The sequence below is a fragment of the Cupressus sempervirens genome, chromosome 6 (assembly GCF_028749045.1).
Source record: "Cupressus sempervirens isolate cs-2001-9-10 chromosome 6, ASM2874904v1, whole genome shotgun sequence".
Lineage (NCBI taxonomy): Eukaryota > Viridiplantae > Streptophyta > Pinopsida > Cupressales > Cupressaceae > Cupressus > Cupressus sempervirens.
In genome coordinates this window covers 86,034,104-86,178,282 of record NC_143123.1, presented here as the reverse complement: position 1 = coordinate 86,178,282, position 144,179 = coordinate 86,034,104, and the positions used below count along the sequence as shown (strand labels likewise).

Sequence of the window (144,179 nt, the reverse complement as noted above, 5' to 3'; positions counted from 1 at the left end):
AAGTTAAAAACTTGATTTTAGGTCTTGATGCCAAGTCTGGTTGGAGTTATGGAAGATGTTGCATCCTTTCCTAGCATGCACATGGGAAATGCATGCCTAAGGCATCAAAATTCTCAAAGATCCCTACAAGTACAAAATTAAAATCACTTATTTCTTGATTTACACATCCAATACTAGGATTTCACTAAAGACCATGAAATTCCCATAGTGAAATCCTCCTATGTGCTTGAAAATGTTTCAAAACCCTAGGTTAGCAAGAAATATAGACCTACTTACACAAAAATGTGAATATCTTGAGTTAGGGAATGGATGGAGACTTCAAACCAGAAGAATTGGAAATTTACTTCATCTATATATCTAAAAATGTATTTTTTAAACTATGGATGAATTCGTACAAATCTATACAACATGAGACAGCAGACTATTTGTAGTAAAATCAGGGATTTTATTGATTGAAAGTTGAAAATACATTATCTTTGCCTATCACCTGCCTGAAAGGGATTATTATAGGCCTTCCAATGGTCATAACAACATTTCAAACTTTTTATGGCCACTGGGAAATTTTTTTCTTTGATTTGCAAAAAGTTGCTTAAAAGTTGCTTGACAACTTTTCAAGCAATTTTGCATTTTTTGCACTTTTTGTGCTTCATAAGAAAATGTTATGAAAACTTACATCTAGTGACCCAAATAGGTCCTAAACATGATAAAACATGAAATAATCCTAAATCCTAAGATTCTAGGCCCTTTGACGATCTTTGACCATAGTTGACCAAGGGTTTATAATGGTGTCAATCTTGGAACTAGGTCATACAATTTTGTCAAGATGCCTATTTGATTAATCTTTCTGAGGTTTTATTTTGAGATCAAATTTTTTACATTTGGATCCAACATTTCGAGTTTTCTGACCTGGTCTACAAGGTTTGGATTTATTGTGGGTGCTCTTGCACGTGGGTGTGTGTGGGTGGGTGGGTGTGTGCATGTATGTGTGTGTATGCACATGTGTGTGTGTGTGTGTGTGTGTGTGTGTAAGATGTAAAGAGAGAAAGAATTCATATTTTAATAATTTCATCATGTAAATATATTATTTTCTACTATATTTTTTACAAGTAATTGATTAAATAGAAGACTTTAAATCATTAATATAAAAAAAAAATTTCTCTAATTTGGTGTTGTGGATCTAATCATTCCAAATTGGTGAGTCCTTTGTGATTTTATCTCTTTAAGGTAATGTTACTTTTGGAATTTTGTGTGAAATATGTTTATGTTATTCTACAATTTGATCATTAGCAATAATAGGCACTATTATTTTGATCTTATTGGTCTCATTAAGATTGGGTTGAATTCAATAATACTAATCATGGTGTGACAAAGTAATCAAGAAGCATAAAAAGAAAAGAAGTTGATGGGAATCTTTAAAATGATATTTCCTATCTCACGACAATTGTACGTAGAGTTAAGGAAGGAATTGCCTCTATTGCCCATTAGGAAGGAACTAGTCTATTATTCTTAGGTGAAGTTTGTGTCATAATATTACAAGTAAAAAGTAGTAAGATAATATTCAATATAGAAAAGTAATAAAATATAAATATATTTACAACATTTACTATTTTTTATATATGATTTAGTTATCATAAGTTAATTTACAATTTTTTTTTTCAAGGATCCATTCTCATCATGAGAGATCAAGCATAAATTAAAATACAATCATATCTTATATAGAAAAACCTTTACAAAGGCATAATGTTAAGGAATAGGTAGACATGCCTCGGTGCTATAGAGCCTAAAGAGAAAGGGAAGAGGATCATAATCGACCATTCCCATTAGTTGGCCAATTCACATAGAAGATTTAATCACTGAGTTTGGAAATCTCTTATAATTTTCCAATCTATGGATTTTAGAACTAATAGAGTCTTTGATTGAGGTATTTCATATGCTTTTTCATTTGAAATATTATCCTTGTTTGATAGGATAGTTGTTATTTGTATCATCCTAAAACTTTAGCACCCATAATTGAAAACTCTATGACCTATTAGACCCCACTTTTTTTTCATTTTGATGTTTGTGTGTTAGTTATGTTTGATGCCAACAACTTATAATCTCCTCCCCCACATTCTATAACACTCCTTCATATCACAAAAAAAAAATTGACACAATTTTACCTGGACCAATTTGACTTGTCAACTTAGTCCTAGGCTTTTTAGCCCAATTTGATTCTAGGCCCAATGGAAAGGTTTTCTCCCAAGGGTTTGATTTTTGGTCGGCCTTGACAAAAATAAGGCACATAAAATCATCTCATTTTGACATAGCATGCACAATTTGAGTTCAAGATCAAGTGCATTCTATCACCAACTATTTAACTTTTGCCATTCAAGTTGTGGATTCAAGATTTGATAACAAGCATTCAATTCAAGATCTCCAAGTTTCCATTTCTTCAAGATCCATTAAAGAAAAGGAATAGTCTCAAATTGATGCAAGTTTATCTCCCATGATAGTGAAGTAGGGGGGTTCTCAATTAAGCAATGAGATCCACATATTCCTTCTTGTTTCCTCTCATTCTCCATTGAGGTTATCAAGTATATCACCATTATAGATCTATTATTGGTTATCATAGATCTATTAATTTTTGAATGCAACTTTTATTTGAAAATATATTTCATTCCAAGATCTACGCATTCAATCATCTTCATGGTTTTTGATAATTCTCACATCCGTCCATGAGGGTTTCTCATGCAAGGTGAATCTAACATTTATCTTGTTTACATTACTTTACATAACACAATTTCAATTTCATTTCATGGATAATTCCTATACATGGGTTTGACTAAGGTAAACTCATTTCTACAACCTTTTTTACCCTTCTTTGTTTTTTGTAGTAACACTTCAGAGAATTGCATTTTTAGATTCAGAAGCTTTAGACACAATTGGAGACCCTTAGAAATTTGCATCAAATTTGAAGTTATTGTGACTAAATCAACTAACTGACATATTCATTAAACACCTTCTTAGTCCTGCACATTTTTTACTTATGTTTTCACTATATATAGCTATAGGGATCATATTCCCAAACCTAGAGTCATACTTAATTTTGAAACATTCTAAGAATAGTCAAATTTATATATGAAGGTCAGTCTTCCTCTTCTTGTTTCAAAGTGATTTTATTATATATATTTGGCTCTTTCACTGACTATTATAGATCTGATCTAATATCTTACAAAGTCAGTTAGTGTTTCCTTTATTGTAATTCATATACAATCAATCAATCAACATTAAGGGTTCCACAAACCCTCGTTGAACCTAGATCATGTATTAGAACCCATAATCATTTTGTTTTGTGCTAATTAGAGTAGTTAGAGGGTCGATTTGGACTCCAATGCCATGATATGATTTGGTGAGTGTTCTCCATTTTTAGCATTCTGCATCATATTATTTTGTGCATCATAAAATCACAATATACAAATTAGAGTTTTGACATGATACAAATGTTTGATATGTTCATATGGAGCATATGATCTCCTAGGAGGCAATGATTACATCATATTTCAAAGTTTTTGTTCCACATATGTATGTAGATCTTTGGCATTAGTCCTTTTTGGATCTCTTTGTATTAAGTACATGATAATTTTCTCAATTACTTCATGATGGTATTGTATTGCATTTGGAGGTTTGTGTCGATTGGTTTGTTATAAATGCTTGTAGATATAGGGACATGGGTAATATTTTTCTCTTGTGATTAGAAACATATTTTGAGATGATTATTTCTTTTATTATGAAAAATAAGAATCTTTCACCGAGCTTTGAATTAGAGGTAAGTATTCCTCAATGAGTAATGATGACTTGGATATCTTGCAGGATCATTCCCATTTCTAACTCTTTTTCTACTTGGTAGCTAACTTAACTACTCGAAATGTATTGCCTTGTTCCTTTTAAGTGCATTATATTCATGTTTATCTTTCATAGATATGGATAGTTGATTAGTAAAGGAAGATTCATTGTAAGAGATGTTTAAAATGATTAGCTCCTTCTAGATATGACTTGATAAATATATGGAATCAATTATGAGGATCTTATAATATCTTTTATTTGGCATTATTCCTTCATTGGGAATGGTTTTCATATACTTGATTGTCTTTGTTATGAGAGGTTCACACCCATATTAGAACCTCACATTATACATATGTATTTTTGGTCTTAGAGATTGAGCAGGTTTTGGTGTTGATATGGTTTTTCATTTTCGGGTGTTGTGGGGAAATTATACTTAATATAGTGTTTCTTATTGAGATAATGTAGTAGGAAAGGTTACAACTTTAAAGTTCTATTATTTCTTTTATGAGATTCATGACCATATGATTTGGAGGGGGTGAATCAGTAGTTTAACCTTGGACCCATAAAACTTTCACGATTCATTCATCACATGCATTAACATGTAAGCTCAAATAACATGTAAAGCACATGCATCTAAAACATATAACCATGTAAGAATTCACACATATAACACCAGATATGATTACCCAGAAACCCTCCAAGTGAGAAGGTAAAACTAGGGTAGGGATGACACCCACAAATCTTCACTAATGCAGTAATAAAGTGTATCCAATGAAGATTACAATGTTTTGACCATGAAACATGATCTACCTTGTGAAAGGTCTGCCCTGTTAAAGGCTTACAAAGACTATTAGGTCTCACCTTGTTAGAGGATTTCAACACCCTATTAAAAGTGTACCTTGTTAGAGGACTTCAACTTACAACTAATTAAGCACCCTGTTAAAGGATTTCACACAGCCTGTTAGGACTACTATATTAAAAAATTTAAATGAAATCCCCTATTAAAATGTCTCAGCCTAGATCCTATGATTGGCAATTGCTTGCCTGATAATAGATCACCTCTACACAATATCTTATTGATCCTTCATGATCAGATGTCTCAATGTTGTATCCTTTTCTCTATCCTTTGTTCTTCTCTAATTGATTCCTTAATTCACTCTTTCATTATAACTTCTAAGTCACCTTCAATGCTCTGCATGCAAACTATCTTGTTCGATCCTATAATTCCTTCCACATTCACTCTCCTCTATCATAAAGAGTTTAAGGCTCTATCATCTTTAAGAAGACTTAGGTGGCTTAGGGTTAGGTATGAATCTACGGCTGAGATTCAACCATTTTGTTGCTTAAACCTTCCCTTTTTCTGATTGGTTGCATGTAATTGCATAGGGAATCCAAATAGAGATTCGGCCTTATCTCCAAAATATCAAAATCCATCTTTAAGTTAGCTCAAAAATGGTTTGCATAGTTGTTTGTGCCATTGCAAACAAATATGTCAAAACTGTGTCACTTGGCATATGAAGTCTCTGATGCTCGACATGCATTGTTTTGTATACTGTGACTCAGCACTTGCATTACTTGGCAACCATTGTTTGCTCAACTCCTAAATCACTCAGCATGGTCTATCTACTCGGCACATGAATGACTCAGCACATGAGTGACTCAGCACTCATTGCAACTTGGCATGGTGTAATATTTACAGGGTGTGCTCAGCATGTATTATTAGTTTGGCATGAATTGAGTAAATGGCTTAAGTGTTTTGACACTCACCTGTCAAAACCAATCTAAGATCAACAATCTCCCCCTTTGACATGAGTTTCAAAAACACTTAAATGTAAAATATTATTCTTGATTTCTCAAGCATAACATATCCATGAATCGATATATATACAAATTTTCAAATTTTCAAAATTTTGCACTAACTTGTATACCTCAAAATTTGATAACTCCCCCTAAGTTACTATGTCTATATTGTATCCAAAACCTATGATTCTATCTGAGTAAATGTGTCTTTACTGATACACTTTGACTTCAATGCATTGTAATATTGATACTCTTTTATCTGATATGCTCTCTCTTAGCTGGTATTTGTCCCAGATTGCTTTGTTTCTCTCAAAAATATATATCACCCCAATGATATAATTCTCCTACTATGCTCCCCTTTTCTTATTTATTTCTCTTTTGTTCATACTCCCCAATATTTTCATATTATTTTTTTCATATTATATCTCCCCCTTGTTATATTTCTCCCTTTCTTTTATTCTCCCCCTCTTTTATATCTCCCCCTTTTGACACTTATGTCAAATGGGTTATAAAACTATAGTGTGTTTTTCCAAAAAGGATTTATGGACATCCATTATTATCCTTAGAGCTACATCCCAATTATCACATGCAACATCCAATGACTTAATTTGGATTGCAAGCTCGACAGCAAGGTGTACTAGAACATCTAAAGTAGAAAGATTGGGGTCTTTCTTCAATAGAGTCTCGGCATAGCCTAGCTCCTTGTGCATTATCTCCATATGTGGGGTGAGGGTAGCTTGAATACTTGTCAATTTGGCTCTAATAATAGCCTCATCTACTGTTAAGATAGCTAGCTGACTCTATGTCTGAAGCAACATTCTGAAATGCTTCTAACTTTGAGCTGGATTTGATGGTAGTCTTGGACCTGATGTAGATATTTGACTCTCTAGACTTAGAATGTGACTTCTAGTCTCTTGGGTGAAGAGTGTAGGATTGCATATTTTTGTGTACAGTGAGAATATATTCTCAATTACCTTATTCACATGTTCAACCTTTGTTGCTAATGCAACTTGTTGTAGTGCTATCTCACTGGATATTTTCTCATTTATCTTGCCTTGAAACTTCTTTTTAGACCATTCTAAGAGTTTTGCATTTGTATCAAGGTCTTCATTAGTGAACTTTTCTACTATGTCATTCAGTTATTCTATGAGTGGCCTAGTCTCTTTAGGAGTTGGTAGACTGAATGCATCTAGAAAGATGTCCTTGATATCTTGAAGTGTTACTTCTGCCTGCGTTCTCTCCTAAGCATTTCTTGATGCTTTTTCCTTTCTAAGGCTTGTTGTAAAATGCCTATTTTCTCCAATGCCATAGTATCATAATCATACTTTGGAATAACAATTTCTTCACCAAGGCTTATGTCTCCATAATGAACTATCTTTTCTACCTTTGATGAGCATGGGCTTGGCACTAAGATTTGCAATGGAATGGCTTTTGTGCCCAGCTTCTGAAGAGCTTGTGTAGAAGGAGTGCTAGATGTTGGTAAGGCTACCAGTGCTTAGATGGCCACTTGTTCCTTCACCTTTGGTATTTTCTCACTCTCTTCACACTTGCCCTGGTCTATCACTATGACTTGGCTAGCACCTTCTTCCTGTATTGTAGGTATAGATGAATCTATCTATCTTGTTTCCTGATGTTGTCCTATAGTAGTGTCTTTCTCTTCTGCTTTCTTTTCAGTTGTATCAACCTTAGTAGATGTATCTATTGTCATTTGGATTAAAGGTTAAACAAGAGTCACTAAAGGGATGATTGAAGGTGGTTATTGTGGATTCACCTTATCCCTTGCAATATCAGTCATTGCCTTCTGCAATTCTTCTACACTAACCAAAACTAGATTTTCACAAATTCTAGCTTGGAGTGTAGACTGATCTAGTATTTTCTTCAAATATTCTATAGTAATTAGATTGATGTTCTAAGTTGATGCATCAAAAACATCCTTAATAGTTATAGTCTCAGTGGTTTTGGTTGTGTCATGGGAAGGACTAATGCTCGGCGCTTGTTTGTCCTGCACATTCTGTTCATCTTGTTGCTACTCAGTTGTTGCCTTGTCACCATCTTGCTTTTCTATCTCTTCCCCAACTATATTGTATTTTTCATCATCTTCCTTATCATCTTCCTTGTCATCATCTTTATCATCATCTTTACTATCATCTTTACCCTCTAAAGGGTCAACTTCTCCTTTCTTGATAGTGGTCAACCCATAAATGAGTTTCCATATTTGTTTTTTCACAACGTCCTCAATGTTATTTTGGACAATGCTAAAGTATTTGTATTTAGGTGTAAACCTAACTGCATATCTCTTGACTGCCTTAGCAATTTGTCCCTTTGTCAACTCTAGCATTACTTGGGCTAATGTTGTTTCCCTAATCTGTCTTTCCAAATTTAGATAATAATACCATTTTCACTCAACAATATCATATAAGATTTTAGGTATTGAATTGGCAAATTCTAGTGGTGTGTTCTTAAATTTTGACATCATGGCGTATAATACCTCTTCCACTTGGTTTTTCTCTTCGTTTCCCAATTTATCAAAATCAATATGGTTAAAACTAGATGAATCTGCATTGCTCTTGACATTTTCACATAAGTTCTCAAGATCAGAGAGAGGATTGTGACTTACCACCTTGAATTGACTATTATCATCTGATTCTATCTTCTCTTCATCAGAATTTGGCTATGCCACATATTTTCTTCTCTGTCTTTTCTTTTCTTGTCCTCCTTGCTCTATTTTCTTTGACTTTTCTTTGGCCTTTTGTGTAGTAGTGCATGTGCTGGCTCTGGTAATAGGTGGAATAGGCTTTGGCTGGCTAGGTTTTACAATTTTCTTTGCCTTTGCCACTAGTTGTGCCTTTTCCTTTCTCTTCTTTGACTTGGCAGTAGTAGGTGCTTCCTCAACTTCTTCTCCCTCAGCACCTGTAGTCTCCTCTTCTTCTTTAGCTTCTCCCATGCCTTGAGTTAAAGCTAGAGGTTATGAGCTTGTGTTTGTTCTTCCTCTTCATCCTCTTCTTCTTTTCTTCCTCCTTGGCACCCTCTCTAAATTTTTATTTTAGCTTCTTCACCAACTATTCCTCCTTCTTGATTGTGGAGGCATTTTTTAATTCCATGGCAATCTTTGATTTCACCATCTCATAATTTCCAAAGACTTTTGCAGTCTTATCTACTTCCTCTGCAAGTAGGGTTGTTATGGTTGTTGAGGCTTCATCTACATTTACCTCATAACCTAAGGGTCTTAACCATCTTATCCTTGGTGTGGCAGCTTACACAATGTCTAGTTAGCATCAACAAGAAAACATCCACCATTATAATGTTTCTCTACTAAGGAAACTAGAATCCTGAGTCTCTACTTTATTGACTTCTTAAAATCTTCAAAGTAACTAGTCATTATGGTTTCAAATTTTTCTCCTAGTTGCTCAATGTACTCATTATTCTACACTACAATTGATCTATTTGTCTTCCATCCTACAGTACCAAAAGAGGGGAATGTATTCTATACATAAAAGAATACACAAACCAGCATAGAACCAAACTTGCATTGTGCACTCTTGGTTTTCCTTATTGCTGCAAGGTTCTCCATAAGTTGTTGCAGGTGAAGTTTTGCTAGATCATATGTATGATCTTTCTTGAAAATTTTATAACCAACATCTACAGCTATGCAGGGTACACTATTCAATCTGCTGGATTGATAAATTTATGAGAGATAACCCTTACTACAAAGTTTAGCAATGGATCAGTGATGGTATCTATAGTCATACTTCTTTTATTCCAGACTGCTCCAGTATTCTTCTCAATCACTTCCTTGGAATCACTTCTGAGTGTCTTTGGCCAATCTAGGGTTGGGTAGCCAGTAACCCTATGGATTATTCTCTTAGTAATCTTGATTGGTCCTCCTTCCAGCCACAAGGAATCATCATGAATTTGGCTTAGCACAATACATATCCACTCAGTTTTACATACGTTCAAAAAATCTAGGGCTCGTGTCAAACCCTTTTTCTCAACAATTTTGTATTCCTCTTTCAAAATGCCATTTTCAGACAATCTATTATACACACCTCTTATCTCTATGTCACCAATGCTACCAATTTTGTAGTTATAGCATCTCCTCATGTCTTGCACCATTATTAAATTTGGTGGGATCATAGATAATGTGTTTGTAAGTGATGTTACGAATAGCTTAATTAACTTCATTATTGACTAGTTGAACATTTAAAACTTCCTTCCCTTCAAAATTTTTGAACTAGATGCCATTGTGACAAGCTAAGGTTTATGAAAATATAAACTAAATAGCTCAGCTTTCGATAAATACCTTGGAGATCTATCGAACTGGTGATGAATCTCTGTACAAAGTTGCTTCTAGTTCTTCTCACTCTTTCTTGAATTTGAAATGATGAAGAAATGAGCTCAAATTGATCATATACCCTTCGAAAACCTTGTGTTTAATGCTAAGTGCTTACACAATTATAATCTTAACATTAACCAATTTCAGGTTGATTTAGCATCCATTGATGTTTCCATCACTCAGCAGCTACTACGAGCTTGACATCAACTAGCTAGACTGACAACACGACATCTTCTTACATTCCACTTGGCACATACAGGAAACATTTCATACTCAGCAACAACATGAAAAACTTTAAAGATTTGTCTTGGATTTCTAACAACATCTTGCATCTTTATTCATGCTAATTTAGTCTTTTCAGTACTATATCCTTTTGGAACTGATGCATGATATAACCTTTTAAATATTAGTGCCACATACCTCTTGTTTGCCTAGTTTAATGAGGTGTGATCACCTGACCCACTGGGTGAAGTGATCCCTTCTCCATTTGATGTGTAGCAAACATCCTTCTTCTTCCATGTCTTTTTCATCTCATCTTTGATGTGTTCAACATCTACCTTGCCTTTACCTTTATCAAATTCACAACTTGGTGTCATTGACCTAGTTGGACAGTGTTTGCTGATGTGACCATTCTTTAAATAGCTAAAACATGTGGTTTGACTCAGCCACCTTTTGTAGTTACGACTGAAGTGTGTCCTAATAAAATTCTCAGGAACATGTTCATATTCTTGACAATAATGATAGCTATGTCTTGTATTATAATCCCAATTATAAGATTTTCCATTGTGCCTTACCTTTGTTGGCTTGTTTCATGACCACATGGATTTGGATCTGCATTCAAAAGCTCTATGTCCATACTTCTGACAATTGTAGCAATATCCCTCAAATCTTTATTTATGCATGGTCCTAGTTATGCATTCATGTGCCTGATGGCCTTCCTTGTTGCACTTATGACAATGAGTCATGTTCTTAGGCTTGACATTCTAATTTGTAATTTTTCTCCTACACACATTAGTAGTATGTCCTTTCTTACCATAATTATGACAAGTAGGTTTGGAGTTCTTACCTTTGTTGTTCCTTTCTTCTGCAACTTTGGATGATTCTCCTTCAATGCTTGTGTAGTCCAGTCTGATGTATCATTGTTGGATCTAGGGGATCTCAGTAATTGCTCAAAATATTTTATGGCTTCATTTGTCTTTTTGAAACTTTCAGAAAATTCCTTTTCTCTTTTTAGGTCACTCTGCAATTGTTCATTCTGCAACTTCAATGTAGTTATTTCAATGTCCTTGAAATTTAGTTCATAGTTGGCATTCATCATTTGACTTAGAGTATCCAATTGCATGTTGGAAATCTTGGTTAGTTTTATTAACTTCTCTTCTAGCCTATTGGCAAAAACTCTTTTGTCTTCTTCAATCATGGCTTTATCTTCCATGGCTTTCTTATTTTGTTCAATCACCTCACCTAGTATTATAGCTTGTGATTCTTGTTCTAGCTTGAGATTTCTGATTTCCTTAGTTTGGACTCTATTCTTTTCCATTAGATTTGCAATTGTTGCATCAAATTCATTAGAGACACCATTTGCAAATAGCTTGGTAGTTTCTATCTCATTGTATAGTGTGCCATTCTCCATAATAGAAATATATTTCCTTATCTTCAAGGATTTCTTTAGTTCCTCTCTTACCTCATTCAATTGATGTAGTATGAGATGTATTTCAATCTCCTAGTTTTCAATAGTCTTTCCCAACTTGTAGACTTCCATTTCAAGATATTTTCTCAAAGTTGCAAAGCTTCTTTTTTAGAGAACAATGATCTGATACCAATTGTTGGAATTACAAGTGGAAAGAGTAAACTTTTGAGGGGGAGTGAATTAGTAGTTTAACCTTGGACCCATAAAAATTTCACCATTCATTCATCACACGCATTAACAAGTAAGCTCAAATAACATGTAAAGCATATGTATCTAAAACATATAACCATGTAAGCATTCACACACATAACACCAGATATGATTACCCAAAAACCCTCCAAGTGAGAAGTTAAAATTGGGGTGGGGATGACACCCACAAATCTTCACTACTATAGTAATAAAGTGTATCCAATGAAGGTTATAATTTTTTGACCATGAAACATGATCTACCATGTGAAAGGTTTGCTCTGTTGAAGGCTTATAAAGACTATTAGGTCTCACCTTGTTAGAGGATTTCAACACCCTATTAGAAGTGTGTCTTGTTAGAGGACTTCAACTTAAAACTAAGTAAGCACCCTATTAAAGGATTTCATACAACCTATTAGGACTACTCTGTTAAGAGATTTAACTGAAATCACCTGTTAAAATGTTTCGGCATAGATTCTATGATTGACATTTGCTTGACAACAGATCACCTCTACATAATATCTTATTGATCCTTCATGATCAGATGTCTCAATATTGTATCCTTTTCTCTATCCTTTTTTCTTCTATAACTAATTCTTCAATTCATTCTTTCATTATAAATTCTAAGTCACCTTCAATGCTCTGTATGCAAACTATCTTGTTCACTCCTTAAATTCCTTCCACATTCACTCTCCTCTGTCATAAAGAGTTTAGGGCTTCGTCCTCCTTAAGAAGACTTAGGTGACCTAGGGTTAGGTATGAATCTACAACTGAGATTCATCCATTTTTTCGCTTAAACCTTCCCCTTTTCTAATTGGTTGCATGTAATTGCATAGGGAATCCAAATAGAGATTCGTCCTTATCTCCAAAATATCAAAATCTATCTTTAAGTTGGCTCAAAAATAGTTTACATACTTGTTTGTGCCATCACAAACAAATATGTCAAAACTATGTCATTGAGCATATGAAGTCTTTGATGCTCAACATGCATTGATCTTTATATTGTGACTCAACACTTGCATTACTTGGCTTCCATTTTTTACTCGCCTCCTCAATCACTCAGCATGGTCTATCTACTCGGCACTTGAGTGACTTGGCACATGAGTGACTCGGCACTCTTTGCAACTCAGTTCAGCATATGAAGTCTATGATGCTCAACATGCATTGATCTTTATACTGTGATTAAACACCTGCATTACTTGGCTTCCATTGTTTACTCGCCTCTTGAATCACTCAGCATGGTCTATCTGCTCGGCACATGAGTGACTCGGCACTCTTTGCAACTCGGCATGGTCTAATATTTACATGTTGTACTCAGCATGTATTACTAGTTTGGCGTGAACTAAAATGGCTTAAGTGTGTTGACACTCACTTGTCAAAACCAATCTAAGATCAAAATTACATAGTATGAGAAACAATGTAGCTATGTGGGTTGCATGAGTGGATCATTGTGATTGTTCCTTGTACTTCAAATTTTCATTACTTATTCACTTTGAATTTAGTTCTTGTGTTCTTGGATTGGTACATTATCACCTTGGCTTGAATTTTTTCTTCTATAGATGTCATATTGGACAATTAGATTTCTTTCTTGAGATGGTGGTCACTTGGTTTTATAAAAGGTGTCTTGAGGAGAACTAGACCATGTTGGAGAATCATATATTTAATGTATGACTCTCCTAACTTATTTCAATGATTGTCCCTTGTAGAATTTATACAAGTGGTATAATCTTGGGATAAGGTGATGTTTATAATTCTTTATTTATTATTATGTGTGTGGTTCACCTAGGGGAACCTAAATGGACATGCATCACTAGGAGTTAACATTCTAGTACTACTTTAGTGGTATGTTGTAATATTACAAAAAAATTAATGTATTTAATTTAATATTGAATAAATAATTTTAAATTTTAAATTTGCTACCCAATATTAAGTACTGGGTCCATGTTTTGTGAATGTATAGTTTTGAGTCATATGATTTTACTTTACTATATGGTTTTTTTATAGCTTGATTCTATATGAGTAAGCACACATGTAACATTAATGGTGTATAGTTGACTAGGCTATCATTATTGATCTTTTTTTAGGAGTGCATATGTGAAGGATAGTATGGGATGTGGAAGTCGTGCTTGGACACACGGATGATGCATGAGAGAGGCTTGATGTTTCAAATATATTTATTCTAACTCTATATGTGCATTTTTTCATAAGTGACTTGGTTTTTATTTGTTGAATATAATAAATGAATAATAGATTCTAATAAAGGCTATATTTCACCTATTAAAGGGTTTCCCAATGTATATCTTGTGGCTTGTCTATTTGGTATATAATAATGTGTATTCTTTCAGCGTGTATGCATGCATTTTTTCTCTCCCGAGATACGTAGAAAATATATTAAGTGTATATGGGTTTGAAGCATTATTTTCGAACACAAGTCATGAGGGGTAGCTTGACATTTTTTCAAAAGAATTGTTGGTATGCATTCTCATGTTGGTTTTTAAGTAACCCATGTGAAATAGTTAAAATTTATAGCTAGGTCATAACATATGATATGTATTCTTTAACTCATTTATGTTTTTATTCAAATCTAATTAACTAGAAATCACAACTTAAGGTGCAATGGGTACATTGAAAAGATATTAAGGTGAGTTGCGGGAAAAAAATTGGTCAAATTTCTTCATGTATGTGTGTAACTAATAAGATAAGTTAGTAGACTATTTGCTCAATAATATAAGTGAGAGCTATGAAATAACTATGCAACTACTTGCATCACTTCAAACATAAAATAATTGAAAAAACATCTCAATTAAGATGATAATTATGCTCTTCTACCATAAATCCTAACTTTAAAGCTTATGAAAAACATTAAATTTTAGTCCTAACCATAATCCTAGTCCTAAATAAGATCATAAACCAAACTCTCAACATAACACTAATCCTAATCATGACATAACCATAATCATTGTCCTTATCTTAACCCTAATAAAAAATCCTAACCATAAAACAAACCATATTTATAAATCTAATCTACATCATAACCTTAATTCTAACCTTAATTAGAATCCTAAATCTTTCTTTGATAGGAATCATGATGTAATTCATTAAACTACCCATAATTATAAGTGCAGAACTAATGGAAAATCTTAATCCCAACCGTAACTCTAGCCCTAACCATAACCAAACCATAATCTTAAATAAGATCATAGCTTAAACTCACCCAATCCCAACTCTATCCACGACATTAAAAAATTGTATCCAAACTCTAACCTTAATATTAACTCTAATCAAAAGCCGAACTCTAACAATCATTACAACAATGATATAATTCTTAAATCAAACAATAATCATAATCATAATTATGATCCTAATAGTAACCCCTAAAAACATAATCGTGACCTTAACCTTGGCTAACCCTAATCAAAAGCTCACATGTAATTATGATACTAAGCATCATATAAACCATAACTATTATATGATATTTATTATTTAAATTAGATATTTAAACATCTTATTTTATGATTAAATATAATCAATAATTACATTATTTAATGTTACAATTTGATTTAAAATATAAATTTAATTTATTTATAATTTTATTTTATACTTCTAAATTTATGTATCTCAATTTAATCTTTTTAAAATTATTATTATTATTCATTAAATTTACCTAGATGTCTAAATAATATATACTTTAGATTTACAATGTATCTCATAATTAATAATAAAAAATAAGTTATAAATACTATTCAATTTTAATATTTTTACTAAGCAAACTTGCATACTTTACATTTTATTAAAAAAAATATAACAACTTATAGAATAATCATATATTATTGTAGGACACAATAAATTTAATAAAAAATATTTAATATTTAATATTGGTAGTTAAAATCAATACATATCTTAGGTATCTTAATATCATTTGAATTAAAATTTTAATATGCTTCTAGTTTTCAACCTAATATTCTAAAATAGTTAAAATATACTTGAAATTTTATTTTATTTTTCTTTAAAAAAAAAAGGTAAAATATATTTTAATAATTAATCTCTAACTTTTTACCTTGTAATCATAAAACTTATGTATAGATTTTCTCATGACCTACAATGGTCATCAGATGACAACATCTCTCACACCTATCTAGATCTTTCCAAAGTCCCAAGATTAGTATTAATTACTCAACTCTGTCTCTTTTATTATCACTTTTGATCTGGGTAGATTAGGCTTCTTCTAGTTTAGGTGTACAAATGGATACAAACATCAGCCTGTATCATGCTTTAGAGGTCCGTACTATGGCATTTACAGGTAATGTTAAGCCAGAGAGATGGAATCAATTACTTAATCCTGTAGATGATATGTCTAGGGTAGCCATTAGTCAGGTGCTAGGTGAAGGAGTCTTTAATTATGACTACTCCTGGAGAACTAATAGCGATGTTGTAGGAGTGTTTGTTGGGTGTTTAGCTAGGGCCAAAATTGTTAAATGGGAGACTATCCGGCTTTGCTACAATATATTTGACCTAGTATGGTTGGAAGACTTAGAACAGGTGGGTTTTAGCATAGAAGACAAGCTTATGTCTCACCCGCCTGGGAGCTTTGACTTAGCAGTTGTGCCTAGACATCCATCTCTGATCATTCGGGAAAACATCCACTTTTATCAAGAATGGCCAAAAATGGAGGTTGGCATACACTTCCTTCTTTGGTGGACAGGAAACATAGAGGACCCCAACAAGCACTAGCTCTTGCATTACCTCCAAATCTTCAATGCATACATTAAAGATGTACCTTGTCTTCTTTTGGTTTTTCCCTTTGGTCATTAGCTTTAGTATATTACTAGTTTGTTTTTTAGTTTGACTTAAGTTAGGGAAGCTTCTCTCGAATGAGTACTTAGCCCAATGTCGATCTTTGGAATTAGGGTAAATGTAATTTTGTTCTTTGCATAAATTTCATGGGTTCTTTGGTTTCTAGGTTTTAGACTTTGGTAGCATTCCCAATAGCCAGGGCACTGGTGCTAGTTTTGATTTTGGAAGCCAAGGGCTCGGCCTTTATGATTTGGCAATGATGTAATACTAATCTATATTAATAAAAATATATTTTGTTCCCAAGTTTTCCATTTTTAGCTATCCTCTGTATATAGCAGATCCCCTATTTTGTGATTCAGTAATCTAAAAGTAAGTATCTACCACAGCCCAGTAAATGATTTAATAATAAGGATATTGAATCTAACAAGTAACGTTATTAGATCTAACGTACTCAATAACTAGTGACTAGACATTTCATCCGGTCATTCTTCAAGGTATTTCTTAATTAGTAATCATTAGTATGCCTGCAACATCCAACAATTCTGCAATTCCCCTTATATCTATCCCTCTTTAAGCTCGGTTTCCTCTAAATATATTAACTCTTCTATCAACACGCTTAACTCTCTCATCTAAAAGTATTTCAAAAGATACAAAAAGACGGCAGACATTGATATACTAATAAATATGTTTAAAGCATGAGTAACACGGTATAAAATGTAAACACTAGTAGAAAAATCAAATAGTTGTTAAATGGTAATTAGTGCAGATCAATAGGAGGCAATCCTACTTAGTCATTCATTTATAATTAAAACTAGATAGAACGAGATTTATTCAAACAAATTGAATATATCATTTAGTACTAACAATTAATGTGGAGTATGAAGTGTGGTAAATGCATAGCAGAAGGATATGAAATCAATCTATCAAAACACTCCCTTGTCAATCTTATCCTCAGAAATTGGAGTGCTTCTTCCCAAATCTACATGGATATTTATTCCCCCCACTCCTGCAAGAGAATCTTCATTTCTAAATCTCTAATGCATTCAGATGTATAAATTTTCATTGTATAAAGGAAATAATTGACCTTGGTCAAAATATTTAGAACTGAGGTATGCCCTTTTTACATATGTATTCTGAAAAGACTTTGGTCGCAGGCAAGACTGGAGGTTTTCTTCTCTGAACGGATACTTTTGTAAATTTTAATTTATTAATATAAATCATTAGGCCTCAATCATTTATCAATAAAAAAAAAGAGTAATCTTTAACCTTTTTAAATAAAATTAAATGTACTTACAAAATCCTATCCAATCTTATTAAAAAATCATTAGAATATTGAACACAAATTAGATCAGCTGCTAAATTCAATAAGTTTAATTATGTTATACTTTTTTACTATATGTTGTAGATTGATAGTGAACTTTAGTACTATGTAATTTAAATTGTAGAAAAAAATGGTGAAGGGTTAAAATATGTGAACTATAAATCGATGTAAAAAAAAGGCACTCAATCATTGTAATTAAGGACATGGGGGATTTCGAAGGCATTTTGTAGGCCAATTAGAGAAAAATATTAATATTGACCATTAAGGAGTTTTGACCTATAACGCCCCACCAAAAAACCCAAAAGAAATTAACCAAAAGTTTCACTGAGTTTGCCAAACATTTTTGTAAAGATCAAACAACAAGAAAGTCATAGCCAGAGCAATAACTCACATACATACAACCATCCATAAACAAATTACATCTCTTAAGGGTTCCATGGCGTTGAATCACATATAAAAGTTCATTAATACTAAATATGATACATAAAAAATCCACATCATAGATAAACCACAAGTACAAATCCAATAATATACAATTACATAAGATGCCACTTGGCATAACCGAAATGCATAATAATCCACTCTACAAGTCACAGGGTATGAAAAGCTCAAAGAATATACATCATGAATAAAATACATCATCTCATAAGATCTCTGATAATCAAATACAGTACAACAAAATATAAGCATCCATCAAAAAAAAAAAATAGAATGAAAGGAATCAATTGCACAAGTACATCTAGCAATGGCATCCACCTGTCGAATCTCAATGGTATAAGAAACACTACCACCCAACCTCGTCAAACCTAAATGGCATGCTTTCACTGTGCTGAGGAGATAATCTCAAGTACCAAACAGATATCAATCCACAAGTCATAACCAACATCTAGGTCAAGGAAATCTTAATAGCAATCCATCTCAAAGGTACCAAGACTCAAGTAACATTTAATCCTAGAGGCAACAAAGACACATAGGAAATCTATTATGTAAGTGGGCAAGTGTCACCGCATGAGCTAACTCTAAGGTTACCCTGGTAGCCTCTATAGACTCTGACCCCCTAGTGTCTCTATGCAGCATCAGTATCCCTTCATACAAACAAGGTATTCTAAGTAGATAAGGTTGCAACCAAGCATCCTCTCTACTCCCATCCTAGCCTGTACTAGCACTTAAGGCATGGGCAAGGAAAAACGCTGACTCTTATTAATTCATTTTAAACTCATTTAATGAAATGTTATCACTTATTAAAACAACTTACAATGGGTTACCTAGAAAGGCTCTTTAGGGCTCTGGCTTCCATTACAAGCCACTTCCCAACATACACATAGATTACCTACCCTAAGCTCATGAAAAGTACAACTCATAAAATAATAATTTTCACCTCACTCTTTTACAAGCAACTAGAAAGCGCCTCAAGACAAATCACAATATTTACCTCTGTCCTATACAAGCAACTAGAAAGCACCAAAAGATAATTGATCGAAAACTCATAGATTACAATAGGAAAATCACAATAATCACCTCATTTCTATACAAGCAACTAGAAAGCATCAAAAGATAATTGATCAAAACTCAAAGGTTACACCCAAAAAATCACTCCATTCACCTCAATTCTATACAACCAATTGGAAAGCACTAACAAGCAACTGATCAAAACTCAACATAGAAATCTGTAAATACATCGCAATGGTTGGGTATAAAAGATCATGACCAAATAAGAACCATAACATCCCCCATAGAACAAAATTCCCCAAGCCTCTGGTAAACGTCCTGACTGGTCAATGTACTAAGTCCAACCCAAGACCAACACCAGTAAACCATACAATCACATCAAGTATATAAAAAATGTAGTTTCCATAATTCATTTGGTTTTGAAAACATAAAGGTTCAATTTACAAACAAGGTTCCAACTTTCCATTTCCAAAGTATCAAAATTACTAAGGTTTTTGAATTATCAAAAGTAATATAATTTCCTTAGTATTAGAAATCATTTTCATATAAAATTGACCCGTCTAAGCAAACCCCGAGTTTGTTTAAAATAATCAATTTTCCCAATTTCCAATTATCAATTTACTTTACAAATATATTTCAATAATAAAAGAATTAATAAAAAAAATTAATTTACCTATTATTAAAATTCAACAATAATCATTAAATTATTAATTATAATAATTATTTATTTATTAATAAAATAATTTAAATTAAATTATTAATAATATAATTGCTAATGTATTAATAAAATAATAATTTATTATTATAACATATAAAATAATAATAATAAAATAAAATAATTTTAACAAATAAACTAACATCCCTTGGGCACTTAGGCAATCATGGTTTGCTTAGTAGTTGCGTGCTCCAAGTGTAGGTCGTCGAAAAGAAGAAAGGAAGGGGAGGTGGGGACTGGTGACTTACCTCCAGCTTTTTTGTATTTAATTTTTTTTAAATTTATAAAAACAATATCAAAGCCCCCCACAAATAACAAAGTCACATTTTTTTTATATAAATTATAATTATCAATTACTATGGTAATTATATATATATTTCCAAATATAGATTTGATATAGGAACTCGGATTAAACAGTCGAAAATAATAAAACAAATTTGATTTTCCTTTCTAAACCCCCATCCCAATTTCAATCCATCCAATTACTAATCATCAAATTTCTCAAACAAGGGTTTCAAAATTTAAATTCATTCCCAGACATTCCTAAAGAAAAATAAATTTCAACACAAGGGTTTCAACCCGAATAAGTTTTGAAAATAGATCCAGACAAACACGGAGAAGATAAATAAATTTCGAATGATCCTACCTCGATCTGATACTAACCAGGCAGATGCTTAGAACTCGCAAGAAATTATGGTCTTCTTGAAAACCCTCTTTCTCAAAATTTGCTCATCCAAATCTGTGTGTGGAAAAATGAGCTCTAATTTCTTAATAAAGAGTCTTCTCCCTTTAGGGTTTTGATTATACAATCACGCAAACCCTTTTTTCTTTATTATTCTATTTTGTTTTAATTTCATGTGCACACTTTTTACATTTTAATTAAAATAAACTTTATTAAATTTACTCTCTTTTATTAAGTCACAAAATGTCTTTAATAATATATCTGTTAATTCAACTAATAATAATATTTAGAGTTTATTATTAAAATGAAACTGCTAAATAAATTATTATTAAATTAAATAAATATACTTATGTTAAAATTAGAACTTTAATTAAATCTTTTAAATTTAATTCTTTTATTTAATTAATTTCTCAATTAATTAAATACAATTAAAAAATTAATTTTTTTTTAAATCAATTTTTTGTTAAATTAAATCATTTAATATTCTCTTAATTTGATTTAATTATAACTGAAAATCACAATAAACCCACAAACTAAATCTAAAAACTCATAATAAGGACAGAGTACTAAATCAAACTCAATGGTCAAAATCACGAATTCACATCACTTGACAAATTCGAGAGGGTAAATAACTCAGATACTTGTCCTACTTGTTAGGACAATTGGCTTAGGATTAGGATTTGAACTCAAGAACTATCTCCCCTCTTTTACCAATGAGATACTACGATAAGGCATGCTCATCCTGGCAATTCAGGGAAGTCAATGCTCGGTACCTACAATCTACATAAAAGTCGAGTATGTATGATCCTTGAATAGATCCAATCCCTGTAAATTGAGACAAATGTGAGTTGGGGAGTCAAAATTTGGTCAACAACATCAGTTTCTACGAGATGGACAAGAAGCACACCCGATTGCTATGCGATAGCTCTCCAATGTTTTCTTCCTTTTTTCTCTTTTAACAAAACCCAAGGGCTAGACGGGGGCTAGCACAACATTCTGTAAATTGAATATGTGACATGGATAATAGATGCAAAGTTCGAGCATAAATAATAGAAATGATTATACAATCAGCATAAGGAAGGAAGTTGTGATGTCTCAAATAAAAAGGAGAATTCTTTGAGGTGATTATGTATCCACTTAATTAGCAATCAATAATATACAAATTACCGTCTCCTTTCTGATGGTTGTGCGGTTAAGGAAAAGAAGACGATGAGCACTCAATACAGATATTACGCAAAGTAAAAACATCAACGAGTGTGTTGCTTCCTGTATCTTTCTATGGAGGAAATATGTATATTGACCCTCAAATTATTTGTGAATGCTTCAACATGATCCAATGTTGTCTCCCACAACCATCATGATGTGTAGAAGGGAAAAGGGTATGTGCCTAGTCATTTAAGCACAGTCGGGTGCACCAAGCGATCTCATTTGAAGAAATACTACCCAGTAATGATTGGTTGCTATGCACCATGATCTTTAAAGTCCTCTTCAATGGTACATACCACAAAACGCATATGAAAGCATCTTTCGGATTGATATAAGATCTGATAGATAATGACAATTATAAGTTATCGCAGTTGATAAGAAGCAATTTTTAACATCAGTGGAAGTCAAAATGATAAATATTCAATGGAGGATGAAAATTGATTTATGCGTTATATTTCCTATATGGGCTCACTTTATGAAAGGAAATATTTGAATCACAAGAACAAAAACATATGGAATTCAGATTCAGAGGGATTCTGGCATCTTCAAAGAGGTCTAAATGTCGATGAACTCGAGCTTCAAAGGCAACAAATGGGTTCAGTCAACTTGTGACAATCTTGATCATAGTGATTAAGAGGGAGTTTTACTGTCGAAGGTGAAACACTTATGAGTTAAACTTGATTGATTATTATACTAATGAGATCATATAAATGCCTTATGGGCCCTGTGTAAATCATGAGGAAGTGACGACTTCCAAATGATTATCACTTGTATTTGTTAATGTTATTGGAAGATGACAATCTTACAATAACTTAATCTTCTATCATGATAGACATCGTGTGATGGCTGGAACAAATCATGATAGATGATTTCTAGCATGGTGGATTCAATCCCTTAATCAAACCATCACTTTCTAGATTGTGACATACAACGTGTGATGGTTGAAACCGATCACAATAGATAATAAATGTTCCTATGGTAAGTACACATTACCTTTGAACAATTTTGAGTTATGGTGAATATCATGAGACTTGATATTCTTAATAAGACCATATCTCTAATATCATATTGAGATGATATCTAAAACTAGGTATCACATGTTAGGTGATTCCTCATATCACGTGTTAGGTGATATGTAAAACTAGGTATTAGGTGTTAAGTGATTCCTCATATCATACGTTAGGTGATATGTAAAACTAGGTATTATATATTAGATGATACTTCATATCACGTGCCATATGATCACAAGATGTAATATGATTATACCATTTATCTTCCCTAACTAAAAGGAAGTGTTGATGTTTGTAGCATCAATCAGATGTCAAATAAGTTGACATTCAAATATCAAATGAGTTGATATTCAAGAAATAGAAAGTCAAATAAGTTGACTTTCAAATGTCAAATGAGTTGACATTTGCTAAATGAGTTGGCATTCAATAATCTAGTAAGTCAAATGAGTTGACATTCTTGAAACCATTATTTACGTTGAGGTAATATGTTATTCATATTGTGTATGAATCTTGTTTATCCTCTCCAAGCTAAGAGGGAGTGTTAATAATTAGTAGTTTTAGTTGGATAAATCATAGTGCAAATATATTACATTTATAAGTGTGAGATATTAATATATGAGATATTTATTATATTAATTACATTCTAATGAATAGACATGTCTTGTGAAGAGACATGTCTATCCATACTTCATCCTATATTAGAGAGATGGCTGCCATATGGTAAGTACATACCAAAACATTGTGACAGTGCTATTAAATTTGGAACAGATCTCAAAAACATTAACAAGTTATTACACTTCAAGCTACTTCAATGTAATTTTGTCGTAGCTTGAAATATAATCATTTAAGCCATTATACTTTCAACTCCCTTAATAAATATTATACCTAAAACTTGAACCTATAATTTAAAATTTTAGATTTTCCATTTTGTTTTCAAAACTTGCATATCTTGTAATCTAACATTAAAGCCAAAGTTAAGATACCTTTTCCGCACAAAAGTAAACACCAAAACATAAAACATAAGAAATTATTATATAGAGATGTGCCAATTTTACCTTGAAAAGGCCAACCAAAAGTATTAAAAAAAAAACTATACAGAAAAAACAAAAAAAATCAAGAATCAAAACACACGTCCACGTAGAAAGGTTAAAAAATAATCATTAAGCAAGGACTCATTGAAAGTAAGGAATGATGATGCCTTGGGATGAGTTCTCTTTCAAGTTACTTCTGTGTGTTTTTTCTTTAGTTTGAATAGGTCACGTGTAAAATATCGTAGTTTTTTTTTTTTAATGTGCTCTGTGCACTTATTTTGAAACCAAATTTTATTTTATTTTATCTAGTTTTTCCCTATATTTCATCTAAGATTACTGTTGAAGTTTTCGTGTGCTCTCTATATATTTCTTGTTTAAGTAAATCAAATAGTTTTTTGCTTATTGAAAATATTGCAAAACTGATCAAGATCATAGCTTTGATACAAATCCTTCCATTTGATTCGATGAATATTCTGTTAAATATTTCCAAATTTTGTGTTTTTACATAGTTTAGTTTTAGATGAAGAGCACGAACATTTCCTAGCTGTAGAAGTAAAGGTTCAAGCTAAAAGTCAAACTTTCACGTTGCGTATAAGTACTGATTAGCCTTTGCCGTGAACTAAAAAGAGAGTTTCTTTGGCTTGTTTGCACAGTGTGCTCAAAATCGAGGGATTTAACTAGTCATATTGTAAGCTAGAGGCTGATTTCTCAATTTCTACAGTTTGGTTTACTTTTTAGTTACACGTAAGGTTCCTCGTATAGTTTTAAGAATGGTGTGTCCTTGCTATTTCACTTTGAGGTGTCCTGAAAGTAAAAACATGAACACTTCTTAGAAGCAGGGGACAAATAAGAAAAAATAACATAAATGAATTGTAAGGTCTTTCAACTTATGGCATGCGCAAGTTTGTGACTATGATAATGATGTCGATAAAGATAACCAAATTTGAAAGCATGGCATTTCTGAAACATCATAAGATAAGAAAACTTCGAACCATTCCATTAACGAAATAGATTTGCTTCGATTGACAAAATAACTCACTAGGAAGCTATAGAGCTCACAAGGCTATTAAAACATCAAGCATGCAATGGAAACTTTACTTCCTCTCAACACGATAGATTCTATGCTCAAAAAAAATCATTTGTACCATGGAGGAGCACTTGAATATTATACCATTTATTCCATCTCTTAGACAATCTAATTTGAATGGCAAGATTTTATTCTGAATATTTTACCAATAATATGGACAAGGTTCTACAAGAAATGGTACATGCTCAATATATTGCTTTTCTCTTCACAAGTCTCATGTGTTAACGGCAATCTTAAATAAATATGGATCAAGTACTCCAGGAAACAAAATTTAGATAGTGGACTAAGAACCATTAGGAACAATAATAATGAAACAATAGGCACAAGCATGTACGCTGAAAAAATAAAGCCCTTCAATTAAATCATCAGAAGATATGATCTATGTTTGAAACGTAATCACATATTCCATGATCAAATAAACTATTCCATAATAATGGGCTTGGTACATCTTGTGTGTACATAAAATTACAATGATGGAAGTACCCAGCTACAGTGCTGAGTTTAACTTCAAAGAATGATTGCAGTAGTTTACCAAAGCAACCTAAGAGAACCTGCAGTGGTCCACGAAGGAGGGAACGGTATTAGAACACCCATGCTTGCCAAGAACGGAACAGAAATCAAAATCTACCACAATAAGGTTCAAATTGAACAAAACTGTTACCTCACTAAGACAAAATTTATTTTATTCTGATGAAAGATAGTAACCAAAAAACAGGAAATATATCAGGACATGGTAATTAGACATGGATATAATTTTAATGAGGCCGTGGTAATACGCTACATAACAGATTAAGGATGTGCTTTTACTCAAATTATTCAGAAAAGTAAAAACACCTAGCAAAGCGTAGGATCTATTTAAATAGTTTCTCCAAGGCAGTTCCTAGAGCCTTTAGTGAGCCAAACCAATGCATCACCACCTTAGGGAGAGTATTTTCCAATACCATATGTAATTAAAATTTGATATTATTACTCAAATTATTCAGAAATGTAAAAACACCTAGCAAAGCGTAGGATCTATTTAAATAGTTTCTCCAAGGCAGTTGCTAGAGCCTTTAGTGAGCCAAACCAATGCATCACCACCTTAGAGAGAGTATTTTCCAATACCATATGTAATTAAAATTTGATATTATTACTCAAATTATTCAGAAAAGTAAAAACACCTAGCAAAGTGTAGGATCTCTTTAGATAGTTTCTCCATGGCAATTGCTGGAGCCTTTAGTGAGCCAAACCAATGCATCACCACCTGAGAGAGAATATTTTCTAATACCATGTGCAATTGAAATTTGATATTATCAACTGTGCAGGAGAAACATTCATGACGAAAAGTTATCGTGCTTCAACCTCATCACCAGTGCCCCTCCATCTCTAATACTATCAGATCCAGAATTTCCAGACTCTAGATAAGAGACCACAGATAGACTGGCACTTTTCCCTTATTAAGAAGGGCATAGCCTCCTCAATGGCTAGAGATCACCAACAGTCATTCAGGCAGTTTAAAATGATACACTTGAGATGAATGGGTAACTCCAATTTTTGAAATATCATGCAGAGAAAAGAGTCCCAAAGCCCCATTTCATATAGCAAACACAGAAAACAGTTCATATCAAACAAATCAACAATCCCCCAAGGATTTCCTTCACCACACAGGAAACCAAATGCAGTGCATGCTGGACTGATGTAGGTAATAAATGACTTATCTTGCCTTCAGCAAGCACAGCTAAAGAAATCTAACGACATTTCTGCAAACTTGCGACGAGTGTATAATGATAATCAATTCAAATATGCTCCAGGGGCGTGGAAGGAAATTAATGAATCAAAATGTAAAGACCTGTAACTATATTCATATGAGACAAAACAAACATAGATAAAAATTAAAATCTATATTAATTGGCACTGGGTGCACCTATGTGCAAATCTGACAACAAAATGATCTTGGACACACTACAGAAAATCCGAAGCCTGAATGATTCTGGACACGACAGCTCTCAAATCTGAACATCTTGATGACTAATGTCAATCTGTATGGTTCTGCTGTCACTCTGGACCAGAAACTGCTTTTAAAAGATTTCCATCGCTGAGAAACCAAGACCATGAACTTTTAAAAGATTCCTATGGCCAAGAAATCAAGACCATGAACTACTTACTGAGGTTAACACACTTGAAGATTCCTGTCTCTAAACCCCGCCAGCTTCTCTGACAGTGTCACAAATGTGAAAATAAAGTTTGACTTCTGTTTTTCTTCCCAATATTTTTTATGCTTAATGCTCCTTGTATCCCTCAATCATAGGAAAAATAAGTGAAGAATCTATCCTTTAAATTGATAGCAAACTCAAACGGTAAACTAAAATGATATGAGCTCAAAGATATCAGCAATGCAGCCAATATAAACTGGAACCTCCATCTCTCACTGGTTACAAAACACCTCAAAGAAGGAGGAAGAAAATTGGAAATTCAGCATCTGGAATGCAGGGAATGGCATGTATTCTGATTCACTGAATGACAACTGGAACACAGGACCACCATTAAAAAATTTATTACCTCCACAAACATAAATGAATCTATATGCTCAAGGATCAAGAAATTGGTGAACTTGATGGATAACCTACGAGTGTCATATTTCAGTAGAAAATGGATTTTTTCAACTCTCTAAACAACCTAACTGTAGTGTTTTGTTGCAAACCTACACCAAGAGATAGGGTACTGTTTGACAAAGAATAAACGGATCCAAGATACTATAATCCAGACGCATAAAATTCAGGGACTGTGTAGTGGCTAATGCCTAATCCCTGTTTCACTAGCCATTCCACAAAGACAAGAAAATGAAAGATTGATGATATGGTAAGCCACCATATGTGGCTTGAAATCTGTGAAAAACATGTGGCTCTAACTACATGACAAAGCGCTGACTGCAAAAAGTCTAAAACAAAAATGAATCCAAGGTCCAACCATTTGTACCAAGTTACCAACCATTGGAATACAAAATGGACAAGCATGAGAAACACTTTCCAGGTCACTCAATTAATACAGATTAGAACACAATGACAAGGAGCTAATCCAAAATTAACTTTGACATGCCCGTGACTTAAGAAAGTGCATAATATCACACCAAGAATTGTCATTTGAAATATAGGTTTAAAAAGAAAAGTACAAATTTTCATAGGAAACTCCCCGGACCAACAAGCAATCATCGGAACTCTATAGTGCATTATCACGTGTACAGCTCTAGCTTAGTCACAGGAGAAAGCAGATTCAAACCACTGAACATAATGGACATACAAGTTGCTAAAAAATAGAATGTTCCCTTCCATCACACCCAACCAATTTTAGAACTAAGGAAAGCCAGATGGATAGTACCCCAAAACAGCCAAGATAAATTAAATTTTGGCGGACCAACATAACATAACCCAAGTAAAGTTGTGATTAAAAGAATAAATCACAACCAAACTTGTACAAGGCCCTCCTCAGTTGATGTAGAAGACTCGGCAAGGTGATTCAACAACAAATTAGATGTTCTAGGAAATATGGCAGACTTAACAAGATCTATCTCTCACTGAAATCCAAAGAAAAGAAAAGGCACTATACAAAGTCACTGACCAAATGTCAAAACTAAGCCTTCAACAAAGGACCCACACTCTTATTATCATTTGTCTGAGACACAGCCAACTGGTAGCCAAGATGCAACACCAAATGCAATAGGAGCAAAGATACATTAAGCCAACAACCACAACAAACAACACTCTGAATTGTTTCAAACAAAGATTGATAAAAGGAATTTGAAGTTGAAAATGTAACAAGAATTTTTATTTTTAAAATCAAAAATCATAGCGCAATCCAAACTCCTTGCTACCCTTGCCAACTCCACCCCCTTCCTTCTACTTGCTACATCCAACTGTTTAATCCTTTTCCCAGAATTTATTATTCAAAGTTCCTAACAACCTCCCTTCCATCATGTCCCCACATCCAACTAGATTTACCACCCCAAGTATGCAATGTGCTCCACATCCCCCTTCCATGAAGAACCAGCTCCCCTCTCCCCAAGATGTGTCCCTCCAAATGCACCCTTCCTAAAACTCCCTTTGCATTTTGCTTCCTCTCATACACATGGATGCAACCATCAGCACTAAAAGAGTTCAGAGAATTCCTATAATGTTTGTCCCATGACAGGGGCAGCCAAAGTGGTATGTGGCTAAAAGACTAGCACAGAAAAAAAAGTTACTGGTCAAATAATTGATGTTATGTTCCTTTTTCTGAAGACTCTATGGTTTACAGTTTACACACTCTGGAATGTTAGGTGACCATTTTTGTATAACATTCACGCACTACTTGAGTCAAACTTCTCTACAATATCTAATGTACTTCATAGTTTCAGTGCTAATTAATATAGTTTTTAATATTTTATCTGGGTTTTTATGCATTTATCTTTGCTGTCATGTTTTATGTAAGGTATTTTTCCATGTGTTAGGTTAAACCCTAGACTGATAATTTTGTGGAGCTTACATATTTTGTTTAACATATTTGACTCTTTCTCCAAAAAGAGAAGGAAACTAATACTACATGCAATAAATCAGGACCTAATTATCATTGTAGACTTCCATAACATTTAAAGATTAGTATAAATTCCCAGATGCCAAATTACAAAAATATGTAAACTTGAATCTCTGTATAAGCATGTAATAATCTTGATAACTAAACTGCTGACACAAAGAAACGCTATTCAAGTTTCAAATGACTGCTCAACTACCTGCTACATATAAAGGTGTATCTAACTATACCAATGTTATTTAACCCTAATCATAAACAAATTTGGCAGAAATTACAGATAATGCAAGCGCAACATGAGATAGTTGAGCAATTGTCCCAAGATTAAAAGGCTATCTGCAGATATACACAGTGTATGAGGTGCATCCAAGAGATGTCTGGAGATGCATAATGCTTCATTATAATGATTAAGATGTTACAAGTTTTTTTTCCATTTATTCTTCGACAAAGATTTCTCACTAAATGTCACTTGAAAACTAAAAAATAAGCACAACATACTGCAGCTTGTCTAATAGTAAAATTTCTCTCCCTTTCCAGTGCTGCCCAGTTATGCCCTCCTCTTTCCTCTCCCACTCACCCCTTCTACCCTTACGAGGAAAAAGGAACTCTAAATTTTCGAAAACAGGAGCAACTAAATCTAAAAGTTCCAAGGAACAAACAAATCATATGGCAATAGTTATACCCACCATTTTATAGCACCGTGTAACAATTGACTGCAGAAGAAGAGAATTTAAATATGCCAATTTTCCGGCACTGCAGGATGACTTCTATCCATAGGTGATGCATATTCTTCCCAGCCTGACTTAAAATCTTTATCTATGTTTTGGTGTTCAGCACCACCTTGAGAGATGCTATATTTTGTATGCCCAAGCACCTCATTCGCAAAGGATTCAGACTGAGTTTCAGCTGCATTCGGGCTTGTAGACACACCTCTGTAATGACTGAAACTTGAGTCCATATTAGTCTTTAAAACGTCAACCTGTTCCTTCGGAACTTCTCTAGCTTCTTTAAGCTGTCCATCACAAACGAGGCTCTGTGCATTGTTGACTGTTCTGCATTCTTCAATTTTAATATTGGATTTCATTGAAAATTCATTTTGCTTAGGTCCCCCTGAACAGCAAGATCCCGGAGGAAATTGTTTGGCTTTTGGAGAATATATTTTGTTTGAAGAGGGATGACCTGTTTCTATGCATGGAGGACTAGAAAACGAATCACATTGCCGAGATGCATGACCAACCATGTCATCATCAACTGCGGCTGACATTTGACTAGAACATTCCTTGGCTGCCATTTCGTTGCCATATCTTGAAAAATTTGTATTGGCAGAGTCCTGCACTGTCAGATTGGAGATACCTTGTTCATTTTTGCTCAGCATTGCTTGTTTATTCTTGTTATACAACAAACTAGTCCTTTTAAATAAATCAGAAGTCTTGTTTCTTTCGTTAACCGAACCAAAAGAAGGTGAAACATGAGTAGATTTAGAATTTTCTGACAAACGTGGTGGTGAAAGTCCTGGAACAGGAGGCTCAGGTTCAAGTGTATCTTGGTCCAAAACATCTGGTTCATTCTTCTTGGAATGAAATAAAAATCCTTGCCGCTGTATTTGATTGGCCGGGGCCTGGGATATATGGTGGAGTGGAAGTGGCCTAAATCCAGGATGGACACCAAATGGAGCACCTATAGGTACTGCTAGTGTACGTGGATCAGGAGGAAATCCAGGAAGAGAAACTGAACATCCAGAACTGTGGAATGGCCGCACTATGTTGGTTGTTTGTTGCATTGAGAAATGCTCGCATGGAATACGGCAAGGAGTAGTGCTCATTACTCCTCCAAATTCTCTTGGTTGCATACCTCGAATTGCTGAGGTATCAACCGACTTGCAGACAGGCAAGCCATGAAGCTTCTGAAAGAGTTCTAAAGGTATACCATATGCAACTGGCATGTGAGGAGAAGCGGCCTGGGTTAATCCATTTCCAACTCCATTTTCTTGTGGTACAAATGGAATAACTCCTACAGGGGATGGTGCTGGCTGCATAATCATATTTTGGTTGGAATTTATTATTGGTATTGTGCTGACTTGAACTCCATTCTGCAGTTCAGTTTTCTTGTCCAGTGTATGTGTGCCACCTGCAATGCCTGGTCTATTCTCATGAGGCCCTGTTTCACGAGAAAACATGTTCTTTTGAGATGAAGGATATCTTGGAGGCCATCTGTCATTTTTGTTAAAGAATTTTCTCCTCGGACCTTGGAGCCACTGTCTTTCCTCTGAAACATTAACTGGAGGAAAGCTCTTTTGTTCCTGTGAACAAGAATAATCTCCAGGAGTTTCATCTTTTGACGATGAATCTGATCGCTGTTTCTCAGCTCCAAGGGACTGCCTTGAGTCGCCCAGATTACATGTCCTTTCACCATTTCTAAAGGAGTCCGGTTCATTTGAATTACATTCATTACCAGGCTCAAATATTACTCCCTTCTCTTTCTCTTCTATTACCCTGGCAGTCTCTTTCTCATCAATGAGTTGCCCACAATTTGCTATTGCACCATCTTCAGGTTTTCCTGGCGTGCTGGATTTGATTGAAAAAGATGCCTTATGATTTAAAGGAAGCTTGTCCTTTCTCCAGGTTTGATTGTTGGCTTTAATAAGTGAAGGTCCACGGGGTGATTGCTTTACCTCAAACGATTTTCGAACAGGTAAAATATCCCAGATCTCTATAATTTGACGAGCAAGCTTTTGCACCTGCGATACCAAAGCACATACACAGTCAATTTGCATGTCTACATGTACTGCCAAACATAAGCCTTGTGACAATCTGGCCACAAATGCCAATCCCACAATCTGCCTTCTGAGTAAGTTAATCACACATCTGGTTGCTAAAAAAATGGAAAAATACCTGGTATTTGATCTAATCTACTAAAAAGTATGCTGCTGTTTAGAAGCTATAACATCTAGTAAAACAGAAAGCAGATGGCTGTTGAAAAGCAGAGGCTATTTATGGAACAGACATGTTACCTCTGGATTTTCATGACGTGTGAGCTTCCAAATAGACTCTTCAAAGCTGCAAAACCCACCGGATACGAATCATGTAACGCACATATACTTAGTGTCTAGAATCTAGTCTCTTGGTAAAACTGGAAAAAAAAATGTCAATACATGACCATTAAGAGGGTAGCAAGCACATACAAAGGATTAGTACAAAATAAAATTTAGTTGTGTAGTGAGGTGTGATACATAAAGACTTAAAAGTCTTAAGAGAAGAGATGTGATATCTTAGACTCTCTTTTGATAAAACCACTCGCAAATTGTATTTCATGACACTCCCCTCATGTTATTAGTTACTTTATAAGTTTATACCATGGTCACTTGACACACAAGTTCAATTGTCTGAGCATCATACTAAACCCAGAAAAAGGAGAAGAGTAAAAAAATGGCTTAGTTTTCAAGACCCTGTCATGGATTCTATCCATGGCGATTTGTAGCAACAACTCATAACAAATTACGTCCTATACTGGAAACAATTAGGATAGCAGTAAAGAAAAGTGGAGAAATTAGAAGGATGTATAAATATTAAAACATATTACACCTATTCTTTAGTTTTAAAAGAAGCTTATTGGCATCACCCTGTAGAAGTAATTCAGAGTAAAGATGAGATAAGAAAACACTAGTCATCTTGTAATGCAGTGATTTGCACACTTCCAATAAATGTTGTATGGAATAAGAGAATCCCCTGCAAAGATTAGATGGGTTACTCTTTCAGGAAGTAACTCAGAAAAAACCAAAATTATTATTTCACCTTTAAAAATGCCCACAAAGACAACCTCATACAATGAAAAAGGATAGTTCAATAAAGATTTAACAAATCGATCAATAATGATATCTTGAGTTCAATGCACCAAAATAATTAACGATGCATGAACCTTCCATCATAAACTAATATGCTTGTCATTCAAAGCTACATATTTTGGTAGAACTCTTTTCGATACATGTGGAACTTTTGGACGTGTAGTTAAGGAAAGGGGATAATTTACCAACTGGACTAAATCTCCATGAAGAAGTATTTTGGAGGGCATCACTCTTCCTAAGGTGTCCACCATAGTGCCTCTCTATTGGAGTGATTTCAATTACAATCATGTGCGCATAACTAAGCTTTTTCAAATATTTCAACATCTTTGAATTTCTAAGATAAAATGTGTAATCCAATTTGTATTGAGGATGCACTAGACAATACCCTTATTAATACTCTCAACTTTCTATGAAAGCCACTGACTGTTTTCTGAAGTCCCTGAAAATTAAGCTTAACTTTATACCATTTCAATGATCTCGCAGTTACTTTAAAAATAAAAACTAGGATAAACTGACCTTTCAACTCCCTCACGTGAAGGAATAGACCTCATTTGTTCGGAAGTGAAAATCTTCTTGACTGCAAATAGATGCAATATCTATACAAAACAACATGGGAGTTAGATAGCTACTTGACTGATAAAACTGATCATTCAACAAGATTAAGGTAAGAAAAAACTGAGAAAGAAGCACATCCAAAATTAAACTACCAATTACAAAAAAATCTTAAAGTTTTCTTCCAAAGAAAAGTACAAAAATCAAAACTAAAAAAAAAAGCACTAATCCATCAAGATATGTTTAAACTATATATATAATTTTACACAAAACTACTTATTTTGAATAATATAAATATAAAATTAATGTTTCACAACACTCCATAATTTGCTTCCAAAGTAAAACATTAATGTCAGCATCATAAAAAGCATTAATCTATCAAGACATGCCAAAACTAAGGCTAAAATCCATTATGCATCTAAAATTTACAGGTATATCCAACAAAATGATATAAGCAGGCATAAGCAATTGTCTTCCTTAATGGACACGGCACATAGGTAGAAATGTGTATAAGGCTACAAACCATGCACACGCATGCATTTTTCTAAATTGAGATATTAAGGAACAAGGTGCCTATGAATTCCATACTACAAGACTCGTCGGGGACTTGGCAGACTTGCCGAGCCAAGACAGGTCAAATGAAGCTAGTTAACTAGGCTGCAAGGATGGGAGAATCTCAGACACAGACTCACCAAAGTCGCTAGGATTTGCAAATCCCACAGGTCAAACTCGACATATTAAAATGCCTCAAAAGAGAGGTGCACCAAATGAGATGGAGATAAAAAAAGACAGAAGGAATAGTCAAAGACCAGCTGGAAATGTCATTGAGTTAGGGATTCTTAAATGGAAGATCATCGAGCATACATTGTTCTATGTTTCTATCAAATATTCCTTTCTAATCGTTTATATGTACTTTGACTTGGTGTCCCTGGAGCTTTTGGCCTGGGGCATCCTGGTAACTGAATATAATCAAGATATACCCAAGTCAGCTTTGTAGGATAGCTACTTTTTTTTAGCATTCACGATGTACTTAAATTTGCAAAGTAACAGATATGGCAGATTAACATCATTGAATATATTGCGCCCAAACACAATGGACGTAATCATATTCTTCCAGCATGGACCTTTTTTTAAGACCTTTAACGCAACTTTATGATTTTGGTTTGTATCAACTTCCTTGGCTGATAGCTCAACTAGTCCCTCAAGTTCCAAATAAAACCCCAATTCAACCAAATTTCTCACCCAAAAGTTACATAGCCAAAGGCAACAATAAATTGCATTTCAAGTTCAATTTATGCAACGAAGGACAATCATGTTTAACAACTAATGGGAGAACAACAAACAAATAGCTCAACTCCCTTAATCAAACCAACTGCGCAACCTACTTTCAAGCTGGACGTCAAGATATTCATTCTCCATTTTTATGAAGCAAATGATAGGGGCAAGGTGGATGCTTATTGGATTTGCAATCTAGAAGCATGTTTCAACAAGTAATCTCAACTCACAAAGCCACAACAAATCATGAATGGTGGAGGTCCACATGAACAATCGGCAGTCCCCTTGTATCAATGACACGTCTAGCTTTGACAAAGCAACTAGAAGCTATGCTCTCCCAAGATTTCCAAGATAGGGATGACAACAAGACACTCTCGAAGAAGCTCTTTCTAAAGGCATTTTTTTGGTGACAGCATGGGACAACTATTAAAATAATAGAAGAAAAAATCAGATATAAGGAAATCTCAAATGTTCATATGATAACATTGATCAGGCACTCATCCTAGACATTGTACAACCTTCATGAGAATGGTAACTGAATAAGATGTATTACATTCTTTACATTCATGAGCATTAGTTCATAAGGACATCCTTGACTGATATGTATATTTAGGTGAGGCATTTATAGTTGAAATTTTCTTTGACACCTTCAAGCCTACATGTTATATGGGATTATTCTTTGAGTAGTTGGTGAAGGGCATGATTGATACATTTCTGCATTATTAAAGTGGATACTTAACTTGTATTCAGCAATATAATGACTATTGTGTGTCAACATTGAACAAAGGAATCCTTGTATGCAAACCTTGTTAATTTTGTAGCTTCAGTCACATTGATTCGATTATGAGATTCATTGTTGATGGTAAATCATCATTTACCATCAACAATGAATCTCATAATCGAATCAATCTGACTGAAGCTACAAACTTAACACTCCCTCCTAGCTAGGGAGGATTGTTATAGAACACATTATGCTCTCAACTATATGAAGAGATATCATCTCAGTATAATATTCTTGGAATGGCATATTTAAGAATATCAACGTATATTCATCAACTTAGATGTTATCTCTCAATATAATCCGAAGTATGATTCAACAGGAAATATTAATCATATGATATTCATCATACTTATATTCTTTTGGTATGTGCACTGGCATCAAATCCTTGATGCCTACCAAAACAATATGTTATATCCTAGTAGGATATGAGTTATCTGATTTTTGGCACTCAAGGACAACTTAATGTATTCTACCAGATAACAAGAAATCACAATGTCATGGTCTCTATCATGACAAGTATCATTATCTCTTGCACTACAGGACAACAACTTAATGAAGTTTGATCATGATACATTTGTTATCATGACTTCTAGCACTCTGGGACAACAAATTAATGAAGTTTGTCATGACAACAGGTCAAACTATTGATAAGATCATCATCTTACAATAGCTACCTTCCAGATATATTATCAATGAAAAATTGTCACCTTTCATGACATTATCCACATATGCAAAATAGTAACCACGAGCCAAGTCAGAGGGTGGAACAAGGGATTTCACCTCAAATTCTCTCTCATAGAGAAGAATGCATTATAAGGAATTTCACTTCAATCGTTTCCCTTATAGAGAAGATATCACACTTCAAAATTCTTCCTCTATACAACGGTCCTAGGAAATCAAGTCCTTTATTTACTCCCTTAGAGCTCTCTTCGCCTAAGGATGCTTGTTGAACTCCCTCTAAAACTGATATCAATCTTCTTTCCTCATGATGTACATAGGAGTAGGCCTATCAAAATCATGCATTCATACACTTGTATTTTTAGACTGCCTTTGAGTATCAATCTTCTAAGCTCCTACGTTGCAATTGAGGAAGTGTCAGACTCCCTCTTAATGGAAGAATACTCAATCTCAATCATCGAGAATATTCAATTCAAGAACCTCACTTATCATCAGATGACTAATGAATTTTGGATCACAATATTTGGTAGCATGTGTAAAGTACCAGCCTTCTTTTCCCACAAGATCATCTTCAAATACAAAGGAAAATATCAAGAAAAATAGCTCATATATTACATATAGAAATACAAATAAGAAAGAGACTATAATGAGTAGATAAATGTAATACATATATATACTTATCTGTACATCAATATTCTTGATAACTAATTTCTCCAATGAAGGTCCATATGCATCAAATCAAAAAATGACTCCAATGGTAATGAAACATTGGGTTAAGGTAATTATTCTCCCCACCCACAATGTAAAATTCCCATATATATTATTTTTATAGAGTTTTCAATCAATATCAAGTCTAATGAGAGACAATCATCCAAAATGATATCAACCTCTATCTCTGTTGGTAGCTTCTTTCTTCTTGCTGAGTATTAATCTTCTTTCTAGTTTGGTCCTTTCATCCAATGAAGATCCAAACATTTGTTAAGCTTATCAATAGAGGCAAATGAGTATTCACATTTCTCTAAAACCATCCACCATATACCTATATTTTGATTTAAGTGTTCATGAAACTAATACTCAGAGCTTTGGTCATCAAGCGGATAACCATTGATGGTTCAAATTCTTTGGTAACCATAACTAGACAATTTGGATAGTTTAGCCATTCTAAGTGTAATTAATGTTATCCATCATATGACAAATTCATGATATTAGAACTTTGGTTGACGTTGACGTAAGCTTCTTGTCCTCAATCCTTACATCATTGATAATAATCATAAACTCTTATTTAGTTGTCAAGAATGAACAATATGATGAAACAAAGAAAGTGATTCTTTCATGCTTTGATGTTCATAAAACTTTAGGTCAGCTTTTAAGAATCTTTTTTAAAGTTTCTAAAGCATGTTCAATAATTTATTTGTATGCATATCCTTCAATTTATGCATAATATAGATCTCGCTTTTAGTATTGTCAACTTGGGCTATCTCTCTTTCCAATTTTCCACTGCACTGACGCATCTGTCTTTGTAAATTCTCCAAATTCACAATGACTGCATATGCCTTTCTAGTCCTTGTTTGTATTATTTGATATAACTCGTATATGATTACTTGCTTTGAACTCTAATTGCACGATATTTATTTCAGGCTTGTCCCACTTCTTGCAATTTAATTATTGTATACACTGATGCTCTGAATATACAATGTCCAGAACTTAGTTTATTATAGATCTGTAAACTCTGTTCTCACAGAAGAATTCTTATATACATTCACCCATCTGAGAATGAATGTTGTTTGTACATAATTAATCCTTGGGTATTGAATGATCTGCACAGCCCTTCCTTACCTCCTCTTATCAGATTTAGTTTGCTGACATATCTGATAAAGAAAGACTTGCAACAATAATCAAAATGCCTTGTAACAACACACTCCATGAATTCTGATATGATGGAAGCAGTGTGAGATTTGTCGTGATGCAACATATGTCAAATATTGAACAAGGAGAATAGACAAAACAATTTGATGATACAACTATATATGTGTCACATAGCCGGCAATGTCTGCAATCAAAATCTTATAAGGAACAATGTCATTCAGAAATTACTCTGCCCCCTGCCGGTGAAAGGTTCTGAAAGGAGAAAGTATGTTGCCATTTATTTAGTCAGAATTGCCTTGCCATCAAAATCAGGCATATGGAGATGATCTTTATAATCTTCTGCTTGCTTTATCTGAACTCTTAATTGCCGCTGACTGGAGTAGAGCAGTCTGTAATACCAGCGAAGTGATTGTTGTTACTGGTCTATCATAATGCAAATGTTATATATACTATAGTGGTCTAAAAGTATTCGTTGTCTCTGATATCTGTGGTATGACTGATAATAGTCTATAAAGACCTTGGATATAGAATAGCAGTTATGAATAGCTTCATATTACTTAGATGTATGTTGCTATTGCTAATTATAAAATGTGTACTCAAGTTATTGAAACTTCTAACTTTTAGTAGATTACTACCACTTAGGTCCATAAAGAATATAAATAGTTATGTCAGAATTCAATCTGAAGGTTGATAACTTATTTGATGATCTCTTCATCAATGATTGAGTGGATATCTTTGGCTTGTAATATTGGCATAGTCTTGTTGTATGATCAATGTCATTTCAATATTAATCAGTAGTTTTGGTTGTACTCTCCTGATTTGATATTATGTTACAATGGTCAGGGTTGTCGTTACACTAAAAGATCGACCTGTCAATGCCCAATACAACCAATAGCCTTATAGAACCACAGGAGAAGGTTAAGCCATGTCGCGAACCCCACAAGATACTAGCCAACTACCAAGAATCCCCCTCCCAATGTCACTCATCGCAGCCTGCATGGATTTGAACCTGTGACAAAGCTCTAATACCACTCGTTAGAATGGTCAGGGTTGTCGTTGCACCAAAAGATCAACCTATAAATGCCCTATACAACCAATAGTCATATTAAACCATGGAGGCAGTTAAGGGATGTCGCAAACCCCGTGAGGGATGATGGCCCACAGCCAACAAATAAGGTTAGTCATAATTCACACAAGGATAGTAATCCTAAAGATTATGTTTCAGGGGCTGATACCTCCAGTATAGGCAAAGAGTGTTACCAAGCTAATGATAATCATAATAATGGGAACACAGGGAATAATCTTATCACCTTGGTTAATCCTCTCTATGAGGAAGATTTTGAATCTTGATATTATCCTTGTGGCTAACAGTAATCCCAATACCGATGATAAACATCCCTCTACCCTAGTTGGGGCTCAATCAGACCACAATAATTGTGATTCCAGTAAGAATACTATTATGGGAGATGATGTAGGTGCTCCTACTAGATTGAATGCTCAACAATTAGCATTGGCTACCATTAATGGTAGAGTTGCACGAATTAAGAATGCTGGACAGTCTTTGTTAGAGGAGGGCAATCCCCAACCTGGGGCTATGTGTTCAATGATGGATGTCTCTACAGATAATCAAATGGTGACTTTTGCTGCACATGTAGGAGTTACTAGTGATAATTCAAAGCAATCTGCCGAGGTTCCTAGCAAAAGTGCTAAAAAGAAAAGGAAATCCATTGATAGACAATCCCTATCCAACAGTAGTAAGAAAAAGAACCAAAAACCCTCTCTTATAAGAACCAAAAACCCTACTTATCAAGTAAAAAAAATGATTACCAAAAACCCTGTCTTATAATTTTAGCTTACATATTGATCATATTTGATATCACCTTATATTCTCAGTGTCAATATTGCTTAAATGATACTTCAAATGTATTTGATGTTTTTTCACTAATTTTATGCTTTGCTGGTAACTTACCCTTTGTTTCCTACATAGAATTCTTATCTCTTTATTCAATACTCTGTGGATGGCTCTCTTACCATATATTCCTATTTATCTTTAGCTCCTTAAACTCCTCAATGCTCCTTCGTGTCATAATAACATTACCCTTGCATTTATGAACTTGATTAATTTATTGTAACGTTTTATAACTCTTCTAAGAATGATTCAGAACATGTATGCAGAATAATCTTTACTATGATAAACCATCAATAATAAGATATGAGATGTAATGGTCCCTCTTATTATCCAAGTCAAAACGATGGGGGTAATCATTTTTTTTACTTGATAAGTAGGGATACAATAACTAGAGGACAATGTGTTTGTGCACTTTCTATATATATTGCTTTCAGCAACATGCTCATTCAATCTAACTCCCAAAATTATTATCTCATTTAACACTGACGGGTTTCCATTTGTGAAATGTATTTATAATCTTGCAACCATAGTAGTGACCATCTTATTCAACCTCTATTCTATTTATGCTCATATCATACTCCAATAATGATAGATAACAGAAGGCAATGCCAAGAGTAGATTCACCATTCGTTGTGTAGTCAGATAATCCCAATCAAAAATGAGTATACTGGCATGAGCTCCACTCTATCTCGGGTATTAATGGATAGTGTTTGTTTGCTTATCAAATTAAATATCTGAAACCTTTATATTATCATTTGGAATTGTCTGGTGAAAGTGGGCACATTTAGACTTCCACAGTTGCTTGATACTTGCATAGTTTTTTTTTGTGAGATCTTCTGATATATTCCAATTATGTATAGATTCTTCAAGAAAAGATCTTCAAGTCCAACAACTAAAGGTACATGACCTGTAATAATGAACACAAAGCTTTAGAATAGTATTCCAGCAATAATGAACACAAAGCTTTAGAATAGTATTCCAGCAATACAGAAACTACACAATAACACCAAACGTGGAATCTGTTCAATAAGTGTGCTGGCAATTGTTGTTTGAAGTTACATAAGTTTAGCTCTCAACATTCACGTTCTTCTATAGGCTCCATAAGATTTCCAGGACTTTGTTTTGGCTCTAGTAGATGGTTCATAGGTCCCTTCTTTCCATACTTGATAGAAGCTAATGAAAATCATAAGTGGTTCTTGCGGCATATCACAGGCTTACCCCACGATGAAAATAGGTATCTCAGCCTTGCACAGCTCCAGACACACACTAGGCATCTTCAGAAATCACTACTTCCCTACACTTCCCTTCTGCCATGAGAAACCATAATAGAAGTCTCTTAACAAATAGAAACCACAATATTATTCATAGCCATACTAGAATAGTTAAGTGCTTTGTAAATCTAACCCATTTCTGTGCTCTGTATTCTAATTTATAAGAAGATTTCAACCACGATAATTCCAGAATTTCCAAATACTCTTAATCTTCTATGAATTGTTCTTTTACGGATGGTATTCTAACTTGATTCTTAATATTGGTTACAACCCACCTCTCAAATTGTTTAATTTGTAAGGGCTCAATATTTCAAACGATTCAGACTGACATCACAGGAACTAGTTGAATTATAAGGCACATAGGCTTTCATATGATTCTCTAACTCGCAAAATATAGTTGCCCATATTTTATGTGAACCTTTGACCCGACAAATAAACATTTCCTCAAATAATTAAACCGCCAGACTATGCTGCTTGACAATGTGATCTCTCGAGAAGTGCCTTTTACTTGCAAAATTCTTTGTTGGAATGCAACGGAATCCCTGATACTTAATGACAATACTCAACTATTCCCTTATTGGTATGTAATATTAAACACTACAACAGAAGCCTTGATATTCAATTTTCTTTCTATGTTGTTCCATCTCGTATGCGATTAATTTTGTTCTAAATACCATGTTAATTATCTTGAATTCTTATGTAGGTGGTCTCTCTCTCATTCACTGACTATTTTGTTATATTTGCTGATCAGACTTAAGAGATTCGATGTCAATAATATTAAAATCTTTTGCAGCAAAAAAATACCATTTCTCATATCGTTGATTCTTATTCTCTTACGTTTGCAGCCTAGCTCTAATACCATGTTAATGTTGTATGATCATTTACTACAAATGTAATAATACTGCCATTGTTATTGGAGTCTTTGAAATGCAGATTTGAAAACTCATAAATATGGGAGGAGACATGTCTCTATGTTTAATCATCATTAGTTAATATATTAATAATATAAATAACCATATATATAATATGTATGTTATATTATATATATTAATATATATATATATGATGATTTACCATCAACAATGTATCTCATGATCGAATCAATCCGACTGAAGCTACAAACCAGGACGTGATTGTCCTTATCTCCATTCACAGTGGTTATATCCACATAGGATAGTTTGTGGCATGATGAGTTAGGTAGTTTAATAATTCTTTATCATCTTTGATGGCAACGTAGGATTCTCTCTGTTGCATACGAATTATCCTTCTCCTGTATATTAAAAGCTATGTTCCCCGGGGACGCATCCCCCCAAAAAAAGCCAGGGTTTCGGAGACGGGACTTGCATCCATCCCCAATTTTTTAACACATTAAAAATTTTTAAAATAAACAAAAAATGTCACTTTTGCCATAAAGTTGTATAAATTGAATTTCCACAACTCCTTTTATTTGATGCGATGCCTAATGTAAACTTCTATTGTGTCAAATCATCCTTCCCCATCTTTGAGTTGGGTCAAGTATTTGGGTCAAGTCCTTTTACAAGAATGACTTTATAACTGTGTGTGACTTATATCTGGGTTAAATCCCTTTGCATTGGTGTTAGAAGGCATTCTTGAATGATCGCATAGCTTGGGCTAGTGTTTAATACGAAGAATCGACATTATGTTGCCATGAATGTTATCCAGGATTAGTTAATGCAATTGATGAGTAAAAATAGACTCATATATAATGGAAAGATTGTTATAGAAGCCCCTTCAAGACTGGGGACACATCTTCTTCCTGTTGGCATGAGAAGCATTCAAAGGTTGACACTAGTCCTACGTGCAAAAAGAAAATGTTGACATGACTCTGAGGGGTCTTCATAATCTGAGACTAAACTTCCAATGTCTAAAAGAAAACACTTCATTTCAGGAGGAATAGAGTTTCTAACAGTGATGTATTTCTTCACAAGCAGCAATTTAGGTCACTGTAATGTCCCCTCTTTAGCAATTGTCAACTATGTTGCCGCTAGCCTAGTTTTACAATGGTCCTAGGGGGCTAGCAAAGAGTTCAGAGGGATCTTGGAGTGATTTGGCTTAATCATTCCTAGTTTGATATATTATTAAAGTAGCATTTAAAATAAATGTTAAATTATTAAAGTGTTGCTTTAATATTATTTATATTCGGACGCCCAAGGGAGACATAAGATGTTATTTATTTTATTTTATTTTAACCCCACATTGCTTGTGAAAAGTGGGCCAACCCTACAAAATGGGAATAAAAGGAGAGCTTGAGGGCATTGTTCGGGCATTGGATTGGATGAGAAGAAGAATTGAAGTACTTGCAATTTGCAGGTTGTATTGGGCATTTGGGGATGTCCTCCTCATTTGTGTCACTTTAGACATCAATCCTTGGGATTGGTCTTTGGAGTCTATTCTTTCAGCTGTGCACTGTAGCAGCCACGTGCACTATAGCAATCGTGTATTGTAGCAGCTGCGTGCATTATAGCAATCATGTACTGTAGCAGCCGCATCCTGTAGCAGCAGCGTGCACTATAGCAATCGTGTATTGTAGCAGCCATGCCACTTAGCAGCTGCATACTGTTTGCAGCAGATCGATGCAATGGCCAAGCCATCAACTATTTGATGTAAACGATGTTTGTTCCAGTTTATTGCTGGAGTATTCAGTGAGTCAGCATTGCACTTGTTTATTCATTTGGAAATCAATATAAATATAGTGTGCTGGTTATTTCTGTGATGTATGTTTATGCTTTCAATTCCTATATTCATGTTACATGCCAACACAACACAATACAGACAAACCTTTTCAGAGCCATAAGGGTTGTAGCACATGACAGGAAATAAGGGACTGCAAGCTAAGTGTTTGATAAAATTATCATATAGCTGTGAATACTTTGTAAGCAGATTTGGGGGTATCCACTACAGTCACTATGTTATCTATAGGAGTTAGACAGAGAATTGTGAAAATGAGGAGTTCATTTGAAGATCCAATTTGATGATATAATTTGTATGATTAATTTAAATAGGTGTTTGGACCATTTCTAAGAACATTGCAGAATGTAATAGCATTCTAATTTTAACTGCCGGAGCTACAAAGGCTATTTCCAGGTATTTTTAAAAAATATGGGATCTCTATCGGGCATGGGAAGTAACTATAGTTTGCATTAAATTTAGAAAAATGACATTCAATCATTGTAATCAAACACGCATAAACTTGCGAATCTGAAATGCACATCCCTGCAAACAAGGAGTACTTATGTTCTCAGAAACATGACAAAGGTCCATAACAAAAATTGGAAAAATTCAGTGATGAGGTTTACAGTGGTATCAAAGACAAAATCCTGCCAGATTGGACGATAATGTACGCTAGTCACAGGTCCAAACAATATGCAGAAAAAGAACAAATAAAAAACAATTTCACTTAGTTTTCAGCGACATGACAGCTACTTACAGCAACAGTTAAAATTGAATCAAGAACTTTGGTGGTGGTTTGGGTAATGAGAGTCTTCAGGAAAGGACCAAGAGGAGATTTACCAGCCTAGTGTGGACAATATATTGAGCCATTTTTCAAATGGACAGCAGGAAATAATGCAACAATTTATGCAATCACAACAGCAGTTGATTACAGACACGGGGCGAATGTCACATAAAATTCCAATATCTTCAGAGTGAATCAGAATAATACAGATGATGATAGCAATGCGGGTAATCACATTCCAAAGAGAGGCAATACAGATATTTTGAATAGACATTTACAACCTACATTCATACTATAAGAAGAGAAGGTAGTATCTAATCCCGAGGAAGAGCAATCATTGGTTGATGAGGTGATAGCAGAATATGATGAGTACCATTCAGTCCCTGCAGAAATAAAAAATGAGATATCATTGAACCAATATAAAAACCAGCGGGGTATCAAGAAAAGGAACACAAGAACGAAATCGTGAAGCTGACATGAGTAGTATCAGCACTCCTTGAGCAAATTGGCCCTTCCAAATTTTGATCACAGTGGGAAAAGCACAGCGCATGCTTGGAATCACAAACTTGACACATTTTTGACACTCAAACCCATGCCAGAAGAGGCAACAATCAAGTTTGCAACCTTATATTTGAAGGAGCAACATATGATTAACGGCATTATGATTTCATAACACAAAATCATGCATTGACTCATAATTTCATTCCTATCAAAATTTCAGCAGCAATTTTATTGCTAGATTTGATCAAAAGGATGTAGAGATGTATTTCCATGAGTTGGCATTGATTAGACAGAGAGGTGATGTTGATACCTTCATCAATGAGTTCCAAAATGTTTCTGTTATGATTCCTAATAAGTCAGACAGAAGGGTTCTAAATTTCTAATGCTGTTCATACAGGGTTTGAATGCAAATTTGTGAGGTCTACTAGAAGACAAAATACTTCTTTCTTGCAATCTTGGCTACAATCATAGGTTGTTAGAACACAGAAGGATATGCTTTCTGTTGGATACAATTGTCTAATTGTGTGTTGTCTTTGATGCTATACAAATGTCATATCAGTTGGCAAATAGTGCTTACCGAGCTCACTTGATCAGCAATGCAATTTTCCTTGTCTACCGAGCATTCCTGGAGATTACTCTGCATAGATAGTGTCTACCGAGCTCACTCGGGCATCGAAGGAAATTGTCGCAGAAAGTAGTGTTAACCGAGCTCTCATGGTTAATGAAGGAAAGTTGGTCAAAGTTAGTGTTCACCGAGTTCACTCGGTTTCCAAAGGATTTTGCAAGTTCGCAATGTTAACCAAGCTTCTATTGGTTAACACAGGAAATCATTTTAAGATCAGTGTTTACCGAGCAGGGTCGGCCAATGAAGGATTTTGTTAATTTGGGATATGAAGTTTAATTATTTCAAGTATTGATTCCAGCCAACTGTGGTAATGATTATTGGTCATTATAAGTTGTGATTGAGCCGGCTTGATAATCTGAATGGTATAAATGAAAGGTCAAGTTGAGATTCTAGTGTGTATGAGCAAGTATGCAAGTGTATTGATTGTTTGACGAGGAAAGCGCGAGCAAATTTGAAGGATGGTCAGATATCCTTGAGGAGCAGCAAAGTTATATTCGATCAAGAAGGATCTAGTGTGAAGCAGAACAGAGATTTGTAATCAGCAATTCAATTGCATCTCTTTTAGGTCATTTCATTGTTACTTTCTTACCATTGTAACAGTGATTCCAAAATCTCTTAGTAGAGTTGGTTTAACAGTCAGTTGTAAATCCTCTAACAAGGTGACAATTCCATTGAATTGTTCTAAAAACCTCTTGCAAGGCCACTCCTTACAGGATGATTAAATCCTCTAACAAGGTCACACCTAACAGTGTGTTTTGTAACCTTTAATCAGGTTGGCTCCTAACAGGGCTCACTTCAAAAGAGTGAAAATCAGTAGCTAGTTACTTGTTGGTTTTTCCCATATTGGGTTTCCACATTAAATCTAGTGTCTCATGCGTTCATGTTATTTCTTTTATGCTTGCATGTTAATCACTGTGAATGTTTAAGATCAGTAATAAGTAAATCACACTGCTTTTACCGAGTTACAGCATGTTTTGTGTGTTTACCGAATTACAGTAGAAATCAGTTTTTATCAGACATCTAAGAGATCTGTGAATTTGTTTTTGTGGTAACTGATTCACCCCCCCTCTCAGTTACTCCATCTATATTTCCAACACTTTGTAGTTACTTGTATTCAAAACTTGTATACAATAGGTTGTGTCCATGTGAGGCAACTTTTTGTAAGTCACAACAGTTAAGTAGGTATTAAAAAAACATACAAATAGTATGTTATCAACACTATCAATTAATGGCAAAATCAAGACATACATTTGTAGGGAAAAAAAAAAAAGATTAACTCCACTCCATGACTTGCATCTTATACATGCACTATCCACTCACCCTCAGAAGTTTGCGAATGATAGGAATTTTGACAGGAAACTTATGGTGTTGCTTAATCATATTATGCAGCAGCTGAAAACCTGCACATTCAATACCCCTCAGAATTACAAACGTGTAGATTTTGCAGAGTTACAGAACCAAACAAATGTATACCCAATAGAAGCATTTATTAAGCAGTCAGCCTTATCATACAAGGTAAAAATCAATTAGTCAGAAAAGATACCATTCTTATTTGCAATATCCACCAACAGAGAGTGTGACTTTGTTTTCAGTAGGGCATCCAAAACCATTGAAAGGTCTCTTGTACTGAACAGAAACAAGTTTGTTTACAACACTGTTGACTACAATTTGCTCTTTAATATTTATTGAACTGCAAAACATATGCAATCTGGAAAATGGAGAAGAATGTAATTGGGCACAGAATAAGAAATAACCTGCCAGATGCCTCATCATTTGCATCACCTGATGCAGCTGTTACAACCAAAAGTTTTAAGTAATGCTTTGCAACGTCCTGTTGAATTGATAACACCATTAAATACATGGGTGACGTCATTCAACTTAAAGCAATAATTAACAATGTGATTTAAGAACTCAATTTTTGAGAAAATTCTTGTGCAATCTGAAATCGAGCTATGTTCATCCAATTTTGTAATTTATAAGGTCAATCAGTTCAATAAAAAGCAGTGAATGTGAAAAGCCTACATTGACAGATTCTTATTACTACCCTGAAATTTGTTATAATATGCTGCATTAGAACCCAACATACTAGGTGTTCATGATATGTAAAATCATGTACTTCTACAGGGCACCAAGCATAAAACAAGTCAATTGCATTCAGATTATGTTATTTATCACCACAACCACTATTATTCCAAATCCTCCAGCAAAAAGATAGAGAATACAATCACAGTGGCATTATCAAAACAATGGCGCATCTCTACAAGGTTCAGCAAAATATAACCCAAGTGCCATTGTTCATCTATAATGAACGGAAGCCCATATTATAAAGATAGATTCAGTCTACTTTGGGAAGTACTAGGAGGGATAGATATATGCAAATAGCAATTAAATTTTAGGAGAGATGGAAAAAATTACCCTTCGCTTTACAATTCCACCATTTACATCCAGCATTTCACTGAGTATATCTTGTACTGAAATCAATTACAATTATATAGTTAGCAACATTAGTAATAAATTTTTAAATAACCTAATAAATTTAAATATGAAAAAAAAAATCTACAGCCACGGAAGCGGCACGTTATTACCTTTGCGAACTTGAATAAGTGGCATGTTGTTGCCTCCATCAAAATGTCCACTCATACCCAACCCCTTTGAGTTCAAAGTACCAGATTTCTCTGAGGTGGAAACTGTCTTGGATCGTTTCAGCTTTTTCACCATACCTCTTCTACCATCCCCACTTGAAACAGCAAGAAGCTTTTTCACAAGAGGACCTGACTGAACTTTATTGGAAACCTCGATCTTAGACTCATGCCAGTCTTGTGTTTTCTCAATTAAAGATGACTTGAGGCAATCAACAACTGTAGCTACATCCTCACTTTCTTCTTTCACCATAATTGGCAGAGGTTCTTCCCCATCTGACTCATTCTCAACTACATCTGTTGGATTTTTGAAATCCCCAATAAACCCTCTACAGTTAGCAGATCCACATGCACATTTTTCAGCTGCTGCACCAGATGCTGGTTGAAAATTATAATCAGCTGTAAGTTCTTCACCCTGAAAGGCATTAACTCTATACCATATTAGTAACATACAAATGAGTGATAACTAGTACAAGAGAATGAAAAAGAAAACAAGAAACATAAGAAATTACAGTAATGACCACAAATGACCAGGATAGATTAATCAGACTCAAAGATACGGCAAGAGCTTTCACAGATTAGGAAAAATATGGATATATGGTGTCAAATATGCAACAACAAATTAACCAAATTCGACTGTAATTTAGTAATCTGTGGAAGCTAGGCTGATCATTTATTACATCATTAAGTGAAACATTGAGAACCATTTTTATTTCATAGAACGCTTCAAGTCAAAGCATTTAAAAAGTATAGAAGTATCTTATGCACCAATTAATGATATATGATGGTAAAGTACTGCTTACATTGTCAACGTAACTTTCCTACATGAAGTTAAGGCATTGACTTGCATGTTAATAAACTTCAACTCTCACTCAAAATTAGTCTGACTGTTGTACAGATTGCATTATGTATATTTATTTAAATGCACTTTATTGGTCCATCGGATACCTCCTGGAGTATATCAGGTTAATATTAAGATGGACCTGTGTTGATTATTAGCCAGAACTTTGCAACTCATTATAACCCATTAACTGTTGATTTATAAAAATTATTTTTCTTTATAAATATTAATATATTTGGTCGGAAAATCGCATTTCAAATCAAAACTCAGACTCGAATGATCATGAAATTGAAATCTGTCCATATTCTAATATCTAATGCATATCGCCATGTTTGTGTATTAGCTCTGAGATCAGTAGGGCAACATTGGTAACATGTTAAACACGTGCAAAGTTGAAAACCATTAGAAAAAATGTAACCAAAGCTAAGTCATGGGAAGATATGAAAAGAAATGCATCTGTTATAGATTCTGGTAATATTCTGCCATAACTGTGGGTGGATCAGGCTCACCTTCACCGGGTATTCAATTGAGAGAAAAAAGATTTCAGACCCCTTGAAGATTTCCCATATTGGAAGGCAAGCACACATGTTTGTATTGATCTTGTAAACTCCTGCTAGATTAACTCAAAGGATTGTCATAAAGAAATCATAGTATAAATTGATTATCTCAAATCAATACAAGATCAGAGTGGAGCAGTCTGATTCATGAGCTAGGTTATACAATACCCAAGTTCTTTCTGTAAAATTGTCCTCCCAAAGGAAGAGTGTAAAATCACATAATAAACCTCATGAAAGAATCTTCGGAGGATGGTCAACCACTTCTGAATCCCAGAAATGTCTAGGAGATGATATTCCTCTCTTATCATCAGATAACAAGCATCTAGTTCTATCATAAGTCGGATTGGCACCCCAAATGATACCTCAAACCCAGTTGTTAAGGGTGCTTGTGCAACCAACATGAGGCTACAAAAAAACCTTTATGACATGCAATCATTCCTGCTGCATAACAACATCAATCAGATCATGCCATATTATCATTCACCATATATCATCCTCACCATTTCAAAATGTAGATACATTTCTTGGCTGCTACCTTAAACTATACTTATGTGGCTTCTAATCAAGACAGAATCGAGATATCATGAGCCATCTTAGAAACTAAATGGAATGTGTGTAATCAATTATCGTCTTTCTTTGTAGCTGTAATAAAACTTTACATTCAAGCAAAACAGGTGTGCATTGATCATCTCTCCTTTAAACAAGTAAACAAAAGTTGTTTTTCATATGCTGCAAAACTATTTTTTGGCCATCAACTTGCTCTCTAATATAAGCTTAATGCATTCTACAATGCAAACTTGTTCATGTTCTAAACATGATAAGGAAAAAACTATTTTAGTGTTGCAGCAGAAATGCCAACATGGAATATTTGATCCTTACTGAAAATATTCAGAAAACTAGTTTTTCAGATACTTAGTATTTCTTAATCCGCCTTACACAGACCTAACATCTGAAAAATCCAAGGACTTGAGATTAACCGATCAAAGCATTATGCCATCATTGTAGAGATCCAAGTTCAATCAAGTTCAATCTCAATGAACATGGAGTAAGGAATTTTAAGATCTGAATTTTGGTCATCCATTGTTGGCTTCTAGTGTTGAGCTAGTTTCTAAATATGTGGAATTCTATATTGCAACTCTTGGTCTTCCATAGATGATTCCTACTTAGTGCAGTTCCACAGAAAGAACTTGAATTACTGTTATGGTTGAGCTTGCATGAGCTTGCATCGGTCTCATAGAGTCATATTGATGCTCATATGAGCAGACTACTTATAAATGATCATCATTTATATATATTTAAAAAAATCTGTAAACAATCTCAGTGCCATCCAAGCCAGAGTCATCAAAGCCTGCCAAAACCTCTCTTCTTGTAATTGTCACAACATCAACCAAATTTCCCATTCAATTTCAACAACTTGCAAGCTTCTCAGGTTCCAACCACCTATAAAACATGAAATCACCCCCTCTGTTCTCGAAAGAGTATTAATCTCAAAAAATTCAAAACTTTGCAAGCACAACGCTATCTTTTCATGGTACTTTCGGCATTGTGGAAATCAAATCCATGAGCCATATTGTTTAAAAGTTCACAGTCATGTAAATCTAGCTTGAATTTTGGATAATTGAAAAGAATCAAGGTATCTTCCATGAGACAAAAAACTCAAGACCCCTAATTAAAGAAATGAGAAACAAAGGTGGGGTAAAATCCTCCAAAGAAACCTTCCCATCCAACTTTTTACAAAAAATGAAATGCAATTAAACCAAAAAAATCTGTATTAGCATTGACAAATTTGGCCTAACATATAATGGAGCCTAACTAATGTCCAACTTCACATTATATTTTGAGCATATGAGCATCATTCCCTTTTTTTCTGAACCCCAAAATTTGCCTGGTTACAGTTATAACATTATCAAAACATTGTATTACAAAACAATGCACACATTCTGCTCTTTTTTCACTTAAAAAGTAGTTAACAATAAGAAGCTCAAAAAAAATCACAAGGAATTAGGAAATGCATGAGAAGAGAAAAATCTGAAATGACCTTGACAAGATCTCTCTTTGCAAAGAAGCCAATGCACACCTCGCCATTTACATTGAACTGCCAAATGTAACCACTAAATAAATCAGCAAGGGAAGTCTACATAATGAAACATCAAATCTAATGATACCTTACTATTAAATTATTCGGAGAAACAAATCATTTGAAAGCTGGCAAGGAAAATTCAGAGCACCCAAAACAGAATCTCCTATGCATAGACGGAATGGATAGACAAAGGTAGAGAAAGGCAAAAAGAAACCTTTTCTATATAACAATTAGGATCACAGCTATGATTTATAAATCGGGCAAGGTTTCCCTTCGCACGTGCATCAATATACTGCATACAGATCACAATCCAAACAACAGTTAGAAGTATGGGTAAGAAAACCCCGTCTTATACTACCGAGTATTGACATAGAACCTAACTTGTTTAATGATAGAAAAGTAAACACCCTGATAACAGGCTTATATTTTTAGAATCTGATTGGAATATTCCATGAATAAATTGCAACATAATAGCGGCCTTACTTCCAATTCCAAATATAAATTATACAATTAAAGTATTCAATGCATCAGAATTTCCTCAAGAAAATTTCATCCCATTTCAAACTGAAAATTAGTTTAAGATTCCTTCCTCAGCTTCCATTTGGAACCAAAGAGCATATTTGAACCATAATAACCATGTTAGTAGAGCATAAAATACAAGAGGTATAAAAACCCACAATATGTGTTCAACCACAAACTTTGGGAAGATAATAACGTGTAAAATTCCTTTCAAGCAAATATCCCAGAGGTGTAGACTATGGAGCAAGCTTTGATCTACAACATCAATCTTTACTTTTTGAATCCTTTGAAATATCTGGTTATGCAACAATCTGTCTTCAGCAAATATTTATATCGAGCCATCTTATATCAGATTAGAGGTAAATAGTATGGATAAGATGGCATGTTTGTTATAGCCAATAATTTAACTACAGAAAGTCAATAATTAATCCCATCCAACCAGGCTGCCTAAATTGTGAAGCAGTTGCAAAAACTAAAGTTAGTGGATGGTATATCAGGAAATGAGTGAGTGTGATATAAAAACGCAAAAATAAATCATCAAGCCTATCATTTGACATTACAGTTTATGTGAATTCTTTTTTATCTCTAATATTACTAAAGCTAGAAGGGTCCATCAGGCCTGCCACTTCATCTTCCAATTCATTTAGCTTCTTTTACTCTCTGATTCTACTCTTTTATTCTCCTCACTAGAGGTGTTCATTAGAGATCATTTCTGCCACTTTTAAAAGCCCTTAAGTTCTTATTTGTAATCACAAAAATTTCGAGCATTCTTTTTCTCTCTGATAAGCAAATTAAGGGCATTAAAAAGTGACAAAACTATAATATTTAATGAACTTCACCTCCAATAAGGAGAACTTTGAGCATCCTTAACTGATAAAAAAATTGTTGTCTGGCCACCCAATTCTTCAGCTCCTATTGTTAGTGTTGAAGTTTTATAGCTGTGAGAGAGAATATCTACCCGAGATGATATGTCGTAGTTTCTTGAGATACATCTGTTGTTCTTTATATGGAGAGACGTGACATTATGTTTGGAAATATGAAAAGACATGCAACATGCGAAGAGACGGGCGTTTGGAAATATGAAAAGATATGCAACATGCAAAGAGATGTGCATTTGGAAATATCAAGTGACTTTCAGTTATGATATGAAGAGTCTCTCAATTTAAGATATATATGATTGCTTTGTGCAATGGGTGTGGTATTCAGTTAAAAGCATTGTACTAAGACCTCTATTATTTAATCAAAAAGATATATTGTGGCTTGGTTTTTCCCCTCAAGTTGGAGAGTTTTACCAAGATAAATCGTTATATCTTTATGTCTTAGTGTTCTTTATTTGTTTATTGTTGTTTATTTTTTTTTTTTGGGCAAAACATTAACATGGTATCAGAACGGATTAGATTATAGCAAATAAGGGAGTTCCTCTTGTTCATTAGTTTCTGTATCTGTTGCAGATTGCAATGAGTATTTTGTAGACAATCTGTATGTGTTAAAATTGTAGCTTCGATAGAGATAATATTTACCTGAAATGATTGTTGAGAGTTCTATGAGATTCTTCTACTTTGCTGGACTACAATAATCAAGCTCGGTAATTTATGGTTCCTATTTATACATCATGTTTGTGAGCTACTTCTTCAGCAGTCAAGATATTCTCTGCACCATTCTGTTCAAGTCTCTACATTTATCTATTGGCATGTTTGATTGGAGTTTCAATTTGGAGTTCCTTTTAATTTGAGCTCCAACTGTTCATTGTCTATCAGATTAGCAGTAAATAGTATGGATAAGGTGGCATGTTTGTTGTAGCCGATAATTTAAATACAGAAAGTCAATAATTAATTCCATCCAGACAGGCTACCTAAATTGCGAATCAGTTGCTAAAACTAAAGTTCGTAAATGGTATATCAGGAAATGAGTGAGTGTGATGTGAAGAAGCAAAAAGAAGACATCAATTCTGTTTGAGTCCCTACATTTATCTATTGCAGTGTTTAGGAGTTTCAATTTGGAGTTCTTTTTATTCGAGCTGCAGTTGCTCATTGTCTATCAAAGACCTTTTGTCGTCAACCTTTATTACGGTCTTGTTGTATTTTGTTGTGCTCAGAATGCTTGTGTCTTGCTCTGTATGAGCATTATGGTTGTGTGGTGACGTCTCTGTATCTGCTTCTCTTTTATTCTTGACGGTGGTTAGTGTTGTATCTCTATTTGTTTGGCTTTCTTTGATGAAGTTTCTTTGCTGCTATCATGAGCGCATACAAAGAGGCATGATCAATTGTTGGCATTCTATGGCTTCTTGTATTATTGTAACAATGAACATCTTAGTTACATAGTGTGTGTAAAGATTTATTGAAATGAAGATTTTGTATTGGCTTCTTCATCATTACCATGTGTCGTTTTTGTGGCATTCACTATGGAGCTAGAGACTCAAGTGACTCAACTGAAGGCTATGTTTCTCAAGGGGTCAAAGTATCACTTGGAGGGTGTTATCCTTCGACTGCAATAAAGAGATTAGTATTTTATTTCTATACCTTTGAATATTTATCATGAATTTTGTGTAGAGAATTCACACAATAACATAGAGAATGGTGAATCATGTATGCTTCTAGTATTTACTAATATCTCCAAAATGATTCCAAGCCAAATCAAAAAGCATAAGAATGATGAGAGATTGCATCCAGAGGGAGTTAGATTTTGAGAATTCAAGGCAACCTATCAAAGGGATAAAGCACTGGACATGAAGTTGAGACTGAAAATATTTATTACATAAAGGGAAAGATGAGCTGAAATGGAAGGACTTCTTTAGGCTCATTAATATTCAAAGGAGCTTGTGTGGCAGATGAAGAGTGCCAAGTCCTTTGCAGTGGATCATCAAGCTCATGTAGCAATGTGACTGCAAAAGATTATTGTTTGGTCAAGCATTGAAGTCTTTTGTAATTTGTTGTGAGAATGCAGCCCCCTACTCAAAGGGAGTCTCAGCATTCAGTTGTTCTTATTATGTACTATAATGAGTTGTTCTCTATGAGAGAAGTTATTGGGGCAATCCCTTGTTAATGAGTTCTTTTCTATGTGGGAGAATTTTGAGGTGTAATCCCTTGTTAATGAACTCCTCTTTGTGAGGGAGAAGCTCGAGGTGCAATCCCTTGCTAATGAGTTCTTCTCTATGAGGGAGAAATTCTAGATACAATCCCTTGTTAATGAGTTCTCTAAGAGCATAATGTCCTAAAGGCGAACTCGGCCTGAAGGAGATCTCGGCCCGAAGGCGATCTAGACCCGAAGGCAATCTCTATCCAAAGGCAATCTCAATCCGAAGGCAATCTCAACCCGAAGGCAATGACTTCCCGAAGGGGATATCGGCAATCTCAGCCCAAAGGGGATCTCTATCCGCAGGCAATCTCAGCCTTGTTGAATCCCAAAACCGTAGATTGGAATCCTACAAGTCTTGCCAACTCGATGCTGGGATATCCAACCGGTTATGGCCAACTTGATGGGATTGATCGATGTGATCCAAATCCCTAGCACTTCTAGCTCTGCAAGGCCAAGGTTGGTGCACCTAATCATAAATAAAACACTTAAGCCCAAGATGCTTATAGCAGAATGGTTAAAATACGAATGTAATGAAAGCTTCCAAAATGGCAAGAATTATAGAAAACTTTTAAACTTGCAAATTATAAACCGAGAATAATAAATGAATATATGAATGATTTTAAAATAAGAATAAGTACGAATTAATGCAACAAATGAATATATTAATTCTTCAAAAGAAAGATATGAAATAATTGCCAGCATATGGATTATGAATCGAGTAATATAAAGACCAGTATCGAAGGGCGATAAAGTCAGTATTATAAGTTTAAAACATACAACTTTATAAAATTCTATGCACATCAATTATAAACAATTTAGTAATCATGATGCAACCGATCAAATATATGGCCACAATTTTAAAATAGTCTAGAATGTATTTTTAATCCTATGGTTGGGAGACAAACTAGACACAGATTCGGAAACAATAAAATATTTCTCAATATCTATGATGTTTGATTTTAAAATGCTATAATTGATCCTATCCACTAATCTATCATATAAATTATTTATAAAGTTAAAAATAATTATTATAAAGGACAAGACTATATAATATTTTAACTCTAACGCTTCATGCAAATAAAATAAACATTTCTTACTGATCAATCCGAAAATAAAATTGCACTGGAGACACTCCTTATGGATGATCCATCCAATACAGTTTGCCTCCAGAATCACATATTTACTCAATAATCCAAAATTCACGGGCTTAATTCAAAAATTCATTCATTTGCCAATGAAAGAATATAATATATCAAATGCACATAGAGTATGTAAAATTTGTAAAAATTGTATATGAATGTTCGTTGTCTCTCAATTGTGTGTCACACTTCTATTATTTATATTGGTATAAAGGGTGCAAATGAAAAGCCAACACTCTTCACAACACCTAATTGCAATTTATAACCATGCGATTATATCAAAGAAAGAATTTGATTAAGATGAATATTAAACTCGAAACATATAACCGCTACAGATTTGACGACAACCATGATATCCATTTTGGGTTCCTTTATATTGATTGCTTCAATCCATCGCAAGGCTCTGCTCACACGAATAAACTTGCACCAAAAAACCAAGAGTTTAATCAAATATAAAATAATCAAAGCTACATCCCTCCTAGATTTGCACAATATCACTTTTATCTCTTTGTGGCGAGTCAAAATACCAATGGTGGATCAAGTCTAGCAGGTCTTCATTTCCCCCCAGTATACATGGGTTTTCCCTACTTTCGCAATGGCTCCAAAGATTGAATTTTGCAATGAAGAGCCTTTTCAGCTAACAAATCTTGAAGACCTCCAACCGTCATGGCACTTTGAACCGGGCTATTTAGGAAGCAAGTTGAACACATAGCAAATGCTTACGTTGAAGAAAAGACCAACGATTATTATCATGACGCATACCCAAATTCAAAAAGTCATATATTAACTTCTAAGTGCATCTTCTTAATTTCTCCGAGAGTGGCTTTCGAGCCAATCATCCAACTACAATTTCCTTTTGTATTCATTGGTTATTTGTTGGGACTATCAATTTTTTATTTCTCAAAGCTTTATCCTCCATATAAATGGAATCTTCTCATATTTAAAATACGTAACTAGAGAGGAATGACCTTCAACACCAAAAACATTATTTCCATCCACCAATTTCGTCCTCTATCAATCATATGATGCACTCTATATTGGTCGCCATTTAACTTTGTGTCGAATATTGTGCTATATCACAATTATCTATGCTTATGGTTATCAAATATGATACATATCACAATGTATTTGCATACAGTCTACTCAGTGATATTTTGACCACCGTAAATACATGGGTTTTTCCTTCACTTGAATGCATTTGTTTATGACCATTGCTGATAAACCTTCTTCAATTTGAACATAATGTGCAATGATCATGTTGCTTACTCTACCTCTGTATCTGAGTGTTGTGCAATTGGAGGTTGTGTATTACCATTGGCATCATCAAACAAAGCTCTCAATGATTTTGAAGTAGTAGTGCCAGCTACATGAAGAGGAACACCTTGACATCAAGGAACTGGGTTTATTTGCAGCCACCAAGAAGATATGCATTTTCCTGAAATCCTCAAGCCACTGAGAGAATGGAAACACCTAAGCAAGACTCAACAATCTTAGTTCCATCCAATCCTGAAAACTAGGAGCTCTATACACAGACCAAACTCAAATATTTTTCCTCTTTGAAAACCATGATCTTGCTTAAATTTTGAGATGTTACTCTATAGTTTATATCGTTTGAGAAATTCAGTTGATACCTAAGACACTAGAGATGTCTCTTTGTACACAATCAAAAACTGGACAGGTAAGCCTTGACTTATGAACTTAAAACCTTTATTGCCATAACTCAAATTTCTTTAAAAGTATTGAAATAATCTTTCTAATATGGTGAGAAACAATCTACACATTCCATCACAAAGAGTTCTCAAACAATAATGTTGTCACCCATGCATATTCTAAGGCATGTGCCAGAGACCACAAGGTGTATTGAGTCTTCTGGTTTCCTCCATCAAGCAGTCTTGACTCTAATTCTCTTCTTTTGTATTATAAAACTTAATAATATCATCAATAGGAAGTGACAACAACATACCCTCAAGGTATTGATTAACAAAAGATTCAACTCTCCTGCATTTAGTAACTCATCAACAAGGAATTCAATAAACTTCTTCAAGAAAGGAAGTCTACATTATAATTTTCTCAAAAAATATCTATGTCAAAACACTCCAAACATAGCAAAATGTTCCCTAGCGGAGACTCTAAAATTTGAGCTCCATCAAGCCCAAAGGGGATCTCGACCTAAAAGGGATCTCAACCTGAAGGCAAGGACTTCTTGAAGGGGGATCTTGGTGATATCGGCCCAAAGGCAATCTCGTCCCAAAGGGGATCTCTGTCAGGAGGCAATCTTGATCCAAAGGCAATCTCAGGCTAAAGGGGATCTCAACCCGAAGACAATGACTTTCCAAAGGGGATCTCGATCGAAGGCAATTGCTTTGATACTACTATAATGTTTCGTACGCATAGGAGAGGGAATGAAACACATAAGATTGACCTGGAGTTGTCACACAGTGACCTAATGATGGAAGTTGTATGTCGTACAGTGATGACCAAGAGGTCACACGATGATAACAAGAAGGTTATACGTTCGTACGGTGACAATGTGGATAGTCTATCGCAAGAGGGAGAGGGAAGGTGACCGTACGGATTATTGCTTGTACGAGATAGAGGGACTGATGGCATACGAGGTTGCAAGATCGTACATAATGATCAGTGTCAGGAGCGGAGGAAAGAATGAAGGTTGGTTGGAGGGATTATACTTCATTGATAATGCAAGTATTGTCCAATCACCAAGATATCAATGCAAATGTATAACAAACACAATATACCGGAATCAAAATATATTCCAAACAACAATGATATTTGCAACATAAATAATGCTCTTTCACTTCCGAAATGACGAAAAATACTAAACTCCAACAGGTATTCGCATTACAAAGAAATAATCCAAAATCACATAACAACTACTACCTACATGTCGTGCTTGAATACCCTTCAAAGGAACTCTGAGGGTTTACAAAGATAAACGACGGCAGCACCTATGGAAACAATAAAATAAAAATGGGTCCGAGATATATTAAATCAATCGAAACCACAAATACAAATATTATTAACTTGGGCCCCTGATACTTGACTAAGTGCACAGTTATATATAGTTGCAATCACAAGGATTCCACCAATAATAACAATTTATCAAACACGGAGGATGTTTGCAAGAGATCCACCAGAATGGAACAAGAATTTCTATAGATGATGCTTGAACTTGCCAGATCCGAGCGAAGTAATACAGGATCAGAATAGGGTGAGGGTGGAGTCCCACCAAAACCGGAATAGCCAAATAGGGAAGATCTCTCACTTCCGAAATGGCGAACAATACTGAACTCATGAATTCGCAATACAAAGAAATAATCCAAAATCGCATGACAACTACTACCTACATGTCATTCTTAAATACCCTTCAGAGGAACTCCTGAGGGTTTACAAAGATAGCCAAGGGCAACACCTACAAAAACAATTAAAATAAAAATGGGACGGAGATATACTAAATCAATCGGAGCCACAAATACAAATATTATTAACTTGGGCCCCATATTTATTAATTAGAAGTAACTAATTAAAGGCCCTTTTATTATATTATTTAAATTCTAGGACCAATTAATTAAATTATTACATTAAAATTTGGGAACATGGCAAAGAGGGAAAAGTTTGAGGGGTAATCCCTTGTTAATCAGTTCCTTCTCCGCGAGAGAAGTTCAAGGTGAAATCTCTTGTTAATGAATTCTCTGCAAGAGAAGTTCAAGGCAAAATCCCTTGCTCCACCTTATAGGAGTAGCTATGGTGGATCCACCCTCTAGGAGTAGCCATGGTTGAATTAATGTGACTCCATGACTTAGTTTTCTTTTATTTCACCCTCTACGAATAGCCCTAGTGAATATCATGATGAGATGACAATTTTATGTTGAGAAAATCTATTATGAGATTTTGTTACTAATTTTTTGTTGCATTTTCTTATGTTTGTCATATTAGAGATGGAAAGACATGAATATTCTCTCTCTTGCTATGAGGGACTGTTGAAATTTTATAGTTGTGAGGAGAGAATATTTGTTGGAGTAACCACCTGCATTCCCCTTTGAGATTTGTGACATGGCTTAATTGCCTTATGTATCATTGTATTCCATAAGTCTAGCGGATGTATCGGGCATTGACAAGTTGATCTTTTGGTGCAACGACAACCCTAGCTTGTAACAAGTGGTATCAGAGCTTGATCACAGGTTTGAATCTCCTCGAGCAATGTTTGAGGGGGGATTGTTGGACTAACTACCAATGCTCCCCCTTGAGATTCTTGCCATGGCTTAAGCTCCTGCTGTGTTCTATAATTCTAGTGGTTGTATCGAGGATCAACAGATCAATCTAATCGTGCAACAACCACCCTAGCTTATAAAAATATCTACCTGAGATGATATGGTGTAGTTTCTTGAGATTCATCTATTGTTCTCTATATAAAGGGACATGCGACATGCAAAGAGACACATGTTTGGAAATATGAAAAGACATGCAACATGCGAAGAGATGTGCATTTGGAAATATGAAAAGATATGCAACATGCAAAGAGACATGCATTAGGAAATATGAAGATACATACATTTGGAAAATGAAGTCTTTCAGTTATGATATGAAAAGTCACTCAATTCAAGACATTTATATTTTCTTTTTGTAATGGGTGTGGTATTTAATTAGAGGCATTGTACTCAGACTTGTTTTATTTAATAAAAGAAATATATTTTTTGGTGTGGCTGGGTTTTCCCCCTCAAGTTGGATAGTTTTCCTAAGATAAATCGTTGTCTTTCTATGTCTTAGTGTTCTTTATTTGTTTATTGTTGTTTATTTTTATTTCTAAGTAAAACATTAATAATTAGAAACTGTTCCATAAATTATTACCCAAAAACAAGGGAAAAAAGAGGGAAAAAAATAACAAATAAGTGAAATGAATACGATATGGTTAATATATGTGTGTGTGTGTGTGTTCAAAAGTGAAAATAAATAATAAAATTTTGATTTAATGGATGTAATTGAGTAAAATAGACAAAAGGATGTATATAAGTTACATATCTCATGAATGGCCTACAACTAAGGGTATCCATGAAATCAAAACTATTTTACAATTATTTAGCTTTTCTTATAGATTTGCTAGAAATTATCAGACCTTTAACAAATCTATCAAAAAAATCATAAAATTACCAATGGAATTCAGGGTACAACAAAGCATTTAACACCTTGAAGACCTTATTAACATCTCCACCAATCCTTTGCATTCTTAACTTGTTTTAAAACAAGAAAAACAACTAGTATGTTATTAACTAGGGAAACTAATACTTATTGAAAAGAATTATCCTATTCATGATCTATTATTACTTGAAAACCTTTTATGCTTTAAAAATTTGGTGACCCTTATATGTTAGGTAACAAATTTGTTTTATGAAAATTTATCATCCTACTTTGCAAAATCTTTTTACTCATCCACAAACAAAATTGAGACAAAGAAGATGGATGGAACTATTAAAAAATATGACTTTACTAATAATATTAATTATGTCACAAGCAAAGTTTCCTCTCTTGGTTAGGGAGGAAGACGAAAAAATTTCTACAATCAAGCGGATTCAAGGCGTAATGTGACTAAAGGTTAATCACAATAAATACATGAATGACAAATATAAATGGTGGTTTGGGGCTTGTTCCATGAGTTGGGATGAAAAACTTCACAAGCATTGGTTGAATCTATTCATTGTGTCCAATTTCATTAAATCCTACAAGAGTGCTAAGCAAAGAATAGTGTGGATAGCTCCCTCTCCAAGTTGCTTGAAGCTTAATTTCATTGGGGCCTCAAGGGCAATCTTGGACAAGTGGGCATTGGATGCATTTTATGGGACACTCATGGAAATCTCATTCCTGTTTTGTCTAGAGAAGGTTTATATTGTCACTAAAAATAGAGGAGCTCGACAATTTATTGTGTGGTTTGTGGCTTTACACAGCTAGAGACTTCTTAGATTTTGGTATTGAAGGTCTCTCTAGTTTGTATTAAGGTGTTCAAAAAAAAATATATAGTTAGAAACTAAAACTAGTGGTTGATATGAGCTAGAATTTCTGAATTACCTTGAGGACTTCAATGGCTTTTCTATTTCTTATGTATTCTATAGCATTGATAGAATAGCAAATCATCTAGAGAATGATGGTGTTATCCAAGAGCCTAAGAATCGTATTGATTTTTCAACTACTAATTGAAAGGGGGGAGACCGACATAGGATGAAATGGCTTGGGATGCAATCACTTGATCAATGTTGAGTTGTTTGGTTGGTGATTGTATTCTTCATTTGACAATTATGGCATCTCATGGTCAACACTTTTGGGTGTTCCTCCCTTACAGCCTAAAATGCGGAAGTTGATCTGTGATGGGACGGTTTTCGTCGTGGTGGCAAGCTTTTTTTGCAATTGTAAGTTTGATGATGCTTCACAGTGTTGATCTATCCTTTCTCAAGTTGGGCTTTTACCTTTTTGGGCTCATAGGTTTACATTAGGATTTTCTTACAGTCCCTTCTTGTTATCAAAGGATCAATAAATTGGCAATTTTCTTTCTTTTCTTGCAAACCTTATGGTAAGTATCGCATCATATCGTATGTGTGCCTAGGATCAACTATTTGTACCATGTAGAATCCATCCATAATTAAATTCAGCACTTGTTCAAGACCAAGGAGGAGTGGAAACCATTCGGGCGATTCCTAAGGTTGCAGGTCATTCAGCATAGAGAAGTAGGCATATCCACGATGGACGTGCCTATGAGAAGTTCCTTTCTACTGTGGAGAAGTACCTATGCCCACTAGTTGGTTTCCACTGAGAATAAAGTGGTTGTTATTTCCATAATGGAAGCCCCATCGCTGATATTTTTGACATGGAAGCCATAATAACGAGGCATATTGCTAAGAAGGCAATGTTGGTGATTAGAGAGGCAACTAAAGAAGGACCACAAAGCCAATTTAGCAGCTTTGTTACAGTAAATGGTGATCTGTCACCCCCTTTCCAGCTAGAGAGGATTTCTAAGTGTGTTGAGGTCATTATGTTCACCATGTACCAAATCACGTAACTTTTATTTTTTATCGATATAATGGGAGTTGTTCCCTTACACGGCACTTACCAAAAGAATTATTAATATATAGAATATTATACCACTTAAATGAAATCATTCTTTGTTTATTAGACAAATATGATGATTTGCCTTCCCCTCTCCATCTAGAGAGAATTTCTAAGTGTGTTGAGAAATTATTATTACTTAAATAAAGTCATTCTTTGTGATTAGACAAATATGGTGATTTGTCTTCCCCTCTCCAACAAGAGAGGATTTCTAAGTGTGTTGAGGGCATGGTGTTCATCTTGCACCAAATCTTGTAACCATTGTTTTATCAATATAATAGGAGTTGTCCCTTTAGATAAAATTTACCCAAAAAATTATTAACATATGGATACAAGATATATATACTTATATAAAATCATGTTTACTAATTAGACCATTCGCACTCACAAAACGCAAAGTTTTTTGTTCAAGAGCATCATTTGTGGTTCGGCATCAAGTGTGGAGGCACTCTGCTCCAATTTCTCACTTTTTTGGCACATTGCGATGGCCATTTTGATGGAGAGATTTAAAGATAGAAGCAAATATTTATATTTGCCCAAAATTGTGATTTGAAGTTCTAGTTGTTAAGGTCATGCAATTGTTAGTAGACCTAATGGAGACACAATTTGGGTATTTGAGGGACTGTTTTGTCCCACATACTTACTGCAAGTAAGTTTTTGAGACTTCATATAGCTTGTGGTTGGCCTAATATACTGTGAGGGTTTATCAAATTCTTCTCAAGGACTCTCTTGCACTAACAATATTTGTTCATGGTGATCGTGGTTGAATTATTGATTGAGATGATTCTTGCTTGTTGGTGCGATTCATCCACAATCACCCTTATGCCTTAATGGTTGCATAGATAAACTAGGAGCTTGTATTCTATCTTCCAACTGTTTTTTTCATCTAGAGTTCATTTTGACAAATCATATATCATCGGAAAACTTTTTTTGCTAACTTGATGGTGGAGGTATTTTCTCGATATCTTGCTATATTTTACTCCATTTCTCAATTGAAGTTGCATGTTAGTTTTTGGTGCACATAAAGGAGTTAAGTGGTTATATTGTGAAGAATTTTGCTTCATTCTCTTGTTTAATCATGGATTGGTCCAAAGTTGTACTTCTAATTCCACACAATTATCATGAGTCGAAGTCACGGATGGAGCTAGTGTTGCTAACATCATGGAATGGTCCAAAGTTGTACTTCTAATTCCACATAATTATCATGAGTGGAAATCACAAATGGAGCTATTGTGCTAACATTGAAGTTGCATAGAATAACATATGGCCGAGATCCTAAACCAACAATAAGTGTCGTAGAAAAGATATTATGGTTTGATAGACAAGATGAAGCTCTTGGTACTCTTTGTTCGTTCATTCCTCCTGATCTTTGATATCATATTGCATCTTGTACATATCCCAATTAGATTTGGAGCAGCTTGGATAATCTTTTTGTTAGGCCAGACAAAATGAGAAAATTTTATTTCGACATGAATTAATGGGTTTAATCCAAGAAATTCTGATCGCAAGTTTTTGAGATTTGATATAGCATATGGTTGGCCTAACAAATTGTGTGGGCTTCTAACATTCTTCTCAAAGACTTCCTTGCACTCACAATATTTGTTCACTGTGATCGTGTAAATATTGATTGAAATGCTTGTTATACTTGATGGTTATATAGTTAAACTCAGAGCTTGTATTTTGTCTCTAAAAGTGCCTTTTACAACCCTTTTTTTCATCTGGAGTTTGTTTTTGATGCATAATATATCTTTGGAAATCTTTTTATGCCAACTTCACAGTGGCAGAGGTGTTTCCTCAATATTTTGCTGCTTTGGAATCCATTTATTCAGTTGAAGTTGCATGTTAGTTTATGGTGTACATAGAAGAGTTGATTGATTATATTGTGAAAAAATTTGTTTCATTCTAGTTTAATCATGGATTGGTCTAAAGTTGCACTTCTTACTCTGTATAATAATCATGAGTGGAAGTCACAAATGGAGTTATTGTTGCTAATATTGAAGTTGCATAGATTAAAATAAGGCTGAGTTCCTGAACCCACAATAGGACCTGCAGAAAAGAGATTATGGTTTAATAGACGAGCTAAAGCTCTCGGTACTCTCCATTTGTTTGTTTCTCCTTATCTTCGATATCATGTTGCATCTTGTACACATCCCAATGAGATTTAGACCACCTTGGAGAATCTCCTTGGTAGGCTAGACAAGATGAGAAAAAATCATTTAGAGAACTAATGAGTATTAATCCTAGACATTTTGGCTATATTCGGGATTCCTTCATGAAGCTCAATTATCTTCACCAACACTTTTCTAAATCTAGTGTTACAAAAGATAATGAGTTGTTGATCCTATCTATTCTCTCTAAACTTGGTACTAATTAATTTGTTGTTTTTACATTGAGTGCTACAATGGAATCTCTAAATAGTGCACACAAAATGTTTTCTCTTGATGGTTGGCAACACAAGTCACAAGGAAACATGCAAAGTTGGCACAGATGGACACATTGACGCCTCTAAAGCCTCAAGCAGTTCTTGCAAAAGCCCACATCCAAAGCCTTCAAGTGGCAAAGACGAGAAACAGCATAAGGATTCTAAGTCTTCTAAGAAAGCTAAGGATCATCCTTCACAGCCTACTCCAAAGTCCAAGACCTCTTCTCCAAAGGAATCATCACAAAAGAAGATCAAATGAGCATATCACAAGAAACTAGGACATGATGAGCATGGGTGTTACACTACGAAGATTTATGAGCTTGCTCACCTTCTTGAAAAGCAACATATCCAACTACCCACATCAATGTCTCCTTCAACATCACAATCGACACCTTCATCTTCATCAACAACATCAAGAAAATCATGTATTGGGAAAGGTAATGCACTCTTGGCTTCTAGTACCCTTGAGAATGGTAAATGGCTTCTTGATTATAGTGCATCACACCATATGGCATCTTCTCTACATTTGTTTTCTTCTTTTCAGCCTTGTAGTTGACCTAACATTTTGAAGGGTAACAATACATGCATGAAGGTTTGTGGGAAGGATCTATTGATAGGGTTGAGGGATCTTTCAAAGATGTTCACCCCTTTCAATTTATCAAATTACCTATGGTGCACAAAGTAAAATAGAGGAGCTCACTCCTGATCATGTATTCATTAGAGATGTGGAGACAAGAATTGCTGCAAATATGGTTGAGCATGCACATAGATTGTATTATATCTCTCATTTTCTTCCTGATGATGGTGTTCCATTGAGGATAAATCATGTTTGCGGAAATTTGGTTGTTTAAACCTTGTTACTCTTGAGACAATTGATGAGCTTCTGTGAGGAGAAGTTTGGTCATTTAAATCTTGGTGTTCTTGAGATTATTGATGAGATTCCTCCTCCACCACCTGCTTCATCAGATTTGGACATTGCTTCTATTCAGCAAGATGATCATAGTGTTCTAGATTTTGCTATGTGGGATGAGTATTCAGCAGGTATTTCAGAGTTGTTTGTTGAGTCTTATTTTGAAGATTTGGGAGACATATTTGAGGGGTTTTCTCTCCTCTTTGGTGATAGCACTATTGTTGATACATCTTTGGACATTGATATTGATAAGTTTCCGCATTCACTTGCTCTGTCACAATCCTTCGTTGAGTTTGATCACAAGTATGTGGAGGCTTATTCAAACTTGGAGACTCCTACTCAGTTTTCAGAGGTTCCTATTTGGAGACTTCCTTATTCCTTCAGTTGGACCTGGAGTGGCTTTCTCATCATTCAGTGGACTTGTTTCTTCCTAAGGGAAGATATGTTGCCTGTAGGCATTTGTAGAGACATCCCCTTGTTATAGACCGAATTTTGTGTGCTGTCAATGTAATTTTGTGAAGCAGTTGGCTTGCAAGTGAGTTAATGATTTCTGATTTGTCCTCAAAGTGCAGATGTATATATTGTTTATTACTAATAGCTAACAGGATACAAGTGTATAAATGAATTCCAACACATGTATATTCAGAAAAACAACAGCATATCTTCCTCACAACAACTAATAGATCAATATTCAGATTTCTAACGTTTATCAAGCTGAGGTCGAACATCAATGAACCATATTTGGAAGAAAGTCAGTTCAGAATATATATATATTTGTTAATTGTTGCTTAAACAAGAAACGCCTACCACAAGAGTTCCAAATTATTATTTCAGACCTGGTATGCAGCTCAGTTATCTGTTTCTAGGGATTTGACTCATCTGCATGGTGTTTAAGCACACAATGTGTTTTTACACAAGTTCTCCATAATGCTTCTCAACTTGGTATGTTGTGATTGAACAACAAGAGAAAAAGCACCCACAAAACATATATTTATTATATATTTTTTAGCCTTACTAATAATTTTGATATTATTTATAATGTTCTTATCTTGATTTTAATTATTTATGAGCCAAACATTGTTGTGCAATTATTCTAATTTGTTTCATTCAATAATATACGAATGCATTAGAATTATTTATCATAAAAATTACAAACTCTTACCAGGGAAAGGCATTAAAAAGACTATTTGTATAGAAAGGTTGGGCACAACTATATAATAACTATGCAAAAAAACTTACAAATAGACAAATTTGAAAATACATTTGTTATATCACATAATAATAATGACATTTGATCTTTGAAAGTACGATACTTCATCATTGATCCATTGCAGTGATCAAAATACAATTTGTCATTGAGAGGTCAAAATTTGTAATATTATGCCATGTATCATACATGTATAGGATTCTAGAGTCAAGATTCAAATCAGATTTAAAATCATTATAATTACAAAACTTAAAATAATATCCACTGAAACCATCTAGATTAATTTCATCGCTTGGTTCAACATCATTTGAATCATTGTGATGTCCCCTTTCGAAAGCAAAAATTTAATGATCATAAGATTAAATAATAAAATAATGAAATATGTATAATTATACAGATAATATATTATAAATATTTAAACGATTATTATAATACTAAAAAGAAAATATCATTAATAATATTATATAAATAAATAAATTAGAATTTGAATATTCCTAGCCACTCCCAGGTGCTTCTGAAAATGGACCAGTTGGGTACAAGACTGGAACCCCCTAGGGAAGACCTGGTCACTTAGCTAATTTACTACAGATAGAGAACTTAGAAGAAATGGGTACAAAAGAAAAGCGGTCATCAAACATGTGACAATATATATGGCTGAGAAATCACAAAAAATATGACTATCTAATTTTAATAATTTTGGAATTGCGAGTTACTTGAAAAAAATAAGCACCTAGCTACTTGGAATTTGTCAAGCTAATGCAGCCTAATAAGGTCATGTCACTATAATATTGTATTAGCCAATACGAGAAATAAAGCTGTTCTTTACCAATTAATTTCAGTAAAATTTATTAATTCACTAAATTGGATTCGAAACTTTCAAAGAAAATGTACATAATAACTATATCTTAAAGAGCAGATAAACAACCATTTAAGGGTTAAGAGAAAAAAAAATGTCAAGTCATTCAGCTTTACCTCATTTTCTATTTTCATGAAGTAAGAATGCTTATGGCCTCGACATGCATATTCCTTCAAGCGTACTCCATGCTCCTGCGGACCTAAGACCTGTATCAAAGTGCAATCATTAAGATCTGAAACTTGATTAATGTCCAAACTCAAATATGTACCAATAAATAACTGAGATTATTTCACTCCCAACAATCAACATCTCTCTCTGATGTGGAGGTCGCCAAAAAGATCAATTAGAAGGCAAATGGTTCCCACCTACTCAGGATGGGTGAAAATGAATTTTGATAAAGAAAATTTTAACCCATACAGGAGCAGCACTTTTCGGGATTACTGCTGAAATGGTTTTAAGGAATTTAGTGGATCAGTCATCCAATTCAATACTACCGCTAATGATACAGGCTTTTGCAATAATCATTGTAGGGAAAAACACTACAATCTCCATGGAATGCAAGTGCAACCCAAGTTCATGATCCTTGTTTCCTATCTAAAACAGATGCTCAATTGTCTCCAAACAATTGGTACCTTTATCTTCTGATTATGGAATATACCCTCTCATTGGATCTTACACATCAAAAATACTGATCATTTAGCCAAGCAAGCTTCAAACCTACTAACAACTGAGGAGAGCACTACCATAAATCAACATACTTATTCCACAAATTTTCATACTCACTTAGACAAGTTACTCCTTGAAGAAAATAATTAATAATAGCATTATAATGAATCATATAGACCAAGGATCTCATCCAAATATGGTAGCTTGTTATATTCTACCTGGATATCCCTTTCCAAATTTTTCCTCAGTAAATTTCAGAATCATAAACAAGATTTCGTGCAATAATATCCAACAAGTAACCAGTGAATTAATCACAACATTAACCAGTAAATAACCAGCAATTTACTCCAGCATTCATTATTGTATTGTAAATCAGCAATGCAACAACTAATTATCAAGAATCCAATCTTAAACACATAATTACAGTCAGATTGGAAAACTAAAGAAGAACATGTAAGCACACGTGAGACACCAGATGTGACGTCTCCACAAACAATGGGGTTGCGTCCACTGTGTAACAACACAAGGGTTTTCGTCCTCAGGCTGGATGAAAGCTAAAGCCTTCCAAATAACTCTCCACGAGAGATCCGAGGTCTGAAATCATAAACCAAGCATGTCCAAAGTGAACTCCTTCCTCTTTTAAAACCCAATAGGTGATCCTTGAGCTTTCTTCCGCTCCTCTCGTCCTTTTTCCTTCTTCGTCCTTTTTAACTCTCTATAATATTGAATTGACCTATTTTATTAATTTGCTTCGAACTCTCATAAGTCAATTTTAACATTATATGAATTTAACTTGGGGATTCTTAATGTCCCAAAAAGGGGACATTACAAGTCCTCCCTCCTCGAGATTGCTTGTCATCAAGCAATTAATACCAGGATCCCATATAAATTTGTAGGCAGCTCTGCAGCCCATCCAAAAAACATATCTTGTAACACGGTGAAACAAGGTGCCCAAATGCACCCTATCCATCAACCCAATCCTTGGATCCCTTGTCAATCTATGAAGTACTATTGTGTTCGTAGGTTGTGTGACTCGGATCATAAATCTTCAACTGTATAGCATCATAACATAATCCACAAAATGTGAAACATACATCCTGTTAACACCTAGATCCAAACCAACCTATCAACTCGATCCTAGGAGTAGAAATAGATGTCTATCACTCTGTCATAATCCTGAATCAGCTGACTGAACGAGCAAATCACCCCTCAAAAACCAGAGACATCTCCAATATGTAGGAAGTCCAACTCATAAGAGACCCACACACTGCTGCTATAATATGAAACAAGAATAGAAACCGCCTCGTGAGATATGTGCCTCAAGAGAAAAAAAAACTGCAACTCACTATCTTCCAAAAGTTCAGCCAAATCTGAAAATATAAGATCAGACCAAGCAGGGCAACGGCTACTAGCTGTAGCAGGGATGAAGTAAAAATCACCAACCAATAGATTAATAACTGCCATATCAACCCAACTTGGTGTCAAAACTCTAGTTGGACTTAGAAGCCTTCGGTATGCATTGAAGACAACTCCACTTCAAGTTCACCACAAGTATCATCAACCAAATTAGGATCTTCATTAATGAAATGATCATCATCACACATAGTTTCCGAAGTAAAATTACTTGGTTCATCTTCTACCTCATGATAAGGTGAGATCATGTCACTGCTGTTGTAAAAATCAGAATTTATATGTTTGACTTCTTGTTGGTCCTTATGGTCTTCATTCGCAAAATGTGCCTCATTGGGATGGGGAATGGTGGAAACATTGTTCTGGCTTTCGTGACCACAGATGGTATTGATTTCTTCAACAATTTGTGTCATCTCCATAGTTCTATTTTTGGATCATCTTTCTTGTGAACAGCTGCAATAGCATTTTGATTTTCAGCTAGGTATAAAGAGTAGTGTGTCATACTTAGTTTGAGAGAGTTCATCCACCTCCTTCTCTTTATCTTATGCATGTCTAATGGCTATATCCATGTCCTTGAGCAGCTTCAAGTAATCTTATTTCATTCTTTCCAATGCCCTCTTAAGAGAGCAAAGGTTTGCACTATTGATTCCCTTCATTATTCCCTTCTCCTTTTCGACAGCTTTAACTTCCCACATGGTTTCTTCAATGTTTTTATGGGTGTTCTCAAAATGCACTAGAGCTGCGATGACCATATCATTTGATACTTTCAGCTTATCATCCAAATTATATGCTTCAAAACCATCAACCTGAAATGGAATTTCTGCTCGTTCCTTCAAATCAGCCCCTATAGAAACATCACCTTGCTCTAGCCCTTTAATACTAGTTTTAATTTCATTTTCAGCTGCACCATTTTCAGAATTTTCCTCTATCTTCAAATGTATTGTCTCATCAACTATTATGCCTTTTTTTTTTACTAGTCCATTCCCATGAAAAGGTACCTTTTCATTTTTAGACATATCATGTAGATAGACATTCTCATGAAAGTGCTTGTCAATAACCACTTCTAAATCACCAAATAAAATGCTAGAATAATCCTTACGATTAACTGCAGAGAAACCCTTCCCATAATCTTCATCATGTTGAAGTTGGACCAACGAATCCTCAACTTCCTCAATGCTGATCTGTGCTTCGTGAATTAACTCCTCCTTGTTAGTCTCACAATTGTGACCGAGTGACCAAAATTGCCTACACGTAAAACAGATCTGCTCTTTCCTCACTTGGTTCTTGCTCGTTTCTTGGAATCCTATAATGTGTAATTCCCTTGCATTTAGTTCTTCTTTAGCCTGTTGTTGTTTATATCTCTCAATTTTGAGCTCAAATTGTTCAAGCACCTTGTTGGCCAACTTACGAGCGGCTTGGGAAGCCCTTTGTTCTAGGTTTGAAATGGCTAACAACATTTGTAGAAGTGGCTGGAAGTGGGTATCGCTCTCATTAATTGTCATGACCAGAATGTCTTCCGTGGCTGCAAAAACCCCTGCAATGTGTTCTTCCCTAATTGTGCCTAATAGACTTTGAAACATGGTATATATTGAATCATACAATCTCATGTCAAGCATAAGATTGTATAATCTGATTTCTGCAAATGACGTCAATATAGCAGCCCTTCTACAAAATTGATGACTTCCCCCAAGGTTGTGAAAGCTATCAACAATAAGCTGAAGTACCTTCCTCGTTACCTTTTCTTCAAAAGGTTCTCGAGGTGCTAAAATCCTTGTAAGTTCCAATAAACAACAAGTTACCAACAGCTTTACCCCGCTATCTGAATGCTCCAGCCACTTGAGAGGATTCAATAACAAGAGCAATCTGCACAAATCAGAGGGTGTTTGCCCAACCATGCTTAAACATGCATCCAATTTGATCAATGTGCAGAGAATATGTTCCCTTGTTTGTGATTTTGACCCCAACCTGCTACCTATTTCATAGAACATCTTGGTCAACATGGCATTAGTGGGTGTCATTCTTGGCATCTACAAATCGGATACCACTAAGTTTGCACCTTTAACTACTAGAAAATCAATTACTGAACACAAGATCTAACCCTTCCTTGCAAATTCAATGGGTCAGATAAAATATGTAAGAATCCTGGCAAATTCCACGGTAACGGTTTTGTTTAATTTTGGCATCACAAACTCATGCATGAACTCCAACTATGATAACATCCTACTATAACGAAGCCTTCAGAGAAGTGACTACATATTATCGTTAACAGGTTTCAAGATGTAACATTCCAATTAGCAATCACATTGACAATTCTCATATCCCTCTAAAAAAAAACTATTCACTAGCCCAATATCCAAATGTTCGCCCAAAACTTTTTTTTCTCAGCACCATAGTCCATTCAATAGTTAAATGATTGTCGTCTACAACCCAAAATGTATCTCATTGTTATGCAAAGAAGCTTATTTTTTAACCGTCTCTAAGCAAGGTAGTCACGCCCAAGATGATATTCATCAAATGATGTTCATGATTCTATCTTGCTCGAAAACTCCCAACTCTGTGTTTCGTTCAAGGCAAGCAAAAAATATCCTTCCCTTTCCTCTTGTCGCCTAATTCTCACCTCCTCAACACACAACAGTGAGTCTAACAGTGAAAGTCAGCAATTGTGCTCAAAATTTTATGCATTTTACGCAGCTCCCTGTTCCTGGTACTCGTCGGTCTTCATAAGCCAAAAACTCATCCAAATGATGATTAAGATATGGTTAACTCCTGACATATACATTTATTCCTCCAAGACCATCAATACTTAAGTCGACACAAAGATGGGGATATCTTGTCTTTGCCAATGCATAGTATATATTCCCAAGATAGTAATGAATATGAACTTTGTTTGGCAAAACAATGAGACTAAAAACTTTCAGATAGTTCGTTCAATTCCGTCCAGAAGTCTATAGACACACTTTACCCACTATTTCAACTATTAACCAAATGTTGCTATAAAATAGATAGCGACAACTCAAAATTTCCTTCTTTTTCAAACCACCTCCAAAATCATTTCCTCAAACTCTATTTGTCCCAAGACACTGGATTACGAAGCGACATGCTAGGAATATCACATTTAGGAGAACATTCACGCACACTATTTGCCAACACCATCACTGGAATGACAATAGGAAATGATTGTTCCCTGTCTACACTTTGTCTATCAAAATGATTTAATGGTCGTTCTATGTTTACGGTCCTCCCAAAAACTTTGTACTGAAGAGAGATGACGATAATGTGTTGAACAGTAGAGAACTACTATCGGATCTAGATGAGTTCAAGATCATTTGTGATAGACATTTCTATGCCTATGAATCACAACTTGGATAAAGGGAGAATTTATTCTTCAGACTTTATCCTGTGTTCTGGTAGATCTCAACTCTGGGTCATGTTGTGATATAGGATTGCCAGTACCTAAGAGTCACAACCTAGATAAATGAAGAATTTAATCATTCTTTGGATTTTATCTTGTGTGTTGTATTCCATGCAATACTATCATCACTAGTATAAGTGATAAGTCATATTACAAGATGGTAATATGACGTAGTATCATGTGTTCCATGATACCACATACTCAAAAGATTCAAATAGATGTAGAGTATCAGTCTATGCTTATTCATCTTAATTGATGATACTAGATATGTTATCTCTCAGTATGATTATCAACTTAAGAGGAAGTGTTAAAACTCTGAAAAGATATTGAATCTGAGTCTCAGAGGGAGAACATTGAAGAAATTGCAGATGATATTCAAAATCTCAATCTTGAAGAAACTCAAAATTCTAAGAAAAGACCACTTTGGGCCATTAAGATAGTAGAGGAAGCACAAGACTTCGTTGGACCATTTGGAACAATCAGAGAAAGCAAAAGACCCAAAAGATTTTCTAGTTATACAAAAACCATAAATGATTTGTCTAAATAAGAACCAACCAATGTTTTAGATGCAATTAAACATACAACTTGGAAGGGTGCTATGATGGAAGAATACCAATCCATTATGAAGAATGATGTTTGGGAAATTAGACCTAAAGGAAAATTTGTTGTTTCTTCCAAATGGATATTTAAAATAAAACATGCTACTGACGGTAGCATTGAAAAATATAAAGCCAGATTTGTAGCCAGGGGATTCTCTCAGAAAGAAGGGATTGATTATGAAGAAACCTTTGCTCCTGTTGCCAGATACACCTCTGTAAGAGCAGTCCTAGCTATTGCAGCATCGAAGGGATGGAAAGTACATCAAACGGATGTAAAAACAACATTTCTGAATGGAAAGATTGCAGAAGAGGTATATTTAGAGCAACCTGAAGGATTTGAAACTCATGATCCTAAATTTTTGTTTGCAAGCTCAAGAAAGCTCTCTATGGGCTTAAACAGAATCCAAGGGCTTGCTATGAAAGAATTGATAAGTATCTCACTGGCTTAGGATTCCCCAAAAATGAAGCTGATCCAAATCTATATTATAAAAGGGAGAAAGATGATATGATAATTTTGATACTATGTGTTGATGATTTACTAATAACAGGTAATGATCGTCTCATAGATCAATGCAAGAAAGATCTAATCAGATAATTTGAGATGAAAGATTTGGGACTCCTTTATTACTTCCTAGGACTAGAAGTATGGCAGAATTCTAACAGTATCATACTTAATCAAGGAAAGTATACATCAGATATCTTGAAGAGATTTGGAATGTGGAACTGCAAGTCTATGTCTTCTCCAATGGAGACTAATCTACATAAACTTAAAGAAGCAGCAACAGCATATCCTTCCATAGATTCTACTCTCTACAGACAGATGATTGGGTCCCTTATGTACTCAGTAAATACAAGACCTAATATTTGCTATGTTGTTAACGCCTTAAGTCAATTTATGTGTGAGGCAAAGGAGATCCACCTAGTTGCAGTCAAACACATTATGAGATACTTCCAAGGCACTCTTAAACTTGGGCTCAATATAATATCCTTGTCCAAATCTGATTGAAACTTGCTATATTTGCTTTTAGAAATTTTGTCAAACACTTGTATAGCAAAGGGATATATGAGTGATTTTATTTTCAATTTGTTTTCAAAATAAGAAAGATGACTTCTAATATCATAGGATGACTGAAAAATGACTTCTCTTCTGCTTAGTCTACACCTAACATGAAATGCAACTCTTTTTTTTGTTTTTTCTTGATGCAATATATAACATCTATTCAATGCAAATTAAGACTTACAGCCAAGTGACATTATGTCAAACAGTTGGCATGCAAACTAACATTATATTTCAAACTTCAAAATTGATATTTTGCTAATATAAAAATTCTGATATAAAATCAGGTTACAATGCCTTCAACAATCTAACTAGACTGTCCATACAAAACCATGTAGATGTATTTTCAAATAATACATTAACATGAAGATAAAATGAAGGGAACCTGAGATTGGTAGGCAGCTTTAAAACTGATCAGAATCTGTCATGCACTGTAGCTGTAACACTATTCATGATTCCTGTAGCGATGGCACTGTAGCAAATGGGTATAAACTTCCTAATATGCCTCTGAATTAACTGCTTAACTCCTTCCAAAGTGCAGATAAAATGAGGGCATCGAATGACCCTTAAATCTGAAGTGTATCTTCTTCATGAATTGTTGCAAAAACTCAATAAGCTTCAATGAGATGACTAAAATATCACCTCCAGCAAATGCAACAATATCAGCTGATAGTTTCACAACCTCAAAGTTTCCAATCAAAGAGAATTATCATTCTCAATGACTAAAATGTCCTGTAGAAGCCCTTGGCTCCACAAGTGCACAAGCAAATGTCAATATCAAATCTAGATGCCCTACAATGAAGCTCTCTCCTCTATTTATTCTATTCCTTCACCCCTTCTACAAGCACAAAAAAAAAAATATTTTATTTTATTGCACTTTTTTAGAAGCTTCCTCCTTTCCAACAATAATTAGTTGTGCTTCTAGAAGATTCCCTTTTCCATATAATATAATATTATTTTAGTGACCTATGATTTAATATTTATTTTAATCACTTTTTAATTAAATTAATTAAGTATAAAGTCACCTTTTAATTTTTAAATTATTTAATGACTTTATAAGAAAATAATTTAATTATTTCACCTTATTTCTCCACTTAGCCTTCAAAGAATGAAAGGTTAAGAACTCCATTGAGAGGCTAAAAAGATGGGGACATTACACTCAAATATGAGAAAGCTGACTTGGATTTACATGGATTCACAGACTCAGATTGGGGTGAAAGTGTTAAGGATAGAAAAAGTACTTCAGGATGTTGTTTCAATTTAGGATCAGCAATGATATCATGGATATGCAGAAAACAATCTTCAGTAGCACAAAGTTCCACAGAAGCTGAATAATTTGCAGCAGCGATGGCCTCTCGAGAACCAATTTGACTTAGAAAGTTACTTGTGGGATTATTTGGTCAAGCCATGAATCCTACAATTATTCTTTGTGATAATTAATGTTCCATCAAACTTTCTGTGAATCCAGTTTTCCACGACAGGTCCAAGCATATTGAAATTCCTTACCATTATGTTAGAGATATGGTAGACAGGAATACTGTAAAATTAGAATACATTTGTACTGCAGATCAGACAGCAGATATTCTTACCAAACCTATATCTCGAGTGAAGATAGATCACTTCAGAAAAAGACTTGGTATGGTTGAATTATGAAATTTTGTATTCTTTAAATTATTAATAAAATAATTGTATTGCCAAGCTATTGACTATTATGGGTTTCACCATTTGTATTCATTATTTAAGAGATGACAATCTCTGAGATAATGAATACTTGTATAAAAGACATTATGAGAGATGACAATCTCTAAATAATGTGTTGAACAGTAAAAAACTACTATAAGATCTAGATGAGTTCAAAATCATTTGTGACATAGACATTTCTATGCCTATGAATCACAGCTTAGATAAAGGAAGAATTTATTCTTCAAACTTTATCTTGTGTTCTTCTAGATCTTAACTTTGGGTCATGTTGTGATATAGGATTACTAGAACCTATGAGTCACAACAAGGATAAATGAAGAATTTAATCATTCTTTGGATTTTATCCTTTGTGTTGCATTCCATGCAATACTGTCACAACAAGGATAAATGAGTCACAACCAGTACCTATGAGTCACAACAAGGATAAATGAAGAATTTAATCATTCTTTGGATTTTATCCTTTGTGTTGCATTCCATGCAATACTGTCATCACTAATATAAGTGATAAGCCATATTACAAGATGGTAATATGATGTAGTATCATGTGTTCCATGATACCACATGCTTAGAAGATTCAAATAGATGTAGAGTATCAGTCTATATGCTTATTCATCTTAATTGATGATGCTAGATATGTTATCTCTCAATATGATTATCAAGTTAAGAGGGAGCATTAGAACTCTAACTTCAATACTCAGACTAGTTTGACTGTGCAAATCGCACATTCATCTTCTCTCATAGAATACCATTCTAAAGGCTATTAATACATTACCCTTGGTTAAGCATGAATTGGCGATCCTTGGTAATGACCATTTGTTAAGCATTAACATTAACTAATTAGTTATGTTTGTTAAATATTAAACATCTCCTTCTAGGCACAAATTTTGAGAAGGTATTGTGGGCTGACCTAGATAGGATCATGTCCATTTAAGGGACATGCCCTTTGGTTATGGTATATGAGGTGGGTGTAGTTGTAGTTAAAGGACACAATTGAACACCAAGTCTGCTCCTATAAACAACTCTACCACAAATCGATACTTGCTGTGATAAATATATTTCAGAAGGACAATCAATGTTGTCATCCAATTTCAAGATCAGAGATAAAGGAAGATCAAAACAGCATGCATATTAAAGGTATTACCACAGATCTGATCATTAGAATTTGCAGAAACTTTACATGGAACACCTCAATACTGAAGTTTCACATGTTCAATAGTTCTAAGTTGTCCCTTAAAATATAATACATACCCATTGAATCTAGGTAATGCACATTGATTTCTTGGACTCTTGGAAAAAATCCTTATTTCTGATATATATAAAATCTCACATAGTCTCCTCTGAATACATCCATACATCCAAAAACTTTTTCATATAAATATTTCTTTATTCATAGAACCACACAGGCTGGCAGGCAAAACCAGCTCTGATACCACTATAATATCCTACCCGGATATCCATTTCCAAATTTTTCCTCAAGAAATTTCAGAATCATAAACAAGATTTTATGCAATAACATCCAACAAGTAACCAGTGACTTAATCACAACATTAACGAGTATATAACCAGCAGTTTACTTGAGAATTCATTATTGTATTATAAATCAGTAATACAATAACTAATTATCAAGAATCCAATCTTAAACACAGAATTACAGTCAGATTGAAAACTAAAGAACTTGTAAGCACACATGAGACCCCTGATGTGACGTCTCCACGGACAATAGGGCCATGTCCATTATCTACTAGCGCGAGTGTTCTCATCCTCAAGCTGGATGAAAGCTGAAGCCTTCCAAATAACTCTCCACAAGAGATCTGAGGTCTGAAATCATAAACCAAGCATGTCCAAAGTGAACTCCTTCCTCTTTTAAAGACCCAACAGGGGACCCTTGAGCTTTCTTCCGCTCCTCTCGTCCCTTTTCCTTCTTCGTCCTTTTTAACTCTATAATATTAAATTGACCTATTTTATTAATCTACTTCAAACTCTCATAAGTCAATTTTAATATTATATGAATTTATCTTGGGGATTATTAATGTCCCAAAAAGGGGACATTACAAAGCTCTAGTAATCAATGGAATAGTTGTGACAAGCACAAGGAGATTCCCCATCCATATGTCTATTGCAATAGCAGGTCATTAAAAAGATTATGACAGTCTCAATAAGAACCCTATTTGTTTAATCAGAGGCGCCATGTGGTGCAAGAGCACCCCAAGGATATCAAAGTAAAACATGGAGGCTAATGGTATACCATGAGTGATATGATTAGATAGGTGCCCTTAGAGGTCATAAGGTCTCAAGGACCAAGTAGATTGAATTGGCAATGTAATAAGACCCACTTAGTAAGGCCATTGACATGTTAGGCATGTATAAGCCCACATGGTTAAATTTGGTTAACAGGTTCATGGAGGTCTAGGAATTTTATAGAAAGGTTCTTAGGATGTTTTGAGACATCTTGGAACAATCTATGGTGATTTGGAAGTCATAGGACACAAAAATGCAAAAGTTGCATTGTGATATAAAAGTTGTCAACAATGTTGCTTGACAACATTGTGACAACATTAGCAACTTTTGGAAAACAACGATCAACTTTCTCTAACAGCCATGGGGGTTAAAAAATCGGTTGGGGAAGTTGACTGTTGCCTATTTGAAGACCTTTGGGTAGATCAAAATGTAGTTGTTGGAGATTTGTTCATGAATGTGAAGAAACTCGTTGTTTTTCCTACAAATTTTGGTGTTCAATTGCTTACCATTTCGTTGTATGGATATATTGAGGTCTTAGATCTTTTGGATTGCATAGATAAGTGAGTTACATTACTTCTGAAGTTGGTTTGGTCAAATTTGTGGAGTCTGAAGGGAGATAACTCAAATTTTGTAAGTCTAGGTATGAAACCCTTGGTTTGCCAATGTTTGATAAGAAAAAAGCCCTTTTCTTGAGTTTCCACCATTGGACTTCAATGACCATGGGGAAACACAAGTAGAGTGGATGTACTATAAGGCTCAAAAAAATTTAAGTGGAGTTAGGAGAACATTTCAGCCCTAGCCAGACATCTTGATGTGACTAACCATTGAAATGAGACAAAATTGCATATAAAACACAAAGAAGCATGGATAGGTGTGATGTAAGGGTGGAATAGTTCTTCATAAGGAGTGGTAGAAATTTTTCGTACGCTAGTTTGAAGAGATTCAAGCAAATTAGTGGAGTTGCTTTGTAATTTATCCAATTAGGCCGATGAGGTCTATTCTGCAACAATAAAGGTTGACTAGATCAAAGGAGGGATCCAAGCCCAAAACCTTGAAATGTTGTAGTAATCCCAAAAGGATATCAGAACCTGTAATTAGTTTAGAGAGTTGCTCCGAGTGTTTTCAAATAAGTAGTGAAAAGGTGAATTAGGAAGGACAATTGAATTAGGTCTATTTCATAAGTGAAATTGTTACAAAGGAAGAAATGAGATTTGAAACTATTGTTGCTTAGGTCCATTTGAAAGATGAAGTTAGTCAAAGGCCCTATCTATGCTTAAACCACTAAAGTCATGATTTGGGACACAACTGTGAAGAGGGGTAGAGTTAATATTTAAGTTCTTAGGATCTTGTCTGACAGATCACCAAGTAGCTAACTTATAGGAGTCTTGCAGTCTGCAGAAAGGGTTCAACGAAGAGTTTTATGGTCTGAAAGTGAGACAAGCAGTTGATGAAAGAAGAGAAGTAGACCCTCTACATCATATTGGTATCAGAGAAAACAAAAAGATTTTAGGGGAAAAACAATTGTAGTGCATGTCAACAAATGAGTTTGTAGAAGAGGCTCTCCACATGCCTCCATAGGGGATGAATGTCGAAGTGGCGAGGATATTCCAAGAGTTGGAAGAAAGAAACAAGAAGTTGGCCAAGAAGGTTGAGAAATTAAAAGGAAAAGAAGAATGGAGAAATAAGGGAAAGGGAGATGAGGTTGTCTCTCAAGAAGAAGAGGAAGGGGATGAGGAAGAAGCCCCAAGGTAGGATGAGGAGGTTCCTGCAGAGCGAAGATCTTCATAGATGTACTTAAGGAGATTTGAAGGAGGCCCTCTGATGGCAAATCAGACATCCTCATTTTTACTAGAAAACTAAATCTAGGTGAAGTTACGGATTGGATTAAAGCCCTTAGCAACCACTTCGAATGTGACGAAGTTCATTAGAAACAAAAAGTGAAGATATAGCCAAGTAAAAAATGAAGGGTTCGGTCCTTACTTGGCGAAAATATGTTCAAAGTGAGAAAGTAAGAGAGGGGAGGAATATGATTTCTTCATGGAACAGAATGATGTCAAAGATCGAGGAGGTATATGCACCTAAGGACTATGAAGTATAGATCACAAATTGATTCTTAGATCAAAGCATAATGAAGGTGAGAAGGACAAGGTAGCAAGGTACCTTAATGGATTGAAATATAGTATCCAAGATGACTTAGGTCTTTTGGCATCAAATACCATGTGCAACTACTTTCAATTGGCATTAAGAGTGGAGAAGAAGTTGAGAAGAAAGCAAGATCAGAACAACAGAGGAAAGGGAAAGAACTTCAAAGGAAGAAAAGGATCGAGTCATGAAGAGCACCAAGGAGACACAAGTTCAAGAGGTAACTTCAGAGGAAGGATACCGAACAATAAAGGGAGGTTCGGTGGAAGAAATTTGGACAATTTACGTGTGGCAATTGTAACCAAGTGGAACACCCAACTTATAAATGCCTTGAGAAGGTTGGGTAAAGTACTCAAGGAGAGAGGCCACAATTGGTCAAAGAGGAAGATTGCCAAAGTGTGAAATCCCCTGACATATATGCAAACCCTAAGCGAGGAGAAAATCTCATGATGAGGACACTGCACAAGGTGCCCACTACACCAAAGCCACCCCAGAGGAAGTCCATTTTTAGAACCACTTGCAAAGTTGGACGACGGGTGTGTAAAGTAATTGTAGTTCAAGGAAGGTATGTAAAATTATTGTAAAGAAATTGAAATTAAGAAGAACACTTCACCCTTTCCCATATAAGGTCTCTTGGCTCACAAAAGGGCAACAAACTCTCATAGATGATTGGACTTGGGTAGAGTTACAGATTGGTGAATATAGGGATAAGATTCTTTGTGATATTGTACCCACGGATGCATGACATTTTCTTCTAGGGAGGCCATGTCAATATGATTTGAAGACACACCATGATGGGCTAAAGAACACTTACACTATCACTAAAGATGGAAGCACTATTACCATGAGGCCACTACCTAATAACCCAAATGAAAAGAGACAAAGGGAATTTGCTGTCATGTTTGTAAGGGTAGAGGAATTCTTAGAGGTTATGAAGGAGAAAGATACCCCATGTTATGCCCTAGTTCTGCCCAAACAGGAAGAGAAGAAGCAAGAAAAGAAGAGGGAAGTAGGTCCTAGATAAATGAGGGAACTCTTGGACAAGTACAAAGGGGCAGTTGCAAAAGATCTACCTTAAGCATAGCCCCCTAAAAAGGAAATAAGTCACCATATAGACTTCATACCTGGTTCCACATTGCCCAAAAAACCTACCTACAAGATGGCTCTTATGCAAACTAGGGAAATTGCCAAACAAGTGCAGGAATTGTTGGATAAGGGTTTGATAAGGAAAAGTTTGAGCCCTTGTGTTGTCATGACAATATTAGCTCCCAAGAAAGAAGGGACGTAGAGGTTATCTACAGATTCAGGGCTATCAACCAGATCACAATTAGGTTCCCTATGCCAAGGATTGAGGACTTGCTAGATTGTTTGGGAGGTGCAAAGTTCAACTCCAAGATTGACTTAAAAAGTGGCTACCACCAGATCACGATAAGAGCAGGTCATGAGTGGAAGACAACTTTTAAGACCAATGAGGGTCCTTATGAGTGGAAGGTCATGCCTTTTGGCATATCCAATGCCCCTAGTACATTCATGGGGCTCCTTAATGAAGTGTTGAGTCATTCATTGGAAAGTTTGTGGTAGTTTACTTAGATGATATTTTGGTATTTAGCATATCTAAAAAAGATGGCGTGAAGCAATTGGATCAAGTTTTGAAAAGGTTATATGACAAAGGACTAATGATAAAGTTGGAGAAATATGTTTTTTTGTAGGAGGAATCGGTCTATCTTGGGTGTGTGATTTCTAAAAGGAAATCTAAGGATGTATCTTGATAAGGTGGAGGCAATTCTCATTTGGCCAACACCTAGGACCATTAGAGATGCTAAGGAGTTTTCATGGACTTCCTACATTTTAAAGGAAGTTCATAAAGAATTTTAGCCAGATATGTGCTCCTATGTTGGACATAATCAAGAGTGGACAAAAATGCAAGTTTGTACGGACAGAAGCTGCAAACGAAGCTTTTGAATTGCTGAAGAAAAAAGTATTAGAACAATCAGTCCTTACTCTCCATAATTTCAATAAAAACTTACTATTGAATGTGATGCTTCTAACATGCTATAGGAGCAATGATTAGTCAAGAAGGCCAATCGCCTTCTTTAGTGAGAAGTTAAATGAGGATAAGAGAAACTATTTCTCTTATGATCTGGAATTGTATGCCCTAGTCCAAAGTGGAGGCATTATTTTCTACCCAAGGAATTTGTGGTTTACACAACTACCAAGTTTTAACCAACTTAAATAGTCAAGACAAACTGAGCCATAAACACATGAAGTCGGTGGAGTCACTAAAAGCCTACACATTCACCATTAAACTCAAAAAGGGGCAAGCCAACAAGGTGGCGGATGCACTACGCAGAAGGGTCTTAAGAATACACAAAGTACAAATATAAAGTGTGGGCATAAATGCACTCAAAGGCATGTATAAAGGTGATGAAGATTTCCATGAAACATACAAGGTTTGATCTGAACTCTCTAATGCATATCATGTTAAATACTCTAAGTATTTGGTTCAGGATTGTTTGTTGTTTAAAGGTAGTCAACTTTGTCAGCCCAAGTGCTTAATGAGAGACAATATTGTAAAGGAAAAGCACTACGGTAATTTAAGTGGGCATTTTGGCTTAGACAAAACACTAGAATAGATGAAATGGTTCTATTATTGGCCAAAGATGCAGTCAGATGTGAGATGATTTGTAGAATCATGTGTTGTGAGTCAAAAAGCCAAAGAAGTAACCACAAATGCAAGCCTATATCAACCACTACCTATTCCATCTAGACCTTGGGAAAGTGTTGGTATGGATTTTGTTATGGGGTTGCCTACAACCCAAAAAGGATTTGATAGTGTGTTTATGGTAGCAGACCAGTTTAGCAAAATGCCCCATTTCTTGCCCTATAAGAGCACAAGTGACCCCTCATATGTCGCATGTGTATTCTTTAAAGAGATTGTCAGAACACATGGATTACCAATAAACATAGTGCCATATAGCGATGTCAAATTTGTTGGGCGTTTTTGGAGAACACTCTGGAGAAATTAGGCACTAATTTGTTCTTCAATCTGCTTACCATCCCCAAACAGATGGTCAGACTGAAGTGGTCAACAAGTCACTAGGCAATCTTCTAAGATGCCTCACAAAGCGATATGAAGAAAAGTGGGATACTATCCTACCACGGGCAAAATATGCCTATAATGATTTTGTGAACAGAAGTACAAGGAAAGGTCCTTTTCAATTTGTATATGGATTAAATACAAAAGGAGTGTCGGAACTAAGAGATTTGCCAAACCAAGGCCAAAACAGTACATATGGGGAGCAATTGGAAGAGAGTATCAAATTAATCCATGACCAAGTAAAGGCCATGTTGCAGAAATCTTCAAAGAAGTACAAAGAACAAGCAGATAAGAAGAGTAGGGATGTCCAGTTCCAAGTAGGTGATTTGGTATGGGCTAACCTCGAGAAAGAGAGCCTACCAAAGGGGAAACGTATTAAACTAATGATGAGTAAGATTAGTGCTTGCAAGATCATTCAAAAAATTGGCCAAAATGCATATGAAATTTAGTTGCCTACTAACATCAGAATCTCACGTATTTTTGAAGTTGCAGACTAATCACCATGCAAAGAGGATTTTGATGCAGGCACTGAAGCAAGTATCCACATAGAGGAGAAAGAAGAATTGGGCAAAGACTTCCCACCAAACAAACCTTTAAAACTTGAGAAGATACTTGACATAAAAATTGTGAAGAAAACAACGAAGAACACCTACAAACAGTATTTGGTGAAGTGGCATGGACTCTCAGAAGAAGACGCAGTTTGGTCGGATGAAGCAGACAATAGGAAGCATGGCAGTAGCATAGAAGAGCTCATCTCAAGTGGATTTAGGATCAAGCCACCCGGGGAGTATGGTGCAGAAGCACCCCAAGGAGATACAAACTAAAACATGAAGGCTCATGGTATGCCATGTGTGATATGATGTAAATAGTTATCCTTAGAGGTCATATGGTATAAAAGACCAAGTAGATTGCATTGGCAATGTAATAAGACCCACTTTGTAAGGTCATTGACATTTCGGGCAAGTATAAGCCCACGTGGTCAAACTTGGTCAATGGGTCAATGGAGGTCTAGGAATTGTGTGGATAGGTTCTTAGGATGTTTTCAGTCATCAAGGAAAAACGTGTGTTGATTTGGAAGTCATAGGACACAAAAATGCAAAAATTGCACTACAATGTAAAAGTTGTCAACAATGTTGCTTGACAAGTACAACATTGTGACAACATTGGCAACTTTTGAAAAACAATAATCAACTTCCTCTAATAGTCAAGGGAGTTCAAAAATCATTTAGAGAAATTATGATGTCTATTTGAAGACCTTTGGGTCAATCAAAATGTAGTTGTTGAATATTGGTTCATGAATGAGAAGAAAGCCATTGTTTTTCCTACAAATTTCGGTGTTCAATTGCTTACCATTTTGTTGTATGGATTTATCATAGATAAGCGAGTTACCTTCCTTCTGAAGTTGGTTTGGCGAAGATTTGTGGAGTCTAAAGGGAGATAGCCCAATTTTTGTAAGACTAGGTCCGAAACTCTTTGTTTGCCAGGGTTTGATCTAGAAAATGCCCTTTTCTTGAGTTTCCACCACTGGAATTCAACGGTCACTGGGGAATACAAGTAAGGCTCAAAAAGATTCAAGCAGGAAGCTGAGTGGAGTTAGGAGAACATTGGAACCCTAGCTAGGGATCTCGATGCGACTGGCCATTGAAATGAGACAAGATTGCACATACAATGCAAAGGAGCATGGATAGGTGTGATGTAAAGGTGGAATAATTGTTGATAAAGCAAATTAGAGGAGTTGCTTTGTAATTGATCCAATTAGGCATATTAGGTCTATTTTGCAACAGTAAGGGTTGACCGGGTAATAGGAGGGATCCAAGCCCAGAACCTTGAAATTTTGTGGTTCTCCCAAAGGGTATCAGAATCTGTAATTAGTTTAGAGGGTTGTTTGGAGTGTTTCCAAATAAGGAGTGAAAAGGTGTATTAGGAGGACTAATTAAGTAGGTCTTCGTTAGGTCTATTTCATAAGTGAAACCATTAAGAAGGAACAAATGAGATATGAAACCATTGCACTTTGGATCTATTTGAAGGATGAAGTTAGCCTGAGGGCCTGTTTGTGCCTAAAACACTTAAGTCGTGATTTGCCACACAATTGTAAAGTGGGGAAGACTGAATATTTAAGTTCTTAGGATCTTGTCACACAAATCACCAAGTAGTTGACTTATAGGAGTCTTGGAATCTGCAGAAAGGGCTCAATGCAGAGTTGTATGGTCTGAAAGTGAGACAAGTGGTTGTTGAAAGAAGAGAAGTAGGACTTGTTGTGGATTGTGCTATGAAAGCCTTTGTTTCCCTGCGCCTCTGCATCACCAGGACTGGTACTTTGTTTCTATAAAAAGTGGAATGGCCAACAAAGCTGGTTGCACAACAGTATGCTGCAAATGGAATACTTTCAAAGCTTTGCATGAATTGTTTTATCAATCTTTCAGTTCTAATCTAGCTCTATATAGCAGTTTTTCTTGCACATACTTTTAATGATACAAGTTTTAGTAGTACTGCAATGTTGTTCATATGTTTTTACCGCAGCCTTGATTGGGTTTTAGATTCTCAGAGCTCATGTGGATGTATCTTCTGTATTTTCAACAAAAATAGGCATATGCTATTATCCTTTGCCAATAATATTAGGTTAGCGTTTACTTTTTTCTGTAAAGATAGGCATTTCAAAATCAACAACAATGACATCAAAAAGATTACAAAATGTGTCTGTAAACCAATACCCAAGTACCATATTCCCTAGTAAAGTTTCATGTATCTGAAATAAAACAAAACATAAACATAGGTTCATTTTTAATTGCTTGGAAGATATTACATAATAAATCCCATATAAAAGGTACCTCTCCAACATATTCTATAATAAAAGTCATCCTCGGCACATCCTCCAACACCCGCAACCCATAACCTTTCTTTCCACAACGCATTTCCTTAACCTTTGCATATACTTTCTTTTGAAACTGCAACAAGAAAATTACAGGTGATTAATATAATTATTTCCACTTGATAGAAATTTGTATTTTTAAGATGGCAATAAATTTGCAATTTAAACCAAAACGAAATCACATTACCCTCTGGTTACAACACAGATCTCCACAAGGGCATGTGCCAGGAACGCATTCAATATTCATTGAACGGTTCAGGCAATCATCCCCACAACACCCAGGAGTGCCATCTTCAGGAGCTTTGCACTGACAGATCATTATCTGCATGGACAGATACAATTAATTAGGGGCTTTGAACTGACAACCCATTATCTGCAAGAGTAGATATACTTGATCAATTTATAATTGCTCTATTTCATAGGGTTTGTATTTATTACCAGCACTATTCATTGATTCAAAAGAGCATAAAGAGCTTATTATTACACTAGACTTCCCAAAAGAACGTAGCAAATTGAAAATGCTAAAAATCTACTAGAGTAATCCAACAAGAATCAATTTAGAGGGGTGGAAATAAAGAAAACAAAAGAAAAAGCAGTAAATACTTATAAAATACCTGGACAGGACATTCATATATTTATAAGTTTACATGAAGAAGCCAAGGTTATTAGAACTATAATACTAGTCAAAGAGTTTTCAATCAAGAATGAAATTGAAGAACATTAAACAAAAGAAATGTCCATTTGTCACGATTAGGAAAAGGACTTGTTATGCCTACACCCTGATTATGAGGAAATAAGTTTTAAAGAAAGAAAGAAAAAGCTCTCTCTAAAACAAAAGCTCTGTGACTATATGTAAGCACATACTCAACAAGCTCAAGATATTCATATATATTTAACAATTCAAAAGAAAAAACCAAGTTCACTTTCAATCAAGAACTAAAACGATCAACATTGAATAAGAGAATGTTGCAACTCAAAAACTGATTTGTGCCCACGCCCTGTTTAAAAGGAAAGAATTAAAAAGGGAGTGGTGCACTTCTGAAATTGAAATTTTACCTAAAAACAAACATTTAAGAAACTCGGATTGCAACTACTAGTAAGGAACCATCCATAAGGGAACTGGACAAACAGTCAATACATAGCCATCTATGATTGTTATTGTCAAACAACATAATTGTAAAAAGAGACAATTAAGATAGTAATTCTGAATGTAGATTGATATGACGAAAACTGTTTAAGCCTGAACAACACATTTATTGACATTGAGATAATAAATACAAATTAATTAACAATAAAGATTAGAAGAAATCCTCACTTGTGCATATAAATTCATCAGAAATATAATTTATAACACAGCAAATTATTCTACTGTTTTTATATGAAAATAGATATTCAACCAACTGACCTCATCAATTGTTGGACTCTTCCGGCACCTATTAACATAAACGTTGCGCTCAATTGATGTCCATACATATTTCTGAGCCACTGCACAGTTACATGAAATAAAGAACAACAATTTGATTCCCACCAAAGACAAAGAACTGCCTTCAGGATTGGAATAACTCATATACTATTCATATGGCCCATAAGGTTTAGTTAAAAATGATAGTTATGTATTGGCATACCTTGAATATGGCTCTTCTGAATAGCCTTTGAGTCTACCTGGCCATCTGAGTTGTCATTTTCATTGAAGTTGGAACTCTCAGAAATATTAAGTTCTGCATTAATTTCGGCATCGGACTTTTCTTGTGGCACAGAACAGTCAGCAAAAGCTTTGTCCAAGTTGTCACGGCAACACCTTCATAGATAAGGCAAAGACTCAAGAGTATGGACTCAATATAAGATTGGAAGTGAATCTACTCAAATGCTAAAATTTGTTGTCTGCTGACAGTAAATTCACAATGATAAATTCCTCTTATGCTAAAGCTTATTGCTGAAAAATAGAAACCATGATTAGCCAAAAAACATTTAGTGAATAACTATGAAAGACAGGCATATATGCTACAAGACAACACTTAAAATGTGTTAAAGATTATATTCATTTACAGATAACAGGAAAGTTTATTGTAGTTTGAGGAAATATTAATAATGAACTAAAAATTTAGGTCTCTTTACTTTCAACCTTTTTCTTCATTATTACTGAATAAAGCCAGGAGGGATTTTTCGATGGCAGCAAGGAGAGGAGTGTAATTGTGAGAATATGTTAACAAATAACTCTTTCTGTTTGCCTTAAAATGACAGTCATTCGCATGCCAAAATATCAATATTGATTAATGAACAGAATATTTCCAAATAAGCACAACATGAAATTTATGTTTACACATGTGTAGTGACTAAAATAGTTCCAACATAATATAAAATAACTGTTTCTTCATTTTGATATCTTGGCATTTTTTAGATAGATGTATTCAAGATATCTATAGTGTAGATAGTTTTCTCTTATGCTAGAGTTTATGACCAAAAATATAGAAAATGGTAAATCCAAATTGAATTTAGCTAATAGAAAATTCTGGCACACATATGAAGGTGTGTTTGTTATAAGATATCACCTAAAAATTTCCCAACAAATATATTCATTCATAGAAAGACAACAAGATGCATCCTACTCACAGAAAAAGTGTTGAACAACATCATTTCTTGTTATTTTTTCCTTCACGATTACTGCGGTTTAGATCAAACTAAAAAAACATAATAGTTGATAAGTTGTGTTATACTGGCAAGGCAAATTTCAGAGGGAGCTAATTGAAGGTAAAATCTTGGGCTTTAGAAGACATGAGGTTGGAATATGTCCAGATATAAAGAAGGATGTCATACACCCTCCATACAGAAGATATCTATAAACAAGAAAATAGTTTTGTATATAAGACTTCACAATTTTCTATAGAAAGTAACATACTAAGCCAATGTTTATAAAGACAGCAATTAACTAAGAAAAATAACGGAAAGTGAAACTGATGATTACCAAAAGAATGGTGATTAAAACGCAGAAATATATTACAAACTACGATTCTATTAGGAGAGATGATAGGTATAAAGGAAAAGAAAAAATATTCAAATTATGTTAAAACAATGATTAAGGCACCTGAAGCAGCGACTCGCAAACAAATAAGGTGGCCTGGTTATGAAGAGGTGTGGTTAATAGATATTGCGAGTGTACTTTAAGGACAGCAACTTCCAAAAGTTGTCCCTCTTCAAAGAGACATGAAGATTAAAGACAGAAGACCACAATGGAGAAAGGCATCAAAGAATCAATCAATAAAAAAAAAATTGACACACATAAAAAGCAGAGTTGCTGGAAACTCCTTTGTCCATCCTTGGGCACGCGTATCCCTATATCCAATACTGCCCGGATACACATCGAATACTGTACCCATGTCTGCCTAAAAAAACTTGATTTTCCAACTATGCCAAATACTATGGGACTTGGTTTTTTAAAAGATTTGGCATAAATACATAGGCCTGTTAATGGGCTTTTAAGGGCTAATACTAAACAGAGAAGGGAAAAGATGTTTTGGCTACCACCAGATGAAAGGTGGGTAAAAATCAACTTTGATGGGGCAGCTCGGGGAAATCCAAGGGTCTCTGGATGTGCTTGTATAGCAAGAGATTATCAGGGCAATACCCTTGCTTTTCTGGCCAAACGCCTGAGGGATGGAACGAATAATGTGGCAGAATGTGAAGCAGCTAAAGAGGCTTTAGTCTTAGGTGCTAAACTGGGTTTTCGTAGAGTGCATCTTGAAGGGGATTCAAAGATAATCACTAGTGGAATTAAGAAAGGGAAGCTAGAGGAGTGACATCTTGACAAACACATTAAAACAGATTAGATGCCTGTTAATGGAGTTTGAGGACTTTAAGGTTTCCCATGTATACAAAGAAGCAAATAAGGTGGCAGGCAAGCTGGCCAACATGGGCATGAATGCAGCTTTGGGGATTTAGAATGAAATTCTTGAAGACCTTAGGCTTCTCGACTTGGAATAAAGATTGGCAAACACAATGAAGAGGCCAAAAAAGCATTTTTACTAACTAAAGAAGGGAGTACAATCAAAATCATGAATCAATACTCCCAACGGCATTCATGAAATATCATTCCCTCACGCATGGCAGAGATTGTAATTATTTATTGGCACCCAACCTCGTATAGAGAAAGCATCCAGATTGTTCAAAGTGTGTGATTTTAAGGAGGAAAGGAAGGCCATTCCACAGGGTTTTCAGCAAAGAGACGGAAATGGAGGCTAATTTTTCACTTGAATCAGACAATCAGACGCAATCGTATCAAGGGAAGTTCACAGTTAGGCGTTTGAAGAACATTTTCATGTTTGATGATTAGGAGTTCTTCGAAGGCATCCAGCAAATGTTTGGAATGGAGTATCTAGAATCTTACTGGAGGAGACACTCCAAATTAGATGTGGTTTCGCTCTTTGTGGCGTTGGCGTTGCTAGTTGGTGAGACCAAGGAGGAAGTTCGTAGGGTCGTGTCAGCATGTGTTGACTCACAATGAATACAAGGGTTGGAGGAGATTGTAGACAAAGTTGTTCTGGGTGTCGGGTTGGAGATGGGACAAGAGCCATGGAGGCTGATTGGGGGATGGGATTCGTTGGTTCAACCCCTGATAGTCTGGTCATCGGCAAATCCACAAGGGGTGCACATTCCGCAGGCAAAGAAAGGGTGGACGAGGATTGTGGAATTCCTACAGGAGAAGATATTGGTGTCGAGTGAGGACAGGCCGGGGTTTATAAAGGCGACGCCACGAAAGAGTGTGACAGCTCCAGGGCAGCCCCTACGACACCAGCTTGAAAGGAAAGCCCAGAAGGATGTTGGACATTCAACGGTGCATAGAATGTGGCTGGATATTTCATTGATTGAAGAGGCGGGCACAAGTGAGGGCAGAAAGCATCGCCAAGGAACTAGTCCTCTCGGCATACCAAGGTCAGTTCAGGACGACTGGACTATTCCAAATTTCACGAGAGAGGAGGCAGCACAGCAGTTTAAGGACTAAGCATAGGTGGTTGGTGGAGGTGGACAATGTCTTTGCCTTGGGCAGATGAAACGTCTCTATTTTGTGGGTGGGGATGCTATTGTCTTTTGGATGGGGTGTTAATGCGCTTTTTTTTTGTTTATCATCTATATATGTATGTGGGGTAGGGAAGATATATGTTTGTAATGCTTTTGGCCAACTTATACAAATGGCATATCTGATGTAATTCCTCTTTTTAATATCAATGAAAAATCAAAATGTTACCTATCAAAAAACAAGATTTGACGTAAATCTTTTCAAATTTTTTTTTTAAACTTTAGTAAAGCAAAAAAAATAAAAACAATATAATTAAAACCTGCATCAAATGGGAAAGACAAATAAAATGTTTTTTCTATTTCAGCAACCCAGTTTTTGGGTTATCTTCTAATGCAACTCTACTATGATTACATATTGTGAAGTGTTAAATTAACTTATAAATATTTATGTAGCATTTTGTGTCAATATTACTTTTGAAGTAATGAAAATCTCCTATAATAACTTTAAAAAGCTGTGTTAAAAATATGTATAGTGTTATTCATTAATGTTGTGTCCAGCCGTATCCATATTGGGGGTCTTAAAAAATGGCCATATCTGTACCCAATACTGCATCTGTATATGTATCTGTACCTGTATCCATGCAATTTCAATAAAAAGGAGATCAGATTATAAATCAGCAGCAATCAAGCATATAGATTGATCAGATCAGAAACCACTATACATTGCAAACCTTAGTGATCTTATCTCTTTGTGGTATGCAATATAAATGATAAATATATGCAAAATCACAATTGCATATATGACCTATATATATATATATATATAGCCTTTATTATAGTAATTAATCATTTATTTATTGAAATCTCCTGTAACCCACCATCTCATGATTAGGGAGGACCTCAATAAGGTCAGCTGGTGCATATTCCTTTTGTAAGTAGGCCACCTCATGATGGATGGATAGAAGCTCTTAACACTTGAGGCCAAGAAGTCAAACTTGGATAATCTATGCTCTTGGCCTTAGTTGTGGTGAATTTAGGGCACCTTTTGTGGAGTCACAATTAGGGAAGCAGATGGATACTGGATGGATACTTGAGGCCAAGAGGTCAAGCTGGATACTTTGTGGTCTAGGGCTGAGTCATGGTGAAGTTGTGCCACCCTAACATGCTTCCTCTTCAATATCTGTTATGGTTGATTATGGGAATCGAACTATTGATTCTTGACTTCTTAAATGATTTATTTAAATAGATTAAAATAATGAATAAATATGCATTTACATGTTACCTAACCCTTATTGAAATATTGGTAAAATTATGTTACATATGTTATCTAACAGTCTTGCCAGACCTATTCCATGGTTTATCTCACTAAAGAAATATTTATTAGTGAAGTTAAAATTCTAACTATACTACACCTCTTGTCTGACTGAACTTGTGATTGTAGGGCACAATTTAGGGTAACCCCAATCAGAGCCAAGATCCTGCCAGCCTAAGGGACAAAAGATAATTTATGCAACTATGCTAAAGGGCTCAAAAGGCTTTGGAAAGAGAAAAGAAGAAACTTGCATCCAACATTAAGTCCACTCAAAACAACATAGTGAGCGAACAAATGGGAAATGAACTAAGGGCATACATGGAGTGCAACAAACAAACAACCCAAACTCTCATGGAGAAAAATGAAAAATATTTTAAAAAGACTACTACTTCAAGCCCTCCAAAATATGAATAATACTTTCAGTAATCTTTGACCCAGCCAGATTGATGAGAGGGATGCCAAGTCTAATCATTCAGAAATATAGAAAGGAATCAACCCCTGGCTTGACAAGACCTTCTTTCATACCTAGAAGAGAATATAGAATAGAGGAAGAAAAAATAACCCACCCATTGACAATGTTGATGGAATTGTTGAAGCATACTCAAGGATAGATCCTGAAATTAGAAGAAATATTTCTTTCAGAGATTACTGTGATGACAAAATTCAAACTGCCCCTGGAATGGAAAGAGAACAAACCAACAAAAATTTAAGACAAAAGGAAAGTAAAATGTCCTACCGACTTGGATGGATCTGGAAAAGCCACTGCACGTTCATGGGTGCAAGAGATGGATGCTTATCTCTCACTTTGCCTCGTGAAGGAGGACGAGGCTATTAAATTTGCCATCATACAATTGGGGGGAGTTACGCATGATTGATGGCATCATGGCCTTATTACTCAAGGCCACTGACACATAAAAACTTATGATGAATTCACTCAAAAACTTATCAAAATGTTCGATCAAAAACATCAAATGGTGTTTCAAAGAGCTAAAGAAATTTAAAAAACATGGAACCATAAAATATTATGTCGTTGAATTACAAAAAAAAAACAGCCATGGTACTAGAAGTATCTCCAAAGTAAACTCACACACTTGTTTGTAAAGGGCTAGAAAAGTCAATCTTTGGCATGGTAAGTTCTCACAATCCTACCACACTTGAAGATGCAATTCAAAAGGCATCAAAGTTGGAAAACGCATCATCAAACAACAAGCGTTATTCAAAAAATCTAACTTCAAACTCACATATAGAACCCCCCCTATTACAGAGATCGGCATAAAAGGGAATTTCCTCGAAAAGACAACTAAAATAAACTTGAAAGAAACAAAGGATGTTTTAAATGCCAGAGATGGGAGCAGACACACATTTGTATTTTAAGGAAATATGGATCTTAATAGAGAGCGTAATGGATTTCTAATTTCAGAGTATTGACTGATAGACTATATTTAATCCTTGTATATCTCTCTCAGATTACAACCTCTGATTGAATCTTATTTATTATTTCTGAAATGAAGTCTCAGAGAATCTGAGAATGATCATTGTATAATATATTACTGTTACAGTACAATATATTAGTGCTACTGTATTTAGCACTTTGCTTGCAGCAAGCTGAAGTATTAATTTATATTCGATTGCTTGGCTTGGTAATAATATTTTCACTGTTATTGATATGTTTGCAACCAAGCATCGAATGTATTATAAATATGTTTCCAGAGGTTGTAACTACATAGGGGTATGACCCTTACATCGCCCATACCACGTAGGGTCATAACCCTATGCAGATACAATAATTTGTTAACTCACCGATAATAATAACAAGAGAGTTATTCATGCAGAAGAACAGACACATGATCTTGGAGGAATATAATACATTGAATCATGTTCAATACCTGATCGCCGGGTGGGATAGAAAGAAAGGTAATTTCTGCAAAATGCAGAATACGATTTGATTCACTTAACATATATATATATATATGAAATTTGGTTGTGATTATATATATGTATATATATACTCTTTTGTATAATAATACACATATTTGTTTAGATCAATTTTCCAGTACTATAGATTTGCTTCAATCTGAGCGAAGCTACTTCCTCAACACTCCCTCTTAGCAAGGGAGGATTGAACAAAATCTTAGATGTATTATTTTGGTATAAGAATTTATATCAATCTTGTAAAGCTTCCAAATTGAATACATTTCATCTCAAGAAAATGTGAGGTATCTGATTTCCGGCACTCCAGGACAACTACTCAAAGAAGTCAATCAGACATCAACCTTGATCTTAGGATGGTGATGAAGTCTCCAAAATCACAGGTAATTCAATTTAGAGTTTTAAATTATCTTGATGCAGTAATCATCATGACATCCAACACATTTTGGGACAACAATTTCAGTAAGCAGTCATGGTGATAGATCAAGAATAAGAATTAACTATTTCAATATCATGATATCCAGCACAGTCCGGGACACAACCTTTAAAAGGTAGTCAATCACGATATGTATGTTATCACAATTACCAACTTAATTTGGAAACACACTAAGTGATAACAATTTAACACACTATACATTATCAAGATATTTGGCACATTCTGGGACAGCAACTTAATGTAGCCAATCTTGATACAGTGGTTATCATGAATTTTGGCTCAGTCCAGGACAGCGCCTTAATGTAGTCTATCATGATAACAGGTCACACTATTGTTAAGGTCATCACCTTACAATAGTGACCATACACATTCATTTCATGAAAGATCGTCACCATTCATGACATAATACATAAAAGCAATATTGCAACATTAAATATTCATGAATATATTAATTTCATAATATAGGAATTACGTCTCAGAAATTTTAATTACAATTTAGTCATACCAAGTTTACATCTGAAGTACTCCACTTTCAACTTCCCAAGGGCCTCGGTAAATATGTCGACATTCTGCTCTTCAGTACTGATGTAGACTAATTTAATAATTTAGTGTAGAATGCCTAAATCCTTCATATCGAATTCTGCTCCACATTCTTGTCCGTACATTCTGCTCTAGAGAATTATATTTTCCTAAATCAAGGGAAATACACTTTTGATCTCTTGACTAGATTTGCTATGATGGATTGTAAAGCTCTATCTACTCCGATAGAAACAAATCTTCATAAGCTTAAATATGAAGCAGCTGACTCAGAGCCTACAGACCCTACCTACTATAGACAAATTATTGGGTCTCCTATGTACTTAGTAAACACTCACCTTGATATTTGTTATGCTACTAATGTGTTGAGTCAATTCATGGGTGAACCTAAGAAGATTCACCTAATGGCTGCCAAGCATATTTTGAAACATTTACGTGGTACTATCGAACTTGGCCTGAAGTATGAGAATGTTGAGATACAACTTCAAGGGTATTCAAATTCCGACTGGGCATGCAGTTCCATTGATCGTAAAAGTACTACTAATTGTTGTTTCAGTCTTGGATCGACTATGATATCATGGTTTAGTAGGAAACAGTCAACAATAGCTTTAAGTTCCACTGAAGCTGAATATATGGCTGCCTCCATATGGTGCTCATGAAGCAATGTGGTTGAGGAAGTTACTAGTTGGACTATTTGGGAAGCCCCTAAATCCCACTATGATTCACCGTGATAATCAAAGCTGCATCAAACTATCTATGAATCCAATCTTTCATAATCAGTCCAAGCATATAGAGATTCCTTACCAACATATAAGAGATATGGTAGACAGAGATGTTATTAAATTAGTCTACATCAGTACTGAAGAGCAGAATGTCGACATATTTACCAAGGCCCTTGGTTGCAAATTTATTGACAAGAATTTGGTTGCAAAATGAAATTCGAAACAAAGAATTTTAACGACTTTATAGTATCCTTGGCTAATGGGTCCACTGCCCTATATACCAAAAAAAAATTGCAACTAAAAATCACCTCAGAAAAGCTTTCAATCCAAAAAGATTTCTACATTGTTAAGATAGGAGATATCAATGTAATTCTAGGTACCCTATGCTTGCACTCTTCTGGATGCTTCATCCTAGACTCTCAAAGCCAGAAATTTGTTTAGAACGTGATGGGTAAGAAGTCATTTTACGAGAGCTATCCAATGGATCCCAAAGAGTAGTCTCATCCAAGAAGATGGAAAGAATTTTTACGCGTGGAGAGGGAGAATGGGTTACATTGTGCATGATTCTTGACAAGTCTTTCCTCCTAAAGAAAAAACATACATTTTGGCATCCAACATATCTTTAAAAAGCACAAAAGGGTATTTGAAGACACTCTACAAGAACTGCCACCAAAGAGAGGCTTTGAGCATAGTATTGAATTAGAGGAAGGGGCAACAACTGTAACTACCACTCCCCTACCATCATCCACAGGGATATAAAAACGAAATACTTGAACAACAATTCTTATTTGCCAAGCTACCCAAGTGTGAAATCGAGATGGCGGAAATTTTATTACTTAAGACATAGAATTAGTGATTAAGGCGTCAGTGCTGACTTCTTAAGTGATTTATTTAAATAGACTGAAATATTGGTAGAATTATGTTATATATGTTACCTAACATGATTACAAGACCTATTCCAAGGTTTATCTTGCTATTGGTGAAATTAAAATTCTAGCTATATTACATTTCTTTGTTTTGAATGAACTATTCTAGGACAAAATTTAGGGTAATCCCAAACGGGGACATTATAACGGATGAGAAAGTAGAGAGGTTAATAGATTGCATATGGTAGTGGGAGCAAAGTCCATGGGTGCACCAATATTAACATGATGTACACACTCAATTATGCCTATGCTAATACAATATACACACTCGGCTAATCAATTATGACATTTTCAAAACAGAAAAGAGAAAGAATAGTGCTAGTGAGAAATTGGGGACAACTACAAGTATGTTCAATACGATGTGGCAAAGTTTTTTATTCACAAATGTTTTCATGCCCATATCATCCTGTGGTGTGTTCTCCTTAGTTCAAACAAGTCAGCAAAGAATTTTTTGGTTCTTCATTCATTGCCTGTTGAGAACTTGACGAAGGATATTTTAGATGAGTTTGGTGATGGAGGACAAGAGACAAGCTTGGATTAAGATGGGTTGCTCTATTGTCAAGGATGTGCGGGCTGATATTAGACATTGGCCACTCATCAACTTTATAGTCACATGTACAATTGGCTCTTATTTTCTTGGAACTGCTGATTGTTCAAGGGGGTTGGGGCATCATATGTTATATAAACATGATAATTGCAAATTAGTTAGCATTATGGTGAAGGTTGCTTACAAGCACATCTTTTGGACACCATGTGCTCGTGTATTTAAAGACCTACGAAAGATATATTGGGTGCAACAAAGTGGTGGTAAAATGTAGAGATATTCAGAAATTTGTTTGCAGCAACTACACCTGACTCACTTGAAGACTTGTTCAAAAAGAAATTCTCTAGACATATTAAGACTAGGTGAGCTAGTTATTTCATTTTGTTAGAAACGATTATTAAGGTGCAAAAAGCTCTATAGTTGATGATGGTTCAAGTGGAGTAGATCCCTACTACAAACACTTGTAAAGAAGAAACTATCATAAAAGGATCCTTGATGACAATAGGTGGTCCGCTGTGAGGGAAAAAAATTGCTGAGTATTTTATAAATTACTAATTTTATTAAGTTTCTGATTTTATTGGTTTCTAATTTTATAACTTGTCATTTGATTCTAACTCTTGAGTCTTCTTCCTTTTCGAAATTTTTGATCGTACATATGTTTGATCTATCATCTCACCTATTGTAGATGTCCTTAGATATGTTAATGCATACTCTCTTAATCTTGAAGATATTTAATAAACATTTGACAACATGTTTGGACAGATAAAATGAGCAATTTGTATTAGGCATCATTATTTGGGATTATATGAGCAATACATTAAACCCATTGTAGAATGAAACACTACAAACACCCTACTTCATATCAAAAACTTTGCTTTAAATCTCAAATGATATGCACCAACGTCTAGGAGGTCACCCCTTTGTGATGACAACAAGGTGAGCAAATGGTCGAAAGATACATTCAAGTGAGGAGTCAACTAACTTTGCACACAATGATTTTCCTTTACTATCTTTGCAATCCAAATTTAAGCAACCCAAGACAAAGATGAATAGAACTACACTAGCCTAAACTGGCCCTATTGGATGGTGGACATTGCAGAGCAAGGATATTGCAAAGTTCAGGATGCTTGCCATTTGCCTCTTTTCACAAGTTATTGATTCCTCAGTGATAAAAAAAATGATCAAAATACAAGTCCATCCACTATATCAATAAGATGAGGCTTACATCTAGATGAAGCAAAGAAATTTGTGGTTGTGCATAGTGCTTTGCAATTAAGACCATTATACTTTGAAGTATTGATAGACTCACACTTTACAATGTATGTTGATCAAGAAAATGGCACCCAAATTGACAAGAAGGTGACATATGAGGGATTGATCGGAGTTCCACTGGATGAATCAGCCTCTTATAATGGAAGTGACTCAAAGTTAGACTCTGATTTTGTTCCAAGGTTAGTAGATACCGATTAAGGATCTAGCAACATACTTTCTATTGTTTTTTGTCATTTTGGTGTACTCTATAATTTATATAATATATTACAATAGCACATACACATTGACAATGAATTATGAGAGCAATTAAATTTGGACATATGTTACTTTGTTCAACTCTCATGTGTTACAACACTTGATAGTTGATATTAAACACTGGAGATGAAATCTCCTTCAATAGAAAAGTACACGATGATGTTTCTAAATGAAACAATTGTTAACTAAATACGAAAAATGAAATTAACCAAAAAGATGACCATTAGAAGCATTACATTATGATTTTAATACCCTCCCTTAGTGGTCATTGTACTAACTATCCTATAGAAGATAATCTATAGGTCTTTTGATCACAGATGTGCCTTCACATCAAAGCACTCTACAACATGAGCTTGTTGTTGAGACCCTCGAATCTGCAGAACTTTTGAAAATGACCAAGATAACCACAATCCTTCCAACCAAGTGTTGGGAAACAAAGGCATCACTTTCTATAGCCAAAGGCACAAAGATGAAACTAAAACCAGAATTTTGAGGAAAAATCAACAACTCTAGATGTAATCTAGAACAAATTCAAGAAACCACAATTTTTGTTGATAAAACATCAACCCTCCAATGATTTTTTCCTAAAAAATTAAAAACACTAAGACTAGCAATACCAATCATAATGTTTTTTGAAAGAAAACCAAAAACGGTTTTTATGATAAAATTGAAAAAACCAAGCACACTTTAAAGGAGAAAAGTCGGTCAAAACCCAACACAAAAATCACGACACATATCAAAATACAATACTTTTTAGAAAAAAAAGTAAAACCCTTATACAAAACATTTTTTGAGGCAAAAAATCACACAATACCCACAATATTTGTCTATGGATATAGATTATAAAACCCTCCTAGAATTTTTGAAAGAAAAATTATGAAATACACCTTACAATTTTTTTAGGACAAAATTGTTGAAACACAACATAATTTTTCAAGGGAAAAAAAATAAAAACCATCTACTAATATTTTTTAGATAAAAGTTAGAAAACCCATTATCGTGATTATTTGTGAAAAAATCAAAAAACCCACCACCATGATTGTTTGTGGAAAAGAATCAAACAACCCACCATGATTTTTGGGGCAAAATCATGCAAAACCCTCGCACTATAGAAAACACGTCCCAATTGCGGTAAACAAAACATTCCATCATAGAAACCTTCAAACAACAAAAACATTGAACTTTGTGTGGTAAAATATCCAAAAATGGCCAAACTTCATCACACAGTAAAATAAGAAAACACTTTGTGCTTAAATCAGCACATGCAAGTCAAAAAGAAGTGCATGCAACCCACATAACCTTGGGCCTCCCATGAGGGAGTTAGACTTAGACCCACTCTTGTTATAAAGCTTGATAGTTTGATATTAAACAATGTAGACAAACTCTCCTAAAACAGAAAAGTACAAGATGATGCTTTTAAACAAAATAATTGTAAACTGAATATGAAAATAGAAACTAACAAATAAAACTAAACTCGCTAAAGATTGCCATTTGAAACATTACAGTATTATTTTAATAATACGAACTCTCAATTCAACTCTAGCATTGTGAATTAAGGATCTATAGTATATATGATGAATGCCTTGTCGATGTCATCGTATGAATATTTGACATTTCCCATATTTTTAATGTTTTTTTTTTTTTATATTTGTCCCCTGCCATCCTCTAAAATGGCCTCAAAAAAAAATGTCCCCGAAACACACCCCCATCCCTTACCATGCCCATCCTTAAAAGATTAGAACTTGGTGGAAAATTGGATTATCAGCTCTGGTATGCGAAGTTCCATTATCCAAAAACCATTTTGTGTTGACTCTCACTTTGATGTACTAGGGAAAAAAAAGCTGACCAACATGGGGCCTCTAGAGCCTCTGGACACCACTGTAAGGATCTGTGCCAAAAGGTTATGACCTCACATAGAAAAAGTGGCAGGCATAGTTGATCTAAACATCTGAATAAAGTAGATTCTTGTTGTCTAAGTCCCTGTTGTGGAAATGAAATCTTCCTCCGATCTCATACTAAATGGGGCATGCAAAAAGGATGTGTTATTTGCTCTCCACCTCCTAGAGGGAGCAAAGTGAGCAGGCCCTGGTCTAAATGGAGAATATAAAGATCAATTTCAACCCATAAGTTATAAGGGAACACTCTCAAATAGCTAAGGGGAAACCTAAAGCCATGGTCAGTAACACTACAGATAGTGAAGCTAAGAGGCTCAAAAGAGAAGGAATGGAGGGGAACATTGAGACAGTACATGAACGTGGGACAGACCATCAACAGATATTCCAATAGAAAGAAGCAGCCTAATCTCCAAGTAATCAGCATTTCATATTAATCACTTTATTTAATCTCATATACTGTGTTTGTGGCACTAATAAGGTTGCTATTGAACACTATACTGATCAAGAATGAATTGGTCACAATAATTACAATATGCTAAAGACCAGTAATCTTGAGAAGACTACTAATCATAAAAGGAATTATGTCAAAAAACAAAAATGATGACCACAAACTCAACAATTAACTCAATCATATAAACATTTTGCAAATGAAATAATAAATACAATATCTATTGATAAGTATACATGGAAACAGTCAATGAAAACACGTGACATTTGTGATGCAAGAATAATGACAAGGCAAAAGATAGCATAATCATTTGACAGTATTGTCTAGTAATATCAGGATTTGTTGTTATCAAAGGCAACAGGCATAGTCGCAAATCACAACCACCGCTGTCATTGTCCCTATTCACAAGGTTTTCAAACTATGTTACCCGGGGACGCATTTCCAGCCCTAAGCCTTGAGTTTCAGAAACGTCCCCGTTTCGGTGAATTGGGGACGACCGGAAACATTTCCAAGCCGTCCTAAAACCAAGCAAGAAAATCAAAAACCCATCCCCGAAATTTCGGAAACAATCAACGTGTTTCCAGATGGTGTTGACCGTCCCGAGGACTCCGTAGCCGTTTCTCATCCGTCCCGGGGACTGCTTGAAGTTTCCAATTTTTAAAAGAAAATTGAACTCAAAAAAATTATTAAATGGTGATTTTCTGTCCATTTGCAGGCCCCACATTAAAGTAATAAAATATGTTAATATAACACATGTTGAAAGTTTGTGTTTTTGGAAGCCATTACGAACTTAACATCCAACTATGACTGAAAATTCAAACTTCAACTTTTATTCAACAAACCAGACCTAAAAATGATTGTAAATCAGACTTCTATTTGATTTCATATTGCAGACCTGGAAATGATTGCTGCTGGGTTGAGGAATACTCAGATTGTTTTCAGCTTTGATGATGCTCTGATAGCAGCAATAATTGCCTAGAAATAAATTGTTGAAGCTGATTACTGCCCAAACAAGATGGCTGCTACCTGTCTAGGAAGATTGGGCACAACAAATTCAGTTTTCCTCCAAAACCCACAAAAAAGGGCTCTAAAGTCTAAACATATTGTCCATCTATGGCAGATTGATTCACTCATTTGATGTCATCCTATGTTCCAATTCTTAGACGACAATTCAATTTGATGCTATGTTCTATGCTGATTCAATGAATGAAATTGATAATTTTAATAAATTTTATCAGACTTCCACAATCCATTTTTGAAGCAAGATTTGTTTCTGGATTCGATTGTGTATGTTATTTTTAGCATCAACGTTTCGGATCACTCTGTGATCCATCATCAGGATGAGAGAATTCAAGAATAGAAAGGTAAAATATGCAAAGAGATAATTTGAAGTTGTGTTGCTGTGATGAATGTGACAATGTTATGTAATTCTGAAATTCATGAATATATATATATATAGCCGTCCCCTGCCAGCCAAAAGAAAAACCATCCCGGAAACCAGTTCCTCATCCCCCCGTCCCCCCGTCCCAGAAACTCAAGGTAACATAGTTTTCAAATCTAGTTATACCAGGTGTCTTCACAACTGTGGACAACCACATTCATATTAAAAAATGACTGCAATAATTACTCTTGTTCCTTGGCAACAGGTACAAATACTATTCAATAATGGCACTGGCAGCTACTTACACCATCCAAGTCATATACCTCATTTATTAAAGTTTTACTGTAGAATGGCAAAAAACATGCAGGTCTGGTGCTTGTATAGAGGGAAAAAAACTAATTTATCGTGATACTTCTGGTGACATATCGCCAACAATTTAAATGGTGAAAATTTTAGTCGGATATTTTGCAAAAGTAGTGATATTTTCAAGAAAACAGTGGGAACCCTACAAAGAAAAGACCTATCAGGATATATAATGATATTTTTAAAATAATTTTTTTATGAAATACATAACTGAATTATTGAGATGATAAGCTAGAAAAGATATACAAATGCACAACCCAATTATTCAAAGGTACCAAGAACAAGTCAAGCCAAAACCAAAAATATTAAATTTGATCCCTACAGAATATAATACTTTTCAAGGTCACCCTAAAAATACTACGAGAAGTCATATATTGTGAAAAATGCAAATTGAACTAATCACAACTTTCAAACATTAATCATTCATGAAGTAACCTCCAGCTTGGGAGGAATTTACACATTACAACAAAAAATGTAATGAAATGAGATGCATACCATCTAGGGTTTGTTATGTCTATATACTCAGCTAATTCAACAGGTATCTGACGCCATTTTGTGCACTTATCACATTGAACCCATGCACTTGGGGGTTTTTCAGGCACTGCATTACGATCCTTGGAATCTTTATTTCCTTCGGCTTCTGTAAGCACACTTGTTGGACTACTTTTATCAGCAATCATCCCTTCAACAGTAGGGGTGTCATTAGCACTAACACTTTCATGAGTCAAAGTTTCATTTTTCTGATCATCAAAACCATCTGCAAGTTTCTGAACCTCTGTCATAGCAGCATCCTCTCCCAAAAGCCTGACACTGCCTACCTGATCAGAAGTTTCCCTCTTTTGTGAACTGATGCAGAGTTCACTCGTTTTTAACTCATTCCTTGTAGCATCTGTTCCTTTCAATTCTTCTTTCTTGTGGTTTTGCAAGAAACTATCCTCCTTGACATCCTTTTCTGTGTTTTTTCTTAATTCAGGTTCTTCCAGAGAATCGGTCATTGGCACAGCCCTAGCTCTAGTTTTCTTAACCACTTCCTTTCCAGAAAACTCCCTAAGCGATACTTCTGCCCGTGATGTACTTGAAGTTGTCAATCGTTCTTTCTTGATAGAGGTAGTCACAGGTACCTCTGCCTGTGATGTACTTGAAGATGCTAATCTCTGTTTTTTGAGAGGATTGGCTAATGATGCCTCTAGCTGAGACATAGCTGATGCTGCCAATCGTTCTTTCTTGATTGAATTAGACACCTTCATTGTTGCAGAGATGTCTCCATTTGCAGCCCCCGTCACTTTTCTTCCAGCCACTTCCAAGTGTGCATTCCCTGACATTTGGTTCCTCTGCCTCTTTCTCTGATTATATTTAGGCTCTCCAACTTCCCCATTTACAAGCCTCTCATCAATCAGCCCCACCTTTTCATCACCTTGTGCATTCCCCTTCCCTAATCTCTGCCGTTTCACCTTGTGTTTTGCCTCATCAATTAATTTAGTTGCCGTAATTGTCACTTTACGCTTCTCTGACTTCTTACTCTCTGCTGAGATGGATTCAAACAGGAATCAAATGAAAGTGCACCCCCATTCATTGTCCCTAACATCTATGAATGCTATTTTTTTTATTTTAAGTAGTTAACAATGAAAATACTGGAGATCAAACGGCCGCCCCAAACTATTTTTTCCGTACTATCTGAAGCTATATTTATCTGAACTAGTAATTGAGACCAAATAGCAATAAAGGAAATGGCAACAGACCACATTCATTTCATTTTTGCAAAAACTAATGCTTATTCATTTCTCTGAAATGACGATTTGGAACAGCCTTCTTAAACGAGATTATATTTATTGCAACAACTAATGCTTATTCCAGCACATCTAAGGCCTATTTTTCTAACAAGATGGAAATATATTTTAAAACCAAAACCAAAACAAAACAAAAACACCTACCTTCTACGATTTCCCTCTGAACCTCTCCCTTAATCCGTTCTTCAATCTTCGCTCCAGAATATACTTTACTCTGAGAAAAAACCGGCGAATCGCTCTTCCCCTCCTTCTTCCTCTTCTTCTTCTTCTTACCGGAATCCAATTCCTCAACATGCTCCTTATCCAGACGTACATCGCTATTGCCTATTGCACCGCTTTTCGCAGATCTCCTAAAACTATCGGCCGATTTTTTCCCATCCCCTGCCGAAATTCCACTATCAGTTGCCAAAATACTTCCTTTTCCTGCTGCAATTTTACCTCCTGCAACCAAAAGCTTGCCGTTCCTTGTACATTTCTTCTGATTAAAACACAATCGTATCTGCACGAGCCTATACATTCTATCCGTAGGCTTCACAACGCCGTCCTTGTACTCTCGGCACGCTCTCTCGAATTTCGAACGGCTAATCCTCGGAAGCTTCGAACCTGCGACCTCCGCGCTTTTATGTTCCTTATCTCGAAACCCTGGCGTGGATTTCTGGACGGAGTTAAGCTCCCCGTTATGAAATTGCTGTTTCGACTCCCCCATCGCAATTCTAAGATCCAGCATTTTCTCATGAATAAAAATTCGACAATCCGAGTTTTTACGTTCTACTTTTCCCGGCTTTCGAACCTGCGACCTCGATTACGTGCATCAACAATATTCTCTGTGATTTTGAGATTACGCCATACAATTCGCCCAGTTTTGAATGTGTGTTTTTTAAACTGGACGATGGATTTGGTAACCGACCATTCAGGTTTCTTTCGAATCGATTAAATTGTTTGTTTTTCTTTTTCCGCTCTGTATTTTTGGCGTTGCTTTTAGGGATGAAAACAAGCAATCATAAAACCAGCCAAAACTGAAACCAATTTCACATTTTTTTTAAGTTCGCACGGTTGAATCGATATACAACAGGCGGCCCTAACATTCGACGCGAAGAAATTTGCTTTTTACGTCGCTGACTCTTCCGTTCAATTGTAATTTGGACTGTTTATAAAAACTATATCTAAATCGTCAATCTATTTATTCGTCTGTATTTTAGTTTTTTTTATAGATTAAATCGTCAATCTATTTATTCTCGTCTTTAATTTAGCTCTTTCTTTTATTGTAGATTAAGTTACAGTTCCATAATAGAAGAATTGTAATTCGTATATTTATTCTCGTCTATAATTTAGCTTTTTATAGACTCAAGCTACAGTTAAAGAATTGTAAAGAAAATAGAATGTTTTTTTTAAATATACAAAACTAAGAATCAAATTATAATGATTAATAAATTTGTATTTTAAAGATAATGAATTTTAAATAATTTATAAATAATATATATAGAATAATATTTGTGTATTTAATTAATTAAAAAAATTCAATTATATATATCAAACAAATAAAATATTAAAATTGTAAAATATTATAATTGCAAAATGAATAATAAAATAGAAAAAAACTAAATGCAATGCTAATATCTTATTTAAAAAGATAAAGTATAATAATATTTGAAAAAAATGCATGAATGAATAAAATAGAAAAAAACTAAATGCAATGCTAATATCTTATTTAAAAAGATAAAGTATAATAATATTTGAAAAAAATGATATACTAAATTTAAGATTACTTTTTATATAAACAATTAAATTAATAGTTTCTCTATATTTTATTTTCATTAAAAAATAACTATATCTATTTAATTAACTTAACAAATTTAAATCTAAGATTTTTTATATAAAAAATTAAATAAATATTTTCTCAATATACAATTTATTTTTCTTATTTGCTAATAAATAAAATAATCAAAATAAAGTATTTTATATTAAATAAAAATATCAAAATTAAAATAAACAATAATAAGATATCTAAATCTCTAGAGTACTAAAAAAAGTAGATTTGTATGAGAAATAAAATAGCTTTTTATTAATTAAAAATTTTTAATTTTAATTTTGACAATAAAACTAAAATATTTATTTATTTATTTATTTTTAAATTAAAATAATCAATATAAATTATCTCTTTTATTAAAGTAAAAAAAAAAGAATAAATAAAATAAGACTTGTAAATTTCTAAAATAATAAATAAATAATCATCTTTTCTTTTCTTTTCTTTTCTTTTTTCCTAAAAACTATGTATGTTTATAAGTATTTTAAATAACCACAAATTTGAGAAGACCCACATAATGAAAGGTATTTGACAAATTTGTATGAATGAAATTCAAATTAGATATTTAATTGTCTTTTGGTAGTTGATAAGTAGGAGATATTTTCCACAGCGAGTCAAATTGTGATTTTTGTAGTTGTTTATTCTTATAGTGTTAAGTCTTAATTATCCATTCAATATATTGATTACTGCTACAAATGGAACAACTACTACAAGGATTGGTATTTAGGATTTGTTAGTTTGTGTTCAAGACTCTTTGAATAGACCCAAGATATTTTGTCAGAGATAGTTACGTGGTAATACCAACCTATTTTCTAGATTGTAATAATTTTTTGGTTTACTATATTGTATGATTTTAGGTTCAAATTAGTCCTTTGAAGAATATTGCAATTATTTTGAATTCAGTTTTAGAAAGTAATTATTACATGGAGGGTTGGTTTTTTGGGGTGTACTGACATTTACTTTCTTTGCTTTTCAAACTTTTTGGAATGTTTCATTAGCATCTCTATGATTGATATCAAAAGTAGATTGTGATAGACATTTGGTTTATTTTCGCTAACTTCAATAAGAATTAGTTTCCTCCAAATGAGAGTCTTTAAGCAGTGTTACTCTAATTTTCTCTTCTTATTACATATGTAGATTTGCAATTATGTGGAGAGAATCTGGCAATTGGTCATCAAAATGTTTTTCATACCTCCTTTGCAATGAAGGAGAGTTTTATGTCCAAGATTGGATAGCAACATGAAGGAAGGGTTCACTCAACAGTTCTCAAAATATTAAATCATTAAGCAGGCAATTACAAAACATGAAATGATGCTTGGGGTTGTGCTCCAAATCAAAAACAAATTAACCTGATAGTTTGTCACTTCCAATCATCAAGTTTCCTATGAACAAAGTAAAGAATGTTGAAGCTTTAAAAGGAAAATCACTCTTGCCTCAATACAACCATGACAGATGGCAAGGGAAACGAGAAGGCTTTGTCTTAGAGCCATCTTTCAATGTCACAATGAAGGAGAAAATGGACTTGATGCTCACTATAAAATTGAGAAGATAATGGATGGTAGATTTCCCCAGAATTTTCACCAATCAAGCAGGTTGAGATATTTTTCCTTTTCTTATTTCTTGAGTTATTCGGTCCATCTATCATGACAAGAATTTTTGGCAAAGTAACCTATCTATTAGGCAACTCTATTTTTCATGTCATGACTATGGAGCCAAGAAATCTCTTTAATTGGAGCAAATGATGCATGATGTGGCAATTACTTAGATAATCTGTTCAATTTTACATAGTTGGGCATATAGGTAGTTAAGTTAAAACATATACAAAAATTGCCTATTGGTTATTCCCTTGCACTTCCTCTGGCGCAAGTGCAAGTGATAAATAAATTTGTGTTTTAAAGATGATGAGTTTGAAATTATTTTTAAAATAATATATATAGAATAATTTGTTCAAATCTTAAATTTTGGAGAGTAATCTAATTGTAAATTGATTTATCAAGATTTTGAAATTAAATAAATCAATTATACAATATTTGAATTGAATCAATGAATAAATGATTGTAATGTTAAAATAAAAAAAATTAATTGAAGAATTGTCTATTTTTATTTTTAAAAACTTCTACAATATATGAACAACTACACTCCTTAGACAAATACAATTCCATTGAAAATTTCTCAACTAAACATTAATCAAATTTGTTTACATCAATTAAAAAAAAAATTATAATATTAATAAAAATAAATTATTTTGAATAAATATTTTTCAAATTTATAAATTGAAGGATCTCACTGGTGTCAACAGACAATCCATTAAGAGGAGATTGTTCAAGTTGAATGTCTCACTTCTTAATGATGATGACAACATTGAAGCTATCAAGACCTTATCCTATCTTTCTAAGTTTTGTAATGCAAAGTGTAATCCAATCCAAAAGTGGGAAGGGATGGTTGAGAGCTTGAAAAACATCTACCAAACTATTGGAACTAAAGAAGCCAAAGACAAAAATTACAAGGAAAGGTTGTACCAAAGAAAGTTGAATGAGGTGGAAAATGAACTTCAGAAAAAAGGTAATAATAGTGAACTAGAGAATGAGCTTATCTGTACTAAGAACATGCTTAGATAAATCCAAAACAATAAAATGCAGGGGCAAAAAATTAGGGCTAAATCTAAGTGGTTAAATGATGGGGATAGAGGTTCCAAATATTTTTTCAATATTATAAGGATCAAGCAAAGGAGAGAGGAGATCGTTGGTATTCAAGTGAATGAAGAATTCTCTAGCAACAACTCTAAAATTCTAAAAGTCTTTGTTACCTTTTATAAAGATATTTTTTCATCAGAGTATGGTGACGTTAATCATGATATGCTTCAAATGTGTGTTATAGTTATTCCTAATAAGATCAATGATAAATAAGCTAGAGACTTAAGCGAAGAGATATCCATTCAAGAAATTGAAAACACCATTGATTCCTTGGCTAATTGTCATGTCCCCATTTTGGAGGCAATTTGATTTAATTAATTTAATTAATTAGGTACACTGCCAAATATGAAAGATCATCAACACATTCCAGCAAGAATGGTCGACTGGATATATGAACAAAGCCCAACACCGGTGTATAAAAACTAATACCAACATCAGACAAGCTGTTGGCACAAGAAAAGACAACACCGTGCAATCTGCTAATCAAATCCATGATAGCACCCAAACAATCACTGCTACGAAAAAGTGTTAAAGATCTCTAGTCAACTGAATCCCAAACGCCAATATAACAATCTCGAGTCCATATCCGTAAACTAGAATCAGCTGGTAACTCAAGCAAACTCCTCACCTGAGTAATATGACCAATACCAACTAAATCCACATACCTGTCTGACATTGTCCCTGTATCCTGGATGTGAATGCAAGATGAACTCACAACATTATCAACGGCCACATATGATTTACGTGCCACAAAAAACTGAGTATCAGGAGTGTAAGATGAAACTAAACTCAACTCCATGCCATGCTTATCCCCATGTCTCTCCCAGTCCTGTAATGCCAATGGAGTATTCACCAAAGAAGCTCGAGTGTCCTCAAGCTCGCGAGAAAGCTTGTCAACTTCCTCCTCCTTCCTCCTCAAGGTATCTGAATAATCTCTGACAAGGCTACGAAGATGGTCACGATCTGATAGAAGATGTAAATATCTCAATTTCATCGTTCCCATTCCTTCCCTAATCACCTGTAAGTCAACACAAGGAAACTTGGCCTGAACTCTTTTATGTCTACCCTGTAACTGAATCATCCGGATGTGTTCCTCTATCATATCTCGCATCTTGTCATGATGAGATAATGAAGTTACAATACTGACTTCACTCACTTTGAGCTGGCTGGACAAATCCTGCGAAGTACTACCAGTTTCAACCTCATATGACGAAGCATCTAACTATGCCTGGTACTCTCTCTCAGCAAAGTCATGAATGCTCAATGTCTACTCATCTCTGCCAGGTATCTCACCATCATGTACAACAACATCCTCATAATCATCATCTGAACCCACTATGCTGTAGTCACTACCTGTTGGAACCAAACCATCCTAAGTACTTGAGACATCACCCTTTGGCAGCCTGTATACAACTATCTCAACTTGAGTACCAAGTTGACAATTACTATCCATCAGTGTAATATCCTTCACCACTTCTTCCTGTGGCTGAATTGAAACCTCTAATTGGTTTCCAACTTGTTTCTCGAACTCCTCACTAACGTTCCTAGTAACATCTCTCATTGTATCAATCAATGCTTTGCGAGAAGATTTGCCAAATAGAAATCCAGTCGACTTATCCACCTTAGCTGGGTCGGACAGCCTGTCATTTATACGGTGGTGCTTAACCAACAGTTCAGACATGTTATGCCTTATTTTCCTAAGTTCATCTCGAATGTCTGAATAGCCATCCTTTCTACAATTCCAACTCTAGATACTGTGTCTATCAATTGTCCAAGATTGTGTCCTCAGAGACTTTGTACTGTACCTGTCCATTTTGGATAAAGTAGAGTGTTGATCACTCATGTAAGTCGGTTCTCACCCCACAGGATGGCAAGAAAACCGCTCTGATACCACTGAAATAACCCCAATAGGTTATAACTTCTTCCAACACCAAAAATCTTTATAGTTCAGTGGTTTGACATTTCTTCAAACACTTTGCAAGCAAGGGTCATCTGATTGATATAACTTTTCAGATTGCTACAATGATTCTTGTTTGGATTTGCCTCAAAGAGAATGCTTACAAAAGACTCCAAATTGTCTAAATAATGACCTAACATAAGTATGCAACTAAATTTGGCAATAGTGAATGCATATATGAGTTCTAATCATGAAAATGATCACCTACAGCCAACTGGTATTTTAACAAACAGTTGGTATACAAGCTAATTGGCTGATAAAAAATGATATATTAATGCTCAAGGACAACTATTAATGACCAGCAATTGTATCTCCTTGATTGAGAATGAGTATCCAATACAATATTCATACTAATGCACCTACAGCTGCCAATGCAACACTAAATATCTAACTTCAATACTCCCCTACAACAGTACGCTAATCACATGCATGATTAAATACAACTAAAGCCATGGATTGCTAATACCATTGTGAGGAATGTAAAAATGAATGATATATCTATTAATGAATGATAGGTTTGATACAAAATGATAATTACAACAGCACTCTATAGTGAAAGGCAACTATGAAAATACACATCAGACCTGGCATATGAAGTCACCTTAGAGAATAGATGTATTGCAATACCACTGAACAGAAAATAACCTCCTCAAGTGCCCAAGTCGTGCCTCTCTAGCTACCGCCCCTGATTGTAGATGGCTATAATAATTTTCTTTGCTTTTTCGAATTTGCTTTTTTAGATTGCTTTTTTTTGGATTGCTTTTTCGGACCTACTTTTTTGGCCTGCTTTTTCGGTTCTGCTTTTTCGGCCTGCTTTTTCGAATTGCTTTTTCGGCCTGCTTTTTCCGAACTGCTTTTTCGGCCTGCTTTTTCGAACTACTTTTTCGGCCTGCTTTTTCGAACTGCTTTTTGTACTCAAATATTTTTTCTCAATGTAGCACAAATAGAAGACTGAAGTATCTTCCTCCCAGCTACAATAATTCAAGTGATATTTCACACCCTCAAAATTGCGTACCAATTGAGAGTTTTCGTTCTCAATGGCCAGTTGTGACTATTGCAAAAACCCTAGGCTCCACAATGCACATCAACATCAACAACAACAAATCTGGATGATTAGAATGAAGTCTGGGGTGCCTATTTATTATTTTTCCTCCACTTTCTCCAGAAGCTTCTAGAACATTATTTTGTTTTATCTATTAAGTGACTTTATAAAATATTTTATAATTCAAGTCACTTTATTAAATTAATTAAATATAAAGTTACCTTTTAGTATTTATTTATTTGATAACTTTATAAATAATTAACTTAATACCACTTATTTATTTAATTAAAATAATTAATTAGTCATCCTCATAAAATATTCATTATTTTGGACAACCTAATTAATTTAATTAATTAAATCAAATTGCCTCCAAAATGGGGACATGACACTAATGGAAAAGCTCTTTGTATGGATGGTGTGTTGGCTGAGTTTTACATAAAAAAATTAAGACTAGATTGCAAAAGAGCTCTTGTAAGTCTATCAATATGCTTTTGATTTTGGCTCTCTTGCGAGGAATACAAACAAAGGGGTCATTAAGTTCCTCCCTAAGGACGAGGACATGTCTCAAGTGAATATATTGGAGACCAATCACTCTCCTTAATCTTTCCTATAAAATTATTGCTAAGTTGTTGGTTAGAAGATTGGCTGATATTTTCAATAAAATCATTTATGTCACCCAAATTGGGTTTATCAAAGGGAGATATATTCTTGAGAACCTCATTACCAGTTGGGAAGCCATGCACTAGGCAAAGATGGATGGGAAAAATGTGGGTATGATCCTCTTGGACTTTGAAAAATCTTATGATATAAATTAATGGCCTCTTGTTATCAAGGCACTTGAAACCTTTGGCTTTCCTAAATACTTTTGTAAGTGGGTAAATATTCTTTTCACTGATACCTCCACTATTATCGATGTGAATGGGGAATTATCTGAGCCTATTCTTTTGGGCAAATATATATTAGGCAAGGTTACCCTTTGGCCCTTCTCTTTTTGTCATTGTTGTTGATGTTTTTTCTTACATTTTGAAAGCTAGAGATGTTGGTCCTCCTATTTAAGGGATAACTCTTCCTAATAAAGAGGAACTTTGTATTGAACAATTTTCATATGATACTATTCTTTTGTGGAGCTCTCTAAGAAGAATTTTGATAATGTGCTTATTAGACTGCATTTTTTTGTTTGGCTTCAAGAGCAAAGATTGCACCTCAAAAATCCTTTGTGCTTGGTTGTGTTGATTCTCCTCCCAATTGGATAAAAGAAAGCAATTGGAACTATTTTGTACCTAACCATGCAGTCAGATATCTTGACATTCCCTTTGTTATTGATCCTTCCTTGGTAGATATGTGGGAGTGGATTTATAAGAAAATTGAGAGAAATCATATCAAATGGAAAACTCACTTTCTCTCCCTTACTAGAAGAGTCCAACTAATTCAGAAAGTGCTTGCTTCCCATGCTTTATATTATGCATCTACTTGGTTTTTTGCTAAGGCTCATACCAATAAGCTAGAAAAAATAATATGAGTTAATTAATAAGAAAATAATTTATTAATCTAACACCACCCCTTGAGATAAACTTAGGGAGTAGCTAAAAACCTAGAAACTACTATTGAAAGTAAATTTGGGTCCTGACAACAAGGCCTGATGAGGTACCCAAGCACAACCAAATCTTTGAAAAGAGAAGAAATCGAGAAAACCACATGAGAAAAACCCTACTCCAAAAAGAAATGGAATAATGTTAAAAAGAACTAGTGAAGGATTGAAGAAGCCTCCAAACTAGGGAATGTCCCAGAAGATAGGAACAAAAGATGATCATGAAGAACACCACTAAAGCATGAGCTACAAACATTGTCAAACTGTTGATATGAAGACCCTCCATTGTATAGAACATGACTAGGTAGAGAAGACTACGTCTGAAGAGCTAATCAATCAGAAATGGAAACCTAGCTTGTCCAAGCCTCTCCTTTAATATATACACTATACAAAGACTCCACTTACATGTCCCTCAAATCCATGATGATTACACGGTGAGGATTCATGGAGGAGTCATTTTTCCCTAAATTGACAAAACAAGAACAACAAACTACCTATGTATAAACAATTTTCTAACTATGAACAAATGAGCTCCTATAAACTCAAAATCTAAATTAAAAAGTATTGTAAGAGCATGAAGTAAAAGAATCAAACAAGAATGGAAGTCATTTAATTCATTAGAGCATTCAAGCAATCAAAAACTCAAAAATCTGTCAATTCTGAACAACAACTTGTGTCTTTCAATTTTCAAAACTTGTTTATTACCAACTCCAACACTTGAAATGGGTCTCCTTCATGGTCTTATAGGTTCCTTGAGAGGTTTTAGATAGTTATCATAACTATCACCTCCATTTCTACGATATGTAACTTTTTGCCAAAATCTTGTAATGCAACTTTTCAAAGTTGTTGACAACTTTTTGCATCTCTTAGAAATTTTGTCATGTGACCCTTAGAAACTTCCAAATAGGCCTATTAAGGTCTCTTTAGGATTTTTAGGTAAGATTTATCCTTCAAAGCATCCATTCACATGATTTGGACCAATTTTGCCCAATTTACAACTTTTTGCAATAATTTGACAAGTTTCCCAACTTTACCTCAAATGACAATGTAAGACCTCCAACCTATTCAAGAAGATGTAAAAACACCACAGAGGCCAAAATAAACTTGAAACCAACCTTTCCCAAAACTCTAGGGTATAAGATCCATATCCCTAATCTTGCAACTTAAACAAAAGGTAAGCAAAAACAACTAGAATGGATTGAACTTAGTCAAATACATCTAGGAGCAAACACAAACGACCTTCTAAGGTCCAAACATAACCAACTAACTTGGCTAAGGTCAATACAAGCCAAAAAGAAAAATGTGGAACTAGGAGTAGGAGTTAGCCTAGGTGATCTTGCACCAAACCCACAAATCTTCACTGTTGCAACATTAAAGTTAACTAGTTAGGGTTACAATTTGACCATATCAGATGATCTACCCTACGAGGGGTCTACATTGTTAAAAGTATTTAAGACTATTAGGTCTTACCCTGTGAAAGGATTTTAAACTTACAATAAGGTAAGGACTATATTAAGAGATTTGAAGTAAGTCTATTATAACCACTCTATTAAGAGATTTGGCTTGACTCAATTTGTTAGAACTAATTTAGTACCCAACCCTTCGATTTCCTCTAAAATTTGATTAATGATCTCCTCTCTCCAAAAATCCGATCTCCTTATCTAGTATATTTGATCTGTCCCTCACTACTCTGGTTGCACTATCTAAACTCCTTCACTCTTTTCTTAGCTTGTTTGCTTCTTCACTTTGCTTCATATGATTCACACATACTCACTCACTTGATTTTAGGTTAGGAGCCCTTCTTAAATAGATAATCCTTGAAGGTTCTAGATTAGGATCAATGATCCATATTTCATCCTTTTTTTCATTTTCCATTTTGATTGGTCAATTTTTTGCCTAGGGATTAATACCTTCTTAAAAAATGCATTATTTCCTCCTTAATTATCTCTTTGATCCTTAAAAGTTGTGTAGAGGTCAACTAGAATGAATTACTTAAGTGTTTGTGCAATTACAAACTCATGTGTTGATACTAGTTTACTTGACACTTGAATGTTCTGACTCTCAGTCATAACTAACATTCATGTCATCACTTGGCCTCCACATATTCTGTTCACTCGATATTAACTAACTTTCTATTTTCTTAGTCTCAACTAAATTACTTAGCTTGTATGCTTACTCAGTCTCAACTAGGGTGCTCGACAACCTTTGACTTGCTCGACATGTGTTGATAAATGAACACATCCTTTCGTAGCTCAGCCTTCTTTAGATGGCTAGGTTACAGTGATGACCATCCAATATTCCCTTGGAAATGATTAAGCGTTAGACACTAATAGGAAACTTAGACTTAGAGATCAACGATCTCCCTCTTTGACATTAGTGGGAAAAACACTTTGTCATGGCATAACTTTCCATACAAAAAATAATACTCCCCCTAAGATTGAAATTTAGTTTGCAAAAATGTAATCTCTACTATACAATATGTACATGTCTAAAATCTCTCTAAAAAACTCTGATTTTTGTTATGTCTTCCCTTATTTCCCCTTTGATATATATCTTAGTAAAATCCCCCTTGCTTTTGTCACTTATGGCTTGGGGTGTGTTGGGGCTATCTTATATTCATCAAAAAATGTTTGATGAGTAGCCAAAATTGCTTCAAGCCCTTTATTCCATTTGTATCTTCTAGATTCCATGACTTGAATATGAATCTCTAGCTCAATGGCTACATCAATCATGCTCTCAATATTGGAAAGATGTGTGTCTTTCTTCAATAAACCCTAAGATGTAGATAATTTCTTTTGAATAATCTCCAAATGTGGTAAAATCATGAATTGAATAGAAATAAATTTAGTCCTCATGCCACTCTCTCTAGCCAATAACTTGGCTAACCTCTATTGACCAAATGTCAACTTATTATATGAACATGAGCTTGAACTTTCATTCTTTCCCAATGAATGTGAACATGCCTTCATATTTGCATGTATTTGTTGGTGTAAATAAGTATTTACTTATTACACTTACTTAAGTTTACTAAGTTTACTTAGGTTAATGCATTAGTTTATTATTTTGCATTATTTTATTATTTTGCATTATTTTATTATTTTTATTTGTGAGACACTTAGGAGTTTGCGCACCTTTTTGAGTTGTCATGTAGACAACACAGGAGTTCACAACTCTATTTTAGCACATGGTGTCTACAACACTATTTTGCGTGTCACACCCTTGTAGGCTTATCCTCACATCATCGCACATACTTTCGTGCTTAATGGAGGATAACCCATATCTGGTGGACATGTGCTTGGTTGTATGACTTATCATGGTGTTAATTACAAGGCATTCTAGATGTATCTTAGAGGCCTTTATATACAAGCACTCCTAGTGTACTTTTACATTGCATGAATTATGGCATATTGAATACATTGGCATTCTGATCATACTCTCTCTCTCTCTGGTCTACTGTGTGCTTGTGTTTGAGTTCTTAGTTCCTTCGTGAATTTTTCTCTTAGGCAAATTCTTACATGGTATCAGAGCAATTTGGAGATTTTCTCATCACATAGTCGTTTGAGACCACATTTGCTTCATCACCTCAGCTCAAATTCAGAGTGTTGTAGAAATTGGGAGTGTCCAACGACATATCTGACCTTGCCATTGCGTCCGAAATGCTGAACCAGTGAAAATTGACTATAAACACACCTACTTTGGCCCAAAGTCGACTGTGAGGCAAATTTTTTTTGCAAATCGAAACCCGAAGGCCCCAATTTGCACAAATGGGTATGATCTTTTTGAGATCTGTAAATTAAGCGTTCAAATCTATTTTCTCTGTTATTCATAATTCTTTTTCGAATTTATTTCCTCGTAGAGAAATTTTTTTTAGCAAACCCAAGCAATGACACCTCGGATCTGCCATTTTTGGAGGTATATTTATTTTGTTGCAGGGAAGCATATTTCCTTTATTGGGCACAACTGTTGTATGACATTATGCAAAAAATATTTAAGAACAAATTAAGTCACAACAGGTAGTTCAATAAATTTTCAGAAGCAGATCAACCAAATTCACATTAAATCTAGCATCCCAACACCACCCGCTCGTGCCTGTACATCCCGCAACTTGTTTGCATAAGCACCGCGAGGCCTCCACCTTATTCAGCACTTGAAGCACACATTGGCTCAATGTGGGACTAAAGTCCCTTAACCAGTGAACTGAAAAGCATTTCGGCGACCACTGAACATAATCCAGCGTCACTACCTCTATTCTGACACGCGACTCTGATCTCCAGCATGTGAGTGTTGAACCTGCAACACGCGGCGATAAAAACCCTCAAACACATGGCGAAAAAGCCACACATCCAACCAACCTACCACGCGGCCTATTCTTCAAACCCGCGGCCAGCTTGGCCTCCATGCGGACACGTGCCCCCATTTTATTCGCCCAACTAAAGTGCTCGAACCTACCTCCTCCCACCATGCAACCATTTTCATAGCCCAGGCTGCCAACGTCTGCACCTACCTGTAGCTACAGGTCATCAGAACACTTGGCACAGCTACGTCTTCACAGGCCCCACGTCACCATTTTGTACAATCAACGCCCCGGTGGACCGCCACATCAGCACCTACACATCTATAATTACCACATCATCCACGTGGATAGCCAAAATTTTCTTGCCACATCATCGTACAAAAATTTGGCACATGTGGTTCCCTACAGTACAGACGACATAGTCAGCAGCCAATCATCTGCCACGTCACCCCAAGGTGCTATTTTTTACTGACGTCATCTTTTCCTAAGGTTAAAATTGATAGTCGTTTGATCATCATTTCCAATCATTTTACAACTACATTGGCGGTTGTTTGAACATCAAAGTTAGACTTGAAGTTTTGGATCTAGACCCCTCTTCAGATTGCATTTTAGTTTGGTAGCCTGAGTTTGCGAGTTCATATCTCGAACATCCAGACTCCGATTCATGTGCAATTTTTTTTGAAATTGGGTAGAATTTCCTGAATTTTCTATTGGTGTGTTGTTTTCTAGTTTTGGTGCACAGATTTTGCAGAAATTCTATTTTTTGGTGACTGTACCTATATAATCCTGCGTTTTGCAACTTCAGAAGCTCCGTACGGGCACATCTGGTCACTTTTTCAAGTTTTGTTTTTTTTGAAAGTGCATTTTTTTTGTCTACTTTCTATATCTAAAGTCAGATTCTAGGGTTGTGTGGACCAATTTCTCACTTTCATAATTAGGCCTTCTTTGGCATTGTAAAGCTTTGATTCTTTTTCAGAATTGTTGTAAATATGAGCTACAATGCTTAAGTGAAAAAATTCAGCCTAATAAGGAAGTTGTAAAAGCAAAATCAGAAAGTCCACTTTGTTCATTTTGACAAGTGGCCCATTGTAAACGCACTACTTATAAAGTGCCAACAACATCTTTTTTGGGGGGGTATTTTGATTGAGTGAAAGGGGGGGGGGGGTGTACTGTGTTTTTAGTGTCTCTATTTTGTGCTCTTTCATTTCTGCATCATGGGTTTTAAATGTCCTCCTCTAACTTCACGCAACTATTCTTCCTGGAAAGATATTGCATGGAGTAGATTAATGGAAAAAGGATATAGTCTTTATGTTGATGGTACAATTACTAAACCTACTGATGCTAAAGAACTCATTGATTGGCAAAGACAAGACCAACAGGCTTTAGGAGTTATCAGGAGTTGTGTACATGGGGATCTTCTCTTCCACATTAAAAATTGTTCAGACTCTAAAGAAGCTTGGGTTAAACTTGAACAGTTGTATGGTAAGGTTGATGAAGAAAAGGGATTTCAGATTGAGGATGATCTACTTCTCTTGGATCCTAAGAATTATGACACAATTCAAGATTACATCATCAAAGTCAATGAGTATAGGGCACTTCTAAAAGATTGTGGAAATCCCATGAAAGATGACAGGTTGATTCATCACATCTTGAAGAGGCTACCTTCTGAGTACACCAAATTTGTTTCGATTTTTAATACTCACAGGTTGACCATGGGATCTGCTTACCAGAAGCCTTCCTTTGATGGATTTGCAGACATGTTGATTGTTGAACAATCTCACTTGATGGATTTTGGACTTCTCAAGTCATCAAAGACGAAAGCCTTGGTGGCTAGTGATGATCACAAATCAAGTCAAGGAGGGAAAAGCAACAAGAAGAAGAAGCAGTGAAAGCAGAAAACACAATCTGAGACACAACAATCCTCCTCTCAACAAAGTGGTTCTTCTTCAAACAAGAAGGGAAGTAATGAAAATAAGGAAAAACTCTTTTATGCATACTGCAAGAAGCCAAATCATGACAAGCATCATTGCAAGACAAAAAGAATCGATGAGTTAGAAAATCTACTCAAGAAGAACAAGATTCAAGTGTCAGGTACTTCCAAGGATTCTACTCCAACCTCTTCTAAAGATAAAGGTCAAGCACTTATGGTAAACTCAAGTTTTTCTTTAGAATGGATTCTTGACTCAGGTGCCTCTTACCATATCGGTTCTTCAAAGGAAGACTTTTCTTCATTGAAGCAGTCAGAGGTGCCACACATCTTTGCGAGAGATGATGCTAAGATGGAAGTTGAAGGGAAAGGACATGTAGACATGGAAAATGGGGAATTCAAAGATGTTCTCTACTTTCCAAATCTAAGCTCTAATCTCCTATCAATTTACCAAATCACTCACCTTGGAGATGGTCATAAGGTTGAGTTCCTTCCAAATTTTGTGATGGTGCGAAGTCTTAGAGATGATTCATTGGTAGCAGTGGGGAAAGTCAATGATGACAAGAGGTTATACTCCTTCTCCCAGTTTGTGCCTAAGAGTCCTTCCTAAGCCTTGTTAACTCACTCTACTTCACACATCAACTTATGGCATGAGCGGTTTGGTCACCTTGACTTTTGCTCTCTTCAGCAACTTTGCTCAAAATGCATGGTCAAAGGTCTACCTAATATCATCTTTTCTGAGGGAGAATGTTCATCTTGTTCAGTAGATATAAATCTCAAGGAGAAGTATGATAAAGGGAAGTCTTCTCGAGCTCCAGTTGTTCTTTAACTAGTTCACATGGTATTAGCAGGACCCTTTGCAGTGACTTCAGTCAACCAAGGCCGCTACATACTCACATTTGTTGATTACTTTTTGAGATTGACTTGGGTCTTCTTCCTTCATCATAAAAATGAATTGGTTCATAAGCTTCAAGACTTCAAGACTCATGTTGAACACAAGTCAAGGAAAGCCATCAAATTTTTAAGGGTGGACAATGAGAATAGACATGTTGACAGAAGACTTAAGAACTTTTGCAAAATTGAGGGGATTGATCTTCAAAACTCACCAGCATTCAGTCTGCACAAGATAGATGTTCATCTATGAGGATTAGGACTCTCAATACCATGGCAAGTTGCACGATAAAGGCCAAGTCTCTCAATCCTACACTAGAAGTTGAAGCCATTAGCAGTGCTACTCACATACTTAACATGTCTCCTCATCCAGCCTTAAATGGCAAGACACCTTTTGAGGCATGGTGCAACAAAAAACCAATTGTGAGTCACCTAGAGTCTTTGGTTGTCCAGCATGGGCAAACCTATCTTCCAAGAGTTGCAAGGCACCAGCACTTAGGCCTTGTACCTTCATCGACTATGAAGACAATGTGAAGGCTTACAGATTGATGGATCCAGAGACACATGAGATTTTTGTGGAGAAGGATGTTCACTTTGAGGAGAGTTCACCAAGCTTATCCTCTACTCCTCTCCGCACATCATACATAGTGGAAACTAATAATGACACCAGTGATAGTGCTTCAATAGGTTCAAACACGTGGGGTTTTATCGACAGTTGCAGTGAGAGGTCACATCAGTCCAGTCCACATGCTTATATTGTCACAGTGAAAGGTCCATCACATCATGGTACATCTCCTCTTCAACCTACAGCTTCAGTTGACTTGGGAGACATGAGGACTTACATCTTCTCATTGATGAGGGTGATTCTTCTACAGTTGTTGCGAGGGCTCACTTTGACCCTCATGTCCATTCTCTACATGATCAATCTTCACAAGTTGGCGTGATTGTGGATTCTTATGAACAACAATTAGTGGAGGTCTCTTTGTCAGTTAAGGAGACAGATGGTTCAGTGGAACAGGTTCAACAAACATCCTTGCCAGATTTGCATTCATTCTTTTCAGTACAGTTGGAAGAGGTGAACATCAGCATCAGTACAGGGATACTCGAGCAGGTTTCAAGGCCAACATACATCTTTAAGAGTGTACCTTTGCCATTGTTTCTTCCTAAGGGGAGAAACACCATTCTGCATTCATGGACTAGCTTCTTCATCGGAGTAGCTCTCGCTTGCTGGCATTCTTCTTTTGGGGAGGGAGCTTATTCTGTCTCTCTTCCTTCCTCCATTCTCTTATGTATATATTTGATGTATGTCGTAATGGGAGGTTCTTGATTACTCCATCCATCCATGCATCCTCTTTCATCTCTCTTTTTGCGGGAAGGTTTTTCCCATGAGGTTTTCCCTCTTTCCCTGCTTTATGAGAGAATGCATTTTCATTATGTACATGGGTACCTAATATGGCCTAGTAGCCGGGACCCATTATGCATCTTCATCCTAGTTTCATAAGCTTAAGGGCATTCCCCTAAGTTTCACTTACGGGGGGGTGTTGGTGTAAATAAGTATTTACTTATTACACTTACTTAAGTTTACTAAGTTTACTTAGGTTATTGCATTAGTATATTATTTTGCATTATTTTATTATTTTTATTTATGAGACACTTAGGAGTTTGCGCACCTTTTTGAGTTGTCATGTAGACAACACAGGAGTACGCAACTCTATTTTAGCACATGGTGTCTACAACATTGTTTTGCGTGTCACACCCTTGTAGGCTTATCCTCACATCATCGCACATACTTTTGTGCTTAATGGAGGATAATCCATATCTGGTGGACATGTGCTTGGTTGTATGACTTATCATGGTGTTGATTACGAGGCATTCTAGATGTATCTTAGAGGCTTTATATACAGGCACTCCTAGTGTACTTTTACATTGCATGAATTATGGCATATTGAATAGATTGTCATTGTGATCATACTCTCTCTCTCTCTGGTCTACTATGTGCTTGTGTTTGAGTTCTTAGTTCCTAGGTGAATTTTGCTCTTAGGCAAATTCTTACAGTATTATATCAATTGATCATTGATTCTTTGATGTGAAGAACTCAACATCACATCGCTTCATATATAAAGAATGAATAGCCTGCAAAATTTCTTCTATCCATTTGACTAGATTAGAAAGTTCTACTTGTCTATGTACAAGTTCCCTATAGACTTTATCCAAAAAAATTCTGCTCAAACTTTCTCTTAGACCATTTCATCAATTTATCATTGGGCTCAATATCATCTATTTAAACTTTGTCAGCTATATACACCAACTGATCTAAAATTGAATGTTGGCTATTAACATTAGTGATTCCAAATGCATCAACAGAAATATCTTTAATATTATGTAATACATGTTTCTTTTTGTGCTCTCTTCTTAGTTGTTCTTGCTTTGCCTTACAACTCAACAAGGTTTACGATTCCTACATTTGTGCCAATGTCAATTTTTTTAAGTCATATATGGGTAAAGCGATTACGTCATCTAGACTTACTAACTCCTCTATCATGTCATCTGATTGTGGGGTTGTATCACTAGGTAGTGATAGCTAAAATAATTTACCCTTTTCCATCAATCTAGATACTTGTGTGTGTTCATGTTGAGTAGACATAACCTATTGTTTAGGTGTAACAGTTAATATGTCACCTGGCTAGGCACTTGACAGTTGTATAAGAGTTTTGGTAGCCTTATGTTATTTGAGTTTCTCTCCTTTGTTTGTTGTTTCTAGTTCTTTCTTTTCTTCAACCTTTTCAACTATTTGGCCCATTTGGATAGAAGTAAATTGGAATCACAATAATAGCCTTGCCTTGTTGCTTGACACTTATATCAACAAAAACTGATGTAACATCAAAATTACCAGTTTTGGCACCTCCAATCCTTGGATAATCCTTGATTTGTAGTAATATTAGATTGGTGCTAGCTAGAGATGTATTAGATTCAACATTTTTTAGGTCTTTTTTTGTTAACACATTCAGATCATGTGATGATGAAAAAGGAATGTCCTTAATTGTGACATCTTGTTGTTCACATCCTTCTACTAATTGCTTGATTTCCTTAGAAAGTTTTGCAACTTCTACTGCATCGTCCTCTTCTTCCTTGACTTCTCCATCTCTTTCCTCTTCCTCCTCATCTCCTTTATTAGCCAATGGATTAAGCAACTCAAATGCTTCCTTCCATATATTTATGCTCTCTTGCTCAACTTCATGATCTCTATTCATCAAAATTTTATAATCCCTCTCCTTAGTCATAAATTTTTTCACAAAATCTTTTAGGACAATACATATTTATCTTCCCTAAATTTGGCATTGTTTGTGCTAAAATGGTCTCCCTAATCTATCTTTCAGTGTGGATAATGCCCACTTCAACTTAGCATCAACCTTACTATACAAATTTTCTAGAATTCCCTGACCTAACTCTATAGGTGTAGATTTAATTTGTATCATCATTTCTATCACATATTTTTCAAGCTTTCTTTGATCTTCTTTATTTAAAGAATCGAAATTGATGTCTTTGAATCATGTCAAGCTTATTGATTCAATAATCTCTTGACATACCTTATCTACAATTTTAGGAGATGGTCTTGGAATAATCTAAAATTTGCTTAGATCATCAGACTTAGTTTCTTCATCATCTTCCTCCTCCTCTATGACAACTAATCTTCTATTTGGTCCCTTAGGAATGTTTTTCTTAGGTGAATTGGCTTCTTTCTTCTTTGCTAGACTTACTTTTGGTTTGGTAACTGAGGGCTGGACTATATTTGATCTTGTTATTCTTCTTCATTTAGGCTCTTGGTGCGTGACAACTTTCTGTACACCTTTCTTGAGATCTTCTTACACCTTTGGATCAACAATTATCACTTTCTTATGTTGTGTTGCCCTAGGCTTGGAAACAACTAGCTCTTTGCCTTTAGACTGCTTGGCTTCAACTGTATCTTTAGTTTCTTCTTCTTCGTCATCTTTTCCCTCAAGACCTTTAATTTCCTTTGTTATTTTCTTATCTTTCTTGGGCTCACTTGTCTCTGCATTCATTTGATCCCTTACTATTTCATATGTGCCAAATGGCTCAACATTCACATCAATATCTTCTGAAAAAAGTGCAGTCACTGCTGCAGTGACTTCACCAACATTTACTTCATAAGGCATCGATCTTAACCATGAAACTCTAGGTAGTACAACCTGAGAATAAAGTATCTACCATGTAGCATATATCATCAAAATGTTTATCTACAATGGATTTAAGAATCCTCTCACTGTTTCTCATTTTTCTTCTTGAACTCCTCAAAATAGTTATCCATAATTGCCTCAAAAAAATTTCATAATTGATTTATTAAATAATTAATTTGCTTCATAACTGGTTTTCTTCTATCCCATGCTACTATGCCGATGGTAGGAAATGAATTTTTTTCATAGAAAAATATACAAACTAATAGAGATCCAAACTTACACGATGTGTTTTTCACTTTTCTTATAGCTCCAAGATTCTATGTCAATTGTTACATTTGTAGCTCAGAAAGATCATAACTATGATCCTTTTTGACAAGTTTGTAGCCTAGGTCTATTGCAATGCATGACACACTATTTATTCGGCTTGACTAACAAAACTTTTTTTGCAATCACTCTTACAAAAAATTCAATAACAGGGTCTTCAATATCATCAATTTACATGCCTCAACTGTTCCATCTTGCTTTTGTCGATTTCTCAACTTCATTTCTTGTTGCACATCTTATTGACTTTGGTCTATCCAGAGTGGGTATCCAGTTACTTTGTGTATGATGGCCTTGTTGATATTGATTGGCCCTCCTTAAAACCATACCTTCATTTCATGAACGTGACTCAACATGATCTTTATCCATTATACTTTAAAACAAAATTAAAAAAACCTAGGGCATGGGAAAACCCTTTCTTAGAAACAATCTTATGCTCCTTCTTTAGTACTCCATTGTCACACAATTTCTCATAAGTTTCTCTCAACTCAAAATCTCCAAACTCTCTAATTTTAAACATGTAGTAGGTACGTACATCGTGAATTGCTAGAACCTTTGGTGGAATTGATGATAGAGCACCAATTTCGTCTTCTATTGCTTCAACATCTGAATGATTCCTGAAATTAGGTTGGGGACACTGATCATTCCTAATGATTTGTGTGTTTCTCTCCTTTAATATTTCACTAGCAGTTGCAAATGTCGCCATTTCAAACTAGGGTTTTTGAAAACAAAATTTTCTTTAATAACCTCTAAAAACAACTAGCTCGAAGATAAAAGTTTCACTTACTAAATTTTGACAAATCGCCAATGGCACACAATGATTCACTCGCTTTGTTGATAAATTCACCTTGATCACCTTTGAATTGTTTGTGTACTTGAATTTTCTTAGTAAAGTGAAGATGAATGTCAGAATTTGATATATACCTTTAATTTTGTCAATTAGGTCTACAATAAATGCATTTGTACTTTGGTAGGTGCACAAAAACTATCTTAGCCTTTCATGCCTATTTTCAAATGCTTGGTCACTATTACCTTGCTTGGCCAATACCAATTCGCTTGCCCTATGCATCATCTTGGTTGATGTAAGAACTTGGTCTATATTGAAATGCTCGATAAATATAGACTTGATTATCAATGCTCAACACTTGATAGTAAAACATATTTCATTGCCAAATACTTCTCATAGATTTTTCCTAATGTATCTTTATTCTTGCTTATATGGACTTTTAACCATTACTCATTAGGAATTGTTGTATAGTATTACATTAGGTATACAATACCTAAATATCTTCTCTTTCTCATTTAGATGAGGTGTGATCACCTGATCCATTGGATTGGGTGATCTCAACTTTGCTTCCTCCACTACTTCCAACTTGTACTATCTCTTTCCATATTTTCTTTACCTCAACTTTCCATTTTTCTTTGTTGTTTACATTTTATGGTGTTGGTGCTCAGGTCGCACAATTCTTACGAACATGTCCAAATTTAAGACAACTAAAACAAACTAGGTTTCCATTAAACCATTTCTTATAGTTACCTCTAAAATCTGTTTTATGCAATTTGTTGGAATGTTCCCATACTCTCCACAACAATGACAAAAATAAAATGTGTTGTAATGCCAATTATAATAGTTACCCTACTTAGTTTCATGTGTTTTCTTTTCAGATGTCCAATTAAATTTTGCTTTGGATCTACATTCATGTGCTTGGGGTCCTTGCTTCTTGCAATTAAAATAGTAACCAATATACTTAGGTTTAGGGTTTTGCATACCATATTTGCTCCTACATATGTTGGTAGTGTGTCTAATTTTACCACAAATGATGAGGCTTGTCTTTGGATTTTGTATTTCTTTTCTCTCCACTCTTTGATGACTCTCCTACCTCATTAGATGAAGGTGCTTGTTGTGTCCCAGACCAGAAGTATCATTTGATGACCTTGGTGATCTCACTAGTTCTTCAAAGTATTTTATAGCTTCACTTGGTTTGTTTATACTCTCTAGTATTTCTTTCTCAAATCTTAACTCAATTCTCATTTGGTCACTTTGTAATCTCATATTTGTGATCTCCTTGTCCTTTTTGTTCAACTCTTAATTTGCAATTAGTAATTGGTTCATTATGTCCAACTAATTGTTTGTGAGCTTCTACACCTCAAATGATCTTTCTTCAAGTCTACCAGCCATTTGTCTTTTGTTTTCTTTGGTCATGGCTTTGTCTTCTTCAACTTTCTTTTTTTTTCAATCACTTCAAATAATCATACTGATTGAATTTCTTATTCTCTCTTGAGTTCTTTGACTTCTTTACTCATAATGTTCTTCTTCTTTGGTAGTTCTGCTATTGCTACAACATTATCATCAATATTCCCATTGTTAAGCAATACTTATGTATGAACTTCCTTGTATTGTGTATCATTTTTCTTAATGGCCATTTTTTTCCTTTCCTGTAAGAATTTCCTCAACTCTTCCTTTTCCCCTTCAAGTTGTTGCAATATGATTTGGATTTCAATCATCTAATTCTCAATGATTTTTTCCATCTTGTATTCCTCCATCTTTAAGATATGATCCTCCCAAGTTGTTAGACCTTTTTTCAAGAGAACTCACCTCTGATACCAATTGTTGGAAATCTTAATGGGGAACAAGATACTAAGAGAAAAGGGGGGGGGGGGGGGGGGGGGGGGGTGGGGGGGTTGGTTGAATTAGGATCTATAATGCTTTTTTCTGATAGAATAGTTCACACCTAATCCATCTCAAATCTATAAACTTATACCATATTACCATAAATATGTAATGATGAAATAAAATCTATTTAAGCATAACGTCCATGAAAATTATCAACATATAACACAATGATTTTGGTTACCTAAAAACATTTCAATATGAAGGTAAAATTGGGGTGGGGATAAAACCCACAAATCTTCATTGTTGCAGCAACAAAGTTAACCTGTTAGGGTTACATTTTGATCATATTAGATGATCTACCATGTGAGGTTCCTACTCTATTAAAAGTGTTTAAGACTATTAGGTCTTTACCTATGAAAGTATTTTACACTTATAATAAAGTAAGGACTTTGTTAGGAGATTTGAAGTAGGTTTGTTAGAACCACTATTTTAAGAGATTTTCCCTGACTCAATCTGTTATAACTAATTCAGTACCTGACCCTTCTATTTGTTCTAAAAGATGATTATGAATCTCTTCTCTCCAAAAATATGATCTCCTTATCTAATATATCTATTATGTCCCTCACTGCTCTAGTTTCACTATCTGAACTGCTTCACTCTATACTTAGCTCGTTCGCTTCTTCACTTCGCTTCATATGATTGACACATACTCAATCACTTGATTTTAGGTTAGGATCCCCTCTGAAATAGATAATCCTCACAGGTTATAGATTAGGATCAACAATTCATATTTCATCCTTTTGTCATTTTCCAATATTATTTTCTAATTAGTCAATCTGTTTGCCTAGGGATTAATACCTTATGACACAATGCATGATTTCTTCCTTAAATATATCTTCAATCCTTAAAATTCATTTAGAGTTTGGCTAGAATGAATTACATAAGTGTTTGTGCAATTACAAACTCATATGTCAATACTAGTTTACTCGACACTTGAATATTCTAATGCTTGGTCATAACTAACATTCATGTTATCACTCAACTTCCACATATTTTGTTTACTTTCCAATAAATGAATTTGTATTTCTTTTTCTTGACTAAATTACTCAACTTGTATGCTTACTCAATCTCAACTAGGGTGCTCGATAACCTTTGAATTGCTCAGCATGTGTTGATAAATAAACGCATCTTTTTGGTAGTGATGACTGTCCAATGCTGCCTTGGAAATGACTAAGTGTTAGACACTAATAGGAAACTTAGGCTTAGAGATCAACACCTCATTCAAAATAAAACCAACATCATCATCAATTTTTAGGGTTTTTGAACCACAAATCGAGTTACTAATAACCATTACCAATTTATTCCAACTTTTAGGAAAAGATCACAAAATTAAGAGAGTCTTAATTTTTTCATCAAAATTGACATTTACAAAAGATAATTGATTGGTAACTATATGAAACTCATTCAAATGATTATTGGCATACCCACCTTTTGGTTAGAAAGTAAAGTCCACCAAGATAACTGAGAGCGTGGGGGAGGGGGGTGTGAATCAATTACCATATCAATATTACTTTTATTAACCTTACTAAATCTTAAGCATGTGAACAATATAATCAAAAACCATAAGAAGATACACATACACAATAACACCAGATATGTTAACTAGGGAAACCCTTGATTAGAGGGAAAACCCCAATGGGGATTGCATCCACAAAATGATGTACTAATATAAAATTTCCTTGTAAGAGGATTGACTCTGTTAGGAGCCAATGAAATGCATTCAATACATATTAGTACCTATTAGGATACTTTGAATCCTTTATAGAAGATTCCAACCCTGTTAGGAGTTGTCGAAGGCAGATGGACACACTATCCAAACAACTTCAAGGGCAAGACCACCAAACTCACTGTCTAATTGGTATTTGTATTATTCCTTGTAGAATAATTAAACATAGAATAACTTGAACTACTTCTCTGTCCTCTTGACTTGACCAAACCTCTTCAGATATCAATACCATATCATCAAACTCACATCACATTGATTCCTTTGATCACTTACTCAAATTACCCAATCTTCACGAATCCAACACAATTTGCTTCTCTTGACTTGACTAGACCTCTTCAGATATCAATACCAGATCATCAAACTCACATCACATTGATCCCTATGATCACTTGCTCGCATTACCCAATCTTCATGAATCCAACACAATTCGCTTGCTACCCACTTGTAGTTCTTACACAAAATACACTTCATCAAAAGCAAAATAACCCTCCTTTATACCATGTCCTAAAAAAAAATCTTTGAGTTGGCCTTAAGTCTTTCCCAATTAATTATAATAGGATCTTATTAAGATATTACCATTCATTACATATTTTCATAATTATAGAACATTGTTGGCTCGCAATAAATGCAACTTATTACACGTGCAACCTCTGACCTTGTGCACTCACTGAAATCATCATCAAGTTTTCTACTATCACTGTCTAACTTCATTCATCATGATTCTATCCCTCTTAAGAGATACAATCCAATAATTAGAAACTTCTCAAGTATTTTGTTTGCACACTATCCTCTATAATGCTTGAATAACTCTCACATGTCTTTGACTTTCTGCACGCACACTTGTCCACTTCATCAGGAAAAAATGTAGAACATATCCTCAACTATTCTTAACCTCATCATCAATACATAGTCCATACAACCTCATTCTTTGTCTGCTACTATGCCAGTTTTTACATAAATAATACTATGTTGACATCAATGACGAACACAATCATGAATGCAACATGTCAACCATGCTAATAGTCTCTCCAATGCTTAGGATACTCCCCCAAAGGAATATCATCAACATTCATGGTAAAAATATCCCCCTTTGGTATTGATGACAACATAGATGAAAAAAATCTAAGTTCCAAGAATACCAAAATCAAACTCTATTGTTGTTGTTGCTCTCATCTTTTCAAATTCTCTTCATCGAACAAATCTAAAACTCATAGAAACAACTCTCCAGTTATGCTTTCCTCATTCTTACATGGTTGACATAATTTTTTCGCACTTCTCCCCCATTGATATACTTAAATGTGATCATCTTCCTTCAATATGTCTCTCCCCCAATGCACACTCTTCCTCATTCATAGGAGATAGTTTTCATACAATCTCTCCCCCATTGACATCAATGAAAAAGGCATCATCATATCAATAAATTACTCAAATTCTTCAACCAGCTCATGTGTCCAAAGGCATTATTTCATTCTAGCTACCAAGAGTCCTTGATGACTCTACTCAATCATAGATACTCCCCCATACAGGAAGCATCAACATTCAGTCTAGATAAAAAATAGTGCTCTATATCACTGGACTGATGCACTCTCTACATCATCTATTCATAAGTAGGTAGGGGGATAATTGTTGAGATAATGGGTGTTGCACACATTGCATAATATTGTTATTTTATTATTTTATTTTTATTATGTAATGTTGTTCCTAGATGGACGTGCAACATGTAAAGATTTCCATGGAATATTCTTGATGAGTTGTATTGTAACATTGTGAAAATATTTCATGTAATTATTTAATATTGGGGAAAAGAATTAAATGCCCAATATTAAATGTGGGGTCAGTGGGTTAGGTAGCACATGGTTTTAGCACATGGTTTATGTAATACCACTTGGTGGTTTTGTGGGACTTGCTACTATATAAGCAGCCACAAGGGTAGTTGTTGTAGAGAGTGACAAGGAGAAGACAAAAGGCAAGAGTCAAGTGGGACAAGGCTTGACAGGTTAGCCAAGGGAGCATTTGTGAAGGTTGAAAGCATGGCATGGGATGTGTAGATTCATGCTTGTTCACATAGTTTGCTTAGTTGTGGCTATGGCCATGAAGGCTTCCATGGTTGTATGGCAATGGTATTTTTTGCTGAATAATACATGGTGATGGATGCTTTTGGAGGCTGGGTTTTTCCCTCAATGAGGGTTTCCCAGGGTATATCTTGTGTCACATTTTGTGGGTATGTTGTCTATTCTCTTGCATGTGGATTTTAATTCTGTGTTTATTTTGGATCTATTATGTGTTATGTGGAAACGGTTATATTTCTTGTTGCCAATTTTCCCTTACAAGTGGTATCAGAGCTATGGTTTTATTATTTGTAACCCTAGATTGAATCCATGGGAATGCATGAGAGGATAAAAGAAAGGGCAAGATATATGAATGATTTATTGCAGATCTGAGGGTTTTGGATTTGTTGTTATGATGGGATGTTAAAAGATTTGGGCATGTGAAATTGTTGGACAAAAATATTTTTTCGGATGTTTCATTTAAAATGAGGGTTTTGGGGGGTAGCTTGCAGAAATGACCTCCTGGGTAAAAACATACCTCACCATTGGATCTGGGTCAACATTTCCATAAATTTTGATATATAATATGCCCTAGTTTGGCCATGTTCAGAGGAAATGAAAGAGTTTTTTGGTTTCAGCCCATGATGGCCGTCAAATTTAATCCCGTCGAAATTTTTCGTCACTGAAAAAATAAAAAATGAAAAATCGTACTGAAAATGGTAAAAAGACTATCTTAGTAAAATGGCCATAACTTTCTCTTAGAATATCAGATTTCAGAGTTCTTACAGGCGTTGGAAAGCTAATTTAGAGCACTACAAGATGGTGTAGGTTTGGTTCTATGATTTTGAGATTTTTTCAAGTTTTAAGAGCCCTAAAGTCAGATGTTATTTATTTTGAGCACAAATTAGGGCATAACTTGGGCATACGGAGTCAAATTTTGGACTTCAAGTAGTCAACAGAAAGCTCTTGGAGAGCTCTACACATTGGTTTAGATTTGGTGCAGGTTTGGCATGATTTATTTGTTGATATATTGATCTTAACAGTTTATAAGTATATTTTGACTATGGTAACATTATGAGTTTATGGCATTGGAGATTTAAGATTTGATGTCATTGTATACTCAGTTCATATTTCAGATTGGTCTCATGATGATATGGTTATCAGTGTTTGGTTTGGATATGCATGATGACTTGTTGGGTCTACAAGTTGTGTAGTGTTGTAAGCGGTCTATACTTACAGGTTGCATTTATAGCTTGGTTATGGGTTGTCTTTGCCCATTGATCTTTCATTATTGATGCATATTCAGATTGGTGGCTTGGATTTGAGTTGTCTATGCCCTAAGTCACATGATTTTATCTTCATGTAGAAGGGATGAGATGTTGTTACTAGGTACAGTCATGGTGGAGGATTGTGGTTGACTATTTTATGCTGACAGGTTGGACACTTTGAGAGCCAGATGCTCAGTTCATGGATGTGATCACGGTGTCATGGATTTTGGCATGACATGATTGGTTATACAAGTACATCCTTGATGTTCATTAGCTTGGATTTCTGATTTAGTTATGGTGGTATATCTTCGTGGTTGAGGATCATAGTTATTTAGTTTCTTTTGAGGAGCTCATGATGTGCACTTTGAGTTCTTTGATGGTTTGATGCCTTGGTTGATTCTCATGGTTAGAGGATGGTTTTTCATCATTATGTCATTGATAGCTTGGATACATGGTTTAGTGGGAGCTTGTGACAGTGATGAGGTGACAGTGCAGGATTAGTTCCTGGTTTGATTTGGATCTTCATATAGGAGATGGATTTTATGATGCCATAGGTGACTTGGTACCACGGTTGAGTGGGAGTTGTTGGCATTGATATATTTATTGAGTGTTTGCAGATGTTGGAGGTTTGTTTTAGATCCTGTTGCTGTAGAAGCGTCTTTGACATTTGCATGGTGCACTTGTTATCTTCATGGTGTGTGAAGATGGTTAGATCTTGAGGACTCATGGAGTTCTTGGTTATCTTCATGGTGTGTGGAGATGGTTCTTCATGGTATGTGGAGATGGTTTTCTTCATGGTGTGTGGAGATGGTTGCATCTTGAGGACTCACAGGGTTCTTGGCAAAGGTGTGATTTATGCTTTTATTTGGCATGTTATCCTTGGTATGAGGATGGTTTCATTATTATGTCATGGTATACTCTTGATACGCGTTTAGAGTTGTGACATGTTATAGTATGTTCATGTGGAGCATGTTATCTCTTTGGTTGAGATGGTTAGATCATGTTGTCATGTTTATGTTCTTGAGGCCATGGTTGGAACTTTTGACATTGATCTTGGTTTAGTTTCTTGGTATTGAGTACACTGATCATAAGCTGGATACTTCATGATATTGCTATGTTGCATTTGGAGTTGGCATGGATTGATTGGTTACAGGTGCTCATGGATACTTAGAGACAGTGGTGACGCTGATTTCTCTTGGATTAGAGAAGTATCTATTGGGATGGTTGATGGTTTCAACAGGAAGTCCGAGGGGCAGTCACCTGATATGGACTTGAGAGGAGATTTTTCTTAGATGAGTCTTGGTTGGAGACTTGGGTATCTTGATGAGCATTCTCATTCCCCACTCTTGGTCTACTCGGCAGTTTGCTACTTGAGAGGTATAGCCCATTGTTTCTCTCAGTTGCATTATATTTATGCTTCTCTTTCATGGATATGGATCTTGAGCTATGGTACATGAGTTAGTTCTGGAGGGTTCATTTGAGATATGGTTTAGCATTGGTTATCTCCATGTGCATATGTTGTTATGCTAGTTGAATTTGGGAGATGGTTTTATATTGGGCATATTCCTTGATTTAGGAATGGTTTATTGAGTTTGATCATCTTGTGAGAGGCTTACATCCATTATTAGTTATATGGTATGGTTTGAGTGTTGTTGAGGCTTCTTTTTGGGGTTTTATGGAGGAGATCATACTTGCACAGTTTACATCTAGAGGTGTGTGTAGAAGGACATGATACAGGTTATGATTTGCATGGTTTCTCTGATCTTGGTTATCTTCCTGGATGTTTAATTTTTCGTACATTGGATTTGAGATTGGTTAGAGATTGTGATCACTGGTTTGTGCTCATGTATGCCATGTGAGAGATGACATGGTTATTTCTTTCTCTTTCCTTTGTTGGTTGTGGTGAACTTGGGAGAGCATTGGAGACTTGTTACGAGAGTTGTTCTTGCAGGATATTAGTTTATGTATTGTGGATGTCCTTGATACTACATGGATTCACTTCTTTGAGATGTTGTGAGTGGATTGGTTATAGATTTGACATTATCTTTTGCAGTGGGAGCTTCTTGGTATATATGTGGCAGGTATTGCTCTTGAGGCTTGTGATTGCAGGTTGTAGATTGGATATGTCGGTGATATGAGATTCACTTGTTATACCTTTGAGGTATGGATAGTTGGATGGGTTTGGCACTTTTCTGTGGGTGTTATTTCAGCTATGGATATTTTGAGAACTATGGATACATGTGATTACCTTTGGATCAGGTTTTTGTGCTTTGAATTTCAGTTGGTACAGGATTTTATGATCTTCTAATGCGACATGTTGGGTGGTTTTCTCTTTGGATGGCTTCTATGTATGTCCAGTGGGAGTGGCATAATAGGAGGTGAGATCATTCATGTTCGAGATGCTGGATACTTTAATTTTGTTGCGAGTACCAGGATGGAGCACTTGGTGTATTTTGATCCATGATGGTGGATGTGCTGGGAGGGATTGTTCCCTTATTCATTTATGTGGCTACGGATTGACCCTATGCAATGTATACAAGTGGGAGATTGTTGAGATAATGGGTGTTGCACACATTGCATAATATTGTTATTTTATTATTTTATTTTTATTATGTAATGTTGTGCCTAGATGGACGTGCAACATGTAAAGATTTCCATGGAATATTCTTGATGAGTTGTATTGTAACATTGTGAAAATATTTCATGTAATTATTTAATATTGGGGAAAAGAATTAAATGCCCAATATTAAATGTGGGGTCAGTGGGTTAGGTAGCACATGGTTTTAGCACATGGTTTATGTAATACCACTTGGTGGTTTTGTGGGACTTGCTACTAAATAAGCAGCCACAAGGGTAGTTGTTGTAGAGAGTGACAAGGAGAAGACAAAAGGCAAGAGTCAAGTGGGACAAGGCTTGACAGGTTAGCCAAGGGAGCATTTGTGAAGATTGAAAGCATGGCATGGGATGTGTGGATTCATGCTTGTTCACATAGTTTGCTCAGTTGTGGCTATGGCCATGAAGGCTTCCATGGTTGTATGGCAATGGTATTTTTTTTGCTGAATAATACATGGTGATGGATGCTTTTGGAGGCTGGGTTTTTCCCTCAATGAGGGTTTCCCAGGGTATATCTTATGTCACATTTTGTGGGTATGTTGTCTATTCTCTTGCATGTGGATTTTAATTCTGTGTTTATTTCGGATCTATTATGGGTTATGTGGAAATAGTTATATTCCTTGTTGCCAAGTTTCCTTACAATAACCCCAAGCATACTTCACAAATACTCAAATGTATCCTTAGGCAAAGGCTTTATAAAAATCTACAATCTTCTCTTTTGTATTCACATACTCTAATTGAGTTTCTTTCTTTGCAACTTTCTCTCTCAGAAAATGATACTTAATCGATATATGTTTAGTCTTAGAATGTAACAAAAGATTCTTATACATATTAATTGTACATGTTTTATCACAATGTATGATAACATATTATGAAAATTGTATTCCAATATGCTTCAACATTTGTTGCATCCACATGATATGATTGCAATTATTTGCTACTGTTGCATACTCTACTTTTGTTGTACTCTATGAAATATAGTCTTGTTTCTTGCTTAGCCAAGAAACCAATCTTCCTCCAAGGAAAAATTCTCCACCACTTGTAATCTTTCTATCATCCATATTGCCTACCCAATCCGCATCATTATACACACACAAAGTAAAGTCATTTGATCTATCATACCACAAGCCAAAATAAGGTGTAGCATTCAACTATTTGAATATTATTTTTATTTCTATATAATGTGCTTCTCTAGGATCTGTAGCACCTTAGAAAATCCCAACTTTTCCAAATACTTGTCCAACCTCACATACCAAGTTCTAGGTGCTTGCTTTAGTCCATACAACACTCTCTTCAATCTACATACCATGTCTCCTTCTGCTACCAAAGGAAATCCTCCAGATTTCTTGATATAAACTTCTTCTTCAAGTTCTTCATTAAAAAGTTCTATCTTCACATCCATCTAATACACTTTGAACTTCTTACTTTTTGCATAAGCCAAGAATATTATTATCACTTCAATTATGGCTACAAGGGAAAATGTTTCTTCATAGTCTATAACTTTGTGCTATGAATATCCTTTACATACCAATATTTCTTTATTTATCACCTCACCTTGTTTATTTATCTTGTTTCTAAAAAATTATTTAGTTCCTATAACTTTTTATCTTCAGGTCTAGGAACTAATTCCCATGTCTCATTCTTCACAATCTGATCAATTTCTTCCTTCATTGCTTGAATCCAATGATCATCCTTGCATGCCTCATTTGCAGTCTTTGGTTCAACTCGAGAAATTAAACACACAATTCTTCATGAACTCTATTTCTTGTCATAAGTCCTTTTTCTTTTCTTCCAATGATCTGATCAGTAGGGTGATTCTTTGTCAAATTCCTATTAGGGGTAGGTGTTACTGACTTAGTTCTTACTTCTTCTTTGGCTTAAATCTTGGTTCTTCTTATTGTTCCACCACTTGAACATCATTTTGCAAATCATTATCAGTCGCAAAGAAAGTTTCAACATTTTCTATGGTAGGATTAGGATTAGCTTCTTCTTCATTAGAATTATAATCCACCATTCTTTCTTTGACTCTAAACTTTTCATCCACTTTCACATTTGCACACTAAAAAATAGTCTTAGTTATTTGATTAAAACATCCATAAGCTTTGCTTTTCAATGAATAACCAAGGAACATAACTTCATCGCTTCTTGCATCCAACTTGCCAATGTTATCATCTCTCTTGATATAACATTTACTTCCAAAAAATTTGAAATATTTCACTGATGGTGCATGTCCAAACCAAAGTTCATAAAGTGTATTGTTCGTACCTTTTATAATCTGCACTCTATTCATTGCATATACTATTGTATTGATTGCTTCTCTCCAAAATGTATGTGATACATCATTCTCAAACATCATGACTCTTATTGCTTCTGTTGTAGACCTATTTCTTCTTTCAACAATTCCATTTATCTTAGGAGTCTTAGATGCTTATAGTTGTCTCTTAATTCCATTCACTTCACAAAAGGTGTTAAACTTATTCGAGGTAAATTCTCCACCTCTATCTAATCTTAAACAATTAATCTTTACTCTAGACTCATTCTCAACTCTATTCTTAACCAACTTGAACTTCTCAAATGCCTTGGACTTTTTTTTAAGGAATGCTACCCACATCATCCTAGTAAAGTCATCAAAAAAAATCATAAAGTACCTTACATCGTAGAATCCTCTTGTCCTAGTAGGACCACTTAGATCTGTATGCACAATCTCCAATTTCATTGCAGTAGTAAACTTATTGCTAGAAAAGGAACTTTTCTTCTGCTTAGCCATAACACATTCATTGCACACAACATTAGTAGGTTTCACAATTTTTTGATAAATCTCTAACAACAAATGCACTACTAACCTTCACAATATTATCAAAATTTATATGACAGAACCTTTTATGCTGCAACCAATTGGTATTCACTTTTTCAACCAAACATTTCATCTTTATAGGGTTCAGTTGAAAAACATTACCTATAGTACTAGTGCCAATCAACTTACCATATTTATCCTTGATAATGCATGTCTTCTCTATAATTGTAACACCAACACTCAATTGGTTATGCTCTAATCCATCAACAAAGTAAACATAATATGAGAAGTTGCATTGTTACCAACTCTAACAATCCCTCCATCATGATTAGCGAACTTAACAAATTTATTCATGCCACCGGTCATATGATGTGAACAACCACTATCTATGATCCAATCAACTTTCTTTTCAACCTGCAAAACTAGGGCTTTCTCTTCTCTAACTTCTATTTTAGGATTTTCTTCTTCATAGCTACAAATCCTAACTCATCATCACTTTCACTCTGAACTCTTTCATCAGATTCATCATCTTCTTTTGCATACAAATAATCTCTAGGCCTTCTAGACTTGAAATTCTTCTTATACTTTTTCTTTCTTTTAGGAAACTTATAAGCATAATGAAAAAATTCATTGCATGTCCAACGTTTAATGATTTTATTACCATCTAGTTCTCTCCTTGCAAGCAAGGTGATTCCTTCTTCAATCCTTTTGTCCTCCTTAGATATGGATCTATTGATACTGGCATTGTCTCCATTGGCACTCTCACTTCTTGACAAGGAAGGGCAAACATTTAATTCACTAAAAGTTGTTTCCACTATAGGAAAATCTCCAGACTATTTCAAGCTCATTTTTGTTGCTTCCAATATTCTAAGAAGAGTCTCTCTAGTAAACTTCTTAGTGCAAGGTATCACTTGCTCAATCATATGTGGTGTCTTCTTGAATGGTGGTGTCAAGGATTTTAAGATCTTCCAAATAATCTTATCTTCATCTTTAGATCCATCACAAGACTTAATTCCTACAACAATTTCTAATATTCTACCAATATAGATTCTTAGAGATTCATCTTCCATCATCTTAGCATCTTGAAACAAACATATCCAATTTTGTAATATGATTCTCTTAGCATGCACATCACCTTCAAAGGTAGATTCTAAAGCTTTCCAAATTGAATGAGATGTTTCTAAGGATTTTACTTGACTGTATTCATTTTCAAGAAGAGACAGAAATGATTCTTCTCTGGCAAGCATATTACGCATGAACATATCTCTTTCAACTTCACTACATTCCTCAAGTTTTATTTCTTCCACAATCTTCTTTCCATTCTTTGTCATTAGCCAATATCATGGACCCATACAATGTCTTCATCTTCTCTTTCTAGTTAACTCCACGAAACTTAGGACTTTCTTTTATTAAGTGACTTGCCATTGATCTTGTTAAGCTTTTCCTTCACAGACTTGATGCTCCGATACCAATTGTTAGAAAGAAAAGTCCACCAAGATAAATGGGGAGGGGGGGGGGGGGGGGTGTGGTGGGGTGTGAATCAGTTATTAGATCAATATTACTTTTATCAACCTTATTAAATCTTAAGCATGTGAACAATATAATCAACAAAAATAAGAAGTTACACATATGCAATAACACTAGATATGTTAACCAGGGAACCCTTTGTTAGAGGGAAAAGCCCGGTGGGGATGGTACCCACAAAATGATGTACTAATATAATAGTTCCTTGTAAGAGAATGAAATATGTTAGGAGCCAATGGAATAAATTCAATACATATCAATCCATGTTAGGAGACATTGAATCCCTTTTAGGATATTCCAACCCTGTTGGGAGTTGTAGAAAGTAGATGGACCCATTGTCTAACTAGCTTCGTGGGCAAGACGACCGAACTCATTGTCCACCTAGTCTCTATATTATCCTTGCAAAATATTATAATGTAGAATAAATTGAACTCATTATTTTTCCTCTTAACCAAACCAAACCTCTTTAGATATCAATACTAGATCTTCAAACTCACATCACACTGATCCCTTTGATCGTTTACTTGCATTAACCAATCTTCACGAATCCAACACAATTTGCTTGCTACCCACTTGCAGTTCTTACACAAAATACACTTCATCAAAAGGAAAATGACCTTCCTTTAATATTTATTTGATTCAACCTTGGGGATTTCCTAGTTAATTATAATAGGACCTTATTAAGACATTACAATTCATTACATCTTTTCACGATTATAAAATATTGTCAGCTCATAGTAAATACAACTTCTCACACATGTGACCCCTGACCATATGCACTCATTTCCATCATCATCAAGTTGTCTAATATCATTTTCTAACTTTTCTCATCACAATGCTATCCTTGTTAAGAGATACAATCCAATCATCAGAAACTACATCTCAGTTATTTTGTCTACACATTGTCCTCTATAATGCTTGAATAATTCTTGCATGTCTTCAACTTTATGTATGTGCACTTGTCCACTTCATTAGGACACAATGTAGAACATATCCTCAACTGAACTTGACCTCATCATT

General features: G+C 34.9%; 1 protein-coding gene across 1 annotated transcript; it reads right to left on the bottom strand.

The window, feature by feature from the left end:
* Window positions 1-25,454: 25,454 nt before the first annotated feature.
* Window positions 25,455-108,945, bottom strand: LOC149551300 (uncharacterized). The gene is made up of 18 exons (XM_089786853.1): window positions 107,944-108,945; window positions 106,508-107,534; window positions 90,608-90,780; window positions 90,388-90,467; window positions 89,170-89,304; window positions 88,942-89,058; window positions 69,908-69,997; window positions 52,768-52,845; window positions 52,512-52,568; window positions 49,022-49,490; window positions 48,852-48,907; window positions 48,191-48,267; window positions 47,980-48,062; window positions 47,757-47,836; window positions 34,020-34,099; window positions 32,673-32,718; window positions 30,349-32,399; window positions 25,455-25,674 (listed from the first exon to the last, which is right to left on the bottom strand). Exons 1-17 carry the CDS (start codon window positions 108,524-108,526, stop codon window positions 30,393-30,395), a joined length of 5,238 nt encoding a protein of 1,745 aa, XP_089642979.1. The 5' UTR covers window positions 108,527-108,945; the 3' UTR covers window positions 25,455-25,674; window positions 30,349-30,392.
* Window positions 108,946-144,179: the final 35,234 nt, after the last annotated feature.

Coding starts and splice junctions, on each gene's coding strand:
- LOC149551300 (XM_089786853.1), bottom strand. CDS start 108,526: ATGCTGGATCTTAGAATTGCGATGGGGGAGTCGAAACAGCAATTTCAT. Junction 89,059..89,169: donor ATCTGTGTTGTAACCAGAGG/GTAATGTGATTT, acceptor TTCTTGTTGCAG/TTTCAAAAGAAAGTATATGC. Junction 34,100..47,756: donor TCATTCGCAAACTTCTGAGG/GTGAGTGGATAG, acceptor TGTTTTGTATAG/ATATTGCATCTATTTGCAGT.